The following is a 112,086-nucleotide window of genomic DNA, read 5'->3' as shown; positions in this document are numbered from 1 at the left end:
AACCAAGGAGGGATCTGGCAGTCTGAGGACAGGACAACTAAGACATTGTAGTAAACTTCAGTTTTAATCCTAAACTTCAGAAAAACAATATCTTTCTCCAGTCTGGTATGCACTAATCTCAGTGGGGGGAATGGAAGGGAGGCAATTTCTGCGCCTTGCATGTTTATAAAACGTCTTGAACATTTAATCAAGAAGATGTGCCTGTCCGAGATGCAAGCGTGATTGCTTTACACAGTGGCCTTGAGCTCTGCATTTACTTTTCTGGAGAGCATCAGAATGAAAGCCCAGTGGTCAAAGGCTTGAGATCTGCATAGGAACCAGCATGGGGAGCACAGCATTCAGCTCTGGTGAGGAGTCAGGGAAGCGAATAAAGGAAAATTCTGGCACAAATGGCTCAAGCACAATTCAGAAACAGAGTTTTTTCCACAGATGCATTTCTATCCTATTTGATGTTTTTTTCTTGTGCATATTGGCACGGCACTACTGTATGCAGCTTTCCTAGCTCAGCTAGCATAATTACTCTCTCTTGAGCATAACTAAGTTATGAAAATAAAGGTAACGTTATTGTTCTGCCATTCACCAAGGAAAACAGAAAGAAAAGACATATTGAGAATACATGGTCACCTTACAGTCCTGCTCAGCAACATGGTTTTTCTTCCTTCTCGATATGAGCCACAAACTCTCCCAAACCTTTACAATGTCCGTGTCCACCAGAGATTTCTTCAGAACTGAACTTTGCAATTTATCAGTGGGGAATGAACTTCCTAGCTTTGCCTCACCTTAGGAACATGGCTGAATCTCACACAGGTTCTACTCAGAGGTTTTACTTCCCTCCTTAGGCCTCTTTCTTTTCCTAGAGCTACACTCCGTTTGTGATTTACTGGACCCAGCATTTAGCCAGCGTACACGTACAACTTAAAGACCTTACAATGAATGGTAAAAAAATGTTAGCAGGTTTCAGATTGCCAATTAAGTCTAAATTAAATAACCTTATAATATTCACTATTTAATATGGCTTGTTCAAGAGAAGATTAAAATAAATATGACAACATCATTGCAGCACGATCATGGAGATAATTATATGATTTGTTTCAGTTTTGAGGAAATTCGACTCAGTGGGAAAATAAAAAAATTCCTCAACCATAAGAACCAGCTGTAGCACTAAAACATGGACAATAAAATTGATTCCCAAATAAAAAAAAGAACAAACACAACATAAGTGTGTGAGAAGATGTTTCTTTGGAGTTTATGGGGGAAAGGTTGTAGACCTGTGAAGACTGGTCTTTATTTGCACATCAGAAGTCCCCAGAAACTATCCCCTTAGAACCTGAAATAAGCAGAGTGGATGCTTCACATCAGCTTCTGGGCATCGGTCTTCACGTCTGTCGTTTTACAGCACTCAGTCCACACTATGATGCTACCTCACAAATCCAGCCACCAGAGACACAAACCTACTGTGTTTGTACTCATTTTAGCCCTAACAACATAAACTCTGGCTCCTCACCAGAGTGTCAGAAATACCTGGAAGTGCTGTCGGGAGATACAATGCTTAGTTGTATTACGCATTAAAATGGAAAACACTGCAATTCTTTCAAAAGAAAATAGAAAGTACATAGAGAAGACTTTCCTCAAAGCAGCAGATTCAGGTAACCCCAAGCTAACCCCAAGCACTGAAGAAAGCTGAGGCACGCTTAGTTACCTAAACCTGTGTCTTAAAACAGGTAGCAAGCAGGTTCTCCCTACACCACAGACGTAAAGATTCTGCAAAGAGCGTAAAAGTTTCCTATGGCACTGCAGGCAAGAGGTGAGGGAAGCTCAGAACCATGCACACGTGCAAATGCTGTGTTTGCCAATCCAATCAAAGTCTTTCCTATGCCCAACAGGAAAATGATGTAAGCAAAAAAAAAAAGTCACAAAAGAGACAAACAGAAAAGGTTCCTGTAGGCTGTGGTGCCCCCAAGCAGCACCAAATGTAGGGAAGCTTCAAGATAAGCTTCACACTTGAGTGCACAGGCTGTTCACTGGTATTTGTAGCACTCGGACATGAAAACAAAAAAAAAAGGAAAAAATAAGAGAAAAAGAGATTTACCATCACTGAAATTATTGTTATCCACAGATGTTTGAGGCACCCCTAAAAAACAAGATGTATAGGTATCCTGGGTTAAACTGCTGAAATGCAGCCTTCCAGGATTAAACATCACCACTGCACAGTAATAATGAGCACAAAACCGCTGCATCGTAGTTCCTGCTGCGCATTTTACAACACGATTGCTCATTCGCTCTCCTCAGCCTGACTAGAGACAGAAATGGAGCAGCATCAGGACAATACTTACTCAACAGCTGGCTCTTGTTTTGTGGTTTTCTCCCTCTCCACATTTTAGCAGCGTGTGGTTGTTTCTATTATTTCCTGATCTGAGTCCTCTCTGCATGCAGAGATGCTGCTAATGGCTAATTGTATTCATGAAATTCTAGCAGGGGATGCATTTCAGCATGAAATATACTGTATATCCTGCATTTATTCTTAATCAGGAAGCTCAGCTTCTAAGGAAGTGTACTGATATATATCCTTTCTTTTTATGTCTGGCACCTTACAAAAAAAAAGATTGGCAAGACCTCAGTCTTTACTAGATTGAGATTTTAACTCCTTCAGAGCTTTGTGTGACAGAAAGATGAATCAGTTTGAGTAAGAAAGGTGTCCTCGTCCTTCATGCTCTGCATATGGAGAAGTCTGGTAGCCCTCTGAGGGTGGAATTTCAGATCAATGTTACTCCTGGTTTCACATGCAAGCAGGACTTTGAAAACGTAGATGTCACCAGCCTACTCAAAACTGAAAGACTGTATCATAAAATTTCTTAATCTGCCAGCCAGGTTTCCTGATCATGAGAACTTCAATTGCAACACTGCAGCTGATCCATATCTTTACATCTCTCGTGGTTTATGTATCCCTAGAGAGACACACACGAACTGAGGAAATCTATTTAGCTCCAAGTCAGGCCTTGTGAATCTCTCAAGAGGTGCTTAAAGCCCTCAAAAGTCAAAAAGACACTGAATTTTAGCAATTTCAGTGGGGCTGTGCCACCATGTACTGGCTTGGGAGAAGCATTTAACATTGTTTTTTGGACCTTCAGTAGCATGTCACACAGTTAATGAGATTAGAAGAGTATTTTTCTTGATGAAGTGGTTATCAGTGTAACCTGATAGTCCCTAACAAATAATAAGGATCTAATACAGGTTCTTCTGAATTCGTGGGGAAATCTGATATTGATTTCTCTGAACTTCACTTCAGACCCTCAGTCAGCAAAAAGTTAAAGAAAGCAAATATTTAGATTTTTCTGTGGTGTGATGCAACGGTAGATCTGCAGACATGCTGCATGCACCCAACTTTTCTTCCTCTTTTCTTGACTAAAATATTAAAAATAATTTGCAATTTGCAGAATTTACAGCTTAGAGCATAATATTTTCCTGCCACAATTCATTTAAGAGTCTGGCAGATTTCTATCTGCAATATTCGGTTGAATCTTGTTTGGTTTTATATGGGTACAAGTCAGCAATATTATGATGAACAAGTTGTCATATTCTCACATGGGCACAAACTGGCCAAGTTAGAACCTGCTCTGTCATGATGGATTTGAGCAACACTTAGAATGTGTCTTTTAACCCACTAAATCAGTCTAGTTAATTAATGTTTATTGGCAGAGAAATATAAAAAGAAAGCTACTATTTAGAATGGCAAGGATTGGTGGGAGAGTTTTTATATAGCTACTATCTGAAATGGAAAACATGGTGTCTGATGGGAAAACAGGCAAATCTTCTGCCTGGCAACGATGGATGTCCTGGGTTTCAGTGCTGGAAACCACACAAACACCTTCCTGCTGTCCCTGTGAGTCTCATCTGTTATAGTAAGGAACTGGAGGTAATGTGGGAGCCAGAGTTGCTATCTCTCCAAAATACTTTATTATATAAGCTCAGATAACCATCAGAAGAGTGGAAACAAGCGTCTAATAGCATGTCATGTGTTCAAATTTTCATTTTTGCCCCTGACAACAGGCATGGCAATTTTTAGCTCTGAAACTTCGGGTTCAACTATTTTTCAGAGTCAGGGCTCTTTATCTGTAGGCATTCATGAATGGATGGTGGTATGTTTATTATATCAGATGGAACCATAAAGCAACTTAAAAAATCAGAGAAACTATTTCAATACCAGTGGAGGTTGGTATGGACAATGTCATTATGTGCCATTGTTACCTAGTACAGTGTTCAAAAGCAAGTGAAAAAAAAATGAAAAAATAGCTGGGCATATACAAAAACGTACCCTGCATCCAAAATAAAAATAAACACTTTATTCATACTAATCATAAAGAAATTTAATCAGACTGCATTTATTTAGGTTGCTGTATGGCTCAATAGGTAGCCAGTCTCCAAAGAGAGGCCAAGAGGTAAAAATGTGCATTAGAATACAGAGTCGTAAGTGTTATGCTGAAAAACTTGAAGAACCACGTTTATGTTTCTCAGAGAGGAAAACTCTTACTCCATGAGACCATGTATAGTGGCAGCCAGAAGGATTTCCAGGAAAATTGTTGTATATATGCCCATTTTTCAAGTCTTTTAAAAAAATTATCGAAAATACTCTTTTCAAAGCTTGTTTCTATGAAACTTAAATTCCAAGTAAAACGGCTTTGGGAACAATAAGTTTCTGCAGGATTACACAGGCAAGTTGGGAAATGGTCTAGGTAGCACTGTAGTTCAGATCTGTAGTGCCTATGTCAACATATGTGCAACCTCACCTACACACACAGCTTTACGTATTATGCCCTTCAGTGCTGATCTGGAAATGCGAATCAATCAGAAAGCATCTTGGGACTGAGAAGTGGGGAGCTGGAACACACAGTGTTACAGTGGTGGCAAGTGGGCCAGTTGGTCAGCCAAGAAGGTGCAGAAAGGACATCAAGACTCAGGCTGCCCCAGAAAGACCCCACACAGCTACCCTGGGGTCTTCCAACATTAAGAGAAAACTAATGGGAGATGTAGGAAGCAACACCTACTTCCTAGCAGAGCTGAGCCATTGCCTTTTGATTATCTAATAGTGCTATTTCCATCAGATGATCTGCCATGCTTCAATAATACAGCCACCTCCAATATACACGATGAAGTGTTGTCATGAGCCCTTCTTAAGGCACAGATTTGGGGGGTGAGCATATGGACAGTGCGAGTACTTGCACACAGTACAAACAGTTCTCCTCAGAGCTGCTCCTAAAACAAAACCACAGCTCTAGATAATCTGTGTTTTGTCTTATAATCTTATTAGTATTTATGGGAATTGCTGTGTAAAGTTACACATGGTGTTCCTTGCCAAAGGATCAATTTAACGTTCTGCCCTTAAGGTGCATCAGTTGTCTGAATAGTTTCCTCTTTATAGATTTGGGCAATATGAAACTGCATTTTCAGATATTCCTGGCTGGGATCCAGTCCAAGATTCACAAATACATCGATTCAGAGAAGGAAATGAAGGAGATGTGGAGGAACAGGGGGAAGTACGAACCTGATCGTCTGTGTCAGATAGATTGAATCAGCCTTATGTTAGCTGCATTGGAGGGAATATATCAATCAAAGATATGCTTAAGAGAAGGTTCTGAATCGCTGAGCTCTGTTTCTAAGTAACCAGGAAGCTTATGTTGCTGTGATGTTTATCAACCTTTTAAAATTCTTCTTTAGAAGTATGCTTATGATTGTGTCTACTACTCACCAGATTGGCACCTGTCAAAATGAATCTATCTTGGGTGTTGAAACAGGCTCCATTCTTCTCCCCATCTCATCATCTCCAAGCACCAGTTTCATTCCCTAATATTTCAGATGAATTAATGTACTCAGTGACTCTTCCTCAGAATCTTGAGTGCCATTTTTCACAATTTCCCTACCTGAAGTGGAATCGCATTTAAGAACGGTGCCCAGCTTACATGTCCCCACTGAAGCTAACTTAGCATCCTCAGTTTTCCCCTGTAAGTCTTTATCTCAGCTAAGGCAGGGAAAAGCCTGATATTCAGCCTGATTTCCTTCACTTGCACAGTGCCAACAAAGATAAAACAGGAACAATAAAATTGACAGATTAACAAGAGAAGAGAAACACTGACACCTGCAAGATATTTGCAGGCAAGGGAGACGGTCATGAGCCATTAGACTGTAGCAAGTCCAGCTACATCTGCTCAGAAACAGACATGTTTTTGTCAGATTTGATGATTCTTTCAGATACAAATCTTTGCTGTAGATTATGTGATTTCAGTGGAATTTGTAGATGAATTCTGCTAGAAACCTGTCTGTTTTCCGCTGTTCTTCTGCCCAGCTCTGGGGTCACCATCCTTGTTGATGGACACTGGGAGAATGGAAATGCCTGTTTCTCAGCAACCCAAGATCCAGAATGACCTTTATGTCCATGACTCTGGGGTTTTCTTTCATAAAAGAAGACACATTATTTCATGAACAGATATTGTTGATGTTCATCTCTGCACAGGATGATCCCAGATTTCACCGTAACCCAGCTCTCGATCAGATGCAAAAGTAATTATCTCGGCTCAGCTCTCCATTGTGTCTCATGTTTAGGTCTTCAAAATGGGCTTTAAAAGCAGAATTTGGTCCTTAACTGCTTAGAAAGTTGCAAGTGCACAGTCAACCCACTCAAGAACTTTGTATTAGTAAGGGAGAAAGATAAACAAAATTTAAAAAGCCAGCTGTTGCTAAATGGTATGTGGAAAAATCAAATCTTTAAGTTATGTTTGTGCGATACAACAGAGCTGTCTACAATATATACCACATGCTGCCTGACATGGTGCCAAGGTTTTAAAGAATCCTCTGAATACTAATCCTTTTCTTGCTCATATTTCATAGTGGATCAGGTAAAAAGGTTTTCTACCATTTTAGGGAATATTAGTGGTGAAGGACTAATATAATGTCTTGTCCAAACACCTAACATGTTTGGTATTTATACTTGTAAGGGTAAATTTTATGCTAGATATTTTCTTTCTCCATAAGTATTTGCTCCCTTACATCTGTATTGATGTTGCCTAGCTAAAAAAAGCTATCTTGCAGATGAACACATGCGTCTTTGTCCTCTGACTAACCGTTGTTGCCACCAGAGCTGCATATCCACCCTCTGCTGGAAACTAAACCATTTCCACCTTCTGGAAACCAAACTGTAATTAGACTTAATCTTGTGGCACTTCATCCACACTGCGGCTCCTGGAAGGAAAGAAATTGCTGTGGGATGGAAAGGGCGGGACAATGATAAACAGAAATACTTAGAAGCTCAAGGTCTGTCTTCAGCCAGATGAGCTCTAAGTAGAAAATAACAGTGTTCTTCTAGAAAATACGTTACAACATTGTCTCTCTGGTCACAAAATGGCATGAGCACTGTTTTTAGATATATCTGCAGTCAACTGGAATTAGCAGAATGGGAAGAGCTACTTAAATGCTGTGTACTGATTCCACATCACTCCTGAACCCACTGGAAAAGTGGGTGGCGGGGACCAGGAAGAGAAAAAGTGTGTGTGGGAAGGTGGCAAACCAGAAAGAGAAATAGAAAAGCTAATTTTTATCAAAAAGTGCTCTCGTCCATTGTTGGGGGTTAACATTTCTGGCCTCTCGTTATTGACTTTCATGAATGTAAATGTGTACTTTCACGTGTTGCTGGAGGAGTCTGTCCTGCCTGTCAGTCTGAAGGAACTTGCTGCTTTGATGACGATGGGTAGAAAGCAACCTCTCATGGAGATGGCAATTATATCTGTGGTAATTTCTCCATGTAGTAACAAGCTCAGCCCAAGACAGTTGAAACCTCTCTCTAAAACTGACAAAAATTTAGTACTTCACTAAATTGGCCACATTACCAATGAGAGGTTCATCCTCTACAACATCTGAAAATGTTCTTAGGGTGAACAAGCACTCAGGTTGTCCATGTTGCCTTCAACTAGCAGCACTACTGTATGCAGAAATGCTTTCTGGGCTGTTTTCCTACTCCCAGCCATCTGTTACAAAGGCATCCAGGCAGCTCAGAAATTGATGTATATGTGCCAGTGCAATAATAATGATAATAATTATAATAATGGTGATGATTATGATAATAATAATAATAATAATAATAATAATAATAATAATAATAATACATTGACATGGGCAGGCTATCATAATCCTGCAAGGGCCATTTCTCCTATTGGAAGTCTAAAGGAAAAGACTGCCAACCACCTGCCTTATTTCCCTGTAAGACACTTTGGTGCCATGGTGATAGATGCACAGAGAGGATCAAACATTGCTTTGCTATGAGATGAGAAATCAGAATCCTTTCAAGCAAGGGGAAAAAAAAGTCCATATCATTAAAACACTTTAAAAGTGCAAGCATGTCTTTTCATTGCACAGTCTGACTGTGAAGTCCATTTACTATTATTTCTTGTTTTATTTGCCAGGATAACTTCCATAAAATCTATAGCTGCATTAAAAAAAATAATAATCATTAAAATGCTGCTCTGCAATGGCAGCATATCAAGAACAATGGTCACAGGAAGAGCATTTAATAAAAGATCAGACAAATATCTTTGGTCTGGTCAGGCTTTTTAGCAGTTTCTCCAGGAAGACAGGCATCCTGGTGGAAGGAAAGATCTGTCTCTAATGAAATTTGCCTTTCAGCTCATATTAGTGCCCTCTGGCAGCAAATACAAGCCATCAGGAAAGAGAACCTTCGAGGACAGGAAGAAGAAGGTGGTGGTAGTGGGTTTATTACTGGAAACAAACACCTGGGTTTGTGGCAGCTGAGAGCACAGCATGGCAGCTTGCTTGCTAAGCACCAAAATAGTGAAGGTTGGTGCCTAGGAAGGGTGCAAGAACGAGCCAGGAGGTGTGTAGGTATGCTGGTACCAACAGTAGGGAAGAGTAGGAAGATGAGCTCTAGTATAAGGTCTGGCTGTTAAGAATGAGACTGAAGCCCAAGACCTCTGTCCTGACTTTTCCTGAATGCTTCTAGTTTCCTGGGAGAGATCCCAGGGGCAGACAGAGGTCCTGAGTGCCAGTGCGTGGGTAGAAAAGAGGGATTCGCACCTGTTAAGACCAGGAGACAGGAGTAACCTGTAAAGGATGGGTGGGCGATACCTTAACAGAAACAGATCTAGTTTGCTGGTGCAGGAAATCAGGACTGAGTGAGCTGATGGGCATGGAAAATTCTCTTTTTATAGCTGACACACTCCTCAGAAGGGACGTGGTTAATGCTCATTAGGCCTCTGAAAAGGCCAGAAGGGAAATAAAAAGCATAATCACAATGAACAGAATAAAATCAAGCTGCCTACAATGCCAATACTGAGAAACAGAGCAAGGGCAGTACTCGCAAATGCACTTACATCAACACTAGAAGTCTAAAAATGGCAAGGGGAGCCAGAATGCTTGGCACCAAATGGCAATCCTGATCAAACTGGCACCTTGGGGATGTAGTGGGAGGAAGATGGTTAATGGAAGCTCTGCCACACTACTCACTGTACAGGAATGATAGGGTGGGACACAGGGGTGGGGGAGTAACACTGCACATGAGGGACTGTATGAGCTGTAACAGCAGAAATGCATCATAGGAAGAAGAGTCATTGTAGGATGCTCATGAATTAAAATACTGTGGTGGTACTAACACCATGATCAGGATGATGATTACATTTAGGAAATGCTATTTCAGATCAGAAAACCTGAGATTTTATGACAGGCAACTGTAAAAGTCTTAAGCTACCTCTATACAAAGTGAATAAATGCAACATCAGGATGAGACACCGAATAAATAGTTTCAGGAAACACTTTAAGAACTTTTTTCCTAGACTTCACCAGGGGTGTGCAACCTAGTTCATGACATATTAGTTAAACAACTGCTCTGCAATAGTACCCATAATGCTACTAGGTTTAACACTACAGTGGGAAAGAACAAGCGAAATAGAGTCAAGCTGTAGCTATTCAATTGCAAATAAGAGAGCTATGTAAAAATAAGGGAATTCATCAAACCTATAAAGACCAATTTAAATGCCTTCCAGTAGCCTGGAGACTGTCCAAAGATATTATACTATATCAGAAACCCAAGTAAATGGTATAGCACAAGTGAAAAAGAGAACAATAAAAACCCTGGACAGAAGCAGAAAATAGAAGAAAATAGGAAATAGAAAATACTCAATAGAAGAGTCAGGTAGGTTACCATTGGAGAAGGGAAGTCAGTACTTAAAAATGGAAATGCTCAAATAAGAATGGCCGTAAAGCAAGTCAGGTCAAATGTAAACAGGAAATTAAGAGGGATAAAAAAGAACTTGAAGAGCACCTTGGAAAGGATGCTTATGCTGACAGTAAAAAAGTTATGTAGATAAGCAAAGGCAGGAAGCACTAGGAATTGTGAGATGTTTGTATGATCAAGGTGTAAAAAGGACATTCAGCAATGAAAAAGCCATGGCAGAGAAGTTCAGTTAATACTTTGCTTTTCTGTTTGCTGATGAAGATGGTGGGAAGATGCCCACTCCCAGCCTGCCTCTGTGTAGCAGATAGGTGAGAGAACCTAGCTCGATATTAGGTAAACCAACAGTAAGCATTAGATGAAACGAGTGAGTTAATGTTAACAAGTCACCAGGACCAGCTCACTTGGGAGTTCAGACCCCACACCTTGGCCAGCAATGCTGAACTGGCATTGCATGTGGTCTGCCAGGGTAAGTCCCACCTACAAATACAGCCCGGAGGAGGTTCTGGGAACCAGGGACTTGTGAGCCTCCCTCCCACCCCTGCTAAGAGAGACCCTGCCTTAGAAAATAAGATCTCAGAGCACTGGATGAACACAACCAGCTGGACAAGAGCCAGCATGGCTTCTGTAATGGGAAACCTCTGCACCAGCCTGCTGGGCCTCTGTGGGAGTGTCAATAAGCACGTGGACAAAGGAGAACCAGCTGGCCTCAAACTCTTGGATTTTCAAAAAGTCTTTTACAAGATGCCACATTGAAGCTGTTTAAAGATGCGGAGCTGCCTTGAAAGAAAGCTCCTTCTGTGGATTTAAAGGATAGTGTTGTGGTTGAGACGGACAAACGACATGGGCCAAGTTCCTTCAAGATTGAAGTAATAGAGTGCCATTTATTGCTACAAGTGCATTTTTATACAATTCTACCTGTTCATGTGTCTTTTCACTATTGGTTACAAGTTACAGCACTAACACCTCATTGGTTAATTTTGCTACATCCATGTTATTCTTCTATCCCCTTCTCTCTCACGAGTGCAACTCCATACCTCCGGATACTCCTTTACTCCCATTCTTCTCAAGGGTAAATCTTAATATCTTCAAGGCTGATCTCTACTCCCATATTTTCTGTCAAGGATTCCACAGACCCGCTGCAGTTTTCCACAGGATAGAAAGCAAAAGTTCGGCTCAATGGTGACTTCTTAGGATGGGCTACTGAGGGGCTCACCTAAGAACCAGTGTTGGGATCAGTTCTTTTCAAAGTTTTCATCAGTTGTCTGGAAAAGGAACAATGAAATTTCCAAAATAATGTTTCAAGTAGCTAAATGCCAGCCTGATGGTGAGGACCTTATAAACTGTGTGTGTGGGATGGGAGTGGGGACAGATGAGCTTCAGGGTAGATAAATATATGCTAAGGATCTAGGTTGGAAATAATCTAATCCACATGCACATGATGCTGAACTTGGAACGTGCAGTTACAACTTCAGGAAAATCCTGGAGTTATCACTGACAGTTCTCTGAACCTGGCTTTCACTGGCTACTGCACATTTAGCCAACAATATGTGGGGAATCATCATGAAGGAGCAAGACACAAGGTCTACTTTTAGCCCTAATAAAGACTTTGCACAACCACAACCATCTTAAGTACTGCGTGCAATCTTGTTTGCTGCATCTCAAGAAAAGGCATAGTAGAGTTGGAGAAAGTTTCGTGAAAATTAAGGGAATAAGGACCTGCCTTTGTAAGAAGACATTAACAGAGGCTGAGCCTTCACTTTGGAGATGAGGAGGTCACTCACAGAGAAACTCTGAAATGCCCACAGGCAGTGGTTGGAGGCCCACTGTACCAGTAGGCCCAAAGACCAACTCATGGACCATGAAGAGATACTATAGGGAATAGACAGCGATGGCTTTTCAACACTGCTACAAAAAAAAGTATAACTGCTGAGAAAGTATGAGGAGAATGGATCATTGAAATGACCAGGCCCATAGACTTTTGCTAAACAGTGTTGCCTATTGCCTCTGCTGGAGATAGTGTTTGGTTGGATGGGCCATTGGTCTGAGGAGACCTTCCACAACATTATGGCTGCTACTAGAAACAGGATACTAGACTAAATGGACTTTTGATCTGATCCAGTACAGATGTTTTTACATTCCTAGAGAGCCCCAAAATTGAAAAAAAAAAAAAAAAAAAAACAACAAACAAACAAACAAACAACAACAACAACAAAAACCCACACAACATGCAAAAGCCCTTGTCCAGGTAGGACAGATCTGAACAAACCAAACTATTTTTTACTGGGGACTACCGGAAAGAAGCTCTGTGACTTGCTGCTCTGAAGAGATGAGCAACTGAAGAAAAGCTCAGAAGAGGTGAAAGTCCCCTGCATTTGTGAGACTCTGGCTCTACAGCCAACCTCCCTGAGAATGGCCAGGTCAGAGGGCTGAGCCAAAAAAACAGAGCAGCAGAGGAAAACAACTATTGCCTCAGTGTCATGAAGGACCCTGAGAAGAGTCAAACTCACCTTCACCAGAGTCAGACAAGGGGACACCTGAGTCATTTGCTTATAAGACCCTCATCACTATTCAACTGCTTCTAAGGCAGACATTGAACACTGATGTAAAGGACTAAGGAGGGAGAAACCAGACTTACAGGTCTCTGATCTGCATTACAAGGTGTGAACAAAAAGACAGCCCTTGCCTTAGAGAGCAGGAGTCTCAACCAGAAGACAACAGGGAGCAATATAGATGTGAAGGCATATAAGAAAACAGTAATCTAAGACAAGAGTTGTCCTTAGAGACCTTCACTTAGAAAACTTCAAACAATAGATCTGTTTTCGTGGCCTTACGTCATTGGAGATGGGAATTGAAAGTGCTTGTAGGATAGAGCCTACAGTTCTGGGATGGGGGAAGAGAAGCCTGTGGTGAGCAGGTTCAGGGGAACCCGCTTTCTTGAAAAGATGGCAAGAAAAGCATATGAAAGAAATACACTAATACAATTAAGAAACTGAGGCCAAAGATGAATGGAGCCTAGTGATAGTCCAGGCATGCACGACATGAGGGTAGGAAGGCTGGCCAGAGTCTGGCAAGGTCAGCTTTAGCTGAATTGTCTATTCTCAGCCTCAGCTGGGAACAACAGAAAGGGAACCAAAACATTTATAGAAAGCTACATATATTTTAATACCTCTAACCTTTTCCCAGTACAGGCATTTGACCACCATCTTCCCATCATCATGACAAGTATTGACAACATGAATAACAACATGCAACTTGGTAGGTTGAGTAGGCTTGGAAGAAGCTAAACTTACCGCCCCACTCAATCTAAAGGGTACCTCCAGGATTTAACCTGTTTACTCAGCAGTTATCAAATAGATTTGGAGGAAGAACTGATGTGAAGGAGAACTGTACAGCTGGTGAAGGAAAGGAAATTATCTTAAGTGCAGCAGTAGAGTAGTTGTACGAGTTCAGAGGCAGGTGAGGAGCCCGTGTGAGATGCTCATTTTGGAACAGGGTAAGCACACAAGTAGGAGACCTAAGGAGGAAAAGAGAACCAAGGTTATATACAAAGCTTGTGCGCTGCTTATACAAACTCTCCCTCAGGCTTTTTCCTGCACTCATGGAGCAGTGCTGCCAAAGTTTAAAGTCTTGAGGGTTTTAAAAGGTTTCCCATTAATTCTGTTCTGTCCTTCAGCGTCTTGTGGAGTCTGGCCTTGTCTCAGAGATGATTACCATTTCCAGTTATAAACTTGAGGACTTAGGAGGAAAGCTGGCAAATCAATGTTACAGATTTTTGGGAGGCGTAGGGAGGGAAAAGAATGGGGGTTCCTTCTGAAGATTCATGACTGCCTCAACTCCAGGGAGAGCCTCAGTGGCTTTGGGGTGGGCAGAGAGAGGGACAGTTTATAAAAGCTCTTGCTCCTTTCTTTCCAGAGAAGCTTGGAAACAATACAATCCATATGGATCCTAGAGGTCCCTACTGGAGGAAGGAGTGTTGGATTTGCCTCCTTTTGCTGCAGGAGAGGGTTTGGTATTCCAGACAGTGGAGAATGAGATGCATGATTCTTAAGAAAATCTGCTTCTGTGAAACTGGGGCCTCCTTTGCTTTTCATGGCTTTTTTCAGTGCCATGTAAAAAGAAAGAAGTTAATCCAGCTTTGCATTTTTAAAGGGTTCTTGCAACTTTTCTGCCACATTTCCCTTTTGTCCCAATTTAAAAAATGAAAAAGAGGATTTAGAGAGTGGAGAAGGTGGTACATAGCCGCTATTGCCACCGTGCACCTAGAACCAACCACTGTGAAGAGAGGGAACAGCACCAGGTACATCACTGGTCTGTGAAATGTCAGCTTTTATTAGTCTCTACAGTAATGTGAGGAAGATGAAAGCGATCTTTTGTAGTCTGTCTTCTGAAAGGACTGACCCTTTTCCAGTGCTACAGGTATGTATTTTAAAGAATATAAAGTTCAACAGGACAGATCAGTCCATTAAGACAAGAGCAGAGAGTTCTTCCCATTTAACAGGAAAACAAACAAAATCTGAAGTTTGGACTGATCACTCAAGCTTTAGTACCAATGCTCTTTAAGGTAGACTCTAGTGACAAAAATAACATTCCCTTGCCTTGGCACTCCTTCAATCGTATATTAAGCCTATGGGCTTGCAAAGAACAGATTTTCCACATAAAAACACATCACATGTAATTCAGTATGTAAGGCCAATTCTTCTGATTAACATATTAACTTTAGTTCTGTTGCTCAATGATCATGTCTCTTGCTGTTCTGCATTATCTGTCACTTTCCCAGGGATGTTTTCTCATCAAAATCAGCCACCAGAAAGCAAAATGTTGCTAAAAAGCTGCAAAATGTCTTGGGCTTTTGTTCTTGACTCCAGCCCAGATCTCAAAAGACAAGACTTCTCAGTGGGGTTGAGGGGATTTCCTGTAGATCCTAAGGATAACTAGGTCCCAGGCTGGATGGAGCCATTTCTCCAGTAGTTCTTGGATTCCCCTCCCCGAAAGTCTAACACTTCTAGAAAAGATGTACAGGAAAAGCCAAGGTAGTGAACAAAGCTCTACTGCTGAGTATGGAGCCTGTTTATCTGCCCAGATGATGGAAGATGCTATGAACGATTGTAAGTACAGCACATATGAAATGGCACTGGTAAAAGGGAACACCTAGTCACCACGGCTACAACATTGTGCCTATTATGATAAAGTATTTACCACAATTCCCATTCACAAATAATTCATGCTGATCAGCTGCATCAGTGTCACTCTTGATGTTCTACATGCTGTTCGTCCTCTACTCAGTCATTAACTGCTTCAAGCTAGTTTAACCATGCTAATAATATGCAAAAAAAGCTTTTAGTTACATGGTTATCGTCTTAATATGAACATTTTCAAGTTCGTTATCGCTTCCAGAATGTGGTTCCAAGTGAGATAAAAACTTCAGCTCATGAATATGGTTAATAAAGCTCTGTATGCTGATGAGCTGGGCTTCTGCATTTAGAAGCCAAATAAAAAGCAAGCCTAGGTGAATCAGCATATGCTGCACTACTGAGCTATCCAGATCTCATACAGTGACACTATTGACTCCTATTTAATCATCCAAGATGACAGTACTGAAAGGACATAAAAAGCAAAAAAGGGCATTTGTGAGCAGGCTACAAATCTAAAAGCTGCCGCAGTTGGGCTGGGAGGCTGGGGAAGGTGTGCTGGGCAGAGAGGCTATATCATTTCCTTTAAGATTACACAGGGTTTATGACTACTGGATTTGGACCACCACCTCCAGTTGGTTATTTCTCCAATCTTGCACATGGGTCTGCTTGGAATGCAAAGACTAACCCTTGTTTTCTCTTGGCTGAAATTCCTAGGAGGCTGACATTCGGCTAAAGCCTAAATGTGGTTGTGGACAAGCCATAGGAGCAGAGTGGGGCAGATGGACCCGCTATACGTGAAACCAGGATGAGATGGGAGGAGGCAGCAGCGGAGGGCGCAGCCACGCGGGTTCAGCCGCGCTGCGGGACCCTTTGTCACAGGGGTGGGTGCCAGAGGCAGCACATGAGCCACCGACTCACTGTGTTCCCCTGGCTCCCTGCAGGAAGCCTCAGCACTTCCCACCCATATGGCGCCCGAGCTAACATTAGAAGCATTCGGCTCGCGGGAAGTGCCAGCTCAGGGAGATGGAACAAGCCTGCTCCTAACAAATGTGAAACTCTTCATCCACTTGCCCCCGCATGGCAGCTGCACAGTTCATCACCCATACAAGGCCAAGCTGGAAGTAGTGGTGAACAGCCCAGTGAAAGCAGAGAGAGCAGAGGGGAGACTCTGTCCCCAAGGGTCTTGCCGGCATCATTTGGCAGACTGGCATCATGACTGGTGTCAGTGTTTTCTGAAACACTTGTCTCAATACTATTTATTGAATATCAGCTTTCTGTTATGGTGGCAGACCATTTGGTCTGTCAAATGAGTGCTCCTATGTCCAGAGTAACATCAACATCTCAGCTGAAATGGGCAGTGTGACTGGCCACGTCTCTTTGCTATGCAGAAATGCAATCATGTGGGTTGAACTAAGGTGAGGTGATCTCTATCAGAGCTGCTTTTTGCCCAGCCATGGGTCTTTCACATTTTGCCCCATTACCTCTTTTTACCTGCTTACCTCAGGGATCTCTGGGCAAATTCTCCCTTGTCAAAACATTTGTCCATAACTCTGTTGTTTTCAAGCACAGCTTCAGGAAAGTCAGATCTTTTAGTTTCTGCTTTCAGCACAAAGAACTGAGACCCAAGACCCAAGACATCCAGCAGCAGGCAGTAGCCTCCCTGGATTCTGCCACCACGTGTGCAATGCAGGTGCCTGGGTTGGAAGCAGAGGTGGGATTTCCTATGCAAGCCCATTAACTTCAGAGAATGCATCAGAGTATTTTCCCTCTCATGCAGACACTGCAGCATAACAGGCTGTGATGGAAGCTGTCAAGGTACAAGAAGGTAACAAGCACAGAAGCTCTGACACTCCCGGTAAGCCAGGCTGAGCTGCTTCCAGTCAGGTGGTTGTGGTTCACTTCGTGGTGGTTGACTTCTGGAGACAACTTATCCCTGCAACAGAAATGATTTTGCTTTCTAATAGCTGTAGTACAGGTCACTGTACCACAAAGAGTAATAGTCTGTCCTGTCCTCTTGTTCCTGTTGTGGGTTATATTTGACTCCAAGGCAGGCTGTGCGTTTGCTGTTGGCTGTGGACAGAAGCTGGTGTTTTCTGTGAGGCTGGTGAACCATCTCTAAAGTTTTTCACCTCTGAGCAAAACTAACAAGTTTTTGGATGTAAGAAAGCAGGTTCTGTCTCCAGGTGAGGCACTGTACTGAAATACATAAGAAGCAAGCAATGGTTTGTCTCTCTTGAAGTCATTTTGGAGGTGCTGGGTCCTTGCAAAGGTGAGTGTCTTCCGTAACTGAACGGACAGGCTACACTGCTAGAAGTAAGCTTAGAGATTGCTGCCCAAGGGACTGATCTGACAACAGAATCAGCAGGGTTTCTCCTATTTCAAAGTCTTCAAATACAGGAGTTACGCAGACCACAGACAGCAGGAAGAAGAAAGCAATCAGGTGATAGCATGTCTCGTGTTAACCAAAGGTACCAAGCAACTAAAATCCTGTTTGTAAATAATGCAAATTATGCTATGCCAGCCTCAAAGATCTGCTGGAGTTGGAGCCCTTCCAAAAAGCTAAGCTTTTGAGAAGAACACCCCCAGTGTTGTGTGGTTCTCCAAGCTGTGGAAGAGACCTTGGTCCCTACTGCAGGATTTATTTTTCCTTCTCTCTGGATACATTTACGTCTTTCTTGTTGTAACCTTGGATCTGTAGCTGCACTTCAGGTAGGACATGTCAGATAGGAAAATGAACAGGCATGCAAGAATGATGAGGCTTTTTGCAATATCATCACCTTGTTCAAAGAGGAAGACAGCCTTTCAAAACCTGCTGGATCCTTGTTCATAAATTGATGTTGTATTAATGAAGGAATTCCAGTCCAGTCTTCAATGGCTCCATAAAGCAGCTATGCGTAGCACAATATAAAGAAACCAAAAACTATAAAGAAACCAAAAACCTTGTGTACGTGGTGACTAAGAAATAAGAGAAGCAAAGGAGTTAAAAAGGAACTAAATCAAATAAATTACCTCTTCCTGAGAACCAGTCACCAATTCCATAGCCGGAAAATGCTGAAGTGACCACTGTTCCTATTTTTCTAAAGCATTTTAGTTTATAGGAATAGCTCACCTGCTTCTTCAACGGAGTTAACATTAAGCAATGACTCTGTAAATATTATCCTCCAAAGATCCACTGGGACTCTTTTCCTGCAGGTTGCAAGCCTTCACACATTCAGCATACAGGGGGCTTGAACTGCACAAAATCTCTTCCTCTTACTATACTACTTTTTTCTTTTCCTCCAAACCTTTTAAGCTGTGCTGCAGATTTCTTTTTTGTTTGTTTTTCCTCTGATAACCTTGAGAGGTGCTGTTAGGCAACTAATGAATTAAAACAGGGAAGATAAAGACGTGTGTATTCCTGAATATATTCTCAAGAGAGTCCCTTTGAGATAGTAGCCCAGAAGAACGAATGCCTTTGGCATGCAGACCTCAGGAGCATCCCAGATGTAACTGGTACACAATAAAACCCTGAGGAACAAGGATTTATTAAAGGGGCAAGGTCTTAGCAAAGATGGAATGCTAATGGGGGAGGAAAGCACATCAACTACTCTTGTAGTGTTGCTTTTAGACAAAAACACAGAATGGGATCTAATCAAATATATCAAGGGAACCATTGCTGGTTTATCTTCTTATGATATTGTTATGTGAGATGATTTGAAAAACCTATGGGAAAATGGTCCATGAGAGCTACCGACCATGCGGGCACGTGGGGCACAGTTGGGCTGGATGTTCCTGACGTGATCTAATGCATTTATGTGATCCTCAGTCCTAGGCATGGCGACTTCTTGCTCTTGCCCCTGGACATCAAGCAACCTAGCCTGTCAAAATGGGATTATTTCCTCACAATCGATGAGCCACTAAAATATCATACGGAATACCAGGGGATTTATTTATTCTCTCTCCTTGAATGATTTGGTGTTAATAGCTGCAGCTGTCACAGGTAGGAATACAAATGGCACTGGAAGTTAAAAAGCCTGCACGCTGGAACACCTCACTAAAGTGGGCACGGGAGAAGGTGAGAGGTGATCCAGTCCTGCTGACACAAACTGCAGGAAAAAAAAACATGTAAAAAAGTATTTTTCTATTAGATTTCCTCTGGTTGTTAACTGGAGTTATCAAAGGGCTTCTTTTACTTTACTTGGAGTTTGATCTCCTAACAGGGCTGGTGTCAGGGAACAAAGCACAGATTTGGGGCCATTCTACTGAGTTCTGGGAGCTTGATATGCCCTAGAAACAAGGTGACAGGGGCAGCAGCATAGCAAGTGCACAGTGCAAGGGCATCTAACCCTCGGTAAGAACAGGTGGATTTCCACACTATTCAATGCTTGGTCTGCTTGGTGACCTCCTAAGTCCAGGTGATCTTGCCACTGAGCCATGATAAATGTTTTAGGTGGGCTGATTGCAGTTTCTGGCACTAATTTCCTGCACACGTGACCCTAGAGCAACTTAGGTACGCGCCTACAGCTTTGGCTGCAATCCCACCCAAAGTACCTCAGCTATTCTTAATGGCTGCACTGGGATCACTTATTGGAGCTACGCCACAGTACAGAAAAAAATGGATGATTCATGGGGCCGAAAGACCGAGTCATTGAAAACAAACCCTCAAAGGCATCTGGCTGATTTCTATATTTAACTGCCTAGTAACAGAGAATTGGAACAACCAGCCTATTAATTAAGAGATAGGTACCTTCCTGCAAGCACTTAAATGTTCAAATCAGTTCTGGTCAGTTATCTGAAAAGCACCTGCTCTCAGGAGAGGGCTTAGCTTTGGATTTCAGCTGAAGACAGGTGCCCAGACCCTCGGGCAAGGTGAGACATTGCATTAGATCCTGTTGATTAGTTCTCGGTAGCTCTTTGCTAGAGAATTGTATGGCCTCAGCTGAGCCACCTGATCTTCTCTTTGTGCTCTGTAAATGGCTACAAGACTAAGCCATGATTGTACTGCTCCTACCCCTGCTATAAAATGCTGTTTTTCTGTCAGGAACTGTGTTGCAGAAAGAACCACAGTGACTCAGGTGTTGGCAAAGTTGGGGAGACACTTAAGCACAAGATGCTCTCTCATACAGCTATGGCAGGCATGGTTGAGCAGAGCAGAAAATAAGTAAACAAAAATAGACTGTACAATGAACTGTAGGGCTTCTACCAACACCGGTTGGCCAATCTCTAAACCATTTGAGGATGATGGACAGAGCTCTGCACCTTCGAGGTCACTTTTCCCTTCTCTGTGGGACAATGAACCTTCTGCTGGTGGGAAAGCAGATGCAGCTGGCAAATGTCTTAGATTAAAGATGAAGAAAGATGACACCACTATACTAGGCACTTGGGTGCCACATCAACTTAACATATACCATAGTACAGGTTTATCCTTGGTCTGTGGCCAGTTTAAGGTAACTCCAGTTGGTATTGGTTAATGCTTAGTGGAAAAAAACCAAAAACTTCAAAATAATTCTTCATCTGCTGTATTTTGAAAGTATGCACTTCATCAGTATAGTTTTGTTAAAACACAGCAGCTTGTGTCACAGGATTTATTGAAATACCACGACCGTACGGAATTAAGGAAGCTGGGTGTCACTGCACCTATGAAAGATGCCAGAAAACATCAGGATTTTGAAATACTTCAGTGAATATTTTGTGAAGATTTTCAGTGCATGTCATAAGCAAACACAGAGCTGCCCTACCTGTTAATGGTGGTTAGTGTAGCAGAATTGTGCGAGACCAAAGGCAGAATTTGCCCAGGAAAGGCAGGTTGCTTTCATGTCTGCAAAGACTGGAAATTTAAGAATGGAAAGCCACCCAGACCAGAAAAAAAAAAAAAAAAAAGAAAAAAAAGCCAAAAAAAGCCAACATATCTACAGATGACTGTACAAACCTTGCCAAGCCATTAACAGGCACGGGAAGGGATAAGAAACATGAAATTTTGTGTGGTGGGATTTGGTTGAGGTGGAGAAACATAGGGCAAATAATCCTTGAGGTTTACAAACAAAACCTCTTTTCTACTTTAAAAGAACCACAAATAACAGCGGAAACCATGAGAAGAACACCACATTTAGGCCTCAGCAGGTATTTAGGGCTGCACTTGCACGTGTTGCAGAGCCTGACTTTAGTGTGCTGCAGAGACTGAGATGCCCCCAGAGCACCGCAGCCCATGTGCCACAGCGTATGTGCTCAGGAAGGCTCCTTTTTCCTTCCCGGCTTGCTGGAAAATATCCTCAGAGCTGAGTGCTGGCCTGTCCTGCAGCACTTACACGATGTTTGAGGTGCTTGGCTCATACATTTGTTGTAGAAATGCAACTTCTGTTGGTCTGGTGATTATTTACAAAACCAAGTGGCTCAATAAACTTCTAGCAGGATCTTCCAGACATACTTTAACTATTAATTAAAAAAAAAGAAAGGTCTCCTTGAGCTGGAAGAATAAAGAAAGGAGCACTCCAATGATAAATGTATCTTGCTACAAATTTCATTTTGTAAAATATTAGGTTATTCTTTACATTTCTTACAAGCTCTAGAGACCATAAAGGTTTTCTTACCCCTCCTTAATGAAAGCATTTGCTGCTGCTAATTCAGGCTGTTAAGTAATATTCAGGCTACTTACTAATTCCCACCCAGATCTGTTTCCTGAGGATCCTTCAAGAAAGGAATTTTAAGGTATGAAGTCATCTGTTTATGTGAATATGAACTTCTTCTGGGTCCTGGTAGATGCTCACTTTTGTATATTAATGCACAATGCAGGAGGAACAAACCTCTTACTTCCATACCCATGGTTCTTGAATTTACCACTGTAGATTCTCAGCAAAGATAAGGTTGAAAAAAAGAAAACAAACCTTTAAAGTTGGAAGCAAATAAGACTTCAACACAAGTGTAATGAACAATAGAAAATGTCTTAATGTTAGACAACCCTTTTTCTTGCATCAGAGAACTCTACAAAGGCACCATTTAAAAACCTCTTTAATGATCCCTTTTTGCTTTTGGGAAGAGTCACATAACTTTACACTGGGAAGCACTGATGACTTTTAGAGAAGCATGATTCTGACTTGCTTCCTGCCTCAATTAGCACTTACTACTCTGCTTTCAGTAACCAGCAGCATTCAAAGTTTAAGATATATTTTTAATTTTCAGTCAGATGTGCCCTAAAGCTTATCTCTAATTTCTCACTTGTTACAGATCTTGATACTGAGCAGATGAGGCCCATTAGCACAGGATGCCTCAGTTTCAACAGATCAAAAATAACTCTCAAAAATGGTAGCAAAGAACCTCATTCAGATGCTCCTCAAGCATCAGATATTACCTGAGCAATAGTCTGACTCCATCACATTTCAGGCCCTTTACCTTGTGGAAACTGATTAGGGATCAATAATACATTCCTAAAGGGAGCACTCATCTTTACTTGTTGACTTGGAAATCTGCCGTAATAAGCTGTTAAAATGTTTTACGTATCTGACTTTGCTGTGTCTCTGCTGCTCTATGAGCTGTATGCTTCTCTCTCTTTCCCAGCCCATCCCTTCCCAATAATGGGTCCAGGTTTTTCCCTCTAGTACCACTTGGGTTGCTTTTCAACAGTATAAGTGCACAAAACAGAACCACTTCCAAAAGGGGATGGCAGATGTACTCTTATCAGCTTTGCCAATTCTTTCATTCTGCTGATTCATTCTGCAACGCCTGACGCAGCATCAGGACCATTTCAACATCCAGCTACTACTGGATTGATGGGCAGGCGGAATCCCACCCTTATCCAAAATGGGAGACCTTCTCTCTGTTTCTTCACCGCCTTTCCTACTATGGATGCAGCAGCTTCAGAAGGGATCAGCTCCGCCTCCAGGAAAAGCACATGCACTGAATTACAACCACACCAGGAAATTCTTGCCCCAGAGTACTCACTACATCCAGACACTGTCTCAAATCAACGTGGTTCTCTCTAGACCTTACTTTCTTCTCATTCTGATTGTAAGAGGCAGAAAACACAAGGTCAGAGCAGGGCAACACAAGCACAAGCCTAGGTCATAGCTGGAAACACAGCTCCTTGATGGGAACCATCTTAATTTGGAACTCCTTTAGAAAAGGAAAAACTGCCCTCAGATATCCTTTGTACAGTCTTCAGGTTGAGGAGGAAAAGACTAAACTATAACACTATGAATCATGTTTAATAACGACACTCTCAGATGCTTTGACACAGCTGGAATACTGTTGCTGAACACTCTAGAGACAACCTGCATACTTGTCCCAGCCACCCTTTGCTAGCAATGCTCTCCCCACACCTGCAGAAAGATATTAATAGCACTTCATCTCACAGAAGTCTAGTGCTAATCTTGACTCATGTTAGTGGTGAGCTTTGTGTTCTCACCCTACCAGTATTCTGCATGAATGTATTCTTACTAGATTTCATTTATTCTCATAGTAAACATAATTCTGGGAAAAGCTTTCTTATGCCCTCTGCTGGTTTTCCAAGGCACTCATTTTCAGCCTAGAGTTAAAACTTGTCCTTTAAAATAGTAGTAGGCTTCCATACCTCTCAATTTTCTTCTGACTGAACTGCAGTAGGAAGTTCAGGACAGAATCATAGGTGCACACTACACAAATGGCCTCCTTCAGCTTCCCTGTGGCTCCCCAAGTAACTACCAATTTTCATTTTTGTTTACTTGCATTTATTTCCGAATTAGACAGTCCAGGAAATTCAGGCAATCCCCATCTTTTCATAAGCAGCTGGCTTCTTTGAGCAAGTCTGCACAGGCAACAGTAATTTTCTTCAGTCGCCCTTTGACGCTGAAGAGCACAGCAAACTCCACGCACCTTCAGCCTGAACCTTACAGACTCTAAGTTATTTGTCACTGGATCAATTATCTCTCTGTATTTCTGCCTTCACTGCCAAGACTAACCTACCTGCCTTAACACCTGCCTCTAAGACTTTGGCAGCTATACCTGATTATGCCTAAGACTTTTCCAGGATAATTGTCTTGTCTTTAAGGTAAGTTTCAAACATTCCGTGACCATTTTCTCAAAGCTACGGGCTGAACATTGCTCTGATTCTCAGTGCTAATACTGGTTTTCAAAGCCAGTTCAACAGGCTTCAAGCTAATACTGTAGTTAAGAAGTCTAACTCTTCCACTTCTACATTTTGTGGCACTTCATTTTGCTCTGTGTGTAAAGACAATGTAAGTTGTCCACAATTGCAAGACCCTTTCATAATAATCTCTAACTTAAAAGATATAAACAGTTCCCATTGGCCACATGCTGAGGATTGACAAATACAATCAGGCCATACCCTCAGTGCTAGGAATCCATACCGTAACTGCAACTTGGGCCAGTTTATGAGTGTAATAAAGGATATGATGTCTTAAGATTCACATAGCTTGAGCCACACAGCTGAGACGAGATCTCTTACTTCCAACTTTGAGAGTAAAGCCCAATAACCCAGAGCAAACCCTCCAGAACAAATTCACACATAGGCTAGATGCAGCTATGGATACACAAGAGTAGTAACTCTGCCCTGTCAGGAAAAAGGAGGTACTCATTCATCAACTCAACTTTAGTTTAAGATTTTGGATGTGAACACAGCCTTTTTTTTTAAATTCTCTCTGCTTCAGTTTTCCCTTTGCTCAAATCTACCTTTTTAAGGTATTAATCACTTCATTTAGAACACTGTGTCAAATCTATAGCCTGCATTACTGATCAAGTTCTGTCTTCTCAGTAAAAGTAGGAACAACAAAAAAACTTCCAGGGCAGAACTTACTAAAAAGTAAAACCCACCAAACAGAAAAGCAAAACACCATAGACAATCCACACAAGAATACACAGCATGCACCTCCATTGTAAAATGATCACTCTCCTAGGAGTTCTATAAATATGTCGCTCCTTTAGAAATGCTGATATGTCAACAGCACTACTTTTTCTGAACTTGCATCTTAAGAGAGGCTTCAGCAGATTATTTTAAGCAGTCAAAACACAGTGCTAATTGACAAACTTTGCCCTATCACTCCCAGTGACACTACGTACACACCATTCACAGGAGAGGAAGAAAACATTAAAATGGTGCCAATGAAAGCTACTACTAAGGAATCCAGAGTAATCCTAAAACACACAAGTGCAACTTGACTGCACCCAGCTGCAGCTGCCTTCACAAAGAACACACAGGCAGTGATTTTCCCATGGTGTACACTCAGTGCTCAGCACAGTACAGCTCGGGGCTTCAAGAGCCCGCCCACACCTTTCTCTGGAACTGCTAGCACACCTCCTTACGTGAAGGTCAGAAGAACTGGTGAGGTCATGGAAGCGTTTAACATCTGCAACACCAGCACCAACACCTGAGCTGCTGCCTCAGCTCTTTAACAGGCAAGTTTTCTCTCCAACTGCCTGTAACATTTCACATCTCCACTTCAGCCAACACATCTTGGGTCACTTTCCTTCAGCAAGATCAGACAAAACACCAGTACTCAATGGGAACAACAAAAGCTGACATCAACAATAACTTCAGGGTTTTAATCAGGAAATCTTTAACAGATCATCAGAAATTTGTATTGACATTTATGTAAAAGTTAGGGTAATCTTGAGCAGTTTTTAGATTATGAAAATTCATTAAATTCAACATAAAACCATTACACTGTAAATTAGTAATCCAGCCCTGAGCTGGAGCATAAAGCAAGCAGTCATCTTCTGAGGACAACATTAATCCTGGAATTACGTTTTCCATCAGTGTGTTTCCTCAAACAATTCCCACTTAACCTTCCCAGAATCTCTCATCCCACATTTTCACCTCAATAGTGCCAGCCAGAAGTCCTAAATACCCAGTGAACTTACATCTGGCACCACAAGTGAACACCTTCCATACAATCCATCTCAGGCTCTCAGATCCAGCATCCCCTCTTGGCCCCAACCATTTTGCAGAACTGCCCCACAGAAACAGATTGCATAAAGATGGGCAGCAAGACTATGCATGCATCTTTGTTTATAGCCATGACTACTTTGCCACATATTCCATTTAAGATATTTTATTTAAGTTAAGCCAATCATCATTTCACCGGAAGAGACAAACTCCCTGCTCTTCTTCTCACAGACAGGAAGGCACACCAGCATACACATCCTCATTTGGTAGGTCCATTTTAATAACAGAACCCTTGACTCAGAAACCATTAAATCCCCCTTCCCAACACCAGTTGCATGCAGCAATCTTGGGAACTCAAAATCTGACTTGGGCCCGGAAATGCATCTGCTTTGTAGCATTGTTACTCATTCCTGTCTTGAGCATCCACTTTGACTTCATCCTCTGCAGGTACTGCATATCGCGCTTCTGAGCAAAGACTGCCCCTTCAAGGAGAGAGGAGGAAGAGAAAGAGGGATAAATGTCTGTAAGATTACTTACTGCTTAAATGCAAACCAGCTAACCTGTCCACTTAAACCAGCAGTTAGCTGTATGTTTTCCTTCCCATACCACCACACTTCTTTTTGCTTTTCTCTTGGGAAAGGCCATTTCCCTCTATAGACACCCATGACTGTGATCAAGGGAAAAGGTTGTTTTGCATTACAGTGTGTGATTCTTTGATTTCAAAAGCAGATATTAAGCACATCACTGCTCCCCAACTGAAAAAGCATGATTTCTGTTACATTATTAAATAGCAAGAGCAGTGGTTTTGGCAGGCAGAGAAAGGATAAGAGCTTTAGAAACCAACAAATCTCAGAAAGTCACCAAATATTACAAACATAAATGAACTGAAGGGCTGGCACAGAAGCTGTCGTGGATTTTAGACACAAACAGTTTCCTATAACTTATTCTGCTTGGCTCTCAGGAATGAAAGGGATCTGAAAGACAAACCGCTGCACAAAACCCCACAAATGTGAAACAAATTCAACCTAATTGCAGTGATGACATTCTAGAACCTCCTCCTCTGCAAAAACCTCACATTGTCACTTACCTGTCTGACTTGTCCAGCCCAGAGCTCTGTACTGCTGCAATACCCGACCTACTGCTTTCTTATTTTTTGCAACAGCCACCGTTCTTGACAGACCAAAGCGTTGCTTGTAGTATCTCATTAAAGAACGATGACCCACTCTTGCACCTGTTCAGAGGAGGGGTTATCTATTATACATAACAAAGCAGTTTCTGAAATGCAGTAGTCAAGCATATTGTGAAAACGGCAGAAAATCCCTGTATGGAGATATACTTTTAAAAGGCCCAGAACCTGAAAAACTTTAGGACTATTACAAACCAAATGTAATTCCTGTAAGAGGTACTGTGCTGCACTCTACCTTGCTTTTTTTCTTCAAAGAGTGCTGTTGCTCCAGGGAACCGCAGCTCACATAACAAAGGGGCAGTTATCAGAAAAGTTTAATTAGAGGAATGAGCAGAGAGGCAACGCTGTTTCAAGTAACAAGGGTAACTTGCTGACATTCAGGAAATCTTCTGTAACCACACAGCTGGCAGCACTTTTCAGAACGAAAAGCTTGGAGTCCCCTCATGCAAAAACACCAAAACAAAAAATTGCAAGCAAGGGTGTCAAATGCTACATGGGGCAAGAGTAAAGTTGTTTAAATAAATTAATTTTACTGAACTAGTTTACCAAATTAGTTGCCAACTGCCAATCCGAAAAAAAACTGCAGTAGATTACCCAAGTTATAGCCTCTTCAAGTTACACAAAAACAAGACACGGAAACTCTTGGAATATACCATGTGAGTCACAGGTTAAGAAAGATGTAAAGTGGGCAAAAGAATACCCTGCCCCAGTCTACCTATACATTAATGCTGAAGAAGTTGAATTTAGAAAACAACAACGAGTTCCCAGATTGCTTAACTATTTCAGTGTTTTGTATAAAATGACAGACAGGTCTTTAGACTTGGTAGAGAAAATAATGGAAGGTGAGGACAAAACCTCAAAGACACTTAGATGTAAAATAACCTTCTCCCTTTCCAAACAAAAACACTTACCATGATACCCTGTGCTTCAGATAACAGCTGCAGCTATGAGACATACAGAGTAAGTCCATTGTAACACAAATCCTACACCTACCCGAAGGAAGGATCAGCTCCATGGTCTCATCATCATAATCCAACTCTCTCTCTGCTGAGCGCTCTCCAGGTACCTCCACATCTTCCCCATCCTTGTGATCAGGGTAACTGCTCCTGTGGAAGAGTAGCAGGACGTGGTTTATACACAGCTACCCAGACCCACTGCACAAAAGAACCGCCATGCACAGCTACAGCAAGCCACAATCACTGTCATGTTTCACCTGCCTTGGTTTGAGAGTTCTTCCCAGTAGCAGCCTGCCCGGAACAGAGGCTGAAGATCACCATTCCTCCACCCAGTTCTATAACCCACCACGGTTCTGCAGTGATTATGGTGAAAAGCCACCACCATGTAGCCCACCAGCTCTGCGCAGCTACCAAACAAGCATTCTCAGAAGCTCCACTAAATCCAATTATCACCGTAACAGAATAACATGTATTTCTGACCAAAACAAGCACAGTTTAGGATAAATTACAGGAAGTTCATCAAGTGGCCTCTAAATCACAGCAGTCCTTTTTAACTCCAGCTACTTTTAAAAAATCCACAGTAGGTATTAAGCTTACAATCTGCCTAAAAGGTAATGGAAGAGATAGTTATGCTGGTGCAATGAAATCTATACTTGGTAACAGCAAACATACCAAACAGATTTCAATACATTTTCATGTAGGACTGGTATTAGTGACCACAGGAGAAGAAAACCAATCATGTTACGTTTATCTAGAAAAGTGGTAAACCAGCTATACAAAATAAGCATCAGAACCAGAAACAGGACTAAATTTTAAGAATTAATAATAGTTTCTGATGTAATGTTCAACTGTCCTTTTTTTGTCCCCATCTGCGCTCCATTCAAAGGAAAGCATCCTCACCTGAAATCATAGAAGTCTGCAAATTCCAGAGCAGCATCTCCGTCTGTGAAGAGTTTGCAGTGGCTTTTGTCATTCATGTGAGCCTGTACTGCTTCTGTAGAGTAGAACGATTTCCCTTTTTCATTGCACCAGATACAGATTTTCCCAACACCAACTTTCTCTCCTGCAGAAAACATTGACATTTACATTGGTTGGAACAGAGCCTCCCAGTCAATAATTAACAATTCTGTGATGTAGACTTCCCAGCTTGAAGGCAGAGAGACCAAGTAAGAGCCTTGAGACCCTCATTTCCAGAAAAGCCCTGCTGCTCCTATGCCTTGACCATACGGCTCTATCAGGGACAAGACTGTGCATTTAAAGATTGCATAGGACAAGGTATGGATCATTATGTATTCTCAAAAAATGTCATACTTCTGACACAGTTTTCTGTCCAATACTCCAAAATTATTTAATTCCCATCATTAGTTGTACACTTCAAGGGAGTTATATTTTTTCCTAGCTTTTATCTCTCTCACAAGTACTGCAAACCAATGACACAAACACATGACTCATTAGTAGGATAAGACAGTTCATATGGACATATCAGTAATAGAGTTTTGTCCTAGATTTCATGTTAGCTGAACAACTTTCTCAAAATTAGAAAACTACGTGAGACCTACAGAGTCCATGACCACATGTTTGCACAGTGGGTTCTCTCTCTCTGGAAAGCCTATGGTCATGTCCATGGTCAAAATGCTGAACTACACAGCAAACATATTTTACACACATACACACCCCCCCCCCCCCCAAACCCAACAAAACACCAACACCTTTTAAGTCATATCCAAGTGAAAACAAGCAGTAAGAGCATATAATTATCTTGATATAAAAAAAAAAAAAAAAAAAAGGAGAACAATTACAGGCATACCCAGGTATGCAATTAGTCCTCTGAGATCTACAAGGTACTCTATGTCTGGAATGAAGAAACTGTGAACTTTCGTCATATGGGCCACATTTTTTGTGAGAGATCTTGAATGGTGAAGACAGAACAAGCAGTCCGTGACTGGTATGGCCCCAACAGCAGGAGTGCTTTCAGCTTCCGCCTGCTCCTCCTCTTCTTCTCCCACACTTTCCATCTCTTCTTCAGAGCCCAAGTCTTCATCAGAATCCACATCTTCCCAGTCTTTCAAAGGAGGTTTAAAAAAAAAAGAATTGTACGATTACTTTTCCCAAGCAAAACAAGTCCCAATTAAGTTAGAAATTTTCTGTTCTCAGAGCTAAGTGCCACACAGTCACTTCCAGGTGCAAGAATATATCATTGCCCGTAAAACATGTTTCTTTGTAATATGCACAGCAAAGCTCAAGTCTGCTCATAAAAAAATTGGCAGATTCAATACCTGCCCCCCTCCTCCATTTTTCTTAACTATTAACATTTCATTGCTGTCTTGAAGCCTTAAACTTAATTCACCACAGGAACAGTTACATGGCTCATTAAAAACAATTCAACTCTGTCAGAATCATGAAAATATTCATTTGCAGCAGTGAGGGAAAACACACTCCTGTTCACACATTCATCTTTAACAATAGAGGACAACAAAGCCAACTGTCACAAATATACTATGTTATATGTTAGCATATACCAAGATATACTAACAATTTTACACATTGCAAGATTACTGCAGAGCTCATTAATGGACCAGTAATCTGATTATACTGCTAGAGGGGTCCAGAAATCTTTTTTAAGGGGTTCAGATCTGGGCTGCGAGCATCTCCCCGTCCTCTACTCCTGCTGGTCCCCTTCCAACTGCGATGCCCACAGAGTGTGAGAGAGCAGGGAACATGGTGCTCCCCAGTGCTGTAGGCTGCTCATTCAAGATCTTTGCTGTAGGACGTAGTTTAATAATTTTAACAGTCTGACATTGAATTAACAGAACACGTGCAAAACGTTCCTGGGCAAACACTTAAAAGGAAAATTAACATTCAGAAACCTATCAAGATTTTGGCATTACAGTTTATGACTAACACATTAATACAAAACAGGTGCAAGCTTGTTCCTTCTTTAGATGTTAAGATGCATGTTCAGAGGTATATGTTTCTTCTACTCTAGAAGAGATTCCCTGAACTGCAACTGACACTTCTCTAGCATAAAACTGCTGTAACAGATGTAATAATGGTTTCAGTAATGAAGCTGGCACAGTAGGGTCCCACTTCATTCACACCTGCCCCCTTGCTGCAGTTTAACTACCCCATTCAACTGCTCCAACAGATGCGTTTGGAGCTGCACTGTAAACTACAGAACTGAAAACATCAAGGTTAAAAATAAGACTTCTGCAGGAATTCTGAAGCTCTGATCTTTTCAGAGGATTTGATACATTATGTGTAAAAAATATGTTGTTAATTTATTAATGTAACTCCAGTGCCAAGAAAGGCTGACCTCCAACAAGGACCTCCATGCACACAAGTGGTGAGGGTGAAGAAGCAGGAACGGGCAGTTGGGGTGGCAACTCTTAAGCCAATTTTACTATAGAGGCCAATATGATGAGAAGCTGTGCCACAGAGTGTCAGCCTATGGAGAAAACCTTCTCCTCTGCTCCTGATGGGCAGAGAAAAACAAAAACAAACCACTCCCACCTCCCATCAGAGCAGTAAAGTGATTTATGGGACAACAGCACAAGATCATGATTGGATTTTTGTTCACCTATTTTTCAGAAGCAGTTTCAGCGTAACCTGTTATGTTGGCTTCCCTTAAAGGAAACTTCTCTTGGAATTTTATGTGGGAAATAGTGCTCATATTAGTAACTGTAGAGGCAACCTTCACATGCATTAGTATTTTGTGCAGCTGGTAGTTCAGACACTAACACAGAGACCTTGACTGCAAGTTTAACTCCTTTGTTAAGCTGCAAATTTAATCAACAGGAAGACTTTTAATGATGGAAAATGCTGTACTACTACAGAAACAGAAGGAGGCTTTTACATAAAACCAACTACTACACAGCTTGCCCCAAGCTGTCTCTTGTCAGTATGCTTATTGCCTTACCTTCTTCCATATCCTCTTCTTCCTCTGCCTGTTCTTTGGCCAACTTCTTTGCTTGCTGTTCAAACCACTGTAGCCGTGGAGGTTTTTCCCATCGTTCCCTACTCTGTGGTAAGCTGGCGCTTCCCATAGAAGCTGGAGAGCTACTTGCATCACTAGGAGGTAAAGGCGTCTTCTTCGGTGAGGAAGATGGCTGAGCTCTGATGGCTTGCTGAATAGCTGCATTCATTTCATCTTTGTTTACGCCCTCTGGGGCCAGCCCCTTTTCCAGGTTCTTTTCATTTAATATTTTCACCTTCTTGCTGACAGCTTGGACAGCTTTCTTCTCCAGCTCCAGGTGCTTCTTGGACTTCAAGTGATTCTCATAGGCATTGAAGGTGGAGAATCTCTTGCTGCAAACCGTGCAGTAAGTGGCAGTGACTTTGTTCTGCTCCTCTGCTACTGCTCTCTGTGCTAGGACTCTCTCTTGGAAATTCTCAGCAGTGACGGGAGGCATGTCAGCAACCTTACGCTTCAGGTTGTATCTATGCCAGTCAGTTTTGTAATGGGCACGCTGAATGTCAGCATCCTTGAAAGCCACACGGCAAGTAATACAAGTGTAGGTTGCCATTCCTAGAAAGTAGAAAAAAAAATAATAATCATGCTGACAAAGGTAAGTAACAGCCACAAAAAACCCCAAATACACCAACCTGACAGAAGCCACGTAAGGCAGCATAAGGCATAGAGTTCTTGTACAGAATTAAGTTCAGTAAACACCAGCATTAGCAAACAGCACTAGAAGGAGCAAAATAAGAGAATATAAAAGACTGATTCTGTTATCAGAGATCACTCATACTGCAGCACCTCTGAGCACCCTAGCTCTGGACCCAGCACCCACCGTGCTTGCCATGGCTCAGACACATGACAAGAGGGTTCCCAGCTGTAGCAGCGGTGCTTCCAAAGCTCAGCACTTTTTACTGAAGATCAGAAACTAAAAATTCTTATCAAACTCATGTTCTGCCAACTACAGGCTTTTGAAGAGACTAGTGATTGCTCCAAAATAAGGGTAAAAGGGAAATCCTGCTTTCACGCTTATTTTCCATTTTCCGCAGCCTTACCAGATGAGGAAAAAAAAGTTACTGCATTTAAAAGTAAACCCCTCTCGACTATTTTATAGTAGTGCATGTACTGTCAGCAACACTTTCTCTCACAGAACTGTTAGCCTGGAGATGCAGTCAGTCATGCCCAGAACTAGCACTTGAAGGCACTGTTGCCCCCAGTCTTCGTCCACTTCCCACCATCCAGCTGAGCTGTGTTACTGGGGCTGTCACAGGACAACTGGAGGGCAGTGACCTATCACTGATGCTGTCCTTTCCAAAGCCACACATTTCCTTCCTTTTCAGTGCTCAATGAAACTTAACTTTTTTTTAAACAAAGTTGACGGACTCTCTTGAACACTCCAAAAGCAAAGACCAAAAAAGCACGTTCTAAACGGAGACCACTGAAGCCACCTCTGTCTTTCAACTAATTTAGAAAAACTACAGTTTAATCTGGAAAAAAATAAAGAAATAATACACCAGGAGGAGGCGGTCTGAAAGCAGGTAAACAGCAGCTACCAATTGGGAGAAGCAGCGGTGAAAGACACAAATATATAGGCAAAGAGTTGAAAGGTCCTTTATGAAACACTCATTCCCCGGTAGAACTGGGCTCCTAACTAAGTGCTGGTGCTATCTGTATTTCCATAGTGTCAAAAATACATTAAGAGAAAATGATGGCCATACCATTTTATTGGAAATACTACAGGCAACCATTCAGTGTAAGAGATGTTTATTGTTTCAGAGCAAAATGTATTCTCTGCCCACTGAAAGATCTCAGTTGCTCTCTGAAGCGTTTCTCTCCCACCTGCAGATCCCCCTGTCCCTCTCCTGGCTCAAACACGTATTTTACTGCCATAAACCAACTGATTCAAAGTCTCATTTGTTGTAAACCATTAAAACCTTACAGAAACCTCAGGACAGAACAGTTTGACACAGTCTATTATAGGTAGGCAGTAACTACACACTAGATTACCCTGGAGGTGATTAAAAAAGAAGGCCCCAAAAAACAGATAAAAAGAGGTAGAAAACTGAGAGGATCAAAACCCATAAACCCTCATAGCTGACTAGTGAGTAGAGAAATAATGTCTACAATTCAAGGTCCACAAAACAGAAGAAGCACCTGCAGAATCCTGCGTGGTGACGCCAACACCTCTCACTGCGCTTTCCCCCGCCATTCGAACCCACAACAAACCCCAGACGCTCACAGGCCTTTGGCCCAAGACACGGCCGAGTCCTTCCAGAAAAACGTAGTTCTCCCCACAGGGTCTTGATTATGGTTGATTTTACCTACTTGTGTTTGAACTTAAACTGAGCCGATCCCCATGAGGCTGAGACAAGACAGAAAGGCCTCACTGACAGGCGGGTGCTTATTACAGGGGCACCAGATGTGACAGCACAACTTAAACCCAGGAAATAACATAAAATAAAGCACAGGACGTGGCGGAGGAGGCGGAAGCCGCGAGCCCTCGGGCCTGTGACTCAGACCGGGCTCACAGAGAGACCAACCGGCACCCCGGGCCCCGCAGCCCACCCGCCGCGGCCTCGTCCTCCCGCCGCCCCCGGGGGCGCACAGCCGTCCCGCCCCGAGCAGCGCCCCGCCCGCCCCGCCGCCAGGCCCCGGCGGACACGCACCCACCGCCCGTGAGGCGAAGGTTCTCCGAGTACCGCTGCCGGCGAGGCCCGAACAGGAAGACGCCGCACAGCACCAGGCAGGAAGGGAGAGGCCGCTTTTTCCGGCAAGGATGGCCCGCCCCCTGGCGGCCCGGAGGCCCCGCGGAGCGCCCTGGGCGCCCCGCCCCGGCCGTAAGGCGACACCTCCCGCCGCTCCTGCGGGACTGGGGCGTTTGTTCGGTGCCAACTCACGTCGGGGTGAGAATGGGAGTCATAGAATCATAGAGTAGTTTGGATTGGAAGGGACCTTCAAAGGTCATCTAGTCCAGCCCCCTGCAATGAGCAGGGACATCTTCAACTAGATCAGGTTGCTCAGAGCCCCGTCCAGCCTGGCCTGGAATGTCTGCAGGGATGGGGCATCTACCACCTCTCTGGGCAACATGGGCCAGTGTTTCACCACCGTCATTGTAAAAATTTTCTTCCTCATGTCTGGCCTGAATCTCCCCTCCTATAGTTTTTTAAAACCATTACCCCTTGTCTTATTGTAACAGGCCCTGATAAAGAGTCTGTCCCCATCCTTCTTATAGGTCTCTTTTGAGTACTGAAAGGCCCCAATAAGATTTCCCTGGAGCCTTCTCTTCTGCAGGCTGAACAACCCCAAATCTCTCAGCCTGTCCTCACAGCAGAGCTGTTCCAGCCCTCTGATCATTTTCGTGACCTTCTCTGCCCCCTCTCTGACAGGTCCATGTCTCTCCTGCACTGAGGGCTCCAGAGCTGGACACAGGACTCCAGGTGGGGTCTCACCAGAGCAGAGCAGAGGGGCAGAGTCACCTCCCTCCACCTGCTGGCCACACTCCTTTTGATGCAGCCCAAGACACGATTGGCCTCTGGGCTGCAAGTGCACATTGCTGGCTCATGTCCAGTCTCTCATCTCCCAGCACCCCCAAGTCTTTCTCGTTCTCATCAATGAAGAGGGTTTTTTTGTTGTTGTGGGTTTATTTTTCCCTATTTTGGGAACAAACTACCATTAGATACGGTGAAAGATAAAAACTAACACGTATTTATTAAATGGTTTTACAAACAATCAATATAATAATTCAATGTTTACAAAATAGTAATCAGGCTCGGTAAAGTGCTGCAAAATATTTTAAATAAAGACATTTTGTAATTTTCCAGTTTCTGGTTACCCGGACAGGTGGTGGTTACAGACTGTTACGCTGCTCGTGTGCTGAGAACAGACATGGAGACTACAGAGAGTTTGTTCAGAAGGCTGAAACAGTCTGGAAAAAGTGCAAAACGAACAAAAAAACAAGTAAAACAAGTATTTCTTCAAAACCTATTACTTTGGGTTAAAATTATCTCCCCTCCTCTGCATAGAATGTTCTGTTTTTTCCACAAACAAACTGAAGAATTGCAAGTAGATACGTGGTACATACACATGAAAAGCCCTGCGTGCTATAAATGGGTGCTTTTACACTGGATTTGGCACACCTAAGGCCACTGACCAAACGGCCATCACGTCTGTCACTAAGGGAAGGGGAAATTTTCAGAGTACAAAGGACAGAACTGCATCCCACAGGCCCTGTCCTAACACACGTTGCTTTCTTCCAGCGGGGGGGTGTGAAGCAGCCCCTGCGAGGCTCGGGAGGGCGAGCGCTTCAGCCGCGCTACTGCAAAAACACGTGGCATCCTCCATTTCCTACCAGGTAAGAGCGCACGAGATAACGCCGGCAGCACCGATCCCATGGCAAGATCACACCCCGCGTTACCCCATGGGCACTTTCTCATGTGTCCACACTCCAGTGACGCCCTCCACACTGTCCCTACCGCCTTAGACTGGACACTGCATGCAAACAGGCTTTCCACAGAACAAATGTTCATTGCAAAGCTACATGCTGCCTCATACTCGCTCTTCTTCTCTCTGCATATGCAGATTGGGAAGATGGGAAGGTGACAACAGTGCTTGGTAGGAAACACGCTGCGTTGTGACAGGAAATTTTAAGTAACTGTTCTTTTGTGGCTGCTGTTAAATACAGTGAAATGACAATTTCTCGAGGGATTTTCAACTGAAGGCAGCGTGGGAGTGATCTCACAAAGGAGATAAATGTTTTCTTTGTGTTTTGCTGTCAAACTGCTGGCAGTGGAATGTATGGTGTCCGAGAAAAGTGTTTCTTACATGCATTTGTCTGGGAGGGAAGAGGTAATTTCCTGAAGAGAACTAAGCATCTTTCCACTACCTGAGGAAGAATATTAAATGTTACAGAATTACCTTCTTCCCATGACACGGTATTTAAGGGCTTGAATGTAATCGACTACCATGAGAACAGAAAAATAAAATTCTAAAGACACTCAGATAAGCAATTATGTCCCTAAACTTTAGTGATTTGCTTGTTCAAGTTTTGCTTTGTTTTTCTTCCTGGAAAAAAAAAAAATAATTGCTGGAGAAAAATCAATCTGTTTTTCTATCTTGAAACCAGAAAATGGATCATGTACAAAAAGTCGAAGAAACTCCTCCAGCTCCTTTTCTTGCTTGATCTAATCTATTACTCTAGAAGAGCTCCCCTGCGTTACGTACTCTTATAGCCACAAGTACTCTTTGTAAAACAACGATAAAGTGCACGCTGTTACAATGCCACCACCGAGAGCCAGCTCGTCTGTCCCATCAACACGCTGCTGAGAAGCCCGTGGAGGATGGACGGCTCCCTCCCGCCTCCCCCCACCCCGCAGCCTGGTTCCCCTCCTGGCACCAGTGCTCCTGTACAAGGGAGCACACAGGTGTTTGGGCGTCCTAACAAGTTTCATCAGCAGCTTGGAAGTTGTTCTAACTGTATAGATTGTCCTAAACACGCAGCAAGGAAACAAGACTTTTCACTCATCAGAGAAATTTAAGTGCCCTTTAAACTTAATGATTTCCCAGCAAAAGCATCTTTTATTTTTGTCCGTGGGTTTTGTGGTAGTTTTGGGTTTTGGGTTTTTGTTTCTTTGTTTTCCAAATGCAAAGGACAGGCTGGCGGAAGCTAAAAAGGAAACTTAGATACCAATGCTGTGGGAGTGATATGGCCATGGTTTTTTAATCATTTCCAGAAACTCGCTTTTAATGTTAAGATGTTGTAATTTCAAAAGCTGCATCTTGTGGGATCTATAACCATCATCCACTTGCTTCATAATGGATTTGATAATGAAGGCACAGGCTCACTTTTTTACCAGTAAAGGACAGCAAACACAGTCAATAATGCATTACTGACACAAAAGCACAAGCAACAATAAAGCTAGTGTTAAAAATTCTCCCCATCTTTTCTTTCGCTACATTGTTTTTGGCCATTTGCCTATTCTTTTCACCTCAAAAGCAAAAAAAAAAAAAAAAAAGAGTTAACTTTAAACACAGGTTTACCTACACATATATGTTGGTGAGAGATTTTTATAATCTGTTGCTGTATTTTGTGAGGGTCCTAGATGACAGTATTCACCTCTTCAAATGCCAGCAAATGGAAAATCACTTGAGTAGTAGTAGTAGCAGCTGACATGGTCCCTCAACTTTGCTAACGGTTTACATCACATTAAAAAAAACCCTAGCGTTACTTCTTCCTATTTCTTTGATTACTATTGCTTGGTATTGCAATTTGGTTTTGTCACGGGTGAGCAAAAAAGCCCTAGAAAAAATTAAATAAGTTACCTGCTTAAGACCCCAAGGCACAGACTCAGCATGTGTGGAGTTTAAACTGGCAAATAACTGAAACAAGCTCTTTTCTGTTTGTTTTAAATTACATGCCAAGAAGAAGATTCTGAGCGTCTTCTGTAGCATATGACCTCATCAAATACTTTTAAGTACCTTAAAATATTCAGCTTGCAATACAACTTTAGTTGCAAGTCATGGCAGCTGGCCGGGGGAAAATAAAACAAAACCCACAGAATCTTGAATTAAGGAAGTGACACCTAAAAAAAGCCTTTTTTTTACTTTTTTTTTTAAACCTCTAACCTCTATTCCAAACAATAACTACCCTCCCCTGCTCCCAGAAAGATTGTTCAGTTTACATGATATTAACTCTTAAATATAAGAAATGTGTTGGCTGACTTCACACAGGCAATACTGCCCAGGACCAGACTCTATCAAGGACCGCAGCAGGTGGTCAGTCTAACCGCATGCCACTTTACAACTCTACAAGCCTAAAACAGCAAAAAAACTTGGAAATGCATCACCATATCCAAAACAATTCAAAGGTTTTAAGTATGAAATCAAGTTCTTCGATAGTGTTGCACACATTTTTAAACTAGATTTGTGCTGGTTAATGTGTTTCATATATAGTAGATGCACTACACATAATGCTAACTGCAGGGATTCATACTTCTCGGTACGATTGGCGGAGGTGAGATTTAGTTAATCTCATTGCAGTCCTCTCGTAACTTGCTCTTGCCATGTGAATCGCTAATTGTATTACATGGTTGGCAACCAGGAGTAAATAAACTGCTGATGTTGAATATTTGGCTCAGGACCCCAAAATACATGGTTGGCAAAAAGATTAAAAAAACCCTCCCCCATCTCTTTTGAACAAGTGACCTTCAACACTCATCTGCAACCAAACAGTGGATAGATAATTCATTTCCATGCTATTACACTGAGGTATAACTACCAGAAACATTAAGCTACCAGTATCAGCTGATATTTATCCAGTTAATTCACTCTGCATAAGGGAAATTATTACAACACATCTAAAGTGATAGTTAAAGCTTACAGCTCAGAATTTTCCTTTTTTTTTTTTTTTTTCCTTTTTTGCATTTGATTTTTTTGTGTGTGTTTTATTTCTTTTATGTTACCAGCTGCAATTTCCAGGTTAATGACTTCCAAGCAGATTTGAAAGGAAGCCTGAAGATTTCTTCTTTTCCTGGGATTCTGCCTCTTGGCCTTGTGAAAGTCCCAATTCTTTCTCAATCTGCTCAAGCTCAGACTGGTCAAGCAGTTCAAAATCGTCAGCTTCCTCCGTGTCTGTCTCCTCGCTCAAACTGGGCGCTGCCTGTGAGGGAGCTTGCTGTGCTGACTGCAACTGGTCTTTGATGGCCGCAGACACCGCAGCTGCGATGACATCCCCAGCAATCCCGCTCATTAAATTAAAGGTTTGGTCACTGGTCAAAGGCAAGGAGAGCCCTGCAGTGGACGGTCTCTCTTTGCTCTGTCTGGAAGGATGATCCACCTGGAAATATGGTTGTTCGTTTTTTCGCTTTTGCTGGATGGGCACACCAATGCTCGAGTCATCGTCATCATTTGTTCCGGCACCATTTTCTAAAGAGGGAAATTCTGAAAGATCTCTAGCGAAAGCTTCTTCATGATCGCTAGGTCGGTCTAAATCTGTTGCAGGATGAACAGAAGGAAACAGCGTTAGCAAACACAAAACTCTTCTCCAATACAGCAGCCAAATGTAAAAATGCAATTAGTAGGCTTTTCTTCAAATACATTTACTAATCCAGAGTCTAGGAGGCCTTCCATAGTCTTAATGCAGAGGAGCTTTGTGTTATGTCTAAAATAAAATGGTTTTGAGGTCATGAACCTACTACCACAAGTCACCTACTATCACAACCTAACCCAGAAAACTATTTGAGGACAATGTCTTTTTAAAATGGTATCCAGCTGTGAATGAAACAGATGCAAATCTTCAGCACAACCAGTTCTAAATATACCAGCCACATGCAGTCATAAAATGTATAATGTCACAACAGGTCTTTAAACATTTCTCTTCACAATATATATAAGTTAAAAACATGTAAGTGTGTATGAAACTATGACAAGCTTTTACAACACTTGTAGAATAAAAAAAATAATGTTTAAACAAAAATATAAAACCAAAGTAAAGACATAGTTGATAACTTTTTCCTTTCTTGGTCAATGTTTATTTTAAATAGGAAACAGAAAATGGAAATTCTACAGATGACTAGGACAGTTTCACATCTTCAGGAAGATAAAAAGCAGAATGTAAATGAATAAAAATTAGATTTTAATGACTGCATTAATGGCATGATATTTGTTATTATAAATGTGTAAAATATACTGACCATAGTACATGACATGTGGAAGAGGCCTAAATGAGCCTAAGGAAATATTTTGATCTAGTATTTGAATGGGAAGGTAAAAAATAATCAGTTAGAACTTACTTCCTATGAAAAAGAGCAATAGAAGCATTCATAAGGGACAAGGAAATGAATCCTAAAAATGTCTGGTACACCATTTTCGCCATTTTCTTTACGAAAAACAGGCTGGGGAGGTAAGGAGGTATGAGGAGGTTGTGCTGTATGCAGAGTGGTGGCTCAAATGGACAGAGGTTTGAGAGGAGATGAGCCAGACCTTGGACGCATCCCACCTGGTGTTGCGCTTGTGTGTATGTCCCATTTGCCGAAATGCTCCGCAGGGGGAGAGGAGTGGATGTTGTTTACTTTTCACTTGGCAAGGCCTCTAAGGCAGTTTCCCACATCTCCCTTACAGCCAAGTCGGTGAGTGAACTGGGTAAGTGAACTGTAAGGTGGGTGGAAAATTGGCTGGACTGCCAGGGTCCAAGGGCTGTGGTCAGTGATACAAGGTCCAACTGGAGGCTGGTTATTAGTGGTGTCTCTCAAAGGTACGGAAGCCAAGACTGTTCAATGTTTTTATTAATGACTTGGATGACAGGATGGAGCGCATTCTCAGCAAGTTCAAGGGCAGAAGGGAACTGTTCTGGGGCAGGTGTATTTGATATTCTGGAGGGCTGGGTGCCCTTGGAGAGACCAAAAGGCTGGAGAAGTGAATAGGCTGAAAAGGAACATTATGAAATTCAACAAAAGCAAATGTGAAGTCTTGCATCTGGGATGAAATAACCTGTGCAGCAGTACAGACTGGAGGCAGTGAGACAGAAAGCAGCTTTCAAGAAAAAGACCTGTGGACAGCAGGTCAATGGTATGCCTTTGCAGCAAAGGCGGCCAACCATACACTGAGCTGTACTAGCAAGAGCGAAGACATAAAGTCAATGGAAGGGATTCTTCCCCTCTATTCAGCACCTAAAAGTGCACATACTTTATCCAGTTATGACCTCTCCAGTACAAGAAAGACAATGAAAGACTGGAATGAGTCCCGTGAAGAGTCAGCATGGTTATTAGGAGTCTGAAGAACATGACATATGAGGAGATGCTGAGAGAATTGGCTTTGCTCAGCCTTAAGAGAAGGTGGCAAAGGGAGGAATCACACCATTGTCTTTACCTAATGCAAAGGCATAGAGAAGATAGGGCCTCACTCTTCTTAAAGGTGCACAGTGGAGGGATAGGAGTAAATTGACACAAGCTGGAACATGGGAAATTTTGACTCACTGTAAGAAGAAACTTTTTTATCATGAGGGTGATCAAATATTGAAAAAGGCTGTCCAGGGAGCTTGCTAAATCTCTACCAGTGAAGAAGCTCAAAATTCAAGTGGTCACAGCCCTGAGCAACTTGATCCAAGTTGAACATGCTTTGAATAGGAGGTTAGATTAGATGAATGACAATGGCTTATTCCAACTTACAATCCTGTGATTGTACAATGCTGTCTAGTTATAACTTGAAATATTAACCAAATAACTGAAGTCATTAATTTGGCCTGTATGATGTTGTTAACTAATATCACCCTAGTAGTCATTTACAGAGAACTCTTCACAGAAGAGGAGAAATGCAAGATGAGCAGAACAACAAATCCACAGCTAAGATTACACCACATTACTGTTGCCCTTAATCTTTCTCAGGTGAAGTGAAAGCTTGGTCTGTGAAAAGTAAGAAGTTAAAGATCTGGCCAAGATCAAGACAAGTGCTGGCGAATCTTTTCCTAGTCTTAGTCTTCATGTCTCATTTAGGGCCACTGCTGGATGTCGTCATCAGCATTCTAGTAACCAAAACCTGATACTACTTTCTGTAGTTGGCTGTTTAGCAATTGAAAGTATTCACTTTGTCTTCTTAAACTTTTATTTGTATAGCTTACCCACAAAAGAACTGGTACTATCTTAAAAGGTTTACTTGCTTCAAAGTTTTGGTGGAAGAGTGCACTCAATCTGGCACTTATTGAATATGTTGGTTTTACCCACCACTATGTATTTATTTAGACACTTACTGATGTACTTTATTATTTCCAAGATGAGGACAGCCCTTACGCAAGATGTATCCAAAATGATACAAAACACTGGAATTAATTTTGAATTCATTGTAGGGGTAGGGTGGGGGAAACATCCCAAAAAACTTATGTCCTCAAATGCTCTAATAATTTTCAGGTAGCTTACATGACTGCAATTCGTTGATGAAATGAGACCATCACATACCATCAGATGTGTCTGTCTGTGGAGAATACCCCTCGGATAAGTTAAAGGTCCCATTATCGGTCCAAGATACTTCTGATACATCTGTGTCAGACACTGACAGCTCTTTGGCAACAACTGCAGGACTAACCTAAATAGAAAAAAGTCCCATACATGGTATTCTTATGCTGAACAAATTCACATGACAAGAAGCCGATGCTTAGATACTGAGAAAGCAGCCTCTTGCATGTCATAGCAATATAAATCATCTCCTATTTAAGCTTTAATTCTAGAAATATGAAAATAGGCATATACAATACTTAGAAGGGAAGCACCACTTTTTGTAATAACTGAAAGCTGTGTTATACTAAAGCAGCACAGAAAATTCTGATTTTTCATTCTGAAAATTATATCCTACTGTAATGAAAGCAGAATGAGCCTGCAAACACAAAATATGCATAAATGTAAAGAAATGCATAAACTTGGACCAAAAAACCCTCACCCATTATCTATCAGACAGTCAAAAATTAGCTAAATAAAACTTCTGTTATTCTTAATGAATTTACACAACAATTTAAATTATGTCAGCTACGATTTTTATCCCATGGGATATAAATTTTTTTTCAGAACACAAAAACACTTTCAAAGCTATCACTGTCAAAGTCAGGCTTTATACACTGCTGATCAAATACTGCATAAGAATTCCCATAAAACTGATTTTTTTATATGAACTAGTGTTATGACTATAATGGAAAATTATTAAGAATATTAAGAGAGAAAGAAGGTACTAGAGTGTTCTCATACATTATTAGAAAGGTATTTACAGATAATATACTGATTTGCACTATCATTGAGAATGATCAGACAAGTGATTACAAAAGTATCTGACAAATTTTGTAGGTTTTCTATGAATGTTTCCCTTTTATATTTTAATACGATAGAGACTAACTGCAATCTCACAGTTGCAAATAAAACAGATGCCTTTGCTATTCAATTCTAGTTTAATCCCTCCCGAGCCAATAAAAATAAACACATTCTTAGTTTAGTAGGTCAAAGAAAACATTACCTTGAAGGCCTGCAGTTACAAATGCAGTACCAGTTAATTAGTATAACCCTAAAGATGGAGATTATGAATCACTTTTAAAGCACACTGCCTAGTTCAGGAACACAGCCTCCTGAGCAGATTGAAGTCTTCCATGGAAAACAGAGACAGTAGTCTAGATATTCTCTGTTATCTCTACAGATTTTAAAAGCAAGAGAGGGCCAACTGAAAACAAGTCACCTTAGGACACAGGGCTGATATGTCTAATTCACTGTCATCTTCTGTGGGTTTTGTTTTTGCTGTTTCTGAAAGAAAAGAAAATATCTTTTATCCTACTCATGACAACAGACTTTGAGGTTCAGTGTGCGTTCTCTGTCACGCAGCTTGTGTAATGCAGTGAACTCTCACCTGTTGACACTGCGTCGTGTACGTAATATGCTACTAAGGTGAAGGGAAAAGTCTGATTGAAAGGCAGATATTTATCAAAATATATTGTGCAGCAGCTAAAGCAGGAGAGGGATTATTGCTCTGGAAGATATTCCCACACATTTATTTACTTACTTTCAGAAGTCTCTGTTGCTCACCATAATATAATGTTCCCTGGCAATACATATCTATCTTTTAAACTGCACTGCTGGTACAATGCACCGTTGTAACATACTCTTAAAGCAGGCAGTGTAGTTATCCCAGCACATTACTTTTACATGAAAACATGCAGTTTTCTGGATAATTGCATGTAATGTTCATTCACAAAAGCTTTCTTCTTTGCACCCATTCCCCCTGCATTCGCAACATTTCTGTGCCAATACACATACAAAGCATCCTCTGAAGTCTGGTAGAACATTGCTCCTTACAGATGAACAGAGTCACAAATTTTGCGTCCTCTCTCTGTCTGAGAAGAGCCTCGTGAATATTTTAAACCAACATAAGCTGAAAAACACAGTCATATTATTCTTGGTTGCCTATTTTTGCAACTTGCTATTTCCTCTCTCGTACCAGTATGGGGGTTTGTGAACCACATGGGGAACCCAGATGGTGAAGCAAGGTAGGGAACTTGTCTGAGTTACATTAAACTGGAGGGTCAGAGGCAGGAAAGAACAAATCTAACCTCAACCATCTTCCCAGTGCTGGTTTATGAAATTATCTCTCTCTGCCAGTTTCACTTAAAAGTAGAACAAGGTAGAATAATACTTGAAAGAAAATTTTCGATGCATTATTCCCGTTTTCAACAACTACAGCAGCATATGTAAGAGAAAGGGAAAAAGCAGATGGTTCCTCTCATTGTGACTAGGAATGGTACATTGTATGATGGGCTTTTATGAGAAATGCATGTTTTAAAGCAGATATGAATCTTACTGATGTAATACTAAGTGAAAAGGGCAGGCTACCTGCAAATCATGTGGCTACACCACAAAGGTTTAATTACCAAAACTGTAGCACACACAAAAAGCAAACTAAGCGTATAAATATTTTTCATGAAAAGCTTTATTTCTGAAAATCTATAGTTTTCCAGTGCTATAAATATTTTCATGTGAGATGGCAAAATTTTGTTTTAAACTGATTTCTCTCCTTTCTAACGAAAAACTTCAATTAATTTGTTGCTATAATCCTACTGCAGTTCTTAAATGCTTATTGAGTATTTGGGGAAGAAAAGAAATTATTGTTGCTGTTGGGAGTGAAAAGAAGGCGGATTTAGGTGCTGGAACAGAGCTCAGTCTCTTACTGAAAACTGTGTTATGTACTCAATTTTTGTTCTTGAATGAGTCTCCTGGATAAGCTTGCCTTATCTAACAAGAGATAAGCATTGCATACTTTACAGTGAGTAGATTTTTCTGAAAACCTACAGGCAGTACATCTAATAAAGTATGAAGAGAACCATCAGTCTCACCTTGTCTTCCATGATTTTGGGTTTTTTTCACCATACTCAGACATCTGACATACATTATCACTCCTCATGAAGCTACGAAAGGCGCAAAGCAAGAAATACCTTTACATGGCTTCACAGCACAAACCAACCTGTCTGCAAGGTGAATAACATTTTCTCTGCATTCCGAAATTCATTACTTGGGACTACACTTAATTACTCACCAGATCTCTCTTTTTTCTTCTGGTTGATATATTCCACTATTCCAAAATCTAGTTTCATCAGAAGAGTCTTAATTTTGTTGCACAATTTCTGTCCAAATTCATTGCACTTAAGGAAGGGACATAAAAAGGCACACAATACTGTGATAAAAATGAAGACAGAGAGAGAAATCGTATTGAAAAATTGCTTTATAAGAAGCTACTCAATAAAGACTAAACAATGCATTAGTGTAATATAACTATTAATTTTACATAATGCAATGACTTTTACATAAAAAAGCACTCTGAAATCACAGAATCACAGAATCACAGAATCGACTGGGTTGGAAGAGACCTCAGAGATCATCGAGTCCAACCCTTAGTCCAACTCTAGTCCGTTTACTAGATCATGGCACTAAGTGCCATGTCCAATCTCAGTTTAAAAACCTCTAGGGACGGCGAGTCCACCACCTCCCTGGGCAGGCCATTCCAATGCCTGTCCACTCTCTCTGTAAAGAATTTCTTTCTAATATCCAGCCTAAATTTCCCCTGGTAGAGTTTAAGCCCATAAATGCCCATGTCAGACAAACTGCTAATGTCAAATTCAGTTTCTAGGAGCCATTCCCACTTGTTTTGGAAAATACCACTCTATCAATATGAGCTGACACTTTTTTTACTTCCAGTAAGGCACAACTGATGATCACTATATCATCTATCATTGTCCTGATTTCGTCTGATTTTGATATCTCTACCTGAGAAACGTGACTGTGCAACATTGTGACAGAATCAAGATGAAAAAACCTGTAAGCTGACTTCCATATGACACAAAACACTTGTCAGAACCTACATATATGTAAGTGTATATGTATGTGTGTGTGTATAAATAAAGAAATACTCTCTATACAGAAACCACATACATAAATCAAGATTGAAAAAGAGACTATACTTACGCAGGACATAGGAGAGGACAACTCCAGGAATGTAACTTCCCAAGACAGTGAAAAATGTACATACACTGCAGACTAGCAGGCAAAACTGGCAAAAACATCAAAATTGGCCATTAATACTTCCACTGTTTAAATATTTAGATCGTTTTGCAAAAGAAAAATGTTGCATGCTAAACGATATCTAGAATGTAGTGGAAAATGGAAGTTGTTTTTGTTAAATTAGGAAATACTTTAACACATCTGGTGCAAATAAGCATCAAACAGTCCATTTTGGCTAACTAGGATGTACACCCTCTTATATTATAAAAATATTCTACTTTTATGCATTTACTGTAAAGGTTTAACGAGCTCATGGTTATTGCTAGAAGTACTAGAAATTACTTCAACTTCATTACACAAAAAAAGGCTAAACAGTTGATATGCGGGAAAAAATGCAGATTACTAACTGAAATATTGCAACGCACACATGATGCACGTTTACAAAAGCAAAAAATCCTTCTGAGTAACAGTTTTCTCCCCTGCTGTGTTGCTTCGTGAAACCGTTTTCTCTCACATGCTGGCAAGCATTCTCTTCACACTTGTAGGCTACTCCAGTATCCCCGTAACAAAAAGATTGAGCTTAATTTTCAATATAAAACTTGAGATTTGCTTTTTGCTGTGACTGAGACATATAGTGCATCCTTCACAACTGCACAATGCTGAATACAGAACTGATCTGTTGAAAGTGTACAGAAAGAACACATTTGCTTTTGAATTGCAATAAAATGGTTAATTCAAAGAAATTTCACACACAGCATTAGTGCCTAATTTGCTTGTAATTACAGCAGTAAAATAACGACGTGGCTTAGAAAATGATATCGGGAAAAGAAAGGAAAACATCCTGTCAAAATTAGCTTTTCTACATCAGTATTAGATATATAATATCTTAACACACAGTTACTGTGTCACATTACTCCATGACAAAATTATGTGATTGTGTATACTGATACCGTATTTCCTTACCTCATTATACACCTACTTCTTTTAAATATAACTCTTAATATCCTAAACATGCAACTTATTTTTGTATAATTTATTCATCTTTGAAATGCATTTTGTCTAGATGCTCATCTGTATTTTCAGTCTAAACTAAAAATGAGTATGGTACTGAATACTTCCAATTTGCTAATTCTGAAGGGCCTCTTTTGCATTGAAGATTTTGTAGCAAAGTTAACTGAGATCAAGAGGGGAAAAAACCTCCCAATGTGTGTAATTAGCGATACACATATAGAAATTAAATCTACTATTGCCATGATATACTTCTGCATTATTTATATTTTTTATTTGGAAAAAAAAGCTGTTTCACTTTCAGCGGGATCTACATAATAATCTTTTCCCTATTAGGAAAGCAGGAACATTACTCTTGCTTGCCTCTTCATGAACTGGGTTCTCCAGCTCAGTCTTTCCAGTAAAAAAAAAATGCAAACAACTGTATCTGTATAGAAGTAGCTCAATAAAACACAAAGGATTCTCTTCTATCATTGAATACTTGTGCAGCTGTTTCTGAAAAGCACAATTACTTGGAAAAATGTGTATGTTTAAGAACTGTGTACTTTTCCATTTTTTTCAAGTTTTTATTGAATTGTGATGTTTTAAATTTCCTTTCCACAGAATGACTGGAGAGGTTCCAGCAGCTGTAGGGGGAGAGACTGTACTGATATAAGCTTTACTGGGAGCAGCCTTGCTCAGTGATGACCTGCCTGTGTTCTGCATACGAAAAAGCAGAAAGTCATGTCTGAATGTATCATAATATGTATTCTCTTTTTTTCCCCCTTTTAAAAAAAAATCAAATAAAAAAAATCTATCTCACCTTTTTATTAAACAATATCAAACTGTTAAGCTTACTTGAGAGTGCTTACCTTGCCAGGGTTTTGTTCCTTGAAGTGGGACATTTCTTGAAGAAATACGAATAAATTTGTCAGTGCTTCTGAAATGCACTGATTTATTCTGGGTCTGTAGTCTTGCCTGGAACTGATGACTTTCCAGCTGAGTAAAACAAACAAAAATACCCAACAACTTTGGTTATAGCTCATATGAAAGTTGAAACTGTTTGAAAACATCATGTTGTAAAGCTACAGCCTCCAGTGACCCAATGGCTGCTGCTATGCTACAGAAACCTATGTTTCCACATATTTTATATTGTGCTAATTTTATCTTTCTAATTAAAAAAAAAAAAAAAAATCATAGAATCATAGAATAGTTTGGGTTGGAAGGGACCTTCAAAGCTCATCTAGTCCAGCCCCCTGCAATGAGCAGGGACACCTTCAACTAGATCAGGTTGCTCAGAGCCCCATCCAGCCTGGCCTGGAATGTCTGCAGGGATGGGGCATCTACCACCTCTCTGGGCAACCTGGGCCGGTGTTCCACCACCTGCTCAGTAGTAGCAATTCTCAGTCCATACAACCAATTACAAAATAAATTATTGCTTATTTACTCTGGTCATAAGAAAACACTGAGTTCAAGGCATGGCTGTCACATAAATTAAGCAAGCCCAAACTTGTTTCTTTTTTTTTATTTAGAAATTACACCACAGTACTTTTCATTTCCACAGGATGGCCATACATATCTATACATTTAATTTCATGCATATAATCCTTGTGCTTTTTCTTTTCTATTTTTTGTCTTGTTCTGCAAAGTCTGATGATCTGTAAGAGATTGTTATCCAGCTTAGAATAAAAGAAATTACTTTTGCAGTCAATGTTTACATTTGTTTCCTTACTGAATTTTTATTTTTCTATTATATTGAAATGACTGTTCCTAAAGCTTAGCTTATGACAGTACCAAAGAGTTTGCTGAAAAACATGAGAACACATATGTACCCAATTTGGGGCTGATCAGTTTAGACAAGATACTGTTTAAATGATCATATCATATACCTTTTTTGAGTAGACAAAACACGTACAACAAAGATGTTTTATGAAAAAAAAAAAAACAAATGAAAGGAAAAACATACACATGCCAGTCAAAGTCAAATCAAACTGGTACAAAGTATGGATGTACCATGATGTAAATACTCAGAAGATTACTTTTACAGAGCTGTCTTTCGCATAATTCAGTGCTAGGTACATACACTTTCGATCACAGTGAATGCAAGTAAGCTATAAAAAAATCTCATAGTCACTTGGATACATAATCCATTAAATGTCCAATACATCACTGCAATAATAGTAACATTTTGTCACAGCTGGATCAAATTACAAGATAAATCAAAACCTACCCTATGATAAAACGGGAATGTACAAGGGTCAGTGTGCAGAAATAAGGACGTAGACTGTCAGATCAAACTGCCAACTCATATTTCCAAATAATTACTCCTTTACTTATCTACTAAAACACCACAAGGCCCTATTAGCAGTTCTTTTTATTCAGAATGCAAGTGCCCACTGATAGTTCCCTGAGACAACATAAATTTTAGCAAATATCAGTGACTGATGAGATTTTTGCTGTTTAAACTTTACCCTGTATGAACTTAGTGTGCAAAGTAATATTGAAACATTTGGCATAATATTAAGCATAACAATTTTTTTTTTCAGTGAACAAAAGACGAAAAAAACAATATCATCACTTGTAAAAATACCTGTTGCGATTACAGCTTCCACGTTAATATTATCCTTGTTCAACAACTGATTGCCTAGTCATTTTAATTGGCACATATTGTAAAAGTTGAAAGCCATCACGAGCGCTGAGACTTCTCTCAGTTGAGAGCTGGTTAGTAGTTGCTTTTGTCTGTCTTCTCTACTGAGGACACACACATAACCTACCTTTGCTGTACTGTATTTTGTTAGCTATGATTTCATGTTCATTCTTACTAAAAAGGCACCATTATGTTTTAGGGTATGAAGCTGTCCTGATACAAGGAGAGTCATGAAGATGTTAAATTTTGAATGTATGTTTGTATTTTTGTGAGCCATTAGCAATACCGATGCACACATACAACAGCCCTGACGTCCACAAGCTATCAAGACTGCTGGCTGAGGTGTTACTTTGGAGGTTTCTTCTCACGACAGACAAAATGGTGCACATTTAAAATAAGAGCACTGCTTTTTAATTTCCTTAATACCTAACATTTTTCAAAACAAATGTGGATCCCTATACAGCAAATTTAATCCTGCCAAAACAAGCTTATTTTTCTTCACAAATATTTTGTAGATTCCTTAGAATTAGTTCACAAACTTTCAGGAACCCACAAACCAGAAGTTGTTTCTTTTAAAAGTGCTTTAAAAAAATTGCTTTCTCATGTTATTTTTTACTGATGTTTTTAAATGGGCATGAGTTCACACTCCACTTGCAACAAGAATGGCAATGCAGATCTTTCTAACAGGAGCAACTGGTTTACTTACACAGCCCAAGGAGATAATGGTTGAAGGAAAATGGATTTGACTTCTGGAAATGATTTACACGTATATCTGCACTGGACTACAAGAGATACATTGATTTTTCCTAAAAAGATACACTTCTGACTTGCTTCTCTTTGCAGAGCTGGGGCTACATGCTGATCCTGCACTCAAAGCAAACTGATATCTCACATGGCAGCAAGCAAGATATAGTGACATAGCACTGGTGGGATGGTTATTAAAAGGGTCAAGTGGCTTAAATTAGGCAGAAGCTTTGATCTCTGAATCACGACAGCAAGTAAAACAATGTAGTCTGCACTGTTTGTCACATTATAGCATCAAATGAAAAGTTGGGGATTACATTATCACCTCAGATTTCTGGTCACATATTAATTACAAAACTAGGCAAATGATAGGTAACTGTCCTGGTTTTGCTAAAAACAAGTTTCTCTTTTAGTGAATTTGCCTGTCAGCTAAAGCCTTCATATTAACTGCATTTTCCTGGAGCACCAGACACATGTTTTGGTAAACCTAGCAATGGAATGCAAACTTATTGATAAGCACGGATGGACATCTCGCAAGAGGGGTGACGAGAAACAAGTGAGCAAGAAACTGACCAACTGTGTATAACATTCCATTCACGTGAATACTTCATATAAAAGTGGGAGATCACGAGGATCTCATCACTTTTTCCCCTTTTCCCTTTTCCCTTTTCCCTTCTGCTTATGGCCGACATTAGGAGAGGACCTTGCTAGTCGTCCCTGCGAACTGAGGCCTAGTGACAGACTGAATCCAGCTCCGGTTGGCTGCAGAGTCCAATCCAGGACTTTGGTTGCCGGCTCTGCAGTTGCTGAGACTTTCAAGATTGGTTTTGTATATTTTGTATTATTTTCTCTATTCTTATTAGTAGCATTAGTAAAACATCTTTAATTTTTTCCAACTCTCTTCACTCTGTCCTTCTTTTCCTCCCAATCGCCTCTCCTTAGTGAAAAGGGGGAAGAGGGAGGGGGGAGTGTGGGGGGGAGAGGGGGTTAACAATACATCTGCCAGGGTTTTATTGTCACCCTGCAATCTTAACCCTCGACAGTAACTATATATATTAATGTCTATTTCATTTTGTTTTCTAACTAAAAAAAAAATGTCCATTTATAACTTTTCAGTTGTATAACCCAAAAGATATGTCACTTCTGTTTTACAAATTATGATAAAAAGGGAAAGTGAACTCGAAATTTCAAATCCAATGTCTCAGGAAAAAGAACACTATACTTAAAATCTTTACCTTGCACTTCAGCCAAACCTCAGACAGCATGTTTGACATACAATTCAGCAAGGTCTAAAGTCCCTTTTTCTTATAATTACAAATTCTTGCTCTGACTTCTCCTGAACACACAGGGTAAGAGGATTTGGGGCTTATGCTGAATTGTAGACATTGGTCCAACTGCTGCCCACATTTAAATTTGTGAATTTTTACATACTTACACCTAAGCCAGGAATAAGTCTTTTCCTCCCACATATGTTATCCATTTTCATTCTACAGGGGAATGTTACACACCATTTTCTTCTGTTGTACTGCAAACACATGGATTACTTGGAATCAGCTTTCCTAACATAATGGGGGTTAACCACCTCCTGTTTTCAGACACATAGTCTGAGCAGCTTCGTTTTTGTGAAAAAGTCGGGAATAATTTAGTCTAAAACGTCTAGTGAAACACACATGGAGAAACTTGATCTTTCTCTAGGCCTATATTCAACTACTGTACGGCAACTTCACCACGAGGTGGTGACACAGCAACATCAGTATCAGAGCAAGGTCTGGGAGCCACATCATACACAACATAAAGAGCACGCAGGCAAACAGAATCACCATGGAGCGCAGAACAGCACTTTAAAAACCCCTAGTATTTCACCCAGAGTGTAAAACTGCTTAAAGTTCAAAACCCAAATTATTGCCCTACTCCTGACTTTATTACAGTATTTATAGTACTGTAGTAGTGTCATTTCCTCTTACATTACAGCTTTTGTAAACCATTCTGCAGCATTAATAATATGTATTTTAATAATAGCTTCTTTATTCTAGGGTTGAAAACTACTATTATGACAGTATTCCTAATTACAACATCATTTTATAGACTGTACTCCCATTCTTTATTTAAAATTTTTGACAATCACGGTGGAACTTCGTGGAAGCACAAAGAGATAAAATGGATAGGCCTCAGGCCTACTATCAAAATAAAGCATTGAAATACATAGGACAATTGTAGATATTTGGTTTACTAACTTCAAGTTAATTGCAAAAATGGAGGGTAAGGGAGAAGATGAAAGCATAAACTACAATAATAATGCAAAATATTTTCATATTGGTAACCACCAACAGAAAGACAATATGGGTTAAAGGAGATACAATAAGGCACACCAGGATAACTATGAACAATTCAAAACAAGCATGCAAATTACGCAGAAAAATTGCATGTTGGCAGGAAAAGTTCTCTGGAGTTGCTTCTCTTGGTTGTTAATAATGCTTTCTTTTGCCAACTTTAAAAGATGTTGAAAGTACGAGCTGCAGTGCAGATAAAATGTATTGTGAAATGCTTTGGTGCTGTGGTCCACATGTGGTGCATTGACAAGCAGCCAAGCAAGAAGAGTAGATTATACAGGCGAAGTTTGCTTCAGAACACTACAAACCCCCTATTGTTTGTTCTGCGAAAAAATACTTGGCAGTTTCCTGTAGGCCACAAGAAAACATGAGACACCTTTGTCACTTCTACTACAGCCACGCTTTTCTATTTTACCAGGAACACCAGGGACTATTTTGAAGTCTTATTCTGATATTGGATAACTAGTGGTGTAAGAAAGTAATCTTGCTGATCTTGCACACGCTGCCTCTTCTTGTTCACACCTCCCAACAATTGCTAGCCCCGGTAACATCTGTCCCTTGTCCCCAGAGCCACCCGAGTGGCAGTGCTACCTGGAGGCCAGAGAGTTGGAACTGCGGGACAGCAACAGAGACCCTGGTGAAGGGGGAGTGAGAATGAAAGGGAGTGCGATGTGTATTTGTACATATGCAAAGATAGAGAGGTTATGTTATGCCCTTGTAGAAACAGAGATAAACTTTAAGCTTGCATTAGATAAGAAGCTGACAGACACATAATGCACATTCCAGATGGATTTATTTTTCCATGATCACATTTAGAGACAAAAAGGGAAAAAAAACGATACATGAAGTGATGCAGATGATGAACATGGAGTGCATCATATCAGTTGACCAAGAAAATAAACTATTTCAGCATAATATTAGTGAAGTTACTTACAGTACCTTAATAAATTACTTAAATATGAACTCTATACTTCCTGCCAAAACAGCTTTTGGGACTCCTGTCCAGGTGCTTCTTTGATGATATAAGCAGCCAGCTCTCTCTGAGCACCCTCAAAGGGTTTTGTGCACAATTTAGAAAGAATAAAATTCTACACTCCCATCACTTACACTGAGTTTGATGTAAAGTACTACAACTCTGTTCTAGAACTACTGTCAATAAGGCTGAAGGTGTTCAGAGAGAAAATTAATATTCATATCCTTCTGACCACCTATGGCATCATTTCTAAAACTGGGCAAATGTTAGTAGCTGAAAAAAAAACAAAACCAAAAAAACCCCACACCCCAAAACAAAGAAAAAGCAAACAAGCCAAACAAAAACAAAACAAAAAAACAAAACAAAAACCCCCCAAAACCAGCAAATACCAAACACAAAACAACCAGCCACAACACCCTCCTGGCCCAGATGCTTCAACCCATCACAGTCACAAACTCTGGCCAGAAGAGTCAGTGGCATTACATTCTCTAAAAATGACTGATGGTGTCATGCTCTCATTTTGTATCTAGACATCTGTTCAAGCAAAGCCCCGTCACATTTCTCTCGTAAAGGTCAGTAGCTCTCATGTTACTGGTTTAAAGATCTCTTCGTGATGTGCTGGATTTTTTAAATAATGTGTACACAGTTTTATATGTATCTTCACGTAGATATGCTACTCAGAACTGCAGCAGTGACAAAGTACACCATGATGTGGTGGATTCTGAAGGATTGCACCTACATAAACAAAGAGTTAGTAATTACAGAGCTTCTAAACCTTCTCCATTTCCCAACTGTAACCACACACGCTTGAAACCTGTGCAGACTCTGTTATTTTAAGGGTAACTTAGAACTTATTAGTCAAGGTGGAAGAGCTGAAAGTTATACTCCCAAAGATATGTAAATCAAAATATAGGTAATGTGGCTATTTTGTAGGCTTTTTAAAAGTAATATTTAGAGCTTATAGAATGATACAGCTGTACAGGATATGGATATCTAAGGACAAACCTCATAGGCAACCAGAAAGTTAAGCATGAAACTTGACTAAATAAAATCAAGCATGTAAACTGTTAGCAAAACCCAAACAGCAGAGATTTCACAGGTCTCTCCTGCGAGGAGAGCAATCACCACAGTGCAGAAGGGAGTGAATATAATGATTCAGTTACCGTTCTTTGAAACAAATATTTTTTTATATCTGAAGACCTATGCAAAATATATATTTTTAAATTTGTCTTCTAAGTTATTCAGGTAGGGAGATAACTGATACAAAATAGTATTTAGGAGAAAAAAACCTTGTGAAAACCTTTTTTTTTTTTTTACATTTAAATTTTAGGTGACCACACACTCAAAATGCGAGCAACCATCCTTCTTTCTCTCCAAAATATAAAGTAGTGTTAAAAGCACATTTTGCAGTTAAGTATATTGAAGTCCCAATGGCAAAACCTCTAAAATCTACCACTGAACTGCGTGGTAGAAAACAACGCAATATTGATTAGACTTATTGTAACACAATGTAACAAACTTGTGTATGTTATGTGCACTACGTGGAAAGATGCAATAGCAAGCACCACTGAACTCACAGCATAGCATCTTAATGACCTTTGTGGCTAATTTAAAAGGTGATTATGTAGAATTGTGCTTTATCCTGTGCTACTTTTGGATGCTATGCAATCATTAAGTATACTAAAATAATTATATTTGTGTCATGTGGCTATGACCAAGTCAACAAGACTTGCAATTTAAATGAATCACTGGGGCACCATGTAAAATCCTGCTTGCTTCAGAGCCCCATGGGAGGATGCTGCATCATTGAAAGGACAAAGAACACAGGAAGCATCCACAAATACACTCTGTTCTCAAACTTGAGGGACAATCTTAATCTACAACCATTTTGCTACAAACTCTACAAAGCTTTTCTGATAGAAATCTCTCCAGCCTATAGACATCCATATGCAATTTATTTCCTTTTGCTAATCTGTAGGTGCTGCACAGGTTTATGCTTTCACCACCACATAATATTGTGGCAAACATTCTTTAACCAATCACATTTGACATGCCTTCAATGTCAAGACTTGGGCACAACTGGAATCTGTAAGATTTACAAAGTTAGATAGATTTTATTTTTAAATTGTAGCTGGAGAATGTCATTATCAACCTTAAAGAGTAACTTACAACATTTCTCAATCCAAACATGCCCTTTAATTATCATCTCTCCTGTAGTTCAAATACATCGTTTCTAAGAACTAAATGAATTCTGTTAATACCATGCAACATTGCTTTTCAGGCTTTTAAAGTGTTTTCTTTCTTACCTCATCTATCTTCATCTGACACTTGAATTTTGTGCTTTTTATTAACAGTGAGTCATTCCAGTTTGCTGTTACTGTTTCTTTCAGGGGAAGGTGTGCAATAAAAAGCTGGGAAATCAGATGTTTTTTTCAGCTTTTTATTGAACTCTAACCCTAACCCCAAATCCTAACTCCTAACCCTAACTGTGATGATTTAAACATATTACTTGTACAGTAATATTTCTGAAAAATATTATTGGTCAAGAAATAAAAGGGGTATTTGATGAAGCTGGATGTGTTTTTTCCTCAGTGGATTGTACGGCAAACTGGTCGGGACACACGACTTTCAACAAAACATAATATGATCAACCTTTCATCCCTGAGTCTATACGCTTCTTGCACAGTGTGTTAAACTAAAGTCATAGTGGTATTTCCTTCTCTTCAACTCATATGGGAACATTTTACCACTGGTGTTTCTGCTAAACAATATAAATCCCATAAATGAAGGTATTTGTTTCTTGTATTACTAGTCAAGGATCAACTTCTGAAAATGAAAGCAATTCTGTTGTTATAAAAATACACTCCAGTGTTTTGCAAAGGGATAGCGGAACTCATCTGGTCCTACGGGTTGCTTAAAAAAGCCTGAACAAAAGAAACCAACCCATTAGTACCAGGATTTTATTTTGGAGGAATGTGTTCATTTCCTCTACTCAAATACAACATCAGTCATCTTATAAAGGCTTAATATGGAGCTGATGGAGCTGTGTTGTCTTTCTTTAGCTCATCAGATACAAACTGGTTAACTCCCGACTTTTTGAAGGTGATTCCAGTACACAAGTTCCCCGACACAGCAGAACATTCTAAAGGTTGTTGCTTGTTGCTCAAAGTCCTGCTGAAATAAACAAAATATACTCCAACTAATTTTGAGGCATTTCATTGTCCAGCTCTTCCAGACAGACTCTTCTAAGCAAACCGACAGGGCAGCTCCCAGGGGAAACCCCTTCTCTGACCCGCACTGCTCTTGTCCAGCGCCCCTGAGGAGAACACCAGCTGCTGCTGTTCGAGGTCGTTCAAAACGCGAAATGCGATCTGATAGTCAAGTGCTATTAGTCCAAAGTCATGACTTGGTCAATAAGCGTATGTTTCTTAAATGTCTCTTTGCATGGAAATTGAGTGTTTCAGCACCACATAAATACTATTACAGATTTGCTTTCTGTTTAGCAAAGACTATAATGCTATTACTATGTGCTGTTGTCTTTTTACCAAGACAGAACAAGGGCCAGGATCTTCCAAGCCAGCTTCCCATTTGTAACAAAAACTTGTGATACAAAAGAGACATGTATATTACAATATTTTTGTTCAGAAAGATAAGGAAGTCCTGTTTCTACAAACAGAAGCATGCAGTTCTGTTTACAGAACTTTAAACAGCTCTGCCCAGCTGTTGGAAGCAATTCTTTCACATTTATTTTGCTCCTGCAAAGACAATACTTTTAACCCTTTCTCACAAACTGAATTAATTTTCCCCCTTCAGTCTCCACATTCTTCAGCTGGGATACTCCTGGTTCAAGGCCTCTCAAAGTCAAACACCTAGGAAACATGAGCGGAGCATTCCTGAGTTAGAGCAGCTGCATAAAAAAAGGAAAATTGGATTTTCAAGTGCCAGACAATACTTTCAACCCACAAAAACATGTAAATGACTTTTTTGTGTAACAGTGTAAGGTGGCTTTAAATCTGTCTGTGCAAAACTCCATCCTGACTCTTTTCAATGGGTTTTAATGTATTTAGTATGAGCAGGGGATCACTTCCTTTGATGCGTTACTGAGAGTTCCTGGCATGAGCTAACCACTCATCGCCTACATTTGTGCATTGAATTCAATCATAAAAGGAAATCAAATATGTTCCACTTTATTAACTAATACTACTTGAAGAAACAAATATTTTTATATAATTACAAATCAACGTGCTTTGAGTAATTAAATAACACACAGATTTGACTTTAAACTGGATCTCCATTTTTCTAAGTCCAAGCACATACGGATGAAGGTCATGCAGTGCAAGACTGTATTTAAAAAAAAAAAAAAACTAGTTCAAAATAATGTAGCTTTCTCTACCATTTTTATTCAAGTCACAAAAGGTTCCTGCCTAACAGTTTAGTGCACCATCCTTTTCAATAATAGGCAGAGGACAACAATTAGAACAACATTGTTCTGATAGAGGAAGTTACACATCGGTATCTCTTTGAAGCATCTACAGCCAGATGCTTCTACCACTTCGGGAGCGATTATTCACAGTATCTTTTATACATTCTTGAGCATCATTAGGTTCCTCACGAGTTGCCAGTTTTTTTAAACTTTTTTTTTAATACATGATACCATCTTATGCCAAAACTATAGGGGTCATGATGATAAAGAATTACTAGGGGAAAATATTTTCCTTGTGCTAAACTGTTTTCAATCCTTGACCTTTGACCACATCTTTCCTCACTGTTCTTGATCTGCTACTGCTCAGGATCATATGACAAAACAAAACACAAGATATGAGCGGGTACCTAGTCTTTACAACTCTTAGCTTTTTTACCAACCTTACTAAGAAGTATTTGTGCACATGTTCATTTACTTATCATGTATTTAAATTCACAGAATGACTAATAGACTATTGATCAATGCCACAACTTTAACTATGATGTTATAACTCCGTGAAATACACTTGTGATGCAATATTACGTATTTTCTGAAGTAGGACATGAACTCAACAAGGGAGAGGATCTAAGAACTATTTGTTTGCATCTGAGAAGGAGCTATAAGGAGCGCAGTGTGCTTAGACCAGTCAGTGAACAAATCTCATTCTACAGCTTCTACAAAAATACCACTGCCCTGCTTTTTTATTATATATGTATAAACAGCTTTGACTCAGTGTACACTCAAAATTGCCTCATTATCTGTGCATGCACATTACTATCTCTTCTTTTGCAATTCTAAAATGCATTGCTCCAGTACAGTTCCCATACTACTCCAGTATAGCTCACATAGCTTCCCCTTCTACTCACTCCTGGTTAACTTGGATGAAAACATTCTGATGCTTTTTCATTTATTATTATGCCTTTTCAGGCTACTGCTTTAGAAACATTGATCCTTTTTGTTTAAAACCCAAACAAATTACTTGGATTCATAAAAAAGAGAGGGCTTGGAATTTTAGGCCTAGTTATTACTTCTGTTTAACTGCCAAAGTTCGCTGCAAGCCTTTATAGAGAAAGAATTGTGAACAAAGGAACTTAGATACCACAGAGCTTGTATTTTTTGCATTCTTTTACACTGCTGCTTTTTTATTCCCCAAATCTGAATTTTGACTTTTTTTTTTTTTTTCAAACTATTTTTCTTCTCAGCTGGTAGGATTTTCTCCCATCTTGATTAAAAAAACAAAACAAAACTAAACAAACACATTTTCAAAGAAGGATATAACCTTTATAAAAGTGATTCAAAAGAAAGAAAAAGTCATTATGATCTTAAACCTTTTTCAAGTGCCACGCATATTGCTGTTGTCCTGACTGAAAAATATGCAGTTTAACAAACAGGAGATCCAGCTATACATTTTTTTAACGGATGGAAGTCAACATTTTGATGGCTAGCGGTAATGAGTCAGCATTTCTTTAAAAGAAAAAAATTAAAAAAAGAAAAAATGCTAGCTCCTCCTCCTCCTAATCTGTGTCACACATAGGGCACAACTTAGATCCCTGCAAAAGGAAATGCGTAGGTGACCCCACCCTTGCAGAGACCCAATTATGCCACCTGGGGACCCACTCACCCACAGTCACTCCAACAAGGTGACCATACCTGAATATTCTGATCTACAGTAGACAACCTGAAACGTCTTCTGTATTTCATCTAGCTTACACCACCACATTGACACGCATATTCGAAAAACATCCACATAAATGTTCAAATTTAAATCTAACTAGAAAAAAAAACAAATCCCAACCCATAATGAAATGCTCGCTTCTGATTCCTGTAATTTCTTAAATTTGCCTCTATATTCTGGCATCTTGTTAACTAACTTCAAAAAGAAGAAATTCTATTTCCACACACATGATTTTTTTTCCATATCAAATATTTTGTAATCAGCATTTTAGAGCCAACGTTCTGATTAGCATCAAGACAGTAAAAATCATAATTACGGAAAGACCATGCGGACTTGAGGAAATGTAAATTATAAACTCTGTCATAACCAAATATCAATAACATCTACTTTTAAGAAAAAAATCTGTCTAGTTAGCTAAATTTAAATTAGTGCATTTATTTCACAAGAATGTGCTGGATCATATTTGAGAAAATAGTATTTCTTCAATTGTTATTTAGATCCAACTGCTTGCTTAGTGTGCTGACCATGGGTTTTGTAAGCTACTTAAGATAAAAGTTGAACTTCAGAAAGGCAGGCATACCTCAAAGGGACACAGTGCCCTGTCTCACAGTAATGAGTTATGGTTCTGTCAGTAACGTGGCTCCGACAAAACTATGTGTCTCTCTGACATTTTCAGGCTTGTAAATTGTCCCACGGCTGGGAAAAGTGACCAGGTAGAAACCACCCAGTATTTTCCCCCCCTTCAGCTTTAAGAAACACCTCAGAGATGTACTATTTAACCTCTATGCAGACATTAAGATCTAATACTTCTCTCCCGAGAAGCCTTAGGTTAACATTACAGGCAAACCCCTCAGGAATTAGATGATCTGTTATAACACAGAGCAAACTGATTTTAGGCTGAGAAATAAGGAGCACACACAGATTAATCACACAAAGCCTCGGTCTGTCCCGCGCTGCAGAAGCCCATCAGGATCAACGTACAGTACCTTTCATCTTGTCCCAGATCTTCACTGTCTGGCATTTCAGATGGAAAAGGGAATTTTCTTTCTCTCTCTACCAATCTGGATAATCCAGGCAACGATCTTCTATCTGTTTTGTGTTTTGGAAGCGACCACCTGGGTCACTGTCCTGTTCGCCACAGAGAAGAGCGCTCCTTGCTCGGAGAGCAAATGTTTACAGGACATCCTAAGTGCCCGCTGGTCTTGAATGAAGTTCAGAGCGTTTGGCTTTGATTGGCCGAGGCTATAAATAAACAGGTCGTGACTCACCTCACACACTATGACAGGGTGTTTGGTAGCACAGCCAAAAGCAAAACAGTTCTGCGTTGGTTTGGTTTTTTTCCTCTAGTCATGTGAGGGAGAATCACCACCAGTCAGTACATTTTATTTTTCTGCTTCCACTGGCAATCTTTCTCAATGTCTCCCATTTTCCCCAGGTCTAAGTGAGCAGCAGCCAAAATGATAGGAAGCCAAATGACATGAACTGTGAAGTAACACACTTAAAAATAAAAGAGCAAAGAGCTTACTGCAACTGTAAAAATATCCTTTTTTTACCTCCCCACAAAGTGTCAGTCACGAGCTGTCAGAAAAGCAAAAGTCTTCTCCATTGACTAAATTCAGACATAAAAGAAAAACTTAGCAATTCTTTTCAAATAAGGAATAGGAAAACAAGTTTTCAATAAAGATTAATGCACTTTAAGTTCCAATTCCAAGCTTGTCTGCCACCAGCAGTCTCAGCTGTCATTGGGGTATCAGCAAATTCTACTGAAAGAGTCCTCAAAATGAAAGTATGCCAACAGCAGGAGGTTTTCTGCCAAAACTCTTCTAATGCCTCTGTGAACAATCTGAAGTGAATTGACAAATTCACTTTTCTCATACTGCTTTTTGCTGTGTGCATGACATGGATTCTGTCACTCCAGCCACAGCAGCTACATCTCTATTAATTTTCAACACCCCAGCAACCTTATCTGTGCTGATGAAACTCTGTTGCAGAGCCCAAGAGCATCCCAGGATGACACATGTAGGTTGCTCAGCACCGCTCCTTCATGTGGTTTCCTTCTTCCATTCAACAGCTTGACCTATTGTTCCTAATGTCTTTTCAAACTAATATTACATCCAGAGATCTTCACATAGTAATCTTTTTTTTTTTTTTTTTCTAGGAGAGAAACCGGCAAGATTTAGACCTGGCTCTCCTGAATGAGATAGTAGGAATTGTCCTGGGGATGTCACATCTTTAAAAAATAAATTAAAAATAAGTAAAAAAAAGTTAATCTGGAACAAAAGGTATGCCAGATTAGAAACCAAGCATCCCATACCTTTCATTTGGTAAGATGTATTTGGTGCATTGTGGGTAATGCATCATTCACTGGAAAGCTGTTTAATTTTCAAAACTACAAAGGATTCCATCTTCCTCTTTAATATAAAGTGCTTCAAAATGACTAGTAAGATCTAGATAAAAATTGTGTTATTTATATTTACTGTGCGAGTACCTGAATTAACAACATGATCTCAGGAAATGGTGAGAAAACAAAACAAAACAAGAACGTTGGGTAGCTGTGAATGGCCGGTTCCTTAACTCTTGTCCCAACATTCCAATTAGTTCCTTTTTCCTTTTCTTAAACGCATCTAATCTTCTGTATTCATCCAGTTCCTCAATCTTTCACAAGATGTGAGGCAGTTTAACCATACTGGACTTTTAAAAGGAAGGAGGGAGAAGAAAAAAAGGAATAAAGTCCTATGTCTAAGTTATGCAAGGCAATATACAAATAAATATTAATAAATGTCCTGCCCTACTCAAGAGGGACATTCCATGGTCACCTACACCTGCATATTCCAATAGCATCCTTGCTTCTTTCTTCTTTTCTTTCTCTACTTCTGATAGTTATAGCTGAAATAATTGGAGCTGAATTTCTATCAAGCTTACCCTAAAACAACAGCACTGTTAAATTCAAAACTCTTAATGAATAAAATGGTTTCGTGTGACAGCTTCATTTTCAGATTAAAATTCTGAAGTCTTCTGATTAGGAAAAGAATCAAAAGAAATATTGGAAAACTGCAAACACACAAAAGCATTAAATGTAGCATCAAAAATGAAAGCACACCAAACAAAACCCTTGTGCAATCTCAGTTGCTTTTGTTTGTACACATGCATTGCAATATAGTCTTACATAGCTATGTGCATTTATTACGTAAAATGCCTTTTTAGAAAAAAAAAAATACTCCTTCTTAATGCATTTGATGATCACACTATAGCAGCTGAAAAGCTTTCAGGACCATGACCATCCCTGTATTTCAGTCTTGGAACTCTGTGTACTCCAAACTCTTCAAGTATGACTTTGAACTGTTCATTTCTTTGTCTCTGTACACAGTTCTCACCTCTACAGCAGAAACTGATTCATTGTTTAGTTTTACAATTCCTTAGAACTCTTCCCCAGGTGAGGTAAGGAGGATAATGTCACCTTATTTACTTACTGATAAGCAATTCCTGGAAAGATTAGGTCGAAAAGTGTCTACTAAATGAGTACTTATCTGAAATGTCAAGGACCTGTTAACTCGGAAGTAGAGCATTTATAAAACACTTCAGTACTCAAAGACTAGTTTCTCGCTGGTATCCACTGCTCATCAGTTTTGCAAAACAGACTCCAGAACAGCATGAGCGCATAATTAGCACAACTGCAATCACACTAAAGCATTTTGCTTAGTATCACAAAGACAACTACCTAGAAAAATAATTGCAATTTTTTGAGCAGTCTGAATTCTCTGTACGTGAGAGAATTAGAGCTTGCGTTAGCCAACCGGGAGGTTTCCTGCAGGTCTGGCTGCAGACTATTTCACAGCTGCACAAGACGTAATGACCTTTTCGACTACACTTGGGTGGAACAGCAGCAGGTGAGCAGAAGTACTGTACTGAACCAGGCCAAAGGGCTTTTGGCATCTCTTACTGTGTCCAAATGCACAGCCTAGGGAAAAACGTACTGCTGACTTCTCCAAATAGGCTTCTACACTCCAACTTGTGGCTCAAGGGTTTCCCAAACCAGCAGTGATGTCTATATTTTTAGCTCTGAGTGGACTTCCATCCTGTAATAGCATCTGTAACATCTTGTTGCAAGGAGTTGCAAAACAACCAACCACCCAATTTTGTTTGCTCTGGTCCAGCCACTAAACTGGTCTCTAAGAAGCCTTATAATGGAACAGGCAGATAAGAGTTCTCTCTCTTCAGCTTTTCAAAGTTATCTAACATTTTTACAGTCCATTATCATATTCTTTTTGATGACCCTGCAGAATTGAAAGGTGGACCTGCCTAGAAAAAAAGCTCACCCGGTATAAGAATTGCTAAAAATCAGTTTTAAACTTCTTCAGCATGGAAAACTCAAAGCAACTAGAAATGACAGAACTGCAGAAGGAAAAGTTCATATACCCTACCCATGTATTTCTTCCGGGAAGTTCTTTCTTCCTTGCTTAGTTGCAGCTAATGTTACGCCTTTCTGAATGGCAATGGGCTTTGGTCAGTCCTCTATGGTCCTTGTATATTCCCTTCTTGCCATCTCCAAGGCCTCACCTCATATGACTAATTCTGCTTTTCTCAGCAAACTCTTCTCTTGACCTGCCATCTCTCAGCCTTGCTGTATCTCTCTTACTTCTTGCATCCAGCGCTTTCTGAAATTTTGCTTCTACTTGGCTCCATTGGTTCCTCAATACAAGGAAAAACCCCTGGCCCCATTACTTCTGGAAGGAATGTAAAAAAAACACTTGACTTTGTACTCAAAAGGAAGAAGTTACTATTGATCATGTTCTGCTCTTTGTCAGCTCATTCAGCTTTGAAAGTCCTATTTTGCTCACTTGTTTCATGCACATAAGCTGTTGCACACCCTGAAACATCCTTGCTGTTCTCTTCGAAGGTGGACGAGACTAGAAATGTACACCATTATTTCTAGTGAGGGCTTACTATTGATTTAAACATTTCGACCCTTTTTGTGAATTGCTCCACATGCTGTGTTGGCCCTCATTACCATGGTTTTAAACATAGCTTTCCAGCGTACATGGTCTTTATTTTATTTAGGTAACTTTAAGAATCAATCCTTGTTACTTATGTTCATCTCCACTACGCTGTTCTTCAACTAAAGAGACCTTTTCTAGACCTTTCCCAAAACTTCCTTGATAGCTGGTTAGTAATGGCTTTCTTTACTGTCAGGTATTCAGATACCCCAAAAGATGTGCTGGCACACAGATCAGATGCCTGACACTGCTTGATTGGGGAATCTTACCAGTTTTGCTCTTGCTGAGTAGAGATATGGACTGAGCATATATCATAATTATCAATTAGATGGCCTTTCCCCTAAACAGTATAGACATCTGTGTGAAATTTTCATTATACAGGCAGGCACCTAAGACCTCAGAGGAAGTCATCAGGATTGGAAGAAAAATGTAAGCTACATTCTTTCCAGAGACAAGGATGTAGCCTTACTGAGTAGCTACTGAGATGATCAGAAATCGTGTTGGCTGCACTGTTTCACATACTCAGATAGTGAAGATGTTCAAGGGCTTTAGCTGGCGGGTGAAAGGCAGTGTGCTGAACATGTGGAGTGCGAGGGGGATTGTGGAGGGGTTTTGATAGATAAAGATTTGTTGCTGAATTAGTCAGGCTCAAAGGAATCTCAAGGCCGCTTCGAGAAGCTGAGAACAGAATCTGCGGTGAGAGAGAGGGGTGTTCCTCAGTCACCGGGGTCCTGGCGTGGCGTGAATCATCGGACGTATCATCAGTGAGACTCCAGCGCATGGATAGCCCACGATACTCATTTAGCGAATCCATGCTTGGAGCGTGGACGCGTGATTAGAATATAGTTGCATATATAAGGAGGCTGGTTTCTGTAATAAATGGCTTTAGCGTGATTCACATTGAATCGACTTGTTTTGCTGAGTCCTTATTTCGCTCTAACAGGGGATGGTCTGGCATTGTGTGGGAGACAGTGTCCCCCATCCAGTCTGCAAGCTTATAGAGATTTTAATTAGCCTGTGGTGTGCATTAGCTGGTCGACCAGCTCCAGAACTAGTCACAATCACTGCCACCTTCTACATCTCTCCTCATCTAAAGGGAGAGTAAGATGCTGCTTTCAACATATGACTCTCTTCTAATTATTCAGCTACAAATGAGACTCACTTCTAATAAAGCAAATGGAAAAAATAATAAACACCATAGTGTACACTTAAAGACATCCCAAAAAACCTCAACTGACTCATAGCAAAAAAAAAAACCATCGCACTCCAAATAGGAAGTCTAGTTTAGTTCATGCTTCCAGAAGGAATGGAAAGGCTAGCATTTTGGTTTTTTTGTAGCTGGTTTATGCTGATATCATTTTCAGCAAAAGCATGTGTTTAAAAACTACCATCATTGTCGCTGGCATGTTTAAGATTAAAACTAATTTGAAATGCATGTTTCTGCTACTGAAAAAAAAAAAATCATATTAGTAACATGCATGTAGTCCCCTGAAATGGAATATCCCCTCCTCCTCTTTTTCAATATAGAAAAGTAAATATACTGGTCACATTAGTGTATGTGTGAAGGCATCTGTATGCTTATGTATTTATAAGCACACACACATGAAAGTATACATTTTAATGTATTTCATTAATTTCAAAAATGCACACCCAATTTTCCCATATTTTCAACATCCAAATTTGTTGAGTGACACCTGCCCCAATTCTTTCTGACTTGAAATTGCAAATAGTTAATATAATAACTTTGAGATCTCTCCATACACTATAACATATGCATGGGAGGCTTCTTTTAGAATAGAGGAAGCCTTTTATACAAGTGTAAATGAAAAATCATCAAGATACACCTGCTGAACATGTTCAGTTCTTTGCTGGAATATTATAGCAGGTATAAGCTCAACCTGGTAGCAGTGTGCTGAAAAAAGCTTAAGACACCTATTACACATAAAACTTAGTTCTGTATTTATCTGTACCTAGGACTATGAATGGCAAAAAAATAAATTAATACAAAAAAAAAAAGAAACTTTCAACAGCTGAAGACCAGCAAAAGCAAACAAAATAAGTACTATGGAAAATTTTTCTTACTTCATGGAATCCTGCATATTGTGCAGGACTGTTCTCTGTACCTGGATGAAATAACTAATTGTTAAAATATGTTTTAATCACAAGGTGCATATTCAAGGAGAAAAACAAAACCAAACACAAACAAACACCCTCCCCCCCAAATGCAGCATTCAGGTCTGACATTAAAAAAAGTTATGCAACATTCAAAAAGCTGAACTAGATATTACATGTAAGAAATATTTATTCAGCAGAACAAAACACATGAATTTGTATTTTTAAAGAATCATAAAAAATTGAGTATGAAAGCAACAGTACTATCAACAGACACCAAAACCTGATCTGTATCAGGTATGAATTGTCACTGTGAGGTATTAAGTGTTTTAACATAAAGCACGTGTAATAATGTGCCACAGTGCATGGGAGTATTTCAAAGTTTTCAAGCAGGAGCAGAAAGAAGAGTTAAAAGAAGTAAGAGACACTTCAACTGCAGTTTAGAAAGCACATGAGTACATTTTAGTCACATGAAGACAGCAAATCTTCCTCTGGTACAAATATGACGGATCATGCTGGATTTGTTCTACAAACGGAGAAGAGCTGGAGACAGAGCAGCAGGAGATCTTACCGCTAAAAGTAAAAATCTCAACTGCACTGAGGCTTTTTGGTCATGGGAACTTGTTAAACAGCTATAAAAGAAAGAGATTTTGGAGGGGAGAAAATATATAATTCATCACTAGTAATGATCTGAGCAATTTCAGTTATAACTGGATATTTTTCCAATTTTTTCAAGGGACTCTTTACATACCGTTTCATGAAATTACTATATATTATGTTATTTGCTATACTACATTTCCTATTTACCCTAAGATCTAGAAAGGTACCTATGTAGCCATTCATCTGTAATCATGATCTGTAAGTCAGTAAAGTCACATTAAAATGCATTTTTTTTTTCTTCCTAAGCACACACGCTACTCAAGATTTGGAAACCTGCCTCTACTTGTCTCTTTTGGTTTGTAGCAATCTGAATCTGTTTCTTCAAGGGATTGGTTTCTTCCCCCCATTGAAAAGAGATGAACTATATGCAAGGCAGACCAAATAGCAAAATCCCTATGCAGTAAAATCATCTTGTATTGAACAAGTTGATAAAAAGATTAAAAAAAAACAGATTTGAAAATATTTTTCAGAAGTGCTGATACAAAGAGTTAAAGTACAAACCTGACAAGTTTGTTGTGTTTTATAAAACATGTGTTAAACACAGCACAAAACAACACAAGAAAAACAGACTGCCAGCAAGCTACCAAGAAAAGGAGAATATTTAGAAGACAACTCTACATGTCATTCCATTAAGAACATTAGAAGTCACTCAGTTACATAGAATCTCTACGATTATTAGGACACTCAGAGCCAGGTACTGACAATTTCTATGTCTAAAAGATTTTGCTGGTATGCTCACAGTTTGCTAAGACAACCCACCACCTCTTAGATGCTGCTGTCATCCTCTGAAGAGGAGGATATGAGCCAGTTTTCCATCAGTTTTCCATTTCTGCAATGTAAGAAAATCTCACCAGAGAATGGTCAGTGCAATTGCAAGTCACATCTAGATCAAAGTCCAGGTCACCAGTCCTGAATTAGGCCTTACAGGCTTTGGGATGAATAACTGCAGGACTTCAAATACATTAAAATGGAAGCACAGCACATAGTCATACATTATTAATAATCTTCATTGACATCAGCTCTATTCTTATGTCCCAGCTCAAAGAGTCAAAGTTCTTAATTAATATTCAGGATTGCTATCCAAACATTCTCACACTAAACATAACTTCACCTTGCTTTCTTCAGGGCCACAGCCCTTTTCAATGCCTATGTAATGAAAGTGAGACAGATTACCAAATTATACTGTCAACTTTTCTCATCAACTTACTCTCTAGTTGCTGGTTTACTGTGCGACAAGAGAGAAAGTTTCTAGTGTTTAGTATGTATGATGGTAAAATTTCAATAATATTCTCCTCCTTTTAAAATGGGCTTTTTTTGTTAGAATTATTTTTGTTCAATCTCATTGTAGTAGATTGTGCAACTGTGACATAAATATTAGATTGTCACTAATGCGACTTAGTTTCAAGGCCATATTTTTACCTGATGTAGCAATGGATAACTTGTATGCTGTCACTACTTTGCAACTTCAACACATGTAACAGCATATTAGCAAATATTAGCAAAACTCATACATTATGATGAAAGCAATGAAATATAAAATTATGTAAGTAAAGTTTAAAGTGTTTACAAACTAAAAGAGATGAGGGAAAATAATGCCAGAGTGCATGCCATTTTATAAGGCACATACTTGTGTATGCAGTTCAACCAGCTTGTTAAAAAAAAAAAGAGGGGGAGCAAAACTACAGGAATATCTCACCACAGTTCATGTTAGCATTTAATCTCATACTATACCTCTACCCGCTGTGAGGAGAAACCAGACATATAACCTTGTTAAATGCTAACATCAAAACTTAGAGAAAATACTCCTGCATAATATCACAGGCAATAACATACAAGGGTAAGATCAGCAATGAGAAAAAGCAGCACAAAATCCATTATGCAAAGCAATGGCATGCTTCATACAATAAAAATTCACAGACATACACAATTGCAGCTGGAAGGTACAGTTTATTCTGAGATGCACTGATGAAAACAAAAACTTCATCCTGGAGTGTCCAATTTCTTATCAGAGATTCTCCAAAGTAAATACTTATTAAACCGCAATCACTCCGCTCTTTTAACATCCGTCCCTCTGTGAAATAACTTCAAATTTAAAGCTATGAAGGCCAATGGAACTCCACAGAGCTCCACAGGAAAGCCAATGGGGTAGCCAAGACTGCAAAAAAGAACTCAACTCTCTCCCACAATCACACCTACCCCCTAAAACCCTACAACATTGAATGGCTCTTGGGCTAATACAAGTCAAGAAAGGTTCAGACAAGGAATGATGATCAATGAAGACCTGCAGCTTAGCCTGTTTGTCATCAAGGGCACAGGAAGATTTGTGGTTTAGAGGAATCCCCTGAACCAGCTGGGCAAGTGCTGCCAGAACACTCAGCCAGAAGTGCTGAGCACCCGATAACCTTCGCTCTGCCGTGAGGAGATGATAATACACATGACATTTTGCTGAGAGGCTGACAGCGCGACTGGGAAGCTAAATTAACTTCAGTTCTCTAGACTTTTGCCTCAAAGTATAAAAGACATAAATTTTCCTTTCCCTTTTCCTTTACTAATAATCTGTATTTAAATTTCATGAGGTCATTTAGAACACATGTATAGAACACCTTGTTTTGCACAGCATAATAGCAGCTCCTGTTACTGTTAAAACTTATTTTTCTCTCATTTATTTTATGGATGTGTAAAGATTTTTCAATAAATCCTTTCGTTAAGCTGTAGAAAATACATTTCAATAGTACATTTTTGTGCCGTAAGATTGAAAAATTAGGCTTCCAATTTAGAAGTTACTTATTTATACATGTATTCTATCTATATAAATCTGTAAAATGCATATTTTGTCCCAGCTTTTGCTGTTTCCTTCAGAATCTTGATCTCTGAGATACCTATTAGAAAGCATCTTTCACTTTGAACAAACCTTCTCAGCTCACATACAGATCATAAAATCGTAGAGTATCTGAAGTTGGAAGGGACTCATAAGAATAACTGAGTCCAACTCCCTGGATGTTCCTACAGAGGATGGAAGGAGAAGGGTAAAAAAAATAAGACTCTACTCAGACTTTTACTTTTGTCCAGTGAGGTGAGTTCTTATTAGAAAAAAATTAAAAAAAAAAAAGAAGGAAAAATAATTTATTTAGTAAATATTCAGTGCACTTTAAACACATAATCTTTCAACTACTTTTCAAGTGTCCTGTATTTCTCTCCACTTCTTTTCAGTGACTGGCAAAGAAAGCCCCAGAAGACTAATTCACATATGCTAAAGTTATACTTCTCAAAAAAAAAAGCCTTTTTAGTATGTTTTTGATTAATGAATGATGAAGAAAATGTTTTCCAAAGTACATCTGGAAGGGTTTTGAGCAAAGCATTTGAAGGATTAACAAAAAATTCTGTTTATGTGTCCCTTTCAGAAACTTCTTTATATTTCATTTATCATCAGATTAAGGAGTTTTCAGCTGAATTGCCACATTTTGAGACTTTGATAATAACACAAAATATCTAATTTAGCTAACAAGTTAGGACAGAACTTGCCAAGCTGTGCATTCTTGAACAATTGTCTGCTTATGGTGAACTCACAACAGGACCAGTTCTGTTCCTGTACAGCCCTGACGCAAGGACTTCATACAGTAATTGCTCAAACACGTTTGGAGTCTTTGCTATTGATACGCAAGACAACAGTCTTACATGCTTTTGTCTCAGTTTGTCTTCTAAGAAAACATATACTTGCACTTGGCTAAAAGTTCTTTGAAAAATACTGTTCTGAATATTTTTAAGAGCAGATGTGTAAACCTCAGATATGCTCTGTTTGATTTTATTACTCTGATGTCATTCCTAAGTGCATAAAAGCAAGTTCTGAAGGTACACATTGACCTTGCAACTTCCATGGAATGTGGTGGTAGCAACAGACAGTCTAAAATTGGGCAACAGCGATCTCATGTGACCTTGTGGGATGTCTCACACTTTAATATTTATATACAATTCATTGATAACATATACAAGTGCAGAAATAAATAGAAGTATTTATTTCAGTCTTACTATGTCACTTAACTGAATAAAAAGTCAATGCTTGTAACGCTTTTAACAAGAACAGCTATCCTGGGTTGGGCAGAGGTTCACTGAACCCTGTGCCCTGTCTTCAACAGTTGCCAAAACTGAATACCTGGGGACACTTAAGAAACTGAGTAGGAACACGTGAAAATATGTCATGATACGTCCCATAAAATACAATACAGCCTCCAAAAATCTGCAACTCTGGGACTTGCAAAGCCAGAGGTGGTGATTTTTTATTTAATAGCCTTCAAATAACTGTCCCGTAACTTATATTTTTAATCCATATACAGTTCTAACGTCCACAACAATCCCGTGTCAAGGACTTCTAAAGCTTAATTACATATTTTTATTTTTCCTCAGCCTACTGCCTGCTGTTTTGATGCCTCCTCATTCCAATAGCATGAGACAGAAGGCATGTTCCTCATGGTATCTTAGAGACCTCTATTATATTTCCCCTTAACATTTCCTTTTCTCTTTTGAAACGTCCTACCACATTTACTTGTTCTTTACATGAAAATAGTTTCAAATAATTGCTCTAGTTTGTTGCTTTACTCTGGATTTTTTTCTCCTGTATCTTTTTTCTGGGAGGTAGCAGATGAGAAACACACACACTATTCAAGATGTAGACATACAAAAAAACTGTAAGAGTGGCACGTGGCTGTGCTTACTTTTCCCTGTATGTCTTTTTTACTGACACATAACAGGAGATTTAGTCTGTTGATCAATGCTGGTTTTGTGAGACCACATCTTATTAATGAGTGGTTACAGTCACCTTTTAACATTACTATTTTATATGTGAATTTAGGACTAGTATTCCTGCGTAACTTTGTACAGTTACCTATACTGAATTTCATGTGCTATTTTACTGTGAAAGAATCCTGTAAGGATCTTCTGAAATTCTTCACAGTTGGTCCTTATCTCCATTTCTTTGAATAATTTGGTGCTGTCAACAGGCCTGGCCACCCCACTATTCACTGCCTTTTCAGGATCAGTTAGAATCATAGAATCATTTCAGTTGGAAGAGACCCTCAGGATCATCAAGTCCAACCTAACCTTACCTAACTCTAAGCACTAAACCATGTCCCTAAAAACCTCATCTAAAAGCTTTTTAAACACCTTCAGGGATGGTGACTCCACCACTTCCCTGGGCAGCCTGTTCCAATGCCCGACAGCACTTTCCGTGAAGAATTTTTCCCTAATATCCAATCTGAACCTCCCCTGGCACAACTTGAGGCCATTTCCTCTTGTCCTATCACTTGCTATTTGGGAGAAGAGACCAACACCCTCCAATGCAGGTATGAGTACATTTCTCAGAACGGTTCCAGCACACACTGCTGCAGGACTCATTCTCCAACCTTCCATTAACAGGAAGGCTAGCGATTTATTGTCACCACTGTTCCCTATATTCCATCTGTTTTTTTTTTATTCATGGGTGGATCTTCTCTCATATTCCAGAATTACTTATTTGCTTTTAGCTAATGCCTTTTAGAAACTCAGCTGGGCTACATCAATCTCTACCCAGCATTCTGTCAGTCTTCTTGTCTGAAATGTTCAATATATATTTTTTAAAGAATGCTAGTGTTTTACTTTTAAAGTATTTACAAATAGATTTCTATTATTTTCATACTGGGTATTCTCTTAAGTAATTCTCTTTAAGCATTACCTCACACTATGAACTGACCTACAGTAACATCAATGGCCACTGCTATGTCAGTGATCTACTGATTGTACTACCAATCCAAGCAGTTGGTAAAAAAATGCTGAACTTTTACAAAATAATTAAGTCATTAAGTATATTTCACAAAACATCTCTTCTGCCACTAAGAAAAATTAAAAGGAAAAAAACGGAGAGAGACTCATGAAATGAATAGTATATGTTTGCTTCAAAACAGTTGAGCTGTTTTACTCAACTCTGTGTCGAAACACCCAAAAGAATATAATATGTTATGCTGCTGATAGGCTCACATGCTTCAACAGAACTGCGTGCCAGGACATTCCTTACTAAATTAGTGACTAATCAGATGTTGCGCTGGGAAACACACCCTCACGTGTTACAACAACCCAGGCGTCTGCAACATGAAAAAAAAAATAAAAGGGGAACTACGACTACAGGTTCTCATGCCCCCTGTAAATAATTTCCATCCTGCGTTTTGTAATCTAATACTTGTATTTGGCAAACCAGACGCAATTAAAGGTCAAAACCCGGGTACTATATAAACTCTACTTACTCTGATCTTCCTCCTGACTATCACCGTTCTAAAGATTCCAAGCAAAGACGTCCTTTTCCTTACACAGCAATAACTAGTTGTTGTTCTTGTTGAAATACGACAGTAAAAAATATTATTTAAATAATAACAGACAGCAATTCAATGACCTGTGTCTCAGGCTCTGGAAACATTGGTACTGTCTAAGGAATAACCCAAAATGTGGTCTCATGATGCTGAAATCAATGCTAAGGGGCAACTGGCCCCAGAACCATTTCTGTACATTATGTATATATATTCTCACAATCAGATTCATGCTGATTTGCGTGGCAAGAAAAATTCTGTGACTGACAACAACTGTGACAGGTGACCACCGAAATGGGGAGACCAATGCCTCTGATAAATATACCTGCAAGAGGTTTGGGTATTTTATTCAGTACCCATTTTTGTGGGGTATGAAGCCTATTTTTCTCCCCAAAATAATAAAATAACAAAAGCAATTTTTTTCCAACAGGAAACGGATGATGCAGACAAATATTAAGAGTGGGAAAAGCTATTTGTATTTGGCAACAGAAAAACATCTTTTAACTTTTTGGTGTCTGGCATAAGCCATACCATTTGCTTTTCATGCAGTTTTTTGTGATAATATGAAAATAGGGAATATGGTTACGCTTGCTACCTATTTTTATGGCTTTTTTCGCTAAATATGAATTGACTTTTATTTTTAAAAAACAATTCCAAAAATGGAATAGTCCATTTTTTTCTTAATCTTAAAAGCAGTCTATTTAAAGTTACACTGGGGGCTCCCTGAATGCTATAGTTTATAAATACCCTTTAAGATGACAAGTCAAATGACTTCAGGATTGCAAGTTATCTCTCACAGTTGTTCAACTGTTAAAATGGAAAGTGGTAAGAATAGAATAAAAATACCCATGGTGAAAATGTTACATGTGCAATGGAATAAATATAGGGAACAGGACACATGAGCATTTTAACATTAATCTCCACTTAAATTTACTCTCTACCCTTTAAAAAAAGGTCAGTTTTGTGAACTTCTCTCCTGATGAGCACCTTGAGGTCTGTCATTTTGTTTAAAGCTCCACAGTGATCAGATGCTTTTTTCCACTACTCATGATCTGTTGGTACTTGCGGCAATGATATTCTGCTGGTTTAGGCATTAATAATAATTTGATGCAACTGCCCTAGTTATATAATAAAGAACATTTTAAAATACACAAAAAAAGGCAAAAGAATACGAGCATTACATTTGGAAACAGAACAAATCTCTGATGCAGACGAAGATGCTGAACCCCTCTGTGGCAATCAGAGAGGCTGCTCCTGAACTAGGCAGTAGTTCAAATGTATTGTATGGTATAAGCCTACAATGAGTTACGAAAAGGATGTTTAGACTGTATTTGAGATTTTGTCTTTTAACGGGGTTGGTACCTTGGTACTCAAAAAAACCACCAAAATAACAAACAAAAAAATCACCAACCCAACTATTACTTGGTAACCAATTCAAAGGTGTAACGATATGCAACTAAGGTCCACCTGCCTAGAAAAATGACTGATCTGTTTTACTACAACTGCCTAAGTTCTTTGAAATCTTTTAAATAGAATAGAGACTTGCTAACTCTGAGAGCTGCCCTTAAAAAAGGATATTCTTTGGAAGGAACTGACTTTTTCAGTTTGCACTGTCTGCAAAGCCTTGGAACACAGCACCTCAACTTGAAAATAAGGAATCAGACTGCACTCCAAGCTGTAACCTAGCATTAGTTTTAGTGCACTGATATACAGCTATGTCTGCATAGTCACAACTACAAATTGTGAGACATTTGGTGCTGGCTCCCACCACAAATTAGAAAATTTCAGAGTACTGAATAAGTTTTAAAAATGTTCATAACCGGAGTCTGAGCTCAACATGTGAGTTGAAGTACACCTGCCTAAGAAGGAACATTATTTTTTGGGGGACATTTTATTAGAGTATTTCCAAACCTCTTGGATCCTCCAGCCAGAAGGATCTTTATCTAGGATACAAGGGGTCTTTGGCACTTTCCCCCACATACGCTTCATTCCAAGTTTCACTTTCTTATTGAGGAAATACCTGTCAATCACATCCTCGGACAGGTTTTCTTATAATGCTATTTAGGCCAGCAGCCAAAATAAGAGTGTACCCTTCTACATCCTGCCTCCAAAGCATGCCATTTTTAATAGACGCTTTGTAAATATAAACATGTCAAAAAAAGAAACAAAGCAAGGGCTTTGTACTGCAATTGCATTAGTACTGTTAGGGAATAGACTGCCTCAAAACTTCCCTAAAAATATGCAAAATTGACAGCAATACGTGAAGTGTGCTTGTCAGTAGCTGATCATTTCTGAGCAACTTTGAAAAACAAATAGGGAAATAATAACAGATGGTATGGTTAGCAAGCAGAATTCAGTATTTCTGAGAAAGCTGATCTTGCTCAAAAATCATCAGAGAACAACATTTTCTTAGATTCAGGAGGTACTCGGGTATTGTCCCTTTTCTTTTAGTTCATTTGATACTCCCTGTGGATGGTCTTGCGTCCCACAACAAGCAAAGATTAATTAATTGCTTCAAGAGGGATCCCTGCAGACAGACAGAAAAAGTGATCTGAGATGGGTGGTACCGGCACAATTCCTCTGCATTTTTTCAGATACAGTTTTACTACAGACATGCTCACAGGCTTACGAAACGAACCCACAAATATCAAACAGATGAATAATTTAAGACAAGCTTGTAGCTTTCATTGTATGTCCAAAGTGAGGCCCACAATTCAACACAGAAGAGAGTATATTTTGTTTTCCCAGTAATTAATCTTTTAAAGCTTTATCTCTGCTGCTGAAAAATAATGGTGCCAATATTGCTGTATCAGCAAGAAACATGAAAATATTAAAAAGTGAAGGACACCTCCAAACTTCTCTGCCGAAAGCTGAGAGAACTTGGCAAATGGCAGGCAGCTGCACTGTATAAATCAGCAAATTCACATGCAGCACCTGCCATACTTGCTGTTGTCTAAGACAGAAGAGTAGATCTAAGCACTTGTTATCGAGGTGGTGCAAAGCTGAGAAAGGGACAAGTGGCACGGGAGAGCTCCTGAGCAACACTCACCATTTTGGTTATTTTCTTTTCCTGCATCTCTGGTTCGTTTCTCCACCCACCTCCTCAATGCCATTTTCTGTATTTGCTTTATCACCTTCCTTTCAACTCCCATCAGCTTCCAGGAGTTGTTTTGTTTTCTTAGTGCTGGAAACCATCTGAACTAAAAAAATGCCACACACCTGAAATTCTACATATCTTGTACTTAATGTTTAATTAATACTGTGATGAAAAGAAACATTTTATCATTACAATAAACATACCATTAAAAAAAAAGATGTGAGACAGCCTAGATGATGGTAGGCAGCAGTGGGGAGGTCACATTTTTTTCCCCAGTGATGGTAATATAATACGGGTATTACATGACATGCCAGTGAACATGAACACAGAGCTATCAGAACTGGGTCAGCTCAGAATTAGCAGTTCTTAATGTTGTCCACAATGAACAAATCCACCTGGCTGTGCTCACAGACACAGAACTGCATTTTTGACACAGCGGATCCAGAAGCAAAACTCTCCTGAATAACTGAATGGTGGCTGCAGCTCCATACTTCAAACAATTGAACATGAAATAGAGTTGGCTTTACTATACTTTGAAAATTGCTGAAGAAAATTGCCTTATGTTTAAATAAAAAAAAGATAAATACTGTGTTTCAGTTCTCCCACCATTACTGAGCTAGCATTTTTCAACTGAGTGTAACAGTTCATTTTTACCAGTGAGTAACAAAGGAAGTGAATTACTGAGTCACTTTTGCACAGGATGCAGCACAGGCTGCAGTTTGCAAAGACTGCATTTATGTTGGGTAGTTATTTCACACATTTAATCATGGATGCAATGACTTCACTTGAATGAAAGCATTTCAAATCTAGTTTATTTAAGCATAGCAAAAATACATGTCTCATTGTGCTGGTGACAAGATGACCTACTTTCCAACATGGAGGCAAAAGGGCAAAATGTTAGGATAAGGATTTTCAGAAACCTCCATATGAGGTTCCATGAAATTACTCCTTTTGACTTATTCAACAAATAATATTTGTTTATGCCTGAGAAGATACACACAGAGTGCTAAAAAAAAAAAAGCTTTCAAACAACTTACTTAGAAATTATTACTGAAAGGTCCTGTCTGTGAGAAATTAGTCAGACCAAAAAACTACTGTCAAATCTGACTATGTAAGGTGCTCTTCTGCGTGGTGAAATTTTAACTACAGATTTGTATAAAACCACCTCTGCTACCAGAAGAACAGAAGGAAAAAAATTCCCTAGAGGTAAACAAAAGCAATCTCCTGAACTATTCCCTAGTATCTCAGTGCTGAAGAACCAAAATATACTGTGACGTGTTGATCTTACAGAGCTCTCTAAATAGAATTAGAAGTTTAAAATAATCTTGATAATTTTGGCTACTAGCCAATGGGTTAAGGAAACATTATCAGAAGAAGGGAGAGGATTGGGGAACAAATGAAGAGAGTAACACATTTCTAAAGGAATTATGGTTTATGAAGTTAAAACTAGAAAAAATAGGGCTAGTCAAGCAGCTTCAGATAACTGCTCTTGCTTGGATACTCAGAAAGATACTGACCGAAATAATAACAACTGAGAAGCTGTTTAAAGCAGTCAACAATGATTATTCAGCATCCAAACAAGTAAAAAGGAAGGCATACTTCTTCAAAAAAAGTACATAGCCTGTACTCAAGAAAAGATAGAAGCATACAGATCAACCGTTGCAAAGCTTTTGAAAATTTCCTATATGACACTTAAAAGCAAACTGCAAAAACATGGCTTATATGCAATCCCTATAAGAAAAATTCACATTTAATTGAAAAGGGTAGGTATTAGAAGTGTCTTGTTATATGAAATTGATGGGTCCTTAACATTTTCATTCGGTATCTGCACTAATCCTTCAGATGAGTCAGTGGCAATACCCTGGGAGGAGTGGCAGACACTGTAGCGGACAGAATCAGTGTTCAAAGGGAAGCTTAACATGCAAAACTGCTTGAAAAAAAATTTATCAGCCAAAATCATGAGGAAAATACTGTATTTGACAAGCCAAATGCATGAACGCAAAATGGAAAATTATTTACTGAACAAAGAGTGTAGTATAAAATGAGAATGTACCCAACAGAACAGAAGCTACTTGAGTCATTTCTAATAGTCTTAGGAAAAATACGTGCCTAGGATGCATTTACAAGACATATACAGTATACAGCAAAAGTCATCTCTCTTTTACTCGATACTGATAAGGCCTCAGTTTGGGCATCAAGCTAGGAGCAATACAGATGCTCAAACGTGAATGATGAAAGTTTCTGAAAACATAACTTGTGACTCAGCAAAGATTAAGTTAATAAAATACATCCTAGTTAAAAAAAGTTAAAGCAGCCCCAGTAAATTTCTGCTAGTCCTTTGCTTCTGCCCTTACTTGCTCAGAAGTTGCTCTTTTCTTGCAGCCATGAGAAAGTTTACCCTTTATTTTTAACTAATAGAGACAGAAGGAAATAAGGCTAACAGAAAGAGGAACACAGTGTTTGTTTGGTAGTGGCAAGGAGGCCGGACAATTCCAATATTTTCTACTCATCTCTTCCATGCACTCTCTATAATGAAAGGTCAAGTTGACCTGGAGATGCAGAAGAAAATGCTTTGTGATGGCTAAGGCAGAGTCACGTTACAGCCAAATTGCTAGAGAACTGTCGGAAATGGGCCTGACTTGAAAAGTTTACAAACCATTCTCTGTGCAAGAAGAAACTGGTTGCACGCAGCACACATTATTTCTGGCATACATAAGCAAAACCAACCAAACAAAAAAACCCCACAAGCCAAACAAACCAACTATTTCTACCAGGGAGATACATAACACCTCCAAAGGCTCAGCCATCTCCTTCAAACAAAAAAAACAAAACCAACCAAGGACAGGTGTGTAGGAAAATGTATTAAACAGTCTTCAGACTTTAAGTGTGACTCTTTGGTCAAAGTTACAGCCTTTCTATCGAAGTATTACCATTTTTTGTTCCCGCAAGAAAATGAACACACAAAATTTTACCAGAATGCCAATTTTATCATTTATCAAATAAAAAAATAAACACTGAAGAACATACTGGTTGAGAAGTGAGCTAACAGTTTGGAAATAACTAGCAGGAATAATGTCACACAATATATATTAAAAAAATAATACAAATGTCAAAAAGTTTTTGCAATGTAGACAAATCCTTCTGTAATCTGCAGGAGGTTTGAGCATTTATATATAATGTACCTTTGTGATTTGGAAAAAAATCCCACCATGTGTATTGCTAGTTATCTGAGTTGGGACAACGCATTATGTAAAACAAAGGATAATTACAATTTGATATTTGAACAGTACATTTGCTACTGAATACATAAAATATAAGTTTAAACTGCAAATAAAACTCAGTTTCCATTTGCCAAGACTACAGTTCTGTATGTATGTACCCAGTTTCTGCAGGATTGCAACCACTATTTTATATTAAGAACACTTGGGAGAATCATATTTTTAAGCAGAACTATTTGCAGAATGTTTTCTTGCTTTTATTCAGCCTTATATATACATATTCCAGCACAAATTCATATAAAAACACGAGCTAAAATGAACAGAACACTAGATGCCTTCAAATTACACTGAAAAAACTGAAGGAGGAAATATTTGCACTCTGAAGCCTATTTTTATCTATTAGACTATTTTCTGCCCTCTGCCTTCCTGTAGGTCAACAGGAAGGTTTATTTTTTCCAGTCTGTTACCAGATTCCATGCGGTTGTGTACAGCCATGTGAAGAATGGATCTCATCTGGATGACCAAACCAAGACTCAGGGACTGCGCAAGAGAAACTGATGCCGACAGCCCTATGTTTCAGTACTGACTGGGCTGCATGCCTGGCCTCGACTTACATGAGCTTTGCTCCTGGCTATAACATCAAGGAAATAGATGAACAAGCATAAAACAGAAACACTTCTGTTACAATCTTGATTCTGTTTAGATTTCCTCATGGAAAAAGACTCTATTTCCTAATCCACTCATCTGCAAAGAGATCTCTTCACAACAACCTGAAGGGCAGGCAGAAGACATTTTTTGAGATATGATTAAGTAGGATATCCTTAAGGTCTCAAGAGTGATCTGAATACACAACCATAACGTGCCTGAGATTCATCTCAGAGAAACTGCTTGCATGTGCACAGTTACAGAGGCAAATCTAGTCCTCATGCTTGTTTGTCAAGCCCTGCAGTTGTTGCTGTTGTGGAACAGTATTCCAGAACATCAGCTTCTTACTGTAACCATGAGCACCAGTCACTGGCATCCTTGAGACAGACAGGCCTTCAGATCAATAAGGAATAATGACACAAGGGTTGTAGTAAATGCGTGTACTCAACTTACTACCCTACGCTTATTGCATATATTCAAGGAAAACAAAAAGTCACCATTAAGGTACAATGTACCTGGCCAGCCTACAGGCATTTTATTTAGGACAAGATGAATCATGTTATATATCTCAAAACACTTTACCTCTTTCTCCATTTATCACAAAATAAGACTGGGCAGACTAAATCAGAAATCTTTAGGCAATGACTTGCACGTTGTTCAAAGCCAACCCAGCAGGCAAAGCATATGTAAATCAGAAGTATGTAAAGCTTCAGACATAGTAAATGAAGCATGGTAATTAGAAGAAAGTGGGAATTGTGCCATTTATCTTTAGTGATAACATTAAGAGGTTTTTTTCCATTCCTGTCAGTAACATAGTAGGAAGAATTTTGCACAGCTGCATTACTGAGTTACGATTAGATTCAAAACATATCTTCTTCTTGGAAAAAAAACAAGAACCATGTATTATGTGGAGTCTGTCAAGCTCTGAACGGTGCTAGTACACAATATTGTTCTTCAGAGTACACTGACCATTGTAACATGCACAAATGTCTATGAGCTGGGCTGATGCAAGTTACAACCTGAATTTGAAGCTGATATGTCACAGCTGGGATTTAGCATCTGCTGGCCCAATAATGGATGCAGTTCCCTAACAAGTAGTAACACTCTTTTCCTGGGAAGCAAGCAGCAACTTTGACGGCTCTGGGAGTCCACAAGTATTGCCACAGTAAACTCAAATGAAAGGAATCACTGGAGGAGAGGCGTGGTGATAAACACGAATGCCCTCGGTTTGGACAATAACTCCTATGTGACACGCTTTCAACCTCCTGTCAGTGAAGGCTATTATCTTAGAAGTATCTCAGCTGGCTAACTACTGAGCTTCAAGACAGCTTCAATATTAACTCATGGTTTCCAGCATCAAGTCCTAAATTGCTCCAGCAAAGATAGTTGACAGTTAAAGCTGCAACCAAGAAGTGTCTTTTTTTCTTGTAATGTTCCTGTTTCTTCCTACAGAAGTTTAAGCCTTGATTGGTCTGATTATGTGGGCAGCAGTGGGTAAGACATTCTACCCAGGGTGATACGCTTTCTTATTGTTTCCACCTCTTGGGACCAGAAGAGAACATGCAAGTCTACCTGAGAAGAAAGCCCCCCTCTGGGAAGAAAGTCTTCCTTTCAAACTACAGGGCCAGGAGAACACTTTTAAGCCTTTTTTTCATGGCCTAAAGAATTATAACCAAGGCATTCGATGTATAATAATGTATTAAGTACTACATACATACTGCAGTCTGTGCAGCTATCAGTGCAATAGTGAGCTTGACACAATCGTTGGTCAGGCAAGTCTCTTCCTAGAAGTCAGTAGCTTTAACTTGTTTAAGAACATGATAAAGCATAGAGGAGCCTGAAAACTAGCTATGCGGAGCTGCCAGGTTTTGTAACATTAACTCTTCACTCTTTGGCTTTTTCTCTTCAGTCACTCTCTGACAGCCATTTTAAAGGACTGTTGCTTAGTCTCTTCTCAGGCTGCAACTGATTTTTTTTAGGCTTGCTGCAAAAGGGTGATTTTGAATCAATATTAATTTGAACTCCTTAAGCTTGACCACTCAAGCAATAAGGGTGTGCCACAATTTCTGTGCATATTCTAATACATCTACTAGCACTGACTAGAGAAGCATCAGGTTTCAAAGAAACCTCACCAGGATAGGAAGAAATAAAGCAGCTCTATAAGGTATAAGAAAGTAATTTAACAAGTGACCTTTTCCAGTGCTCTTTTAATAGTTGTTACCCATTTTTCAAAAGGCAAGGTTTCAGTAGAAAAGTTCCTCAGAAACAGAAGGAGATTCAGAAACAGAATGTGGTGCAAGAACCTGCTTCTCTGAGAAGGGTTCAGGATGAGTTCTCATGTTGCTTCAGGTTGAAAAATTTTTAACTTAAAATAGCACTAAATTACTCCATTAGAAATGGGTCAACATGTGTTTATGAAAGGCAGGTCCTGTTTGACCAACCTGATCTCCTCCTATGACAAGGTGACCTACCTAGTAGATGAGGGAAAGGCAGTGAATGTTATGTACTTAGACTTCAGTAAAGGCTTTGACAGCATATCCCACAGCATTCTGCAGGAGAAGCTGGCAGCTCATGGCCTGGATAGATGTACTCTGTGATGGATAAAGAACTGGCTGGATGGCTGGGCCCAAAGAGTTGTGGTGAACAGAGCCAAATCAGGTTGGAGGCTGGTTATGAGTGGTGTTCCCCAGGGCTCAGTATTGGGGCCTGTTCTGTTTAATCTCTTTATCAATGTTCTGGATGAGGGGGTTGAGTGCACCCTTAGTAAGTTTGCAGATGACACCAAATTGGGTGGGAGTGTTGATCTGCTGGAGGGTAGGAAGGCCATACAAAGGGATCTGGACTGGCTGGATTGTCAGGTTGAGACCAGTTATATGAGGTTCAACAAGGCCAAGTGCTGGGTCCTGCACTTGGGTCATAACAACCCCAGGCAGCGCTACAGGCTCCGGGAAGAGTGGCTGGAAATCTGTCTGGCAGAGAGGGATCTGGGGTGTTGATTGACAGCTAGCTGAATATGAGGCAGCAGTGTGCTCAGGTGGCCAAAAAGGCCAACAGCATCCTGGCTTGTATCAGGAATAGTGTGGCCAGCAGGACTAGAGAAGTGATTGTGCCACTGTACTCAGCACTGGTGAGGCCCCACCTTGAATCCTGTGTTCAGTTTTGGGCCCCTCACTATGGGAAAGACATTGAGGTACTAGAGAGAGTACAGAGGAAGTGATCAAGCTGGTGAGGGGCCTGGAACACAAGTCTGATGAGGAGCAGCTGAGGGAACTGGGGCTGTTTAGCATGGAGAAAAGGAGGCTGAGGGGAGACCTTATAACTGTCTGCAACCATCTGAAAGGAGGCTGTAGCATGGAGGGTGTTGGTCTCCCAAGTAGCAAGTGACAAGGCAAGAGGAAATGACCTCAAGTTGTGCCAGGGGAGGTTTAGATTGAATATTAGGAAAAAATTGCTCATGGAAAGGATTGTCAGGCACTGGAACAGGCTGGCCAGGGAAGTGGTGGAGTCCCCATCCCTGGAGGTGTTTAGACGAGGTTCTTAGGGACATGGTTTAGTGCTAGAGTTAGGTTATGGTTGGACTCGATGATCCTGAGGGTCTCTTTCAACTGAAATTATTCTGTGACTCTTAAATAAAAGCACAGGTCTTCTCACATAGACATATTTTATATGGGAGACAGCCAGCTTTCACTGCTTGAGTTATCACAGAATCACAGAATGTTAGGGATTGGAAGGGACCTCCAAAGATCATCTGGTCCAATCCTCCTGCTGGAGCAGGAACGCCTGGATCAGGTTACATATGAAGGTGTCCAGGGGGATTTTGAATGCCTCCAGAGGAGACTCCACAAGCTCTCTGGGCAGCCTGTTCCAGTGCTCTGTCACCATCACTGAGAAGAAGTTTCTTCTCATATTTAAGTGGAACTTCCTATGTTCCAGTTTGCACCCATTGCCCCTTATCTTATCATTGGTTGTCACCAAGAAGAGCCTGGCTCCATCCTCATGACACTCACCCTTTACACATTTATAAACATGAATGAGGTCACCCCTCAGTCTCCTCTTCTCCAAGCTAAAGAGACCCAGCTCCCTCAGCCTTTCCTCATAAGGGAGATGCTCCACTCCCTTTGTTGCCCTGCACTGGACTCTCTCCAGCAGTTTCCTGTCCTTCTGGAACTGAGGGGCCCAGAACTGGACACAATATGCCAGATGTGGTCAAAGCAGGGCAGAGTAGAGGGAGAGGAGAACCTCTCTTGACCTACTAACCACCCCCCTTCTAGAGTTATGTCAATGAAAAAGAAGACAGGCTACTCTTGCTTGAATTATTCAGTGGTGCTCAAAGATCAAGGAAGACAGAAAAGCAAGGGCAACAAGTTAACAGTATCTTTACTGAAGGACTCTATCTCTGATGCTTTGAATGCATGTGCTACACAAGGGATGCACAATGCACATGAATGTTGAAAAAATAAAATTTTTAAAAGAGTAATAAACAGTCATTCATCCTCCAACTACCACAAGCTTTAACTGCACAATAATAGTAGAAAGCATACCATCTCACTGCTAAAATCATCATGTGATAGCAAGTGATTGATATTCATTTTCAAAAGCAGAATTACAGAACACAAAGGTAAGGCAGGAAACAAGTCTGTTCAGATAATTTGTTACTTTCTGACTATATTTTTTTTTTAATAAACTAAACAGTGTGTGGCAATGTTGTTGAGCACTAGAATTGGTCACTTACGCAGTTAAACCATTAAAACAGGTCTTGGCAGTGTTTTGGTACGTGCCAACTAGCACCTTCCCAAAGAACCCAAGGTAGTTTCCAAGTTGGCTCAGACCAGGAATCCCTTCCAGCCTGCATACAGCCATTCCACATGGACCGTAAGGCACATAAATGCTACAGACACACTTGTTTTGGGCCTCAATGCCAGAGAATGGTCATGAACACATTTAATTTATTATAATATGCATTGCCTCTCATTCAGAGTACCACAATCTATCTTTTTTTTTTTTCCTCTCTGTTTGTTATTTAAGAGCATGAGATTCTCTCCTGAGTAGTATTTTCTGTGAACAGAGAGTATGGGGATACACTTGACACAGCTTGATTATATAAGATAACATTAAAACAGTTTTTCATATCCAATCTTGAGTAAAATGAAAAGCAACCATGCACACAGAGTCAATGTCTTATAGCAGTTCTTCTAATTTCAACCCAATTAACAGGCACATTTATATGTTAACATTCAGAAAAAAACAAAACTAACAAACAAAAAACAAACAAAAACAAAAAACCACAAATGCAAACATACACACACAACAAAATGAAAAACAACAAAAACCAGAAAACAACCACCAAAACCCACAAACCCACAAATATCCACCACAGTGCTATCGTAAAGTTAAGTCTCTATGTGAACTTACAGAAGTTCAAAAGGAAAGCTAGGGTACAACAATTGAAATGCCATTTATGCTAAATAACCTCTCTTAAAGCTGCCTTAACACCAGAGGGCTGTGAAGTGTCTAAAGCAACAGCTATTTTTAGAGAAGGTATGCAAACACCAGAGAACTGCAAGCCGGTAAAGACTCTGTTCTGTGCAAACTGTCAGGTAATTAACAAAGGACACACATGCCTGATCCACGGCTGTAAAGGACATCACATCAAACCTTCTGTGCTTTCAAGAAGAGACTGGTCAACACCCTCAGACACATGGTGTGAACTGTGGGGCTGTCATATGCAGGGACAGGAGTTGGACTCAAAGATTCTTGTGGGTCCCTTCCAATTCAGGACATTCTGTGATTCAAAGGGTCAATCAGCTTGTACATGAACACTTATAGCCATAAAAGTTCATCTGGATTTCTGAGACAAGTTTCAACAAGGTCTCTCACCAAATGCTCTTATGGAGATGAAGTAGTTATGGGATATGAGAGGAATTGTTCTGGTAAAGATGAAGACCAGCTGGAAGGCATTGTAGAATTTTAACTAAGTATCAAGGGATTTGTTTGCAAAAAAGCAGATGAAATGTGAACAGATTAATGTAGAAAATAATCTCAAAGTCACATGGGCTTCAAGTTGACATTCACTACTCAAGAACACAACCTGGAGAGGATTTTCTATCCATGAAAACATGAATTCAGAGCTCAGTAGAGGTTAAAAAAGCCAATCAAGAACTGGTATTTATCTTCAAAAGAAGAGAGGGCATTCTTACAATAATGCATAGTCCTATGCCAATGTGTAGTCCAAGGTCCCCCTGCATGCCGAGCACTGTTTCCAGTTCTGTCCTCCTGACAAAAGGGATAACAGAAATGGAAGAAAAGTGCAGAAAAGGACAATGAAGATATCAAAGCTACAGAAAAGTTTTATTTTAGGGAACAATTAAGTAGTCATGGACTGAACAGGACACGATAGAGGTTTATCAAGTCACAGCTTGCTGGAGAATATTAACAGAGAGTGGTTGGTCATTATCACTTCCAAAACATGCACACACACACACAAAAAAAAAGTAGAAAGGGATTAAGAAACTATTATATAGCAGTAAACAAATGCAAGGCTGCGTTTACAAAACACACAGTTTAGCTGTGGATATCTACAATGAGACAAATTCATGGCACCTAAAACAGCTGGGGGGAGGGGAAAAAAAGAACAAAAGACCACTTCTGGTATGTAGAAGTCCTTCAACTGGAAGCTGCTGGAGGTTGGGAAAGCACAGGAAGAGAAGTACCTGGCAAACTTGTCCTGCTTTTATCCAGTACCTGCAGCCATGTTTGTCCTGGCTGGCCACCTTCAGAGAGCAGGTACTGAGCTAGACAGACTTATGGAGTGACCTTGTGTTCTTACCATTGCAAATGATTTTACAGAGAGACATACAACACTTGTATTATATTACCCAGCAGCACAGGCTACAGTGAGCTCATCAAATTCTCTTTTCTGCCCTCCCTATAGGGCTTCCCACAGAACAGCAAGTCAAATACAAGAACAACACCTGAAAACATAAACCCAAGATATTTGTACTATTTATAGTCTTTTAATGAAGATCAACTCTTCTGACTTTGGGATATGATGGACTAGGGAGTGAGATTAAAAATTTGTCTTGGGCTGCAGAATTATTTTTTTATGGAAACAAAGTGCAGTTAAAAACCTATTTTTCCTTCCTTCCTTCCAGACAGATAAATTCAGATGCTAAAAACCAAAAATATAGTAAGCTTTATGTAAATTTCTCTTACAAACAACAGAATGAAAGAATGAAACATAAGTCACGCTAAAATCCTCAAAGCGCCGCTGGTCTACAGAGATACACTAAGTAGCACTAGCTATGGTAAAAAACAAACAAACAAAAACTAAAACAAACAACAAAACCAAACAAAAGAATCACATAAAAAACCACTGCTCAGTTCATGAACTAACCTATTACGAGTTCCGTATGGTTCTACTTCAGGTGGAAAGCCTGAAGATAGTTCATACCTCTAGAAGTTTAGGAATGGCTGCACATCTGAAGTGCTTTCTGTAACTGCCATTATATCAGTATCTATGCTATGTAGAAACCAAAAATCTTCCCTTTTCACCCTTGGCAACTTTGCGTTACAGTTTCTTCAGTGTTAGGGTATAACGCGACAGCGGTACTAATGGATATTTCTAACGCAACAGTTTCTTTCAAATTACATCAGGTCCAGTACAATAATTCCCGGTGGTCTGCTTAAAAGAATAACGCTTTAAGTATACAAACCTTTATTCTGAAAATGGGTTTTCTATAAACCATTTAGAGACATTGTTTATATTGCAAAAAAATTAAGTCAATTACATACTCTGCACTAACAACATTATGTAAACATTTGCCTGTGAACTGAGACAGCTCAACGGAAAGTCATCAGACTTCACAATTATTAATTTCTATTCCTATGTATCTCAACTAATATTTATTTGAAATTACAATGATCACCTACCTGTGTTGGCTACTACAGAGATAAAGGGAAACCTCAGCAAGCTTACCTACTTCTAGACAGCACTGGCATAATGATGTTCTGGAAGTGAGCTACCTTCTTAACCAACACAGTGTTTTTCCCTAATAACCAACTTCAAAGAAAACAACGATTCCCCAAAAACACAAAACGTGATAATCCCACTGTAAGAAACAGCATTTCTAAAAGTATTTTGGTATGTTACTGTATAGTTGAATATAACTCAAATCAGAAAAAATACACTTTCTACAAAGTTATTAAAAATTAAAGCAGATGAACAAGTAGTAATACACATAGAAAATACGCTAAGATAAAAATAACTCAAGTCTATGTTAATAAGAGGGAAAAGAGACAATTTAAGTTCCAGAGCAACTATAAAAAATATGATACAAAATAACCAATATATTAAAAATAATGTACTTACTTTCCAGTGATGGTCCTCCAAAGCTGCGCACCTGAAATTGTAGGAATGTAAGGTGAAAAACAATACACTAAAACAAAACCAATATTATTTTCTTCTTTATTCATAAGGAGTGTTCAAATTAGGGACAAAAAGAATTAGAAAGTCTCTGTAAGGGTTAAAACAGGAAGGGTATATTAACTTAGAATAACAGTTCTTTAATTGTTTTCTGTAAACGTAACACACCAGTTAAAAATATAAATGCAAAAAAATCGATATTAAATATTGCTACATTTTCACACGTAAGGAGAAGATGACCAACAGAACTTCTGCTTTACATCCCCAAACTGACAACCACTTTCTACATTCCTTATGAATCCGTAATAGTCTTGCCATCTAGTGGCTGGCTGGAAGTGTGAAGTGGCGACACAGAAGTGCTACACTGGAAAGAATTTTTTTCTGCTTGTCAGAGTGGCACTTAATTGATTTCACGTCACTGCTACAAGGTTTCTACAGTATTACTTCAAGAACCTGATTGTTCTTGAACTCTGTGTACAATGCCATCAAACGCAATAGTAACATTTTTTAAAAAGTTAACTATACTAAAATAATCATCCTGTAAGCTGGGAAGCACAGGTCTTCCTAGCCTTCTCTCTATGGTGAAACAGGAGTGAAACAAAGGAAAATGGGATGGTTTGCTACTCTCTTAGCTTGGTCAATATCTGTACTCTTGGATTTGGTCGATACAAAGATAGTAGTAATTACAGCTAAGAGAAAACTTAGGTAAAACACTACCTTCCAACTAGTGAGGTATAAACATTAGTGGTGATTTATACAGCAAAGAACCTAAACCCCAAATTCCATTAAGCTTTTCAGGTTGGCCTTTGAGCTTGCAATGCTCAAGCAGGAAAAAGAACAGTAACAAAAACTCTGGAGAAGGCAATGACAATAAATCATCCTTCAAAAAAGGTTGCAGATAACTGCCCTAACTTAGTAGGGAACAAAAGGCTGTGGCAGTCAGAAATTATCATCAGAGAAGAATATTATGCTTTTCCAACACCTATTTCCTGCTTTTGCACTATGCACAGGTGCTTTTTCAAACACTTTGCATGGAGATTCAGCAAACAAACGGCAAAATAAAGACACTTTAAAAAAAAAAAAATCTTTGACTGATGATGAACATTTTTCCAAAGAATTTTCAAGATGGTAAAGAAGCAATTAAAACAAACAAAACCCATCACACAACCAAAACCAACCAACCAAACCATAAAAAGGAAAACAAAACACACAAACAGCCCAGCCAATAAACTCAAAATCCTTTTCAAACTTAGTTGTATTCACACAAGACTTTATAGACACTGGAAACTAAACACTATTACATAAAGTAGAAAAAAAATACTGCTCACTTCTTATTTCAATTGTGCTAAGAAAGGTACTTTCTCAGTCTGCTTACAAAGTTGATCAATCTATATTGGGTCACCCAAACTTTCCAACAATTATGTGATTAATATCAGAAGTAGGAATGTTTATGAAAACTTTGTATTTAGAAATAATGTATTTCTAGACCTAGCAGTTAAGGAACAAGAATGACTGTTTACTGACACCAGTTGTACTCATGTTAAAACAAATCTCCTAATGACTTTTCTACAAAATACAGCAAAACTTCACTGAAAATAGTAATAGATCGTCATAGACATAATATTTCTCCCTGAAATTAGCCAATACTTTTACAATAACCATAATGTCCAAGTGGATTTAGTAACAACATGCTCTGACTTGCAGGTGTTTCAACGAGGAACTCTATCAGTATACTGCCTTACCTTTTATCCTCGAGAATACCAAATCCTTTATTATCTGAAGGATGAGTATTCCAAGTATTATGAGAGAAGTCAGATGATACACTCTCCAAGGGGTCAGTGCAACAAACCTAGAATGTCAAGAAGTCATAAATGTTGGATAGTTTTAAACTTACTGGAAGTATGCATAAACTGACAGCTACTATTAGTACTGAAAATAAAATAACAAAAATAGACTGATATTACAATAATTGAATTTACTTTCTTCCCACAACCTTTTCACAGGAAGCAAACACTGAGAGTTCCAAGCATGACAGTCTCATTTGAAGATGCAATTGTTAAACACACATTGAGTTTGTAGTAGATTTTTGTCCATACTTTTCTATCCTTCCTCTGTGCTTAGATAAAACAAAATATTTTATTTATTGCATAAGAAACATTAGTTTTAAAATTAATTATGGTTTTATTAACATAAATTGTCTTGGCACAACAATTTTCTTTCTTATTCATATATCAAAAAGGTTGGAAATTTTCTTGTGTTTCGTTTAGGACCTACGTTCACACAAGACTTATATACAGATTACTCTTTCAAATGCAAAGATGAGGTAAAATTCATGGTATAATACTAAAACTTGTCTTCATAATGAGCTTTTGTGAATTTCGTTTTTCATTACATTAAAATTTTAGAACATATCTAGTCAAGTCAAACAGACCTAGACTCAGAACGTATGTCTTACAATCTCATGCACTGCTGACTTGGCTATTCAGGTTGTGTTTGGAGATTAGCTCTTCTATTTGGTTTACTGACAAATATATTAACTCATAAAAAAGGATCCAAAGCAAGTACAAATTAAAATTCAACTAAACAAACAAACAAAAAAGCTGAAGTAGTTTAATAGCTTGTTTCAAGCACATTAAGCCAGAGATCTGATTATAGCTAATGAGCACATTAGTATCTTTTTCAAGGTAAAATATAAAACAATTCACTTAAAAAAAAGTTGATGGTAGCCAAAGCCACTAAGATGCCACAGTTCAAGGGACTGGATCAAATGAGAACACCAACAGAAACAAAATCATACAAAGCTGGGAGGTTTCCAAGAAACTTCAGATTTGAAAACAGGGAGATTGGCCACCCAACTATAGTTGCTGCTGCAGAATTTTTCTGCAGGAAAGAGGGATGAGTGAAAGGGAGAAGCAGGCATGGCCTATGTATGGAGGAAGCCAAGAGACACCCATAAAGCAGACTTGAATTTTTAAAAATAAAATTGACTTCCAGGTGCTTCTAACAAGCTCAGGATATGGTGCAGTTTTTTGAAAACTGCTCCAGTATTCCTTGCAAAAAACAGGATTGCATCAAATAAAATGTATGGGCCATTTATTTTCACATTTAACACAACCTCATAATGCCCAATCACCCTAAGCAGACCAGGATACAATTTCCAATACAAACAGATAAACTCACTATGTGAGTTTTTCTGAATATGAAGGGTCTCTACATCTGTGCGGAGTTTGAATTGTAAGACTACTCTATCAAAAATGACACAACAACACCAAAAAAAACACCAAAAACCAAGTATGAAATCAGTACTTCTGAATTATTTCAGCCGGCTCAAGAAAAGCAATAGAGAAGTTTAGAGAAAAATTATTACGAGTTAAGCTCTTTCAAAGCCGTCCAAGCATAGCTCATTAAATCAAAACTCCTAACAGCTTACATCATGTCGTCCCACTGCTTTTTCCTGGTAATAATCTTTACCATTAAACAACTTTGATTCTGTTTAAGGATCAAGTTTAACTGCACTGAAGACTTTGTTTAACCTACTTTAACTTATTGATAATGGAGGAGAGGAGATGTGACGCTGTAGAGAAAAATCAAATAAAGAATTTTTCATACAACTTCTAGGCATCAGAAATTCGTAACAAATGCATACCATTGAGTTATATGAGCTTAATGACATGCCTGTTCTATAGGTTCTTCATGGTGGCTTGTGCATTAATATTTTACAGAATCAAACAGTATGCCTCAACTTAGCAATTGCCATTGGCCTGTCCTCCATGGTTTAAGAAATACATCAATACTGAAATTTATGTATGTGTGCATGTGAGTGTATGTGCACACACACAGACACATTTTATCAGTTGTTAAAGGTAAGATCAGATGTTTGCTAAGAAGGTTTAGCCTGTCTTTCCAAGAATATTCAGAACAGGTTTGACCTAGTTTATGCTCACAGCTAACCCATACTCCTAGTTTCACAGCTGTCACCTGTTGTTAAAAGCAACTGCACTAATGCGGCCGAGGATTAGCAAACAAGGATTAACAAGGTAGCATCCTCTTTGAAAGATGCTTCCCAGTTATGTCTACCTTCTCAATACTGAAGTCTTTCTGCTCCATAGCTTTTGGGAAATAAACTGCAATCTAGTTGGAGCAGCTAATGCTGTAGCCAAACAAGGGTTCTCCACTTACTTGGAAAGTTTTGAATTGTTGTGACTGGACTTCCCATGCCTTAACATTAATGGCTGTCACACTCCTTCCTCCCCTGCTCCAGTACCGTTTATTTACACTGTGCTGTTTGCAAGAAAGACCATCCTTTACAAATTCACTCTCAGCCATCATCTCGGCGCTCAGGTGCTCCAGCTATACGGATTAGCAAAACTGTTTGCAAACCATGTCAGACAGATCTACACCCTTGAAGCCCTTACTGATTAAAAGCTGACAAGGTCCCCTTGCAGTTGTTTGTTTTTCATGTCTACCATAAACTTACAAAAAAAAAGCTGGGATCTGAAAACTACTTACTATGCTAACAGTGTAAGGATTCAAAATTCTTACAGGAATTATCAACATGATGCATAGCAACCAGGCTAACAAAAAGCTTCAGTGGTACTTTTGTTTATTATTAAGAGGTAAGGCTTTCCCACCCTCCCTATTCTTTGTGAGGAAGAGATTTTACTGAAGTATTTCCAGCACATACACATCTGACAAAACTGAAAGGCTCCAGAACGACATGATCATATACTGCACAAAAATATTTCTGTTTAGTAGAAGAATTAATAGCTATACTTATTCAAGAATTGTTATGCTTTTTAAGCAATAAACTGAATTTCAAAGTGTTTAATTTCTTCTACAAGTAAAATGGAAGTAACAAACATCACTAGAGACGTAACAAGATTTGTCCCGCCACGAAATTCCGCAGTATTTTGAGAGATAGGTTTGTGGGGTTTTTTTCAGAAAGCAAAGGTTAAAACTATGTATAGAATTATGTATTTTATGTAATGACTTCAGCAGTTAAGAGGGCAGTTTGCATGACAAGGGGGCAAGAATCTGTACTGCAGACAGCATGGGACTAAACAAAAATGGTCATGAGGTGCCACAGGGCTCAGTCCCCAGCACTGGCTGAAACAGGAATCCCCAGCACATGAGAGGCCTCCACTCGGACACAGCTCCAGAGGCAGGACACAGCCAATTGGTTTCTGGGTATGCAAGAAATGCCTTGAGCCTCTTCCCTGGTTTGCTGGTATCAGTGGCCTCACCTGTGAAAGATGTGCACTGGTTGACATATGCCGCAGCCAAGTGGAAGAGTTACTGGAGGCAGTAAGCAGGAGGCAGACCGCTATGGAGTATGATCTCCAAAACGTGACTGGGTAAGCAGCTAAGGAGCTGTCTGCACCTGCTCTGAGGAGGAGTTCAGGTGAGCTGAGCTCCCAGTGTCCTTCCAAGCTATATTCATTGGTGTAGGAAGAATATAGATTTGATGGAGCCAAGCCTGCTATTGACCTCCACTATGAGAGACTGAGAAACCGTTATTGTAAAAGGAAACAGGAGAGACAACTATTGACTGTTAGGATAATTAAGCAGTGGTTGCCCATAGAGGTTGTGGAATTTTCATCCTAGAAATCTGTTAAGACAAAACCCTGAGGAACCTGTTCTGAATTAGGTACTGATCATTTTTGAGCTGAAGGTTGTACTAGAGACCTTCCAAGACCCATACTGATCTCAACTATATTTTCACTCTGTGAAAGTGACTGGCAAATCCTTTTCTGTAAGATGCTGAACCTAGAACTTTAAGGCATAACCATTTCTATTTCTTGGCCTGGTTGCACTGCAGCTAGACCAAAATCATTCTAAAGAGCAAAGTTAAGAGTCAAAACTTGACTACTTCCACAACTAAAAGTAAAAATCCTTCAACTGTGTAGTGGTAAAATATTTCTATTGCAATTTTAAAATAGTACCCATATACAATACTACATACGAGTGTGAGATTCACTGAAAAAAAAAAAGAGCAATTAACTGAAAAAAAATACACCATTCTGAAATTCCACTGAGAGCTACCTTACCTGCTCTTCAGCATTTCAGTTACCTTTGTTTTTAACTACCTACATACTGTTACAGAGTACAAAAAAATTTGCCCTAATGCCATAATGCAACTTCTCTTAGTAAGTCATTCTTCTTTATTTTTAGTGTCACATAAATAAGCACGCGCTGCCATTAATCTCTATTGCCTATTCAGAGGCTGCTAAATTTAAATGTAACCTTTTCAGTATTTTGGCAACTTCCACATTTTGCTAAAATGTTACATTTAAGTTCAAGAATGATGCTCTGACTAAAAATAAAAATAATTAAAAAATAATACCATTTTGACAAGGTTCCCATAGCCATGAAGGTCAGGTGGAAAGAAGAGAAAACAAATGCAACTGAAATCCCAGTGGCAAAAGCAAGACTGTATGTAGTAGAAGAGCAACACATTAAACACAAAGATTAGGCCTAATCTGGTTACAGAACCCCTTTACTTGCTCCTGGATGTGGTATTACCTAACACTGCATCACTTAAAGACAGAAACCTACCCAAAGGTACCTTGTCCTTCTTGTTTTTTCTCCAACGCTTTATAATATGGGATGGCCATATGTCAATACTGACAAGATATGTTAAATAACACAACAAATCATCCATTGGAACTGTTATATCAAGAAGTAGCCACCCCCCAGTGCAGAGCTCCTGGGACAATTAGCTGCACAAACCTGACCATACAGAGTTATCCAAGCGGCACAAGTCAGCTAGGAAATTTCAAGAGGCAAACATCGTCACACAACACTGTAGTCTGTAAACACAATGAACTCAACATGGCAACAGCTATTTTTAATTGTACTAGTGAGATACAGGGAAGGCACAGACCCCCTAAATTACTTCACAAGTCAAATACATCAATTTGAGGATATAAGCCTCGTTTCACCTGTGAAGGTATATTTTTTACAACATATTCTAGAATTATTAATGACTTGCACTTTGTGAACACAAACCATAAGAAAATATTTCTTCAGAAATTAAACAATTTAGATTATCGGTCAGAGCTGGTTATTTCTGGAAAGCCTCAGTAGGTGCACTTTTACTACTCATGCCTCCTTAGATGAATTCCAGAAATAACCACATAAATACATCAAGGTTGTGTATAACATAGACATGAACATGAAGCTTTGCTTCACCATCAGCTATTACAACACATTTACTGGCTGCATGAGCGATTTGCAGACTTGAGTTCAGTGCTCAAACAGTACCTATTCACATCTTAAAACCAGAACTAAAACTCTTCAGAGTATTTTTGTGGTGTTTTAAATATCATAGGTTGGTATTGAGTTGTTTCCTCATTAAACACGAAGGTAAAAATCTACTAAACACCTTCTAGCCATAGTTTTCCATCTAACCAGCCTTGTTCCATAAGACGCAGCTACAATGCACCACCCAGCAAAAATTAGAACTGCCCACAGCTCCGCATGAGGTACCTGTGTGCAATGAGACAAACCAGCTATAGAATGGCTCTCACCTGTACAGATCACGTATTCCCAGGGCATTTTGAGAACGCGCAACTGGCAACAAGGGAAATTCTGCTTTTTTTATCTGCTAATTTTAAAGGTATGTCTACATCTGCTCTTACAGAGAGTTCCCAAACACCGTTTCAGATGTCTGCAGTGATGGCATGTAGATAATGATAAAATGTGGTCATAACTGTTTCCCGGTGGTAACCGTTTCCTGATTGGAGCTGAATGTAGACCATTCTTCCATGCTTACTCCTGGAGCGGTCAGTTCCAGTCTAGTTGCAACAAATTCTGATGCCTGTCTCAAGCAAGGAACCTGGAGAAGGGGAGGAGGGTTTGCTTTCTTCTAAATACAGCATGAAATAGAATTCCTGAAGAACCCTACCGAAATACACTACAAAGGCAGCATCGGGAAGCTCATGCTCTTACTTATCACCAGCTCAATAACTTTGTTTGTCTTCTTGTGAATCAAGAAGCAATAATAAATATTAAATTCAACTATATTTTATTTAAAGGTAATTTAACACTTTGATTCGCATCATTGAAAAAACATCCCAAAGCAGGTTTGCAAAACCCGTTTTTTACATCTATTAAACATGTGAATTTATAATTTCTATGTGCATTGCTCTTAGATATAAATGATTTTCATATTAAGCCTCTGTAAATATCAAAATGCAGTATCTATAAATATTAAAATCCAAATGCTCAGGTATTCAATACATTTGAAATCCAAAACTCAATAATCCAGTATTTGGCCTGCTGTTCCTTTAGTACCTCTTGGTCTGAGCCAAAGTATTTAGATACTTGTTCAAGAATTACAGTGCAAAAATCCTTTCCACATGCCTGCACAAAACCTGCAAATACTCACTGAAGGCAGAACAAGTTATGCACGGTTTTATGGTAGAAACTGTTTATAGACTAGAATTTGGTAGAATCTTATTATATTTATATGGTATTTAGCTGTCTATCCACATGTCTGAAAGATGATACACAAAAACTGTGGTACAGCAGATCCCCAGTTGCAGAGAGGGAAACACATTGCATGTAAGAAAATACATATGCACATCTGCTGTCAAAAATTTTAGAATTAACAAAGACTATCATATTTGTTCAGCCAGAAAGCACAGATCAATTCAAACCTGGACAGCTGGTTTTTTAGAAAACCTTCTAGAAATTATTAGGAATAACAAATAAACCTTTTGTCATAAGAAACAGACTTCCACAAACTTGAACTACTATTACTTTGACAGCCACCTGTGGAAGCTGTAATTCTCTCAGAGGTCTGTGCACGGTTGCAGGACAAGAGGCAAAGACTGCAGGGCAATTCTAACTAAAGTTAGTAATACATACGATAGGAATTCAAATTGCACATACTCTCTACCCCAGCTAAAAGAAACGACATTTTAAACTTATAAATAAGTCTAAATAAAAGTTAAAATAGTACAATTCTTTAAGCAAAAAATTTTACAAAAATCTCTAAAATGCTTTGCATTTAATCACTGAAGAGAAATTTGCTTATAAGGTGGTAAACTTGGAAGTACATTAGTGGTCAGGGAAATATGATCAAGTCAATAATAAAATGTCACATTGCAAAATTATGTCCCACTGTTTGCAAGGAAACCTCTTGGAGAACACTCTGATGATCAATAATTTTTCAACATTTGTGGCTTATGGACCAGATTTACTGTAACACTGCATTCAAAGAGGTATATCAAAGAAAAAAAATGAGAAGGAGGATGTTTAAATGACTTAGCTAAAAGACATACCTTCTGAGTTTACTATGACATCAAATGTTACTGTTACATCAGTGACAACAGGGGATGGTATTTCCATTTTTTTTTAATTAAATACCAAAATACATCAAATAACCTGGCTTCCTTTATTTTTGCACAAGTATGCCCAGATGACCTTAATTAACCTGTACTCTGGCAAAGTACAGAAGAAATCTTAATCCCATTTTCTCATACAGTAGCAGCAGTTTGATGTTAAACAATCCACCTCTACCATGTTGCCCTAAATCTCCTTTTCTTTAATGCTCTCATTAGTCCTGTGGCATCTACCATGGAGCACAACATATCCCCCTAGAACTTCCACTGTTTTCCTAATTCTACTTACTATTTGAAAGGTCTCATTATTTTGAGTTAATAAGAGATAAATGATAGTTTCTTAATGTAAGACAACTGTTTAGACACAATTTCTAAGTTTTAGCAAGACAGAATAAGCCTAAGCCATGTTGCAATCTGTTCTCCTTTGTTTGGGATTTCCACCTTCTACAAAGTCCTCATCCTGGATTTGGTCCTAAATTGTTCAGTAATGCTCACTTTCCCTCAGTTCCTCAATTATCCCATTTGATTTCTTTCCTGATTGATCCTGTTTTCATCTTACTGGTTGAAAAATGTTGTAAACTGTCCAGATTTTTATGTAACAGTGTCTGGCTCTTAAACAATGTCAACTTTCATTCCCATAAACCAATTTCTCAGCCCAAACTATGCAAAATGTCACTAAAAGCTGATGAGGTAATGGCTTTAATATTTTTTTTTTTTTTTTTTGCTAATTTAACTTTCTGTTCCACTTTTCTACCTCCAAAGACCTCAAAAGTTTTAATGATTTGTATTGGAAGAGTGAACATAAACATAAAACCACCTGAGTGAAAACAACTAGACCCTAAAATTATATCACAACTTGTGTTGTCATCAAAATTTTAGCTTTACCTGAGAAAGCATATTTTGGAATATCACCTTCTAAGGGAGAAAAAAACCCCAAAAACCCACAAACATTTTTTTAAGCTTGCAGAACAAGCAGCAAATTACTGTACTGTACTCGGGTATAAGAAAATAATAACAATACCAATAAATTACAAAAACTTGGTAAAGGGCAGCAAACTGAGAAAGTTAAGACCATTGGTCAAGAAGAAATAAACTAGCACTCCTGTAAGAAAACCCATTCATGTGGATGTACAGTGAATTTCAAGACTGCATTATAATTGCAAATGAAATATGTCAACACATAACTTATTCCACCACTCTTATTTAAGAGATAAGAGAGAGAAAATCTTATTAGAGTTTGAGGCAACCTATATTAAATTATCCACTTTTGTGTTATTCTGAAACTTTAGATTTTGGGAAGGTAACCCCAAAATGACTAAAAAGGTAGCTCTAGGATCTACTGTAACAAAGACAGCTGAAGACTGAAATTTCCCAAATTCAAAACCACATTTAGCATCTAGTTGCTATAAGAAGAAAAAACATTTTGTCATGTACTCTCCCGAGTTGGAAGATATTACAAATTTAAGATAGTGATGTGAGGGCCAACATACTACAAAGCGGCCTCAAAATGTCAATACTCCTTAATCCAACCCACTTAATTTTCATGCATTTTTCTTTCTCACTGAACTTAGTTTGCTAATCTCCCTCCTGTCCAGCACCACTGATGAATCTCCCACATATATTCTAAATGAAAGCAAGTATTTTGGACCAAGTATTTTTTTTTGTTAGGATTTAAATTTGGGCAGAATTCCTTCTGTGTTAATTTTGCTTCGTATGTTCACAGATTGGAGTGTAGTTTTTGGCAAACTTAAGTCTGAGAGGTGAAAAAAAAAAAAAAGGATTCTGAATTACTGTGTAATCTGAATTAAAGCTACAGGAGGCAAAATACATGTTGTAATTTGCAAATTCAATAACTTGACTCATCAAAAATCTAGAGCTGTTTAAGTAAAATTATAAGCTGTGTTTAGATAGCCAATACAATCTATACAGAGTCCCTGTGAATTTCTTAGTAATGACATCTGTTGGCATGTTGATAAGGAGGAGTGGCTTGTATGGATAAAAGCCACATGATGCTACAAGGATCAAGTGAGTCATCCTTAAAGAAGGGACCACACAAACTGCTGAGGGAAAACAACCACCAACCTCAAAACCCCCAGGCAGTACTGCTACAGTGACTGAAATACACCGATGATCACCACACCAGCCTTCTAGGAGTAACATCACTAGCACAAGAAGACCACAATACAGACAAGGTCAAGAAGAAAGTAACATTTTGTGAGTGGCTTGGTTTAATCCCAGCTGGCAACTAAGTATCAAGGAATTCATTCACTGTTTCCCATGGGCAGACAAGTGTTCAGCCATCTCCAGGAAAGCTGGGCTCCGTCATGGGTAATGGCTACTTGGAAGACAAATGCTGTGACTCCAAAAATCACACCCCTTCCTTCTTCTTCCCCCAGCTCTATTTATTGAGCATGAAACCATATGGCACGGAATATCCTTTTGGTCAGTTGGGGTCAGCTGTCCCAACCATGTCCCCTCCCAGTTTCTTGTGCACCTGCAGCCTTCTTGCTGAAAATTCCTTGACTTGGTAGAAACATGGCTTAGCAACAACCAAAACATCAGTGTAATATAAACACTCTTCTCATACTAAATCCAGGAAGAAAATCAACTCCATCCCAGCCAAAACCAGGACAGCAAGCATTGGACTTCCTAAAATTCAGGATGCCAAGTTCACCAAGATGTCCTGTTTGACTGAGCAGTTCCCTGAGGACTACATTTCCAGTGGTACCATGGTCAATGTTGACCACAGGCAGAAATGTAGAGTTCCCCTTTCTCAAACACTTGAAATGGAACATAATGACACAGCCATACCAAACACGTGTAGAGTTATGAACAGCTATACAAACGTGCGAGCTGCATCTCCAATAGGTCAGCTTCTTTTCTGTAACAAAGAATAAAATCCAGATGCTGGCATCTGAACTTGTATATGTGTATACACTGTGCTCTGTGTATATTGTGTACAGACTGTGTTTACACACTGCTCTGAATGTGCAGAAACCCTGCTCTATAAGCAAGCTATCCATCAAGATGTAGCAGTGGCAGCATTTACAATTTGTGTGCAAACGCCTGAAATAAATGCTCACCCAGTACTATTTTCTTATGGTGAAAGAATAAATTAGTGAAAAGCACTTTGAGATCTCTCTATGGTAAGCATTATCGCTGCTAAGCAGAGATTTCAAGTAAGAAACATTTCAATAACAAATCTTAAAGCAAATTGGACACTTAAAACAAAGCACACCAAGCCTCTGAATGTGGTTTTGTTATTAACATTTAAATACCTATTAGGTTTTATATCTGGAATAACCTGCAATGCACATGGCCAGTTCAGATGTAAGAAATATTGTTTCCTCCCTTGATTAATTAATTCTCCCATACAATAAAAATACTCATTAGGTCTCAAACCGAACAACAATAAAAAAATCCAAGTACAGATGATGATGAAAGACACTATTTTTAATAGTAAATTTGACCACCATACCTGTCTAAATCAAGGAATGATACTTGTCCTTTACACAGTTGTTCAGTTCATTTGTTCATTCAATACAATAACATCCTACAATGTCATTAATAACAGACTGCAGCAAATGTGTATATTTGCAATGAGAATAGCAGAGTAATGCAATAAGTTCTTTCCACAAGAGAAAGAAACAGAAAAAAAACATTTATTACATTTGAGTCTTTCTAGTGCTTCTCTTCCCAAGAAACCCCATGGAAATCAGTGATTTGGGCAACTGGTGCATCTAAGGATGAACTTGCAGAAACACAGGATATATCTGCAAACTACCAAAGACCTTTAACAGTACAGAATTACTAAAAAGAAAGTTGTCCCTCTGACCACGTAGAAATATTTAAAATGACAGATTGGGAAAATAAAAACGAGAAGCTGCCACTATCCCTCCTACCCCATAGATATATAGAAAGTAATAATTAGGCTAGAATACTAGCTTAAAATCTAAGATTGACTATCAATATTTGTCTAAGATTTAACCTAAGACTGAAGGTTATCAGTCAGCAGCCTAACACTTAGAATACCTGGACTAAACTGGCATCAGCATAGAATTTTTCTGCTCTTGGGCAAATCACTCATTTTCAGTACTATGTGTGTAAAATAGGGAAAAAAAATATATTATCTTCTCATGTGGTATTTTGACTTCAGTTTATAAACTATGTACAACAGAAAAATAGAATTCATATCACATTTCAGATGATTAAGTGCTAAATAATATGTATTTGAAACTTATTCATTGTAAAGATTTTTCAATTAGGGTCATTTGGGACAGTGGGCTTAAACCTACTCATAGTGAAGAAATAATGGGAGTGATAAGTGGCAAATGTTTTTTTCAATAACCAGATTTCTTTCTACTCCAACTGCCAGCCTTGTTTCATTCATTTTAAAAAAAGTTTTATGAAATGTTGGTTCACTTAATATACCAGTATATCTAAAATTTAAATTGTATTACAAATAATATTTGATACATTTATTCAAAATATTGAAGTAAAGCATATCACGTTAGCTTTTTCAGGGTCTGAAGTTAGCGCAGCATTCATGTTACAAATCCAAGGAAACTGAAAAATGGTACAGTACTGCCTAGTCTAAGAAGGTCCTGAAGTCACAATCAAGCAGTAGTTGTTTTAAGCATTGTTGAAGAGTCCACGATGATTTGTTAGAAATATTTAAAAAATGAAGGAAAACAGATGAGATTAAATCTATTGCATCTACAAGAAAATTATTTCAGTAGTAAGCATCAAAAATGCATTTATATAGTGTCATGGTTAAAAGATCTTTAATGGGAAAGAGGTTACAATCAAATATAAACAAACAAAGTGTTTTGTGACATCAGATAAATAGTTGACACTCAGCAGCTCCTATTGCAACAGTTTACACACAAAGTGTTTTGAATGGCATACAAGAACTAAACTAACTGTGAGGGAAAAACACAAACCCACCAAAATTCAAGGGACAGGAGGAAAGAACTACAACTGCTTTCCCAACATTTAGAAATAAAATTAAACTTCACCTTCCCTTTCTCTCACTTTCACCAATGCTATTGCTGATATAGTAAAAGAGGTCTCCCGTTCAGCCATACAGACTTCTCAGCTTTGAGAAATGCTGCGATTAGAGGCCTGACACATTGGGAGTGCAAGTACCTCTGCAGGGTGATGGGGATATCTCCAGGTACGCAACAAAAGTTGAGGCACATGAAACAGTAACTGGGAAATGCTCCTTCAGCCAAGGCTCCTGTTAGGAGAGACTTCAGAGGCAGCAGAGGAGAACTTTTATTCCCAGTCCTGAATCCGTAGTGCCTGGCTGAGTCATCACAAACCAGGCTGACCAGCTGGATCTCAAACAAGAAAAGGAGAAGCAGCAAACACACTGTGCTGCAAACATAATGCCAACACCAAATCAAGGAAGTAAGAAGCTGGATTTAAACAATTGTTTCACTTTCGAAGTGTCAGGTAACAAGATCTTTCCTGAAGATCTTCAGTCTCAAACCACAGAAGTTTACTGGCCATCCTACCTGTCTCTACATATTTCCTAGTTTGTCTCCGCCTCTGAAATTTCCCCAGCACTATGTTAGCGAGCTTCCTGCTGAGGTATAACACCACCAAAATGAAAGCAATCCTTGCCCTGACTTTTGCCATACTGACTCATCTTGATAGTAAGAAAGTGAACTACAAATTTTGATAAAATAACTTCACGTACTCGTCACATAACAAGTTGCTAGTAAGACTATCAAAGGAGATTTCCTCTAGGCATTACATAAGCAAGGTACATAGTGTATACATTATTATGATCCAATTTGGACAAAAGATCAACAAACAGGCTGCTCAGCAGCTACTATTCCTTGAGAGAAAAAATGTATTCTGTCAGATGCTATCCTTAAAAATTTCATCAGAGCCATGTCACAAAGAAACATAAAGCATTATCACTCTTCTAAATCACTGAAGGAACAGGAGATCTCTGAGGTAAGCAGAGAATGAGAGCAAAACCATGTAACTTCCTCAATGAAAGGATTGACCATGGATATTTAAGAGCAAGACAGATAGTAAAAGTCAACCTAAATTAGACATCATACACACTTTTCCTGGGATTAAAGAAGATGAAATTATTTTGAAAATACTTGTGCAGTGACATTTTCTTGTGCAAAGCAAAGCTTCAGAAAGTTATCTTTCTATGAATTAGATCTCATGTTTAAACATCACACTGTTAGGGTTATAGAGAACTAAGCGGAGTTTGCAACTAATCCATCTCTTCGCTTGTTTGCTTTTCATTTGCTTAAGAGGAAAGGAGGCAATTCTAGCCACAGGAGAGAAAACACAACTTGGTTTTAGAGTCTTAACAGTATTATTAGACAGAACCCTAACACATAAATTGCTTTACATGGGCAAGTAGGCATACAGCAACATTTTAGGAGATCAGAAAATGAAAAACATTAGCATTGGCAGAATATAAGATCAAGAGAAAGTCCTGAAGAAGTTTTGCATAGAAAGACAAGTTTTTCCTACTGAAACAAACAGAAGGGTTGTTATAACAATGAACATGTCCCTTTGTTCATGTCTAGGTTTTACTCGACAAAACGGTATCTGACTAAAACAATCTTAATCAAAAAAAGCGAACTGGTGCACTGCAGTTACATTCCAGCTGTCCCCACTCCACAAAGCCTCCACTAAATAGGCCACCAATTTGGAAAAGCACGCACACCCAAGATGAACTCTGAAGTAATGGACCAGCATCAACAGCGCAGCTCTAACTCCCGGCTTGAGGCCTCGTTTCAGGAGGGTTCAAAACTCTGCACCGAAACGCAGGCCCAGCACCCTTCTCTGCTGCAAGAAATACAGCTCCTCAGCAGGGCGTGCCGCAGCCGCCCGGGTCAGCCCTGGTCCGAGGCTCCTCGCTGGTGTATCATATAGGGGGGGAAGGGAGGGGAGAAAGCGGACACAGAGGGCGAAAGGACCCGGCGAAGCAGATGCACACAGCGCCAGGGCCATACCCTGCCCGGGAGCGGCTGCCGGGGCAGGACGAGGGATGGCGCAGGTGAAGAGCAAAGCAAGACCTTCCCTGGGGTCGACCAGAGGGTCGGGTCAGCGCCCCTCAAAAGGGGGAGGAACGGGTTGGGGAAGGGGGGCGCAAACCAAACGCTCCTCCCGGGAGGAGCAAGGGGTGGGGTATGAGGCGCCCGTGGCCGGGGGAGCGGCTGCGGGCCGGGGCTTCCCTCTTCGGGGGGGCGGTCCCGACCCCGGCCCCCATCCGGCCAGGCTCGCTCACCAGAAAAGCAGGTTGGCGCAGACGAAGCCGCCCAGGCTGTGGAGGGGCCGCTCCCAGCTCAGCGCCGCCGCGATGCAGCAGCCCACCGCCAGCCCCGTCTCCCCCAGCAGCGCCGCGGCCGCCCCGCCTGACACCTCCGCTGGCTCCGCATCCCCTGCCGCGCCCCGCTCCTCGAGGGTCTCCGGCTGCTCCCGCCCGCCGCCGGGCTCGCCGCCTGCCTCCGGCTCGCGGGGCTGCGCGGGCGCCGTGCTCGCCATAGCTCAGTGGCGGCCACCGGGCTGCCGCTGGGGCAGGCGGAGCTGGGCCGGGCAGGGCTGGCGGGAGGCGGGGCAGGGGCGCGGCCCAGCCGGGCGGCACCGGGGGGCGGGGTCCGGAGCGCAGCCGTTACCCCCAGCACTCCACCCACCCACCGGCGCCTGTGACGTCACCGCGAGCCGCGCACCAGACGCGGGCGGCAGGGAGCCGCCCTGCAGGCAGGTGTCACGAGGGGCTGCGCCTGCGCGCGGCAGGTGCCGGGGGGCGGGGCCGAGGGGGCGGGGCGAGCGGCGGCGGTCGGCAGTTGGGGCGGTTGGCAGTCGGCGCTGTTGACAGTCGGTGGTGTGCGCGCCCCCGCGCCTGGCCGTTGGTGTCCGGCCGTGCGGTCCTGCCGGCCGCCTCCGCCTCTCCGCAGCTACGCCCCCCCGCTCTGTCCCGTCTGTTCAGGCCCGGAAATGGTGGGGCGTGGGGTTACTTGCGTTGGGAGTAGATGCTCCAAGCTGCCCCTGTCTTCTGTGGAGGGGTCATAGGTGTTCACCCAGGTTGCAGAAGCGAGCAGGTAGGGGTGGTGAGGATTTTGGTTCCCAGCTGGGGAAAGCTGGAGAACCCGTTGCCTTCTTGATTCAGGGAATGGTGTGGTGAACTGTGCTTTGTTTAAATGAGACCAAGAATTAGAATTGCTTTGTGGTGAACTGTGCTTTGTTCATGAGACCAAGATTCTCAAAGTCTGAAGAAATGTGGGACACGCAGAACTGGAAGCAGTTGAGAATGGGGAGAGGACATTTACTGTGTAAGTACCCAAACTGCAGCCCCAGCTGCTGCCAGGGCGTGCTGCAAACTGGTCTGTACAGCTCAGGCTGCAGGAGGCAGGGGATGTGTCAGTGTGCTCTAGTGAGGGACAGTAGCAAACAGGTCGTTTCACTTGAGGGTAAAAGGTAGAAATTGCTGATGGCAATCTGTGGGGAGGACAGCTGGGTGTGATGTTTGGTTTAGTGAACTGACAAGCTCCCTAGTGAGGAGTGGGCTCAAGTAACGTCTACCAAGAGAAAACTGGATTGTGGGCACTGAAATGGCAGGGCTTGGGGTTATGGTGGGAGTCGATGCTCCGAGCTGCTCGTGTCTTCTGTGGAATGCTCATAGGTATTCACCCAGGTTGCAGAAGTGAGCAGGTAGAGGCAGTGAGGATTTTGGTTCCCAGCTGGGGAAAGCTGGAGAACCTGTTGCCTTCTTGATTCAGGGAACAGTGTGGCTATGACTCTGTGAAACCTACCAGAAGATGTTACTGCTGATGCTCCTTCATCTCTTGCTCATGTATATTCCCCAGCCACACAAAAGATCTCCAAAATCCTCAGAAAATTACAAGTAAATTATTGTCACACTGCTAGGAACTTCTCTCGAACAGTGCAGGAGGCTACAGGAGTTTGATGGCTCCCATCTGCATCTTAAGTATCTGTCACAGTTTACTGCAAGGCGACAATAAACCATGGCAGATGCTTTCTGTTATCCCCCTGCCCTCCTCACCAAGGAAAGGCAATAGGAGGAAAACAAAGAGAGACTTGCAAGTTGGAAAAGTTTAAAATGTTTTACTAATGCTACTAATAAATAGAGAAAATAATACAAAATATACAAAATCAACCTTGAATTTCCAAAGGCGGTGCAGTGTTGCCCACGGCAGAGCTGGCGCTGCTCCAGCGGCTGCAGGGCAGGTACCTGAAAGTCCTGGGCTGGACTCTGCAGCAAACCGGAACTGGATTCAGGGATGCAGGGTCTGGAACCAGACCTCGGATCGCAGGGATGACAGGAAGGGTCCTCTTCAGGCCATGGTCGAAGAGAGAGAGACCCTCGTGATCTCGCACTTTTATATGGTGTTATGACATGGATGGGATGGAATACTGAGTTGGTCAATTTTAGGCACCTGTTTTGTCCTCCACTCCTTGCAAATACACCCCTCTCACTTATGGGATATGCAAATTTTATCAGTATCCTTGGCTGTCATAGCAATAAGTATAAACCTGGGCCTCTTCTGCCTACTATTGCTGCCAATATCAGTTCCAGAGTGCAGTGTCTGAAAAACATGCAGACAAATTCAGAAAAGTACAGTTACTTAGAAGAACTTAGCTGAAAGTAAAATTCACTAAAAGAGGAACTGGTCTTGTTCTTAACAAAACCAGGACAATATCCAAGAAACATACTTGAAAATCTATACTATGTTGTCCTGTCATCTGCACTACTAAATATCTGGCCAGCCTCAGGCTCATGACAGAAGCTTGACACTATCTTTAAGGTGATGATGTGTGTAATAGCGGATGTGATTATTGGGGAGCTGAATTCTGGAGAGTGTGCCTGGTGAGAAACAGCACTCCTGCTGAACAGGGACAGCCAAAAATTGGAACCAAAGAACGTGTCTCACAGTGTAAACTCAATGAAATTAAATAACTTCTATTGCAAGAGCAAAGTAGCAAAAATAGAAGAATTTAGAATTGGGAATTAACATGTTTCTACCTTAATTAAATACATCCTGTTAGCTTGATTTTTTTTTTTTTAAAGGAAAAGGAGTCATACTTGAAGGTCAATATGCCTTTTCATCTCTGAGGTAAAAGAAGACAAAATAAGACCACAAAATCAAGTTTCAGTGTTAACTGTTGGTGGCAAATCTGCTGTATGTTTTGACCAGATGACCTTGGGAAGGAGTTATGTTACTTCTCTAATTCCACATGGTCTATGTAACATGGATTGTACCCAAGAGGAAACATACAGACCATTATTCTACATAAGCAATTAATTTTTTTCTAAGGGACATTTTAGTTTTATGCTAATCTGTTGTATTACTGTACTCTTGCCTCTGAGAACCAGGAGCCAGGCAGACCTGCCTGACTAAAAAGCCCAGCTAAGAAGTGGTTGATGAAGTGTTGTCTAGAAAGGTCTGAGAGAGCAAAAGAAAAGAGATGGGCTCCCCTAGCAACCCAAAACACATGGACGGGCTCTGGAAAGTAGTTTGGGTAAGGCTGGAGAAACACTTACCTGACTTGCTTCAGTCTCGTGCTGACAGAGAAAACTTTGCCCTAAAAAGGCTTGGTCAAAACAGTAAGTTCCATGGCTGAGTGCTTGTTGAAGAGAAAAAGGGGGCAAACCCATGAATGTGCGGAGAGAGCCTCCAGGAGCCAGCAAATCACATGAACAGGGCTGACACAGAGGGGGCATTGCCAGGTGCAACCATGGGAGATGTAAATGGCCCCTAGGGAGTAAGGCAACCAGGAGCATGGCGATCAGGGTGTGGCAGTTTGTGCAGCATTTCACCCAGGGAGGATGAGCAAAAAGGGCCCTGGCACTTCAAGCCAAGGCTGCAACCCGCTAACAAGGAGCTAAGTACAGCAGGAGGCATGGCGTGGTATCCACCCAGCAAAGAGCTGTGCCTTCGACGTCCCTCACAGCCCCTCCAGCTGTAAGAACTGATGCAGCCACCCAACCAGAGCTTGGAAGGGAACATGTAGTTGCCGAGGTCCCAGGCTGCAGGGTGTGCCCGAGCTTCTGCTCAGTCTCTGATGGCAGCAGTGATTTCACCTGTGGGCGATGGGCCCAAGTGAAGGAACTTCTCAGCCTGGTGTTAGAGCTTCAGGAGGCGCTGTCCAGGCTGAAGGAAGTCAGAGAAAGAGATTGACTGGTGGAATCACACTCTACCACCTACTAAGAGCACAGGAGCAGGCAATTGCAAAATGTTGAAAGTCAAGCAGGAAAGGCAAAAGGCTGTCTTGGCTGAGCAGGAGTCTTCTAGAACTACATCAAAAAAAGAAAGTATATGCTCGGTGGAAGCAACGTCAGGTATCATGGGAAGACTACAGAGATGCTACTTGTCACTGTAGCTGGTGGCAGTCTCCTTCCCCTTGCTGGTGTTCACTTACTTCAGTAATGTAAGCTGTTGTATTCAGCATTGAAGTCTAGCTAACTTTGGTTACTAGATAGGTCTGGAAAGAACTCAGCTGTTCTGTATGCACTTTTAAAGTGACCATGGGATAGTTAACCCCAGAAAACACACTAGGGTTAAAATGTTTAGATTTGGGTTTAACCAATATCAGGTCTTGATTTGTACTGAGTTTGTGAAATGTGGATAATGGCAATGTAATCCTATCACGTAATCCTGTCATGTAATCCTGTCACGGAGGGACCCCGAAGTTAGTTTTAGGCAGACAACCAGGTCCAAAACAGGCTGTTATTCTGTCCAGGGAAGTTCAGGAAAATAACCTGTCCTGGTTTTGTTAAAAACAAGTATCTCTTTCAGTGAATTTTGCCTGTCAGCTAAAGCCTTCATATTAACTGCATTTTCCTGGAGCACCAGACACATGTTTTGGTAAAGCTAGCAATGGAATGCAAACTTATTGATAAGCACGGATGGACATCTCGCGAGAGGGGCGACGAGAAGCAAGTGAGCAAGAAACTGACCAACTGTGTATAACATTCCATTCACGTGAATACTTCATATAAAAGTGGGAGATCACGAGGATCTCGTGTGTTTTTTCCCTTTTCCCTTCTGCTTATGGCCGACATTACAAGAGGACCTTGCTAGTCGTCCCTGCGAACTGAGGCCTAGTGAGAGACTGAATC

The 112,086-nt window shown here is 39.9% G+C and overlaps 2 protein-coding genes across 7 annotated transcripts; both read right to left on the bottom strand.

Moving 5' to 3' along the window:
• Nucleotides 1-25,862: 25,862 nt before the first annotated feature.
• ZNF622 (zinc finger protein 622) lies at nt 25,863-35,128 on the bottom strand. 4 transcript variants are annotated; one of them, XM_005497968.3, is made up of 7 exons: nt 34,979-35,128; nt 32,274-32,882; nt 30,165-30,419; nt 29,258-29,420; nt 28,395-28,507; nt 27,303-27,446; nt 25,863-26,697 (listed from the first exon to the last, which is right to left on the bottom strand). In XM_005497968.3, exons 2-7 carry the CDS (start codon nt 32,878-32,880, stop codon nt 26,570-26,572), a joined length of 1,410 nt encoding a protein of 469 aa, XP_005498025.1. In that variant the 5' UTR covers nt 32,881-32,882; nt 34,979-35,128; the 3' UTR covers nt 25,863-26,569. The 4 variants fall into 4 exon arrangements, with proteins under 4 accessions (XP_005498025.1, XP_005498026.1, XP_064908696.1 ...); XM_005497969.3 differs by having other exon boundaries at nt 34,983-35,124; XM_065052624.1 differs by lacking the exon at nt 34,979-35,128 and adding an exon at nt 34,638-34,654.
• Nucleotides 35,129-35,994: 866 nt separating this feature from the next.
• Nucleotides 35,995-107,607, bottom strand: RETREG1 (reticulophagy regulator 1). Of its 3 annotated transcripts, XM_065052619.1 has the most exons (9): nt 107,233-107,588; nt 92,361-92,467; nt 90,565-90,595; nt 49,183-49,309; nt 47,288-47,372; nt 46,362-46,499; nt 44,514-44,578; nt 43,256-43,382; nt 35,995-40,298 (listed from the first exon to the last, which is right to left on the bottom strand). In XM_065052619.1, exons 1-9 carry the CDS (start codon nt 107,487-107,489, stop codon nt 39,787-39,789), a joined length of 1,449 nt encoding a protein of 482 aa, XP_064908691.1. In that variant the 5' UTR covers nt 107,490-107,588; the 3' UTR covers nt 35,995-39,786. The 3 variants fall into 3 exon arrangements, with proteins under 3 accessions (XP_064908691.1, XP_064908692.1, XP_005498023.1); XM_065052620.1 differs by lacking the exons at nt 43,256-43,382; nt 44,514-44,578 and having other exon boundaries at nt 107,233-107,607; XM_005497966.3 differs by lacking the exons at nt 90,565-90,595; nt 92,361-92,467; nt 107,233-107,588 and adding an exon at nt 62,128-62,386.
• Between the last annotated feature and the right edge of the window lie 4,479 nt (nt 107,608-112,086).

Source organism: Columba livia, chromosome 2, assembly GCF_036013475.1.
Source record: "Columba livia isolate bColLiv1 breed racing homer chromosome 2, bColLiv1.pat.W.v2, whole genome shotgun sequence".
Lineage (NCBI taxonomy): Eukaryota > Metazoa > Chordata > Aves > Columbiformes > Columbidae > Columba > Columba livia.
The sequence above is the reverse complement of the archived record's forward strand: the minus strand, read 5'-3'. Positions and strand labels throughout refer to the sequence as shown.

What these genes read in the sequence shown, in the direction of transcription:
- ZNF622 (XM_005497968.3), bottom strand. Translation starts at nt 32,880, where the DNA reads ATGGCAACCTACACTTGTATTACTTGCCGTGTGGCTTTCAAGGATGCT. An exon ending in AGGACTAATTGCATACCTGG is followed by an intron (nt 29,421 to 30,164) that starts GTATGCCTGTAA and finishes TGTTTTCTGCAG; the next exon opens with GAGAGAAAGTTGGTGTTGGG. An exon ending in GGAGCTGATCCTTCCTTCGG is followed by an intron (nt 27,447 to 28,394) that starts GTAGGTGTAGGA and finishes TCCTCTGAACAG; the next exon opens with GTGCAAGAGTGGGTCATCGT.
- RETREG1 (XM_065052619.1), bottom strand. Translation starts at nt 107,489, where the DNA reads ATGGCGAGCACGGCGCCCGCGCAGCCCCGCGAGCCGGAGGCAGGCGGC. An exon ending in GGTATTCTCGAGGATAAAAG is followed by an intron (nt 90,596 to 92,360) that starts GTAAGGCAGTAT and finishes CTACAATTTCAG; the next exon opens with GTGCGCAGCTTTGGAGGACC. An exon ending in TGGAGGACCATCACTGGAAA is followed by an intron (nt 49,310 to 90,564) that starts GTAAGTACATTA and finishes TGTTTTACTCAG; the next exon opens with CTGGAAAGTCATCAGTTCCA.